The sequence below is a fragment of the Maylandia zebra genome, linkage group LG2 (assembly GCF_041146795.1).
Source record: "Maylandia zebra isolate NMK-2024a linkage group LG2, Mzebra_GT3a, whole genome shotgun sequence".
Lineage (NCBI taxonomy): Eukaryota > Metazoa > Chordata > Actinopteri > Cichliformes > Cichlidae > Maylandia > Maylandia zebra.
This window is the reverse complement of record NC_135168.1, coordinates 31,671,000-31,792,100: the sequence shown is the minus strand read 5'-3', so window position 1 is coordinate 31,792,100 and position 121,101 is coordinate 31,671,000. Positions and strand designations below refer to the sequence as shown.

The 121,101-nt window shown below is 40.9% G+C and overlaps 7 protein-coding genes across 11 annotated transcripts in view; 5 read left to right on the top strand and 2 right to left on the bottom strand.

Moving 5' to 3' along the window:
- Positions 1 to 1,817: 1,817 nt before the first annotated feature.
- On the top strand, positions 1,818 to 70,865 carry nrg2b (neuregulin 2b). 2 transcript variants are annotated; one of them, XM_004563191.3, is made up of 12 exons: positions 1,818 to 3,469; positions 40,370 to 40,532; positions 43,150 to 43,268; positions 43,695 to 43,818; positions 54,825 to 54,883; positions 59,888 to 59,911; positions 62,335 to 62,437; positions 64,218 to 64,347; positions 65,216 to 65,343; positions 66,982 to 67,197; positions 68,561 to 68,744; positions 69,926 to 70,865. In XM_004563191.3, the coding sequence occupies exons 1-12, from the start codon at positions 3,058 to 3,060 to the stop codon at positions 70,400 to 70,402; spliced, it is 2,139 nt and encodes a 712-aa protein (XP_004563248.1). In that variant the 5' UTR covers positions 1,818 to 3,057; the 3' UTR covers positions 70,403 to 70,865. The 2 variants fall into 2 exon arrangements, with proteins under 2 accessions (XP_004563248.1, XP_004563249.1); XM_004563192.3 differs by lacking the exon at positions 59,888 to 59,911.
- A 3,983-nt stretch (positions 70,866 to 74,848) lies between these two features.
- LOC101467932 (N-acetyllactosaminide beta-1,3-N-acetylglucosaminyltransferase 2) lies at positions 74,849 to 80,542 on the top strand. Its single transcript, XM_076890929.1, has 2 exons — positions 74,849 to 75,022; positions 75,894 to 80,542. The coding sequence occupies exon 2, from the start codon at positions 75,898 to 75,900 to the stop codon at positions 77,296 to 77,298; it is 1,401 nt and encodes a 466-aa protein (XP_076747044.1). The 5' UTR covers positions 74,849 to 75,022; positions 75,894 to 75,897; the 3' UTR covers positions 77,299 to 80,542.
- A 1,059-nt stretch (positions 80,543 to 81,601) lies between these two features.
- eif1ad (eukaryotic translation initiation factor 1A domain containing) lies at positions 81,602 to 84,861 on the bottom strand. Of its 2 annotated transcripts, none has more exons than XM_004563190.4 (5): positions 84,543 to 84,861; positions 84,327 to 84,445; positions 82,992 to 83,100; positions 82,474 to 82,582; positions 81,602 to 82,380 (listed from the first exon to the last, which is right to left on the bottom strand). In XM_004563190.4, exons 2-5 carry the CDS (start codon positions 84,411 to 84,413, stop codon positions 82,158 to 82,160), a joined length of 528 nt encoding a protein of 175 aa, XP_004563247.1. In that variant the 5' UTR covers positions 84,414 to 84,445; positions 84,543 to 84,861; the 3' UTR covers positions 81,602 to 82,157. The 2 variants fall into 2 exon arrangements, with proteins under 2 accessions (XP_004563247.1, XP_004563246.1); XM_004563189.4 differs by having other exon boundaries at positions 84,663 to 84,859.
- Positions 84,862 to 85,697: 836 nt separating this feature from the next.
- On the bottom strand, positions 85,698 to 92,560 carry ctsf (cathepsin F). Of its 3 annotated transcripts, none has more exons than XM_076890920.1 (15): positions 92,149 to 92,560; positions 91,425 to 91,535; positions 90,815 to 90,896; positions 90,112 to 90,173; positions 89,900 to 89,972; positions 89,002 to 89,115; positions 88,738 to 88,886; positions 88,525 to 88,621; positions 88,346 to 88,426; positions 88,102 to 88,221; positions 87,903 to 87,967; positions 86,667 to 86,757; positions 86,498 to 86,556; positions 86,162 to 86,265; positions 85,698 to 86,128 (listed from the first exon to the last, which is right to left on the bottom strand). In XM_076890920.1, the coding sequence occupies exons 1-14, from the start codon at positions 92,395 to 92,397 to the stop codon at positions 86,191 to 86,193; spliced, it is 1,428 nt and encodes a 475-aa protein (XP_076747035.1). In that variant the 5' UTR covers positions 92,398 to 92,560; the 3' UTR covers positions 85,698 to 86,128; positions 86,162 to 86,190. The 3 variants fall into 3 exon arrangements, with proteins under 3 accessions (XP_076747035.1, XP_076747038.1, XP_076747032.1); XM_076890923.1 differs by having other exon boundaries at positions 86,166 to 86,265; XM_076890917.1 differs by having other exon boundaries at positions 85,698 to 86,265.
- A 925-nt stretch (positions 92,561 to 93,485) lies between these two features.
- aup1 (AUP1 lipid droplet regulating VLDL assembly factor) lies at positions 93,486 to 104,971 on the top strand. Its single transcript, XM_004563187.3, has 12 exons — positions 93,486 to 93,779; positions 98,392 to 98,529; positions 99,025 to 99,175; positions 99,985 to 100,166; positions 100,819 to 100,891; positions 101,008 to 101,081; positions 101,487 to 101,553; positions 101,746 to 101,848; positions 101,939 to 102,070; positions 102,235 to 102,374; positions 103,272 to 103,360; positions 104,631 to 104,971. The coding sequence occupies exons 1-12, from the start codon at positions 93,739 to 93,741 to the stop codon at positions 104,674 to 104,676; spliced, it is 1,236 nt and encodes a 411-aa protein (XP_004563244.2). The 5' UTR covers positions 93,486 to 93,738; the 3' UTR covers positions 104,677 to 104,971.
- A 772-nt stretch (positions 104,972 to 105,743) lies between these two features.
- Positions 105,744 to 112,135, top strand: fnta (farnesyltransferase, CAAX box, subunit alpha). The gene is made up of 9 exons (XM_004563185.4): positions 105,744 to 105,930; positions 106,758 to 106,843; positions 108,018 to 108,132; positions 108,372 to 108,476; positions 108,608 to 108,734; positions 108,983 to 109,131; positions 110,846 to 110,908; positions 111,119 to 111,311; positions 111,419 to 112,135. The coding sequence occupies exons 1-9, from the start codon at positions 105,806 to 105,808 to the stop codon at positions 111,584 to 111,586; spliced, it is 1,131 nt and encodes a 376-aa protein (XP_004563242.1). The 5' UTR covers positions 105,744 to 105,805; the 3' UTR covers positions 111,587 to 112,135.
- Positions 112,136 to 121,030: 8,895 nt separating this feature from the next.
- Positions 121,031 to 121,101, top strand: part of tmem271 (transmembrane protein 271) — a 1,797-nt gene continuing 1,726 nt past the window's right edge. Inside the window, exon 1 of the mRNA XM_076877156.1 lies at positions 121,031 to 121,101. This exon is cut by the window's right edge and continues 1,726 nt beyond it. The gene's annotated coding sequence lies outside the window, so the exon portion shown is untranslated.

Below are 121,101 nucleotides of genomic sequence, written 5' to 3'. Positions count from 1 at the left end.
TCATAGAAAAGTGTCATATAATGGTAATTATAAAAACTATATGAAGTAACTGAGTTACAGCATTGTTAAAAGTTACGCAGTAAAGCAATGGAAGAAATGATATGACTATTGCTTGTATCAAAGGCATGTCACATCTTCATGTCTGAGCATCTTCCATATGTTAAGTAAAAGCAATGTCATCATATCAATGCTATTAAATGTCATAATAGCAGTAAACACAACAAGTGCCCGTGTAGCAGACCTGAAGAAGGACAAGATGGAGAGACTTGATGGGGTTTGACCTAATAATCTCTGGAATATATAATTTATATCAGTAGACCAAGTATGAAAAAAGACCACCTCTTGTGTTTTATTCGCAACCGTTTAATTGTTTTTTTTTTCTAAACTTGCACTTAAATGAATAAAACAGGAGGTTTATGCTTTGTCTTTGCAGAGTGACACTGATGTAATCTCACATAAAATAAAGGGTGGCTAGGGCAGCTACAAAGAAATGTGTGTCAAGTACAGAAAAGCATATTCCCTACAAGAACTGTAAAAAAAAAAGTGCTTTGAGTGATCAGGTAGAGTAGAAGAGTGTTATATATAAGAACCAGATCATTTACCATTTACCAAAATGACTGCTGGGTTGTTACGATTAGTGTATCATGACAGGGAAGTTCAAGCGACCTCATCAGCACCCTGCTGAAGTGCTGATGTAGCGACAAACGTGCCCCCCTTTGCTCGAGTTCAGGGAGGTTGTGAAGGCAGTTGGTGGTGGCTGCCCCTGGCCAGTGAACAGCAGGAATCATTTTCACTCCACTTTGCTTGGTCAACAAATGATTTGTTTTCAAGGCTAATTTAGAACAATTCCCAAAATTGCATGCGAGCTTTCTGAACGAGGGCTTCCAAGTTGACTAGATCAAGGAGAGACTGATCCTTGTGTATGTGGGTTGTAGGTGGGGAGGGATGATGTGGGGCAGGGTCATAGGATAGATCAGAGATTGGCTGATCCAGTTCTGTGAGCTGGGTGAAACAACTGCAAAAATGTGGAGCAATCTAAACATTCGACTGAGCACATCTAAAACCACAGAGATCAGTGGCACTCCGGCTTCACTCCTGGCTCCATGTGAAAATAATGTATGAACAGGGATGTGGTTTTCCTGCTTGGACAGAGAAATAAAGCTGTCCAGCACCATGGACAGAGGCAGGCCCCTGACCCTGGTGATGAGGGGAAGATGAGGCCATGCTCAGATGAAATGGCTATATACATTTTCTTTATCTCTCTCTCTCTCTCTCTCTCTCTCTCTCTCTCTCTATATATATATATATATATATATATATATATATATATATATATATATATATATATATATATATATATATATATATATATATATATATATATATGGAGATATGAAAACTGTCCAAGTGTCCCCTATGTGACATTATAGTTTCTGATTTCCTCTGTATGGACTACAAAAAGTCTTTCTGACCTCTAACGAAGGTCGCACAGCTCCTGACAGGGAGGGAAAGGCAAATCTTATGAATGGCTTGGCTGATGGAGGCAGAGACTGGGAGGGGATACTTATGGTCAACATAAAAAAAAAACCAAAAAAACCTCAGCACTTTGTAAAGGGGTCTCATTTCATTGGTGGATGCGTATTCAGTGGAAAATGAGGCTTTATTCACTGTATCTAAGCCAGATTGGCGAAAATATTTGTGTCTTTCTATTATAACACCCGCATTTTCTGGTAACTGTTGCTACCACGTGTTGCCACAGGAGTCGGCAAAACTGCAAGGCGACATTTGTGAAGTGTAATGACTCGCAAAAACAGCGCTGAACATAAAAGCGGGATTCGGGCGTGCTTTGCAGAAGCAGATATATTTTCCAGAGGGGCCATCTAACAGCTCAGAGAGCTCAGCTCCGAAGCGCCCGCTCGCCTCTACATGCCGTGGAATCCATTGAGAGAATTTCGCAGCGTTAGTCATCGCAACAGCTATCCGCAGTGTGTGTGTGTGTGTAGCAGTCGCCTATAGCCTCTCTTGCACCTCTTGCACCGGAGATCCACAGTAGGCGCCGTGCAGGGCTTGGCTACAGACGCAACTCCGCGCTGCTGATGTGGTGTGCCTGTGCACCGCGTGCGTGATTTCTCCTGCACCCACCCCGCAGAGGTTTTGTTTTTTGGGTTTTGTTTTTTTTTTTCAAACAGAGTCTGCCGGCATGCTCACACGCCGGTTGGGTCCGTGCCGGTGGGCCGGTGGGTGCCCGGGTCATTAGGGTGTTTGCGCAGGACGTGGCGAGGCGAGGCGACGCCGTTGACCGGGCAGGTGATGTTTGCTCACGTAAGCCGCTCGCGTTTGATGAGGGGCGCAGGGGACGCGGCTGGAGGGTGCGCGCTACTGTTGCAACGCCTCACCGGATAACCGCTGCTCTCTCATCCTGTCCGTTGGACCTCTCCGCGGTAGGGGGTTTGTTGATTTCCCCCCTTTTTTTAATTTGAATTTTTTTGCTTCCTGACTAACGGATTTGCAACACTGGGACTCTTGACGATATATAAGTGGATAAAGGAGCCGATACTGCGTGTGCGTGGAGCACAGCATATCATTTCTTGTGATTCCCCTGTACGCGCAAGTCGCTTTTTTTTTCTTTCCAAAGAGGCAATGCGCCCACCCATGCGATGCTAGCCTATTAGCTGGAGAGAGAGAGAGAGAGAGAGCGAGAGAGAGAAAGAGAGGTTTCAGCCCTGGATTCGAGAGGAGACTAATTTACGAGTCTTGTTTTGCCTTTCAGGAAAAGGGGAGATAAGAGGGGGGAGGGTGGTTGGTGAAGGAGAATGCAGCAATCACATTTTTAAGCATGCAGAAGCGGGCCGTTTCCGGTTCCTAGGCTGCTGTGTCCCCCCCATCCGACGCCAGCAGCCGTATGGGGAAAGCAGCGGCAGACACAGATGGCATGGACACTTCCACAAGGTCTGCCGCTCTGCCCTGCCTGCTCTGCCGGAGCCCGTTCGCCGCCGTCTCTCTCTTCCAGCTCGCTCCGCCGCCCAGCAGCACTGCAGCACAGCACAGGCTGACGGCATGAGGCTTGATCCAGTGCATTTCTCCATGCTGGTCATCGGGGTCTCCTTCGCCTGTTACGCCCCGAGTCTCAACTCCCTCCAGGACCAGGCGTACAGATCAGCCGTGGTCATCGAGGGCGAGGTGCGCTCCTCCCCGGAGAACGTCTCCTCCCGGGAGCCCTACAGCGTGAATGTCAAGGTGCTGGATGTGTGGCCCGTCAACAGCGGCGGCCTCGAGAGGGAGCAGCTCGTGACCGTCGGGGACTTCGGTTCCGAGGCCCCGTGCACCACGGTGGAGAAGGACCACAGATATATCTTTTTCATGGACCCCACCGCCGAGCCCTTGGTATTCAAGGCATCGTACGCCCCCGTGGACGCCAGCGAGCCGGAGTCGAAGAAGGATGTTGAGAGAGTGTTGTGCGAGGACTGCGGTAAGTTTAAGGCTTTTCCCTCATACCTGCCATCCACTCACAGCGCACTATAAGGGCCACTGAAACTGCCATGGTGATGTAAGGGAGACATCCAGCACTCTGGCTGCGCATGCACGTTCCCAGTCCATACAGTGTGTCAGCGTACACACACACATATGAGCGATTGACACCTCAGTTTTCCATAACCCGGTCACCCATAATATATGAGAGGCATGTCAGGGGAATGTGTGTGTGTCGCGTAATCTGTCTGTGTGTCCAAAAAATAAAAAATAAAAAATGAGAGATGGTTAGTTAAACCTAAGTAACCACCACCACCCTCCTCCCTCTCCACCGGTTATGACCCAAACGGCAGCATGAAGCCCAGGACCTGCATCGTGTCATCCTCACGGTAGCCTACATGTGCTGCGTTAAGGTGAAACGCACCGGCGGAAAAGCCAGCGGCTCTTCTTGTCGTGTCGCTCCTGTGTGAGTGAGGCAGAAAGTTAGGCCCAGAATGTGATGGGAATCGGGGACAGCAGCCTCGTCTTGAACTAACCTCCTTTCCAAACTTTGCATCGGAGCCTTCAGCCAGTGTTAGATCTGTCACATCTGACGCCTTTTTTTTCTCCTTCAGAAATTGTGGCGAAAGTCTCCACAGTGTCTGTGTGGACTGCAGTGACAGTACGTGGGCGGTGATGGCAGTTTAAAATCTCTAAAACTTGCTGCCAGTTTTTAACATTTAAAAAAAAAATCGTGGTTTGTTCTTGTCTCTACAAACAACAGAGGCTGCGGTGGCCCTTTGTTCTGGGGAGTTTAACCAGAGAGGGCCACAAGTTTGATAGTCTGCACTTTTTGTCTCTCTTTATTTTATTATTGCTGTTTATTTCTTTAAGATAATGGAAAAGCCTTTCCCCCCTCTACAGCAGAGCTCTGGAAATCAGCTTCAGCTCAGTTATGACCTCACATGGTGTGACTTATGAATGTTGTAATGTATATTCAATCTACTTTGAACATAACGCTTAAAAACACAATAATGAGTTTCTTTTTTTTGGCTGAATGTTCTTTGTGAGCCACTGCACCTTTGTTTTCAGCACTGACATGCTTCGCTGCCTTTGAGAAGCTGTAACTACAATAGCCTCAGTTATTGTTAAAGCATCTGGCAGCCATGAAGCGAAGAACTACAAAGACAGGAAGTAGTAATTCAGCCTCTAAAATAGAGAATAAGATCTTCAGTGAGAGCCACGCATTTCTCTCAAATGAGCACCAGCGTAAAACCTTTTAAGGGTCTCCTTTTTAAAAAATGAGGGTTTTAAAAAAACAAACAAAAAAACCTTTAGAAACATGTAATCTTAAAATGTGACATTTATTTTCCAGGCTTGTGTGTCTGTGTATCTGTAGTGTTGCAGCCTAACAGGAGTTAGCTCAGATGTCTCAACAAAGGGTGCATGGAGGTTCTATTTTTACCTCCATGACATGCTAAAATTATCCAGTCATTTATTAATGACAGTGCTGTTGCAATCAGTCTGAACACATTTTCCAGGCAGGGATAAGCTCAGGAGAGGAGATACCCACTTATGAGCTGATTCACCTCTCATGTGTGCGCACATTCTCGCACGCGCTGATGTGTCTCCATGTCTCCAGAGGACATTACACTGACCTATTCTCTGTTGTTAACCACGACAACTATATTTGCCCTAAACCTCCACCTAACCTCACCTTCAACCTAAAGTATGTTGCTCCACATGATGGCGATTCATCTAGGGCTGATTTAGTCCTCACGACATAAGTGAGGCCTGCGTTTGTGTCCATGTATAAGAAAGTTGAGTCTCCGGAGTGTGACTGTCCAAACAGATCTACGTTCTCTCAACATGAGTAGCATAAGTGCGCGCACGCAGAGGCTCACACGACAACTACACACACAATAAGAGCCTAAATTACATGAAGAACCCCAACCTAATTAGACTCTCCAGAGTGTGTGGCGACACTATAGATTCACCGTAGCAACTCGTAGTCTCTGAATGTCCACTGTTTCCGTTACGTCCCTCATCAATTTTGTTTCTTTTCCAGGACTGGATGAGATTGACACACGAGTGGAATATATGAGAGGTTAACGAGAGGTTAAAGAAACACGTATATTTTTTCTTGACAGTGCAGTAGCCTTAAAGCTTTATAAAATCTGCTGCGGTGAAGTTGATTTAGGACCTGATTTAAAACAGACAAAATATTACACAGTTCAGATCATACACCCCTGTACGCCACCACAGTGGATTTTACATCAAGTCGAGCTTTCTGATTTAATTCAGAGGGTTTAACAAAAGTATTGCAATAACAGTTTAGGAATTACAGTTATCTTTATACAGAGGTTGAACGTAACTGAACAGCTGACTAACACACAGTTTCATGGCCTGGTGGATTTGCAGTTTAAGTCACCAAATGTAAGCGAAGGAGGCCATCATTAGGCTGAAAAAAACACAAAAAAAATGCATCAGAGAGTTAGCAAACACTTGCAGAGTGGCCAAATCAACCATTTGATATGTTTTTATAAAGAAGAAATTCACTGACGGTTCAGTGGTTTCTCAAAGTACTTTGAAGCTAGTGAGAGTGAGTTTTGTGAGTTTTTGAGACCTCTGCATCACCAGTGTGATTTTTTCCCCCTTTGAAAAAACACAATAAAGTACACAGTACATTTTTAAGCACCAGATTTTTAACAAAGTCAGATGTAGCAAATATGATACAAATCAAAACTCATATATATGCATTTATATTTAATTTAAACTTGTCAGATAGTTCAAAAAACACTCTATTTACAAGAATTTTGAATTATCTGAATTACTTCATGGTTCAAGCTTAAAAGTGTTAAAAGTGAAAGCTACTCTTGAGGCATATGTGGATTGTTTAATTTAAAGACAACTGTGGCGATGTACAGAGACAACTTTACAAAATAAAAGTCAGACTATCGAAACACTTGTGGCTCTAACAGCACCAACCTGCAGCGTGGAGTCAGATGGGTTTCACATGTCTGCTTGTATGCGCTCAAACATAGAAACCTTCAAGGAAACTGCTGCTCACTGGCCAAAAGTTCTCCTTAGTTGTAGCTTGCTGGCTGTGGTGATGTTTTTCACTGGGTGAATGCAGTAATGTCAGTGTCGCCTGCAAATGAGTTACGACGGAGCAGGACTCACAGCCAGCAGTGAGGCTGGAGATGTGCAAGCAAAGGTGCTTGCAAAGTTTCACTGAAGACAGGAGAAATGGCAGCTGACAAGTGGGTTAGCAAGGGGTGTGTCTGCGGACACCAATCCAAAAGCAAGTCTAAAGGAAGGCAGCCAATCACAGCCAAACACTTTTATACACACCCTTACCCCTGTCTGTCAGCATGATGGGATCCAAAAGGGCTTTGGGCTTTAGGTTTTCAATAGCATAGCTAATAAAGCTGTGGGTTGCACCAGGCTTATGAGTTTTGCTGATACTAGCTGATGATGTTGTTTTTTACAGAGATTTTTTTGTGCAATAAAAACAGACAGCAGCAAACTGACAGCAAGAGTATCTGATAAGTAGTTACATTTTCGGAGAAGAATGGGAGCAGATGCAAACGATGATCCCACACTATATTTCCTTTATGCTGCTATCTGCTGGGTGGCACAGTTAGTTTCAGAGGGCAACACTTATCACACTTGTCAGGGGTTTAATCTGCCACGACAAGATGTCTCTGACGTATATGTGAAAGCTAGAATCCAGGCAGGCATTCACTAACATACCACCACATTACTGTATAAGCATTTACTGTATTCATTTGTTCTGGGTCTGTTTGACACTTAGTGCTATAAAGCAAAACAAAGACAGAGCAGGTGTTCCAGCTACATTGTTCAGCTAGGTTACTGATGTCCAGGCTACCGGTGCCAGTCGCAGCGATGTGCTGAATTTTACACACTTCTTGGTATTTCTGGCTACAACGAATATGTGGAATCCACATGATGTGCCCATTTCTGACTGTAATGCAGGCAATTAAATAAATGACAAGTTAAAGTCTTTTTAGGGAAGTGGTTGTCGAGGTTTAATTCAGACTTTGTACCAGCGAACGTTTAAAGGCAGGAGCACAGATCCCTCACTGTGAGAGAAATTATGAGACAGTAAATCTTCGTGCACCATAAAAGATAGCAGAGCCATCTTCCAAAAGCAGAGCCAATGTTGATTAAATGGCAGGACCGACTGGGTTCTCTCTTACTATTTATGTTATTGAGTCTGCCATAGCTGCTCCAATAAGCTCTCCTCTTCTCCCACTTCAGCTCAGCCCACAGCTGGATTGGGGCTTATTTACACAGAGGTTTGCAGAACTGAACAGTTTCAGTGGCAATAGCTGCAATGTTTAAGTTTCAGCATTTAATGTGAAAGAGTGGAGTACAAACTTCCTTTGAACAGATGCTGAGTTACATGTATGTCTGCATCCAGCGTCTCTCCCTCACCGACGTCTCCCTTTTTTATTCTGTGTAAACGACTTAGGCGTGTGGACTGCTCACACTGCACCTCTTCAAAAACTGCAAAACCAATCCCATCTGACATCCCAGACAGGCTGCAGCGTAATGTAGGTCTTCTCTGATCATTTCTGTTGGCACGTCTTTTGAGATGCATTGACAGTTTCGTCCTAAAATAGCTTTATCTGATGCCCAAACATGCTCCTGTCAGTGATGCTGTATCTAATGCTGCATACCTCATGCCTCATGCTCTCCCTCTCTCTCTCCTGCTGTAGCTGACTGTAGCTGGAGTGTGCGGTTCAGCTTATGCTGCCCTTCTGTCAGTCAGCCACACAGAGGAGGAGAGAAAGAGAGAGAAGGAAGCAAAGGCAGTGATCTTTAGTTCTGGCACTACAAAGAGATGCGGTAGTAACTGATACTGTAAAAGTTTCAGTAATAGCCGGGCCTTTTACCCACATAACGAATAAGAAAGAGCGAGAAGTTCAGTGGGTACTTTTATTTTAGTGGAAATGTCTGAAAATGGTTCATTTTGATACGGCAGAAATACTGCTGCGTTGTCCTTTACTCACTCGAGTGTTTAACACATGCAAGGACAGAAATTAGTGCTTGCAGGAAAAGTTACATTGTAAAGCAGTGACGGTGAATGTTTCTTCTCCTGACTGTTAGGAGACCAAAATCAAAAACCTGTATCCAGCACATATTGTGTGCTGAAACCACAAATGTGATGCTGCTCTCAGACATACACTGGATTTTCTGTCAATTAGGTTCTGTAGGTTGTAAAAAAAAAGTGTCGATATAGCTTTCGGGTCTGAAAAGTGATTCCAATGAGAAAGTCATTTTTTTTAATGGCCAGCAGGGGGAGACTGATCAGGTTGTAAAAATTTACTGAATACAACACAATGTTTGTTTTGTATACTGTTATTTCATGTATAGTCGAAGCAGACAATAGAGCAGGGTGTGCTGTAGGGTGTGGCTACACTTTGATTGACATCGCTACTGAATGAGGCTTCAGTGTCTTTGCTTTCTCAGAGATCCACATTTGCTTGTTATGTGCAGTGCCGACAACAAAATTAACAAAATGAGATGCTGACTTTAAAAACCAAAGGGGGATATCAAGGTGGCTATCTATGATCATCTTTTATATACAGTCTATACGGGCATGTCCCACTGGGAGGAGGCCCCAGGTAGGGCTGGGCGATATGACCCAAAATTCATATCTCGATATTTTTTAGCTGGATGGCGATATAAGATATATATCTCGATATATTTTTTTAAAGCCATAAAGTAAGAACAAAAAGAGAGTTCTTAGTCAAAGCTGTGTCCCAGATGTCACACAGGCACTTTTATTAACATAGAGCAGATGTACATAACATTTACTCAAAAATAAATTATGAGCATTTATTAAATAATAATGCTCCATAAATAAAAGAAAACAATGTTGTTTTTGTGCATAACAAAAAGCTCACAATTGTGCAGTCAAAATGTAAACTAAAAGACGCTGAGCACAATAACAAAGACAGATTTCACAGCTGCTCTGTTCCCAACTTCTACTGCGTGACTGACAGCATTGAGTTTGAAATCCTCTTCGTAACCACGTCTCATAACAGGTGCCATTTATGGTCCTTATACACAGTAGGGTAATATTACGTTGAAGCACAGTACGTATCACTCCGCGAGGCTCAGCCGTAATGCTCCGACAATCCATCAAGCGGTGCAGCTCCGTAGCTTATCAAAGTCGTACTAAAACATTTTTTGACAGATTGCTGAGCGCCGTGTTCCACATAAAATCGGTTCGCGGCCATCAAGCACAACCAGAATTCATACATAAGGCGCGCTGTCAACTTTTGAGAAAATGAAAGGATTTTAGTCCGTGCAGCACCTCTGGGCTGCATGGCGTTAGCGTGGTTAGCTCGTTAGCGTGGTTAGCTAGCTAACACGTTGACGCCGTCCAGCGCCACGCACGGGGCGATGCGCACTAACTCGTTAACGGCGATTTGCCGTGTCCGTCTTGTCGCTTCCTGCAGGTGAAGCGATGGGGGAGGAGGGGGACTTGTGTTCAGTGAAGGAGAGGCGAGGCCGAGTAACGTTGCGTAAAGACGAAAGTGGACGAAAGAGAGGCAAACTTGCGGCTCCACAAGTATAATTATAACGTAACATAGACTATATCGATATAAACGATATTGTCACATCTTATATCTCGTATAAAAATATATCGATATGTTTTAAAAACTCGATATATCGCCCAGCTCTAGCCCCAGGGCAGATCTGGGACATGCTGGAGAGATCATATCTCTCGGCTGGCCTGGGAACACCTTGGTGTTCCCCCGGACAAGCTGGAGGAGGTGGCTGGGGAGAGGGAGGTCTGGGCTTCCCTGCTTAGGCTGCTGCCCCTGCGACCCGGCCCCGGATAAGCGGAAGAAGATGGATGGATGGATGGATGGATGGATGGATGGATGGACATCATTAAACTAAGCTATGGCTCCGTAACTGCCATAGGCTAGCTGGGGTTTTTTTTTTTTTTTAAAAAAGCAATAAAGCAACCATCCTACGACTATGGCAAATCAGTGGTTTCCCAGTGACTGTTCTGTCTTCCTCCCCTGATCCCCAATCGGTCACAACAGATGGCTGCCCCTCCCTGAGCCTGGTTTTCCTGGAGGTTTGTTCCTATTAAAAGGGAGTTTTTCCTTCCCAATGTCGCCAAGTGCTTACTTAAAGAGGGTTGTTTGATTGTTGGGTTTTCTTTGTAGGGTGTTTACCTTACAATATACAGCACCTTAAGGCAACTGCTGTTGGGATTTGGTGCTATATAAATAAAAATGACCTGAACTGATTGCACTGCATTGCAATTTTTTCACACTCAATCACCAACTGTGGTGCATTTGCATGCATTTGCAAACTTATAGCAGACTCACTCTATCTTACTGCAGTTTTATTACCAACATCACTTTGAAGATGGCAGCTAATAGCCGCAGACCTGGTCCCCATCTTCAAAGCAGCTATTCCAGAGGCAACGACATCTCCAGCACACTGGATGCAGTTGCAGTTTTGGTTGTGCCACGGTCTCCGATCAATGTTTTCCTGAGTGTGAAGCATGTCATGAGAGCAGCTTTGGTCCAAACACACAAACATGAGATTAGACAACTTTGATATGTTTGTTTGATGTCAATCTTCTGCATCCTGTTTTTGGATCTTTTAATAAGCCAGAGACGGTGGACATATCTTGGCATCTTTACAACCTTAAATGACTATGTTTACCATTTCTCATTAAGTAGGTAGTGCATGTGATTGTCTGTGGATCTGTGGACTTTGTATTCAAAGTTTTACTCAGACTAATGTATCCTTATCCCACTATTTTGACTCTGACTACACTTGCACGTGTCTAGCACCTTATAAGCAATAATCTGATATTTCCAGGTTAGCATACACTGCTGTGTCTCAGCTCAGGTTCACGTCAGTGTGTAGAGCAGCTAGGGGGCAGAACCACAGTGGCATTGATCTCCAAATCCCAGAATTAGAAGGAATTTCTGCTCTGGGGCATCATGTCAAAACAATCCTTGGAACAGGAAACACATCCAGGACCACACCCTTGAATAATTCTTTAAAACAAACCCAGTGAATTTAAGCTTTCAGCATGGCTTTCAAATTCAGATCCCTTTCAGCCAGTGATGAGAAAGATGCTCGTGGAGACATAGAATCGCCTGCGTTTGGATCATGGAAACGGTACTGCAGGAATTCCTAAATTAGAATCAATTTTCCTTTGAGCAAGTGTAGTGTTGAGCTCAGACTTATGTGCATACTTTATGCTGATGCATACAAACCATGAGATTCACAGGTTCAATAGACTTGAACAGATTGTGTGTGTGTGTGTGTGTGTGTGTGTGTGTGTGTGTGTGTGTGTGTGTGTGTGTGTGTGTGTGTGTGCGCATGTTTGTGTGTGTGTGCATGTTTGTGTGTGTGTGAGGCCTCTCACTTGTCCGTCTCATCCCTTTTCCCCTTTTTGTTGCGTTATCTGTGTCTATTTCAGACACCCTCTGTGTGTCGCTTTCCCTTCTGTTTCTCTCTCTTTCTGTCTCTCTCACTGTCCTTGTCTCAACAGAGCATTATACCTCTCTCCACACACACACACACACACGCACACACACACACACACACACACACACACACACACACACGCACAGAGCAATGCCAGTTAGCTGTTGCTGTTGCTGCTGTGCTGCAGATGCCCCAGTGTGCTGTCATTAGCAGAGAGATCTGGGGTTGCTATAAATTATGCACACTGAATAACAGAAGGCTGAGGATTTCTCCTCTCTGCTGCGGGCGCATGTGTGTGCATGTGTGTGTGTTAGGGGCGTTGTATAGGTACGTCTCTGCACTGACATTATCCTGATCAACTTTCCTCGCCAAAGTACTTGTATTAGCGCAATTCTCTGTGCCTCAGCTAACTCGCAACTGTACAAATCTTGTACCTATCCTCCAGTTACTTAGCGTGTGTGTGTGGGTGTATGTGTGCGTGTCCTTGCTTGTGAATAATGTATCAGCACTCATCCTCTCCAGCAGTCAGCCTTAGTAGAAAACTCTGACACATGCCTTTTAAAGGGACCAGCCCAGTGCCACATGGCTCAGTTTGTGAATGAGAGAGGTTTTTATGTAACACCTCTCTCTCTCTCTCTCTCACACACACACACACACACACACACACACACACACACACACACACACACACACATAGAAGTACACACATGCAGATGCACTGCACACACCACCCACACACTCATGCAGCTACTGCTGCACACTCCCTCCTCACTGCATCAGCAAAGTGCCCGTTTCAGACAGGATGGATTTGGCCGATGCTCTCTTCGTTTCGGTTGAGATTGTTTTTCCACAGAATTAGATTAGACATCAAATTCAAAATGGAATAATTAGAAATGTTTATGCCAAGGACTTGTCGGTTGGTATTGCAGATAAAATATTTAAAAATGACAAGTTTGCCACCGCCTCCATAAATCCGAGACATCTCATGTTTTCCTGGAAAGCCATTTTAATCTTTGGCATTCTCCTCCTTAAGTAGCCCTGCTGTGCCAGAGTGTAAGGGGCTGGCATGCAGCCAGCGTAACCTGATATTCGTGAAGTTGTAAAGTGACATATTCATCTGATACTCAGAGTCACACTTCATGAGCAAGAATTCAGCTCTTTAACATCCCAGAAGCTGTGCGGTGTATGTTGTGTGCTCAACCTCAACATAAAAACAGGCATTACGGTGACTAAAAAGGGACAATGGATGCTTTGCAAACACTTCACAGAAGGGAAAGGGTTAAAACAAACCCTTTGGTTCTATATCAGGCTATCTTCAGCACAGAAAGGTGGGCTATCTTTATCTCTCTTTGTCGTGGCGAGCTTTGATGGTGACAAGTAGAGCATCTTCATCTGTCTTCCAGATGTCCTCCTCTGCCTCTCTAGACGTTATCTCGTAACTATTATGGGATCGTGGTAGACAGCACCGCATGTATGATGTGTTTGTTTTGGCATCTTTTCATGTTTCTGTATTAGGACATGTTTGATCACGCAACATTTTTAAAGTCACATTCCACCTTTTATTTAACACAATGCCCATAAAACATCCCCAAATTTAAACTTAGCCGATGGATCAGCTCTCTTCAATATAAATGATTTGGTCAGTTATGCTACTATTTCAGCCGCTCCCAGGAATTAGTTTGTCTAATTTTTATGTGAACTAAGGTGCTGATGAACAACAATATTTTTTTCTTAATGTGGCCCTAATACTCCTTTGTAACAGTCGCTACACAGAATGGGTGAACTAATGATTTTCCTCTTACACTTGAAGGTTTATGGCTTCATTCTTTTTTGAAATAAAAGCGTTTAAAATGTTGTGACCATTTTTGTTTTGTGCTGGTCCTGTTTATAAGCAGCACGGTGGTGCAGAGGTTAGCACTACTGCCTCGTGGCATGGTGGTTCAATGTTTGAATTGTAGATGCAAGAAGAAGATAAAGCTTTGAGTGGTCAGGAAGACTAGAAAAATGCTGTGCTGTGCAAAAACAAACAAAAACACTTAAATGGATCCATTAAGGTTTATAACTAGTCTGTGTACGATACAAACAGAACTACACAAACACAAAGCCCTGTCATGGCCTCAGTGTTTTCACTGCATGTACACAAATATCCTGAGCCACACTGCACACTCAAACGATGTCCTGTGCTAAAGTATGTCTGTGAAGGTTCTCAGTCATCCTGGTCATCGTAGTCTGGGGAGCTACGATGTGTGAACGGCCATCTTTGAAAAGAGGCGGTGACTTATGGCACCAACTGTCTGCCATCTATAATCCACTTTTGAGATCCCTTCCCAGACGCCTTAATGCCCACTCACATCCTGGGCCATTTGACCTCAGTAAATCACATGATAGAATGGGGCTAGGTTTCACAGTGGGTTCACCCAGAACCTTGGCTGATTGTGACCAACACCCGTTTTCACAACTTGTGATTAGCTAGTGGATCAATAGGAGGCCCATGACCCTCTTGGGGACACTCCCATTGGGCTTAAAATCTGGGACTCTCCTCCAATTGCTCTTAGAACTGAAGAAGCTTCTTGGATGAGAGGTGAAACGTCTTCAACGAAACTTCAAGAAGTCCAGATGCTTTTCTTTCCAAGCTCTTTAAAGTCTGCTAAAGTAGTTGATTTATGGCTGATTAGGCACTAGAAGTGCTCTGCCGACAGCTTTTGGTAAAAATGAAAAGATCTTTGGGTTTATTTGCACATAGAACCAAGAAGTGAGATCCAAGTGGTCACCTGAGATGTGTGTTGAGATCCACTGTAATGTCAGGTACAAACTGATGTACTCAGAGTTGAAAATGAATATTAGCCTGTAAACAGCCACCAGGTTCCTTAGTGTTAGGGTTTACATGTATTACTTTTTAAAAATTTCATTGTTTGCCGTATACGATTGAAAACCTTATAATGGAAGCACTTTAAAGCCAAAATAAACGACATCTTGGTTTGTTTGTTTGTTTGCATGTGGCTGAAAGACGATGGTTCATCAGTGATGGTGGTTGTTAAGAGGTTAATATAAATGTTGTTGTCAGAGAAGCTCATGGAACAGTATTTTCTAACAGCCAGATAGTCTCTATGAAAAAGCAAATCTTCAAAAATTTAATGAAATTATCAGTTTGAATTACTTAGTTTCTTGTATTTTATGCTGTTAAAGTAAATTTGCATAAACATATTGATATCACCTGGAAAAGGGTGGAGTGCCCACTCTGGGTCGGGGATGAGTTCCTGCCCCAAGTGGAGGAGATCAAGTATCTCGGCGTCTTGTTCTCGAGTGATGGGAGAAGGGAGATCGACAGACGGATTGGTGCAGCTGCAGTGATGCAGATGCTGCACCGGTCCGTCGTGGTGAAGAGAGAGCTGAGTGTAAAAGCAAAGCTCTCAGTTTACCGGTCAATCTACGTCCATATCCTCACCTATGGTCACGAGCTGTGGGTAGTGACCGAAAGAACGAGATCACGAATACAAGCAGCGGAAATGAGCTTCCTCCATTAGTGATAGGGTGAGAAGTTCAGCCGTCCGGGAGGGGCTCAGAGTAGAGCCGCTGCTCCTCGACATCGAAAGGAGCCAGCTGAGGTGGTTCGGGCATCTGACAAGGATGCCTCCTGGGCGCCTCCTGGGTGAGGTGTTCCGGGCATGTCCCACCGGGAGGAGGCCCCGGGGCAGACCCAGGACACGCTGGAGAGATTATATCTCTCGGCTGACCTGGGAACGCCTTGGTGTTCCCCCAGATAAGCTAGAGGAGGTGGTTGGGGAGAGAGAGGTCTGGGCTTCTCTGCTTAGGCTGCTGCTCCCCGCGACCCGACCCCGGATAAAGCGGAAGAAGATCGATGGATGGACATTGGTATCGCTAAAAAAAACAGAGGAACGCTTTTTAAGTATAGAATCAAGTCGATTAAACTTCTTGGATATCGGTTTGTTCAGTAGCCAAGAGGGTTGTTAAGGGTTCGATTTCAACTGGTTTGATGCTAATAAAATTAACTGCAGGTGCACTAGAGGGGCAATAAGATTCCAGGAAATAGACTGTTACTGTGGGAGAGCTGGGCAGCACTGTAGAAGGTCCTTTACCCATCATCAGGACCAGTATCTGCTCCTTTGTGCAAAGAGGAACAGGAAGAGCACTGCCAACTACAAAATGACTACCAGCAGATCAGAAACAGACTTCATAAGGTTGGCATGAGGATCCAACGTCCTCTAGTGGGCCCTATGCTTGCTGCCCGACACTGTGGAACCTGACTGGCATTAGCCATAGAATACCAGGTTTGGTAGGTCCACCACTGGTGCCCTGTGCTTTTCACAGATGAGAACAGGTTCACCCCGAGTGCAAGTAACAGACATGAAAGACTCTTCAGAAGTCTTGGAGAATGTTATGCTGCCTGTAACATCGCTCAGTGTGATCGATTTGGTGGTGGGTCAGTGGTCTGAAGAGGCATATCCATTGAGGACCATGGATATCCAGACTTCTACAGGCTAGGGGCTGCCCCAGGCACCCTGACTGCTGCTAGGCATCAGGATGAAATCCTTGGACCCATTGTCGGACCTTACAATGCCTCGCCTCATGTACTCAGTACTCAGAGTACTCAGGCAGTTCCTGGGGGAATTGATACCACTAAGTGGCTCTCATGCTCTCTTGACCTAAGTTGAATAAAACACCTCTGGGACATTATGTTTTTTTCCAGATTGCGTCTTAGACTGTCCAGGAGATCAGTGATGCCCTGGTCCAGATCTGGGAGCCCCAACAGGGTTTGCTGCAAGGAAATTTGGGCAAAATGGACTAGCCTGCCGTAATGTTTTATTTAATTTGATTTACACATGTTTTTGAATTTAGCCCTCTGTAAGTGGATGATTGATTTCCACGTTGTTTGATTTCCATCAAACAGCATGGCATACTTTCATTCCTAGCACATGACCCAGTCCATAACAGTGTAGATATCCAGCATGACTCCTTTGAGACCTGATGCTTTTTCAAATTGTTCCTTTAATGTGTTTTGAGCAGTCTGTTTAGGAAACTCATCACAAACTGCAAGATAGAAAAAAATGCACATAATATGTTCTGTTTATTCTCAGTGTGGTTTGCAATCTATGTACCTTTATCTGCTTCACCTTCAGTAAAGTCCAATGTCTGTCTCTGTTAGTGTTTTGCTGCCTGTTGGACCATCAGCGTGTTGCTCACCAGTATTTATACAACACTGCTATAACCATGATTTAAAATAAGAGAGGTGGCGAAGGTAGAATGTGTTTGACTAAAATAGGAAGGCCGAGACAGAGAATACATCATCTGTCCTCCTGTTCCCCACACTGTTCAGACTTTCATAAATTATTACTAAAGACTGATAGTTTTGATTAATTTTACAGTAGCTTACAATTGTAACACCTCCCCATCTGCCCACACACACTCTCAAATTCAAATCAAATTCAAATTTTATTCTCTTCTGACCACGGCTGGAAGAAAGTCAAATGTCAAGTAAAAGCGCATTTTAATCCAGACCAACGTCACACCGCCTTTGTTATATATTCCATAGATTTATGGAAACGGTGTCAAACAGAAGCTCCTATTGACCAAAACACAGTTTGGGAGTGAGACACAGACTGTCACTTAACCAGGCACTAAATGTTCGCTCTCCCTCCCATGAAAGTTGGACTCGCTCACAATAAATCTCTTGTGGTGCTTTTCTCTTTGGTACGAAGCATCACAGGCTGACCGGCTGATTAAAGAGCACGCAGTGATCAGTTTGCTGCTGTTACATCACAGGGTTCCTGGGATTCGGCTTCAAATGCTACAACCGGTTCCTCTCACTGCTGTTTGGTGTTGCCAACAAGCAAAGATGCCAAGTGAAGATTTAATCCTCAATAAACCTTTGTCAGTTCAGTGCAAAGCGTTAATTTTATTTGAAATGCAAGTGGGACATCCCTGAACAGTAGTGCCAGTCAAACAAAAGATCAGTGAGTCATTCTTTTTTTAATCAAATCTTGCATGTAATTTACTGCCATGTGTTCACAAATATAAGAGACATTTCTGTTCAAGTAAACAGACGGAAATACATCAAACTCAAAAACAGACTCATGTAAAGCACAAAACATCTTTCACAATCAAACAACACATACAAAAATCATTTTTAATGTCTTGTTTAAAGCCTGTTTCATTGAAATAAAGGCTTTCCACTTTTTCCACAGTGCCATCTACTCAAACATGTTTCGTTCCTTGATGTTGCATGCGATGGCACCATCTGATCTCATCAATCAGCGCTAGGGTGACCAGGTGTCCTGCTTTATGTGGGACTGCGTGACATTTTTATCCCTTGTCCAACATGGAGACGATGCCCCGCATTTCGTTTGGCTCTGGATACAAAAAGTCGAGACATACTTATTGTATTTATTTAATGGGAGAGTTGTATTTTACATGACAATGTGAACCTGATAATTAATACTTTATTGTTTGAAAGCAGCTGTAGTAAAATATCAAAACTGATCCTCAGCATTAAAACGCCTCCCATATGGTTTGTTGGGATCTGGTATAGATAATATAAAAGATAAAGATGGCTTCTGGGTTTGACTAGTCAGTCTCAAACTTGCATTCTTTTTAATGACCAGCAGGGGGCAGCTCCTCTGATTGCAGAAGAAAAAGGGTTCAGATTGTATAGCAGCCTATTGAAAAACAGCACTCTTTCCTGATGACACTGTTACCTCAGTTGGTAGTGACAGGTGTGTTGTGTGAATGAGACACGGCGAGACCACGGGTGACAGTTTTGAGCCATTGTATTACATGCGGCTGCAGCTCTCAAGCACCAACCCTGAGTCCCCGTGTTTTACCAAGCAGACGTGATTGCGGATGCCGTGCAGGTGCGTCCGCACGGCACCGCCGACTACGCCTCGCCACCAGGTCATAATACAAAATCCACCTCATTTTATACATTTCTGGTCTTTCTGAGAATTGGAAAGGAGGATAAACAGAGCATGCTGATTGGCTAATGAGCTGTAAGTCACATCGTCACATAGTCGTGAGTTTAACCTACCACCACTTTCAAAGCAGTAGGATGGTCAGCTCACGGCTTCATAATGGGACTTCAGGACCCAATTATATTAAGGACTGATACTATATAGGTCCATTAGCCCTATAAAAAAACACCCAGCACGCCCATGCGGGCGGTTTATCCTTCAAGATCGGGTCCTCTACCAGAGCCCTGGGAGCTTGAGGGTCCTGCGCAGTATCTTAGCTGTTCCCAGGACTGCGCTCTTCTGGACAGAGATCTCCGATGTTGTTCCCGGGATCTGCTGGAGCCACTCGCCTAGCTTGGGAGTCACCGCACCTAGTGCTCCGATTACCACGGGGACCACCGTTACCTTCACCCTCCACATCCTCTCGAGCTCTTCTCTGAGCCCTTGGTATTTCTCCAGCTTCTCGTGTTCCTTCTTCCTGATATTGCTGTCATTCGGAACCGCTACATCGATCACTACGGCCGTCTTCTTCTGTTTGTCTACCACCACTATGTCCGGTTGGTTAGCCACCACCATTTTGTCCGTTTGTATCTGGAAGTCCCACAGGATCTTAGCTCGGTCATTATATAACAAAAAAAAAAAACACCCAGCACGCCCCTGCGGGCGGTTTATCCTTCAAGCTTGGGTCCTCTACCAGAGGCCTGGGAGCTTGAGGACCCTCAATATATATATATATATATATATATATATATATATATATATATATATATATATACATACATATATACATACACATATATATATATATATATATATCTTAGGGGTGCAACGATACACAAAATTCACGGTTCGGTTCGGTTCGATACTTTGGTGTCACGGTTCGATATTTTTTCGATACAAAAAAAAATGTTCATGCCTTTTTAATTTGTCATTTATTAAAATTATAAATATATATTTTAACACAAAAGTACAGTTTTTAAATTTAACCCTAACCCTTGTGCGTGTTGTTTTTTAGCTCGTCATATTGCAGCCACAGAAATTCTTTTGTCCATGAAACCATAAAGCTGCACTTTCTTTTTGCCTTATAGTCTGATTTGTCATAACTTCTCCGTTTTGTGGTAAGCTTTTCTTTGGCTGTCACTTCTTCACCCTGACCTGTCTTATTTGGCTCAGCAGAACTAAAATATATATCTGTCTGTGAAGGTTCTCAGTCATCCAGGTCATCGTAGTGAAATATATATCCTGCCGCACTCACATAAGCTCAGCGATTCTCTGCGCGATCAACCTCTCACATGTTTAAGCTGCGGGAGATTTCACTTGTCATGTTTGCATAGTAAGCTAACGATTAATAAGACGATGTCAGAGGAATTGGTGCACAAATTATCATCACTCACAGATCAGTGCTGTCGCTCTCTATACACAGTTCGCGCGATTGCAAAGTGAAAGCAAAAAAACAAGCGCAAATTCAAACACGATTTCAATATGTCACATATTGACAGTGGCTCACCCAATGACATAATTACCCAGCTACATTTCTGAAAGAATGCAAAAGCATTGACATATATTTTTCCTTCCTACAATAGCCCGACAGGCAGGGCAGAGATAGCCCCGGGACGTCGGGCTAGCGATATTGCGAGCCCTGTATCTGATTGAGGAATCACTCATCTTTGGAAAAGAGAGTTTATTACAGAGAAATGTCTCTTTCCAAAATAAAAGCTATACTATCCGCTTCTTCTGGGCTATATTCTCAGCAGCATATTAAACATATCAGGTCTCCATAAGGAGAATCCTGTGCTAACAGCTGTCTAAATGACTCGGCTAAAGTTTGTAGCATGCATGCTTGCTGTTTTTGTCTTTGCACTAGGATGATGTCGGTGTAAATGTGCAGTCATATTCGTTGTGTTCCCACTAGTGCTTTCAGGTTAATCTCGTTGAAATAACCTTAACGCCACAACACGGCAAATCTCCGTTAACGAGCTACCCTATACAGAGGGGCTAGACGGCCAACACGTTAACGAGCTAACTGCGCTAACACACTAGCTCCCACCCATGTAATTGAGCATTGCATGGCACATCCAACATACTGTTTTACTTTAGTCCATGACTCGCTTACCTTCAGGGTTATACGTCACATGAAAACCAAAATAATTCCAAACGCCAGATCTGAATGAGGGTGGGGAGGTCCACTTCTGTCTCGCTAGCTTGCCCTGCGCTCTTCCTTCTGACCATGCTGTCTGTGTTGAGTGCTCAGTGAATCTGCGTTCGACTACTCCGCCTAGGCTGCACTCTCGAGCCTAGGCGGAGTAGTCAAATGCAGATTCACTGAGCGCTCAACACAGACAGCATCGTCAGAAGGAAAGTTGATAAAATAAATTACAAATTTTGTATTGTTCTTTTTTTTTTCTCCCCTTTGGTTTTCTTTCTTTCTCTCCCCCTCTTTCTTTCATTCTTTCCCCCTGTCCTATCCCACAGTCATGTCTGTCCCGTTTGCAACTGAAAATAAAATAAATTCATAATTATAATAAAGGTCAATCAAATGGACCAATATGATGATCCACTTAAAATAAATCCTCTTGGCATCTTTCTTGGCCTCAAGACAACAATTCTGATGGCTATAGATCCAAACGGGACACAAAAAAAAAAAAAAAAAAAAAAAATATATATATATATATATATATATATATATATATATATATGTACATAGAAAAGCACTATAGTACGTGTCTTGTCACACGTACTCAGATGGACCACGCTAATCACAAGACATGTGTAAACTTATAAGTGTGCATACATACAGTTCTGAGGGGCCACAATAGTGCAAATTATTCATCTTGTATCAGAGAGAGAGAAAAAAGCTTCAATCAGACTTGCCTTGAGTCCATTTCAACTCGTGAACATACCTACAGCTGTTTTTCACACGTGTTTCCACAGTTAGCTTTTCACACATGTGCATCTGCCACCATCTTTCCTGCGGCTGAAATCTCTTATAGATTTCAGTTCAGGATTCTTTGAGCACCTTGTTTCTTTAATGTAACTTGACCCTAAGCCATGGAGCCCAATAACGCTTGTCCTGTGATAGGCTGCACAGTAACTGCTAATATCTGAATAATCAAACCTGTCATACAAACCTATTAATAGGGCAGTTTACAGTTTAGGGTTCCATTTCACTGGTTGTCTTTTTTTAAAACCAGATAGTTATTGATAGTTTAGATTTATTCCTAGCAGTATCGCTGCTTCCTGAGATCTCAGCACCTAAAATCAATCTTTCAGCTTATAGCCATAGGGGAGTTTATGGAGGTCTCACAGTTCGGTAAGGATGTAGTGTTTTGAACCAGCTATAGTTCCTTTTTGTCCCTGCACACAATAACTATTAACCTCTTTTTTTCCTTATTACCAATTTTATGTCATTCGGTCACTCATGAATGTAACAGGAGCTTAGTGGGGTTTCTGATCACCAGATGAAGCAGAGCTGTGTGCTATCTGTGTGACAGTGCAAACCAGTGCTGTAAGGAACAAAATTGCAGAATAAACCAAAAAGTAAAGAAGAAAAGGGAGCAAGAAGAGAAAATTGGGGTATACCGTGAGAATTAACTCTCTATCTTTGTTTCGCCTTTATGTTTGCTATGTTTGGTCTGTGAGGGGGCCGACAGGACATCTTTCTTCAACAGAATCTTTAGCTCCTTATGGAGGATGGATGTGATCAATGCTTCAATCCCTTTATCAGGAGAATTGTGTCTGTTAGTCCGCTTTACAAGCCTGCAGTTAATGATGTGTGTGAGTGGGGGTGGATGGGGTGGGCTGGTTGGTGGGTGGAAGGAGAGGTGAGAAATGGTGGGATGAGGGGGTGAAGGAGAGGAGGGGAAGAGGGAGCAAGAATGGATGAAGAGGGACGAGAGAGGGGAGGGGAAGATGGACAGATGAAAAGAGGGGAGAGGTGAGAGAAAGAATAGAAAGTGTTTGGGGAGGGAAAAAAGGAAATGGGAGGAAAGATAAATTGAGGACAGGTGGGGAGCAGAATGACTTGCACACGACTCCTAACCCAGAGAAAAAGAGGAGGAGAAGAAAGGAGAGAATAGCTTTTCCCCACCGTTCTGCCCGCGAGCCCTTCATTAACTATTCATTATAAACTCTATCTATCTATCTATCTATCTATCTATCTATCTATCTATCTATCTATCTATCTATCTATCTATCTATCTATCTATCTATCTATCTATCTATCTATCTATCTCCTTCATTTTCTTTGGTCCTCTCAGTCAAACCTTCTCCCTGAATCTTCCTCTCCTTCTCCCTGGCTTTCTCACACCCACTCTTCTCTTTCCATCTCTTACAAAAGGCTTGACTGTACATCTAGAGCAGAAGACAGCCTCGCTCTCCTTCTCCCTCCATCTCTCTGTGTTACTGTCTGTGTTTGTGGGGGGAAAAATATCCTGATTTCTGTTGAATCTGAAGGGTGTATTTATACCTAAACAGATCTCGCTGCAGTCAACAGAACAATAAACACCACCACCAGAGATAACAGGCAAGGTCAAGTCAGCGTGTGTGCGTAAGCATGATGTTCATGTGACAAAATGAACATCATGGCAAAAAAAACGGGCTGAAAGGCGAGGAAGACTATGATTTATCAACAATCGTTCTCGCTAACCATGCGCGCACATCCAACTCAGAATCATTTTTGTCATTAAATGTGCACGTGACAGGCAAGAGCCCACACACAAAAACACACACACAGGTTGGCTTTGGCGTTGCCGCTGTGCAGAGGTTAGCCAGCTGCATAGAGGCCTGTTGTGGCTGCTATCATTCAACAACCACCTCCTTTTTTTCTCGCTCTCCCTCAAACACACATTCTCTCTCTCCTACTCTTACTCAATCTTATTTTCTTCTTTCTTTCTGCCTAACCTCCTCTCTCTCTCTCTCCTGCTCCCTCTCTGGTTTCCATGGTGACAGCTGTGCGCTGCAGAAATCACACTGATCTGAGAATGAGATAGAAGGAGCTTCTCTCTTTTGTACATGAACACACGAGCACACACGCATCAGCTTCCTCTCCACATGTCATTTTATGAATGTGCTCTGTGTCTTCCCTCACCATCTCATCAGGTGACACACACACACACCTACACACACCTACACACAAACACACACATGCAGCCCATGTGTGCAGTCATGTTGCTGGCCATGACTTCCCAGGGTGCCATACCTGCCTGCGAACACACCTAATTGGTTTGGCTTCCATATCACTCTTTGTTATTGGATCATGCTTAGTGAGAAATTAGATCAATTTTGTTGATGCCTGCTTCTCTGAACGGACAGAGGGAGGGAGAGAGGGAGAGCATCAGCTGACCTTGAAAGAAGGACCTCATGATGGACGGCTGATTGGAGCGGTGTCACATGTGATTGGACAGCCGAGTGGGCCGGTCACAGGCTATTGGCCAGGCTCTGCTGTCCGTTTGTGCTCCCCCCTGAGTACCACTACCACCCCTCCACACTCACACTGAGGAATTCTCCCATCACTCAGTGATACAGAAGGCTTGGGTCAGCAACTAAGAGCACGCGTGCACACACACACACCCAATCACACGTATCCATCAGTGCTGAGCATTACGTATGCACATATATGCAGAGAGATGTGGAAACTTTCTGTGTCAGTGTGTAAATTGCAGCTGCAGAATTAGACTTGTTATGGCCTGCTCGGTGCCTGTGCTGTGTGAGATGTGTGAATCTGCTCTAATTGTGTTCGTGCACATGAATTTCAGAATCACTCTGTCTTTTTGTGCATAGCTGTTGTGCGGGCTTAGCTTTTGTTAATGCTCAAGAATAATTCTTTATCAAACTGCCATTCAACTTCTAAGCTAACATCACCAAACAAACTCCATTTGGATTTTACTTCAGTTTCATCCACAGGGTTTTTTTTTCAGTGGTTGTTAGGAAGCACTGCTGCCAAAAATAGGCAAGATCTTGGAGGAGGATCTGACGGGACCCACAGGATTTATTAGCTCAGTTGGGTGTTTTACAGTCTGTTCACTGATAATTTTACAGGTAAAAACTCACAAAGACACAGTCAGAAATGATTTCTACATCTTAGTGCATTATGGACTTTTATCGGCAATGTCTTAGTGTTTATGAAAACATATCTGCATATGAATATGCAGAATCTGCAATTAGGGGACAGATCAATTCAATTTCAGTTTATATCAACTCATATAATTAATATAGCACCAAATCTTTGCTTTAAGGTAAAGTCCCTATAATATTGCAGCGAAAACCCCAACATGACCCTCCCTATGAGTAAGCACTTGGTAACAGTGGGAAGAAAAAACTCCCCTTTAACAGGAAGTCTTTAGCAGAACCAGGCTCAGGGAGGGGCGGCCATCTGCTGGGTGAGGGCAGGGAGACGGGACAAACAACAAGACACAGACGAGATTTTTGCTACTAGAAGCTTCCTTGCTCATATGCCACGTGAGATGGTGGTATTGACCAATCGTGTTTGAGCAGGCTTTGGTTGAATGCAGGTAAACAATATGGAGAACAAAGGAGGGTTGGTGCATATGCATTTCTGAAAACATCAGCTTTTATCTTTTTTTAAACCTTTTCTTTTAAATGTATCTGGGTTTATAAATATAGATCAGCATGTGAAATATGAGGCACTGGCCTTGATTTTTCCCGGCTACAGTGGAAGCTCTGGCACACTGAAGTATTTAAACAACAGCCAATGATAGGTTCATGGGTTATAACTGATAATAACCACTCTTCAGTGTTTGCATGTGTCTACCCTCGAAACTATCTCCAACACCAACCATCTTCAAGTTCATCCAGGTGATCCAAGTCTTTCTGATGTGTCTATTTCTTCTTTCAGTGGTTTGTTTTTAAAGAGTTGCATTTTTTAATGAAGATCTAATCTCTGAAATAACACACTGGGAAGTCTCGGGTGTTTCTAGGAAGTGTCTAGTGTCCCCTTTGCGCTGTCTTACATGTGTTTTTGGTAATTAATGCAGTGAAAATGAAGGTCTAGCCAATGAGGCAGGATAGAAATATTAACTGAATTACTTGATCACACCTATAGGGTACAGTCAGATGTTAGACAGATGATCTGTTAAATTTGTTTCTGGCATAGAGAGCGATTTTTAAGGCTTAATGGACAACCTTTTTTAGTTCAGTCCTCTGCCTCAGCGTTGGGGACGGGGTTTTTGATCATCAAGTAGTGGTAGAGTTTGAGGCAAGCTTTACATGAGCAGCCATTCAAACATAAGAGAATAAACCCTCATCAGCACAATAAAAACAAATTGTATCAAGCGGTATTCTTTGAATTTACTTTCAAGTTATTGCACTCGTAGCTCTTTAAAATCACCCTTCAATAATCACACATAAGAACATTTTAAATTTTCTGCAGTATTGCTCATATTCACTGGATCCAGCTTCGGTTTGTCAGCTGTTTTGAAGGACAAACTCCAAAAGCATGTTTGAGTGCCCAGAGCGACTCGAAGGATTACCATAAATGCTTTAAAATGGGTTAAAAATCGTAAAGGGAATTTATGATAATTCAGTGAAACCAACACCGTCACAGTCATAAATGTGGATGTCACCTCCATGAAGGGTGATTTCTTTCTGGTTTTTTAGCTAGCATTCTCTGGATGACAAAACCTCAGCGTTGCCCAAGATGAGCGTCCCACAGAGGGACGAGCTCATTGGTAACCAAGCTCACCTCTAATTGCTGCTCCAGGCCAAACTCCATGACTCATTTCCTCACTTAGCTCCACATAAAGCCACACAGACTCGCCAGGTGACCGGCCATATATGTTAGGTGGAGCTGCAGCAGCTATATGCATCTTGAAAAACAGGCCAGGAGTTACATGGTAGAAAGTACGCAAGTAGAAATATGTGTCAGCAGTGTCCAGACCAGATCATTTTGCTTCTCTGAATAGTAGCAGATATTTTCTTTATTGTGGTGTGGGTTTGGATTTGAAACTAATGACTGATTATTGTATCCAGCTGGATATTTTTTAAAGAAAATATTGTTTTTAAAATAACTGCCTGAATTAGATTCAAGGTCAAATGTAGATGCCATTGAAATGTAATTGCATGCATGTATACGGCAGATATAGGTAACATACATTGATGTGATTAGATAATTATGATGTCATTGGCTATAAATAGCTCTCATTTCCTTCCCATGGGTTATCTGGCTGAGGAAAAACAGCAGTTGCTTGAAATGTTGCTAATAAAGTTAAATGCAGCTGTGACTCCTTTGTGCAGGTACTCTTTGAAGTACAATAGAATTTAATAGCAGGAAATGTTGCAGCTGATTCTAAGTAGACTCGCTATCCTGGAGCTGGGGTGAGCAATCGTACAGGAGGAAATACAAGCTTAAAAAAATGTCTCTTCTGCTTCAGTCTTCTCTCCTAGAAATTTAGTTTTTATATGACTAATTTGTAACGTAGGAGGAAGGAAACAAACTGCTGCCTGAGTGATGTTTGCTGGCAGTTTTTCCAGGCAAGAAAGTGTCACGTTCTTGTGATTGGCATACAAAAGATACGACTTTGAGTCCCACGTGTAACTATGTTTAACTTGAGCCTGCTAAAAAGAAAAGAAAAAAAGAAGAAGCCTTGATTAGGATGAAGGAACGTTTGTTGCTCTGGTTAAATATTAAAAAATAAAACATGTTTTTATCCTTCAAGTCACCACTGGCCGTTTCAATATTTAAGAACTGCCATAAGAACTGTAACCTAAAATTACGGTAGTTTTTTTATTTTGACTTTGAACACCTATTGAACACTCATTCACTGAAAAAAGATAACTGCTGGAACAACTTAATTATATGTAATTATATATATATTATAGGGGTGCAACAATACTCGTATCGATATTGAACCGTTCGATACAGTGCTTTCGGTTCGGTACGCATATGTATCGAACAATACAAAATGTTTTATTTATTTTATCAACTTTTCTTCTGACGATGCTGTCTGTGTTGAGCGCTCAGTGGATCTGCGTCCGACTACTCTGCTTAGGCTGCACTGTCGAGTGCAGATCCACTGAGCACAGCGCAAGCTAGCAAGACAGAAGCTAAGCTCGTTGCAACATGACAGCACGAATATGACTGCACATTTACGCCGACATCATCCTAGTGCAAAGACAAGTGGAAGCTGACAAAAACAACAAACACGCATGCTACAAACGTTACCCGAGTCAATTAGACAGCCGTTAGTACATGATTCTCCTTATGGGGACCTGATATGTTTAATATGCTGCTGAGAATATAGCCCAGAAGAAGCGTATAGTATAGCTTTTATTTTGGGAAGAGCCATTTCTCTATAATAAACTCTCTTTTCCAAAGATGAGTGATTTCTCGTTCAGATAAATGGTAAATGGCCTGCATTTGTATAGCGCTTTACTCAGTCCCTAAGGACCCCAAAGCGCTTTACACTACATTCAGTCATTCACCCATTCACACACACACATTCACACACTGGCAATGGTAAGCTACATTGTAGCCATAGCTGCCCTGGGGCGCACTGACAGAGGCAAGGCTGCCGGACACTGGTGCCACCGGGCCCTCTGACCACCACCAGATAGATTTTTTTATTTTTTATTTTGTTGTTTCAGCAACATTAAATTTAAAAACTGTACTTTTGAGTTAAAATAGATATTTATAATTTTAATAAATGACAAATTAAAAAGGCATGAACATTTTTTTGTATCGAAAAAATATCGAACCGTGACACCAAAGTATCGAACCAAACCAAACCGTGAATTTTGTGTATCATTGCACCCCTAATATATTATGTCAACTTGTAACACAGAATTTATTTAAGCTATTTAAATTAACTTAAGTTAACAAGTTTTATTGACCTGACAGATTTAAGTTACACACCATGCACAATAAATTGAAACTAACCTGCAGGGTTTTACTTAAATAAAAATAGCAAGTTAAGGGAACAGGTTGTAAATTCATATTATCAGGTATCTATCAGGTCTAACTATAAAGTGAAGTGACCATTTTTAGATGAAGGGATGAATGCTAAGTTATTAGCTAATGCTAGCAAGTTTGGCTAGTAGCTGCAAACATAAACCATGTGTGTACAAAGTACAGACACATATATCTGCTAATTAGTTGCTAAAATACTAGAATTTCACTCACCAAAACTAAACCGCAAACTTCTTGTTTAGTCTGGACCACAGCAGGCAATATTGTCAGTCAGACAGTCCATTAAAAATGCCGTAAAAGCACCAGTTGTAACCAGTAACCAGATGGATGACACATAAAAAATTCACCCTCCATGCAGTTTTTATGATGAGAGTAAGTATTTATAGAGGTTAAAACTAGACCCGAGTGTTAATATGCAGTTTTAACGTGTCTTTTAACATATATGTGGAGACTGACTCCCTTTTGGAGCCAGCCTCAAGCAGGACCTAGAGGGACGGCAGATTTTGCCACTTAATCTTCCTGCTCCAGGTAAACCCGGGACACGGTGTCAGTCATAAACAGCTGTGGACACCACAGATGAGCAGTTGTTCTCAGCTGTTTTGTAGTCTGCTTTGAGATCACATGCATAGTTGATGCACTTGTAGTCTTAAGTCAGCTATAAGATTGTGACGATGTAGAGTCATGTGTACAGTCTCTGCTGATGAAGATTGCTCGGATCCAAGCAGACCCTGACATTAGGGTCAGGGTTAGGGAAATTGCTGTATTAAATTTTACAGCTTTATTATACCAAGCTGTAAGTAAGATTAGCTGTTTCCTTTTTTATCCAGTATCAGGCTCTGCTAGGCTATATTGTGAGACTGGTAATGTTTTTCTCATCAGCTCCCAACAAGTAGAAGCTTTTTTTTCTTTTGCAGTGGCCATCTTGTAGACCACAAGTGTTGAGTAATACTGGTTTAAAAGAAACTTGTTATCTCTTTCAAAATCATCACCTACCGAGAAACATTTACACACTTTTGGAATTTCCGTGTATCATACCTAAGGTGGTGTCGGAGAGGCGGATGTTGTCCAAAATAAAGACAATGTTGGATAACACCTCCCACCCACTCCATGACATGCTGGTCAGTCACAGGAGCTCGTTCAGTGAGAGACTGAGATTACCGAAAAGCACCACTGAACGACACAGGAAATCTTTCCTGCCTGTGGCCATCTCCCTGTACAACGCATCCACTTAACACACTGGTTACTGCTACAACTACACATGTTTCTTTTCCAGCTATTTATTAATGAGTGACTTATGTATATTTATATATGTATATATATATATATATATATATATATATATATATATATATATATATTAGGGGTGCAACGATATTCGTATCGATATTGAACCGTTCGATACAGTGCTTTCGGTTCGGTACGCATATGTATCGAACAATACAACATTTGTAATTTATTTTATCAACTTTCCTTCTGACGATGCTGTCTGTGTTGAGCGCTCAGTGAATCTGCGTTCGACTACTCCGCCTAGGCTGCACTGTCGAGCGCAGATCCACTGAGCGCTCAAAACAGACAGCATAGTCAGAAGGAAGAGCGCAGGGCACCTCCCCCACCCTCATTCAGATCTGGCGTTTGGAATTATTTTGGTTTTCATGTGACGTATGACCCTGAAGGTAAGCGAGTCATGGACTAAAGTAAAACAGTATGTTGGATGTGCCATGCAATGCTCAATTACATGGGTGGGAACTAGTGTGTTAGCGCAGTTAGCACGTTATGGGTGGCTGTAGCTCAGGTGGTAGAGCAGGTCATCTACTGATTGGAAGGTTGGTGGTTTGATTCCCGGCTTCCCCTAGTCTGCATGCCAAATATCCTTGGGCAAGATACTAACCCGAAATTGCTCTCCGATGCATTCATTGGAGTATGAATGTGTGTGAATGTCAGTTGTGCTTGTGCGAATGGGTGTGAATGGGTGAATGCACAAGTTGTGTAAAGCGCTTTGAGTGCTCAGAAGAGTGGAAAAGTGGAAAAGCGCTATATATTACCATTTAACGTGTTGGCCGTCTAGCCCCATGCACGGGGCGATCGGCGGTAGCTCGTTAACGGAGATTTGCCGTGTTGTGGTGTTAAGGTCATTTCAACGAGATTAACCTGAAAGCACTGGTGGGAACACAACGAATATGAGTGCACATTTACGCCGACATCATCCTAGTGCAAAGACAAAAACAACAAGCATGCTACTAACTTTAGCCGAGTCATTTAGACAGCTGTTAGCACATGATTCTCCTTATGCTGCTGAGAATATAGCCCAGAAGAAGCGGATAGTATAGCTTTTATTTTGGAAAGAGACATTTCTCTGTAATAAACTCTCTTTTCCAAAGATGAGTGATTCCTCAATCAGATACAGGGCTCGCAATATCGCTAGCCTGACGTCCTGGGGCTAGCGATTTTTTCAGTCGGGCTACCAAAATCTATCTCTTCCCTGCCCGTCGGGCTATTGTAGGAAAAATATATGTCAATGCTTTTGCATTCTTTCAGAAATGTAGCTGGGTAATTATGTCATTGGCATCGGTGAGCCACTGTCAATATGTGACATATTGAAATCGCGTTTGAATTTGCGCTTGTTTTTTTGCTTTCACTTTGCAATCGTGAGAACTGTGTATAGAGAGCGACAGCACTGATCTGTGAGTGATGATAATTTGTGCACCAATTCCTCTGACATCGTCTTATTAATCCTTAGTTTACTATGCAAACATGACAAGTGAAATCTCCCGCAGCAAGCTTAAACATGTGAGAGGTTGATCGCGCAGAGAATCGGTGAGCTTATGTGAGTGAGTGTGTAAAAGCAGCAGGATATATATTTGACTACGATGACCTGGATGACTGAGAACCTTCACAGACAGATATATATTTTAGTTCTGCTGAGCCAAATAAGACAGGTCAGGGTGAAGAAGTGACAGCCAAAGAAAAGCTTACCACAAAACGGAGAAGTTATGACAAATCAGACTATAAGGCAAAAAGAAGGTGCAGCTTTATGGTTTCATGGACAAAATAATTTCTGTGGCTGCAATATGACGAGCTAAATAACCAGGGCTGCACATAAGTGGTCCGCAGGTGCGCATTCGCTGTCAAAATAAAAAACACGCACAAGGGTTAGGGTTAAATTTAAAAACTGTATTTTTGAGTTAAAATATATATTTATAATTTTAATAAATGACAAATTAAAAAGGCATGAACATTTTTTTTGTATCGAAAAAATATCGAACCGTGACACCAAAGTATCGAACCGAACCGAACCGTGAATTTTGTGTATCGTTGCACCCCTAGTATATATTGTACTATTCTTAGTTAGTGTATTGTCTGTCTTGTTAATGTTGGTTTATAATGGAGCACTGTAACAAAAAAAAAATATTTCCCCCAGGGATCAATAAAGTATTCTGATTCTGATTCTGATAATGTGGTGGTATGGTGGTTAGTGCTATTCTCTCATAATAGGAAGGGCCTGGGTTTGACTCCACCATGTTGCTGGGTTTATCTCCCCATATCTGTGTGGGTTCTCCTCTGGCTCCTGCCCAGAGACTTGCAGTTAGTGGGGTTAGGTTGACTGGTGTTTCTAAATGGCCCATGCATGTGAATGGTTGTCCTTCTCTGTGTGTTAGACTGACGGCCTGTCCAGGTTATATCACACCTCTTGCCCTACGCCAGCTTAAATGCTCTCCAGCCCTCTGCTGTGACCTGAATTGGATAAACAGAAGAAGATGGATGTTTGTTATACTGTCCAGAGGAAATGTAGCCCACTGATCTCTGAATGTACTTACTTTAGCTCATTGCATAGCCAGTTGACATTAGCGCCTCCTCTGCTACATAACCAGCAACCCTCAGAGTGATAGCTTTAGCAGAGCTAAAAGGTGCGGCTGCTGAGCTATGTATGCTGAGCTCCTTAGCAGCTGACAGACACTTATTGTCACCTCCACACAAAAATAATGGCTATACTTCCAGAATGTGAAGGTTGACCTCCCTTCCTTCAAGCTAGCTGACCTGACTGACACAACTGTAGGACTTGATATATTCCATTAGTACACAGCAGTGTGTCAAAGAGCCGGCGGGGGACAGAAACATGGACATACATCAAAGATACAGGATTTCTTATTTGAAAAAGTAACTGGATGTTTGACTACAAGGCTAATCCAAGTACTCTACACGATACTTTGTAGGATGTTACACTGCTGACAACACGGTGCATGGAAGCTGAGCGGTGCTCCGGTAAATGTGATTGAACCGAGCACTTTGAGGTAGTTTGGAGGGATTGATTAACAGACTGACAGAAGGATTGACTGTTATTTAACACCGGATGTATGGACAAACTGGCTGTCCTCTCCTTCTCCTCCTGTGTGTCTTAACCTCCTACTCGCATGTGCGTATTGCCAAGCTTTAGAAAAATATTCAAATCTGCAGAGACCTAAATTTCATTTTAACACCTCACTCCCGTTTCTCCCACACATATTTCAAATGAACTCTGTGGTTTGTGAGAAGTCACAGTCATCTTTTCTGTCTGTTTTTTTCCAGAGCTGCCTTGCCACAGTGAAATGATACATGTAAAAAACTGCGGCGCGTGTGGAGTAAATCTGTAGTGCTGTAGTGCAACACCTTGACTCCTCCAGACTTTAGTATGAGCTCTTAACAGTGAAAGGAAAATCAGTATATTTGCAAGACTTTTTTTAGACATCGTGCTGCATTATTTGTGTCCTCCCACTGTGTTTTCTTTCTGTTGTTTTGTGGCATTTCTAGTTAATTTACTCTTGATTATTTCTAATGTATTTACTGACTGTGAAGCACTTTGTAACTTGCTTTTGAAAAGTGCAATACAAACAAAGATTATTATTCTCAGAGGTATTTTGTCATTGTGAAACTAAATGTCAGATTCGTACTGGTGGAATTGGCCTAATGTCGCCCCTCCCACAATGAAATCTCATCTCTTTTCCACATGTGGTACATTGTCATTAGATTACAGCTCCCTTGATTTCCGCATCGTCTCCTGCAAAATATCCAGAGCAAAAAGCAGGACAAAAACAGCAACCAGGCTGCTCAGTGCCTTATAGAAAACAATTTGTCATGACCAGAGCCTTTTTATGCATTTTTGCAGACATAATAAAGCATCCTAGTAACATAAGTTACAGGGAAGGTTTTACTTTAGCTCATACCAATAACCTAAAACAGGCCTATTTAAAATTGAGGTAATCATGTGTGACACTTTAAATGATACAGTATATTTAAGACAGACAGAAACAGAAGTTTAAAAAGCTCTAAGAAAAGTAAGATAAAGACGATGTTGCAGTACCTTCCCTTAAGAAGTTGCTTGTTCAACAGTTACTATTAGAAAAAAATGTTAGATTGATTATCTACATAGAATTGTGTGGAAAAGTGTTTGCCCCATTCTCGATGTCCTATTTTTGTAAGTCTGTCACACTCAAATGCTTGACAAATTTGACAAAGAAAACCCAAGTGGACACAAAATGCAGTTTCCAAATGAAAGTGCCAGACATCATGCCGCGATCCAAGGACAGTCAGAGCCATTATCCACAAATGGCAAAAACATGGAAAAGTGGTAAATGTTTTCAGGAGTGGCCAGCCAATCACAATGACCCCAAGAGTGGAACAACAAGTCACCCAAGAGGTCACAAAAGACCTAGAGCAACATCCAAAGACTGCAAGCCTCACTTGCCTGAGTTAAGGTCACTGTTCATGACTCCACCATAAGAAAGAGACTGGGCAAAAACAGCCTGCATGGCTGAGTTCCAAGATGAAAACCACTGCTGAGCAAAAGGAACATAAAGGCTTGTCTCAGTTTTGCCAGAAAACATCTTGATGACCCCTAAGACTTTGGGGAAAATACTCTGTGGACTGATGAGACAAAAGCCGAACTTTTTGGAACGTGTGTGTGTCCCGTTACATCTGGTGTAAAAGTAACGCTGGAACATCATACCAACAGTAAAATATTTTGGTGGTAGTGTGGTCTTGGGCTGCTTTGCTGCCTCAGGACATGGAAGACTTGCTGTGGTAAATGGAACCATGAATTCTGCCGTCTACTAAAACATCCTGAAGGAGACTGTCCGGCCATCTGCTTGTGACCCCAAGCTGAAGCGCACTTGGGTTCTGCAGCAGGACAATGATCCAAAACACACCAGCAAGTCCAACTCCTAATGGCTTAAGAGAAACAAAATGAAGACTTTGGAGTGACCTAGTCAAAGTCCTGTCCTGAAACTGACTGAGATGCTCTGGTATGAACTTAAGAAGGTGCTTCATGCTCAAAAACCCTCTAATGTGGCTGAATCGCAGTTCTGCGAAGATGAGTGGGCCAAAACTCCTCCACAGCGTTGCCAAGGATGGCCCAACCACTTATCAGGTTCAGGGCCATGTAGGTTTTTGTTTTTTCCCCATTAATAATAAACGCCTTCATTTAGAAACTGCATTGTGTGTTTACTTGCATCATCTTTGTTTATTATTGTATCTAATATTTGTATGATGATCTGAAACACTCAAGTGTGACGAACATAAAAAATGGGAAGTCAGGAAGGGGGCAAACACTTTTTCACACCACTGTATTCACAGATGGAAAAACGTGACCATTTCTTTTCATTCTTGCTTCTGGATACATGAAAAATACAGCCTGAAGCTATTCTATAGCTGAATGTGAAGAAGCACAACACGACTTGCTGAGTGTCTTTGTGGTGCAGTAAATCAAGACTTGTCTGTGTATATGTGTGAGTGTATACATTTATAAAGGAAAGCTTGAATTAAAGTCAAATTTTACATTATTGACTGGTAAGGTACATGTGTACCACACTTTAAAAAAAGGTTTAGTGTCACTTTTACAGTACTACTAAAATAAAATTTTAAAAAAAGTAGAAGCAGCTACTTTTGGTGATCCTTTGTCACCAGGGATCTTGGTTTGGCAGTTTTATGTAACACCAAAGGGGATTTATGTCTCTGGCTAGAATTGAACTTGCAACCTATTGCTTGCCAACCATATGTGGAAACACATAGTGTGATCAAAATAATAATAGTAAATAAAGATTATATATTTTTCCTATATTTAATGAATAATTACACAAATATAGTTAGTTTTTCTTCCAGTAACTCTATGTAACTAATGCAAGATTTTGTTTAACACCACATCTACCAGCAGTTTTATGTGCAGTAATCATGCAGTCCTTATCAGATAAAACCTTTTATTGTGATGAGAAGAAACAGGAACACACTGCAGAACAAGTCGGGTTTCCATGTGCAGCCTGGGTTCTGTCATATTTATACTGTTCCATCTGTGAATGTGCACGTAAGCCCTGTGAGTCCAAAACTCAGGCCTTGAAACTCATCAAGCTTTTTAATCATAACCCGATTTTGACTTAGAATGACTAAACAGAGTGAGGATAATAATTTCTTATTATACATTTATCTACTCTGAAAAGCCTGATGCAGGTGACACTGTTCACTCAATGCTGATAATAACAACAAACTGTAGACTGTACAGCCGTCAGTAAACCAAGTAATCACTTACAAATAACCAAGCTGGAGGTGTTACCTGCACAACTGTATTCAAAGCTAGCTTGTTGACTGCCTTTCCAGTTGTTTGTTTCTTCCTTGAAAACAGCTGCCTGTAGATAAGAATGATGAGACTGAACAAGAACAGTTGGGGGGCTTAAACCAAAACAGTGAGCTGAAAGATGCTAAAATGTTCTAAAGAATGCAGTCGACTGCAGTGAATGATAATTATACACTTTGACCTGATGTTATTGTGAACACGTTAAGTCAAGCATCTCTAACATCGTAAATGCAGTGTTGGCTATGACATTACCTGCAAGTCAAAGATGATGATCAATGGATCCACGTATTACTGAGACAGTTGCACGTGGAGAACATATCAAAATAGTAAGTGAAGTATTCAAAAGTTTGTATTTTGAAGATGTCCACACTGCTATTCTTCAGCATTACTCATTACAAACCAGGAGCCATGGAGCGAGACAGAGACAGCATGTGATGATGCTGGGATGGTTTACTTTGGCATGACGTGGAATTACACATCCACAGTGTGTGCGGAGACTGTGACAACACTAAATCTTACTAAATGTAAGTAGGCATCCTGCTTGTTCTCTTTTGAGTCACAAACACATACTTGAATCCCACTTATATAACTGCAAGCTGTTTGGACGGTGCTTCGTGGAGGATCTACTTATCAGATCCATTCAGAGGTTGTATGTTTTTTTTTCTAGACTGACTTCCACCTGTGTAATTTCCTATTTCCTCTGTGGCATTCAGCACCAAACCATTTGGCTAAAAACTGAAAGTCATATTTTAAAAGGGCAACACCATCTTTTAAACAGATGGTGTCTAAGGTTTTAGTAAAAGTTACTCAAGCAAGAAAAGTCGATGAATTTTTATAAATTTGGTGGTATAGAGGGCATTTCTGGCTAAATATAAAATATATAAAATAAACTACAGCATAAACAGTGTGACAAACTTTTTTTAACTTTAGGACACAAAGAAAGCTTAAAGAAATGAAACATATCACAAGTTGGATACACAGTAATTCCTAGTTGGAGTGGGGCTTTGGTTTTCGTGAGATTTGATGAAATTACAAAAAAAAAATATCACAAGCCGTCTTCTGTATTTATTTTTGCCAAACAACTCAGTTTTGACTATCTTGGAGTATTTGGAGTGTGGATGGACTACACAGAAAACCTGGACATAAAGGTGAAAGCTATGTGGATTTGACTTAAACCCACATTCTTTTTAATGGTAAACTTCCAAATGAGTTTTTGGTTTCAGTTGAGACAACATTTCCGTTTTGTAAATTTTGGTCCCACATTAAAGTAAAAAAGAAGACCAAGCCAGAGTGCCATAGGGCAGGCCTGCCTTCTGACTAGCTAATTGCTGCAATCAACCAAGCCCAGTTTTGAAACACCAAGAGGCAAAAATGTGTAGATCACAGCTTCCAAACAGGACCTTACAAAGCACTGGGTGATATCATGGTGGCTTCATTCACTTTTGATATAATATTTATGGGCGCTTACGAGATTTTCTTACACGTAGATCAGCTAGCTCATTTGTCATGTGGATCATTTGGCAAATTCCATGTAGAAGCCTGGATTATACTTGGTTGCGGACATGGACAGCTGGATGCCCGACGATTGAGTAGTTATTCCTGTTATACTTCTTTGAAGTTTGCTGTCTGGGCACATGCGTAGTTGGTGCAGTGTAATGTAAATTCTCTACGGGCTAGTCCACACGGTCACAAAAAATAGACAGGCATGTGGATGTCTGCACTCATTGTGCGCTGATTAGCTTTACGTCACAGGAACCTGAGCGGAGACTTGAGGACACAGAAAGTTTATATCCTGTTTTACCGTTTTTCAGCCACTTCAGGCCGCAGTCATACAGGCCTAGAGACTGGTCAGCAACCCCCTGGCAACCTCCGATCACAAGGGAAAATGTGTATTCTGTGACTGGTTGGTGTGTATATTCTTCATCTACTGTATATCTATAATGCTGTCAGCATTAATCTCATTAAAATAACGTTAACGCCATAACCGCATTAATGCAGCAAAACTCCGTTAACAAATTAGCGGATCACCCCGTGTGTGGGGCTGCACGGCGTCAACGTATTAGCACGGTTAGCTCGTTGGCGCGTTAGTGCCGTGCAGCCCCTCGCTGAACAAAACAACACAAATGTAAAAATTTGTGCTGTCAGCGTTAATCGCCCCGTGTGAGGGCTGCATGCTGTCAACGTGTTAACGCGTTAGCACCGTGCATCCCCTCGCACGGGGTGATCTGTGCTAACTCGCTAATGGAGATTTACCACGTTAATGCGGTTATGGCGTTAAAGTTACTTTAACCAGATTAACCCTGACAGCACTAATATATATATGAAGAAAAAAAGCAAGACGCTTAAGACTGAAGGGATAATACCAAAGGACACGGAGAAGATTAGACTATATACACATATACACAAAAGGCTAAAAGGTTGGACTATATATACACTGGCAGCTGATTAGGAAGTAGATAAAGGAGTGGAACTGAACACAGGTGCACAGGATAAGTAATTAACACAAACCCAAAGCAGGAAGTAAGTCTAACACAAAGCAAGAAGGAAAACCAACCTTCAAAATAAAACAAGGAATAACCATGAAAATTAATACAGGCATGAACACTAACACACTAACAAGATGCCAGACTGGAAAACAAAGGGAAACCAAAACATTAGCACAAAGAGATGAACATGAGACAGGAAACTATAATCAATAAAACTCATTATTCAACCCAAACAAAGGATTGTAAAACTGAAAATATACTTAACAGGAAAAACGTAAAGTCAAAAGAGGTATTGAATTTGCTCAACAGCCATGATCAACACACCCAAAAATGAAAACTTCACACAGCAGAATAACAGTAAAGCTTAATCAGAACCCCAAACTCAAAATATGTTCACTATGAATTCAAAAGCATAAAACCTTAGAACCATGACAGCAGCTAATTGTAGTTATCATGTTTGCACAACTGACAGGATGTACACAATCATATATTGACTTACAGAGTCTCATATAGATGCCTAAAGCTCTAGAGTGTATCTACTGCACCTATGTGAGGAGTAATGGAAGATACAGCAGTGCTGTGAGGAGCCTATACAACAGTTGTCTTCCATTTGATCAAGCATGTCCTATCACTGCACTGTGTCTGTGTGTGAGTGTGTCTGCACATGTGGGGTAAAATCGGGGGGTTTCACTGCTTGTGTGTGTATATAAATGGTAGTAGATGGTGCTGAGCTGTCTCTTTGCTTTAGCTTCTGTGTGCTTGTGTTGCCTGCGCTGGTGTCAGTGATGCAGTCTGTTGTAATTTTTAAGGAGAAAAGAGAGAGAGTGAAAGACTCCTGGGACTGATGAAGTACACGTACACACACACACACACACACACACACACACACACACACACACACACACTTTGCTCTATAGTGAAAATCTACTGCAGAGAGTTTCTGTGGCAAGACTTTTTCCCTCGATACAAGGTTTCAGTTTGTCTTTGCTTTTCAGGATTCAGACCACCTTACCATAGAGCCTTTCCTCTCTCTATATCCTTACACATCTGTCTGTGCAAGGACTAATTTGACTTCTAGACATCTGGAGTAAGGACATTTGTGGAAGGCAAAGACATTTTGGGTTGTTCTAGGCTTGAAGAATTAGATTTGGGTTAAGGTTAAGCTTTGGAGCTAATGCACCTGTGTATAATGTCTGTCCTTGTTTTTCCTTTGAGAATTTCAGCCATGTGAACTTTGACCTGTTCCCTCAGGTCAACATCTAAACCTTCACTTATAGATTTCCATTGGTTACACACATGAACGCACACTCAAAGAAACATACACACTATGGGAAAAAGGCAGACTCAGATAATTACATTTATAGATTAATTGAATGCCTGCCATTCATTTCAATAATGCAATCCTTTCTCTGCCCCTCTGTCTGTTGGTCTCTTGTCTCTCTCTGGCCAGCCTCTGCTCCTAAGTTGCGGATGATTAGCAGCCAATCTCTGATGGAAGGGAAGAAGCTGTACTTGAAGTGTGAGGCGTCGGGGAATCCCAGCCCTTCCTTCCGCTGGTACAAAGATGGACACGAGCTTCAGAAAGGCAGAGACCTCAAAATAAAAACCAACAAGTGAGTGTGCCAAAGCAGATATTTTTTCTTAGGGTATGATGTAAAAACCAAGAACTGTCATCCACATGTACTATAACAGCTGTTTTGGTTGATGCTATCACTCCGCTGTTCTACAATGAGTAACCATCAAGTTAATATAGTCTCATAAGAATGAGTTCAATGTTATATTTCTGCCTGGAGTTGATGTGACAGGTTTCTCTTGCTCTATGGAGCATTTAATCATCTTTCACCTTTTAGAGCTCAACAGTGACCTCCCACTTTTTAAGGGCCCCGCTTGGGAAGTGAGTTTTCCATTCATTTTCTCCACTGACATTTCAAAAAATCCCGATATAACGACTTTAACCTCCTAAGACCTGAACTCTTTCATGGCATGCATTTTTAATTTCTCTTTCCTATTTGGGCTGATTGGGACCTGATGAATGCAAAAACAAAGAATTATCTTTTTACCTGATTTTGCTCTACAAGGGTCTGATATCCAACTATGAGGACATTCGTTTTAAATTTTGATAGAACAGTGGCAGTGTAATGTTTTCATAAGTGGATATCAGGCCCTTGTAGAGCAAAATGTAGTATTGACCAGCGGTTAGCCGTTTGGTACCGGGCTGTGAGAGTTGAGGCGCGAGTGTGAAATTTATGTGATTTCAGGGTTTTTATCATTAACTCGGTTTCCCTGGGTCTTTTCCCGTGTTGTAGTTGTGCGTCTTATTTTGAAATAAATATTTATGCGTTACCATAGTGACCAGAGAGCATTAAGGGGCAGAGAGGAGGATGTTACTCTGAATGTTGTTGGCACATTTCAGGAGGACGCTGCTAATAAAGTTACACAATTACACAGTGAATTCACATTTATTATTATATTTACAAAATACCACAGTTTTTGTCTCGGTCGTAGCATTTTATTTTGTTGTATTTATCCGCGACACCTTAAAGACCGGTCCGTTAAAATATTGTCCGATATTAAACCGATCCGTGGCACTAAAAAGGTTGGGGACCGCTGGTCTAGACAACCCAAAATGTGATGTCCTCATATGTGGATACCAGATCCTAGGAGGTTAAAGCCTTGAGCCGAGCCAACCTGTGAATTGTGGCCATGAAAAGATTTGATTTGGGTCAAAAATGAAAAGAAAATGGAAAAAATGGCAAGGGTACAAGACTATGTAATTAATATAATCACTTTTGACGATGAAGGATCTACCCAGCTTGTAATCTATTGGAATTCCCAGATTCCACAACAAATGATGTCCGACCACAAATGTTTTTTTTTTCATTATCATAGTCTTGATATATGTTTTAGTTTGTTCAGTAAAGTAAAGTCTAGCTGTCAGTGTGGTAAGTGCTGCATTTCTTACTGCAATCACCGTCCTCCCAGTTGTCCAGGGGTTTAAACATTTCCGTGGTAACAGTGACCTCTGCCAATCAGAGGCACTGCTGATTCACTTTAGCAGTGAGAGTAGAGTAGTTCTTACTGCAAATAAAACAAATAAAACCTGTTTCTGTTAAAATAAGGTTGATATACAGATATTTGGTTTCATGATGCTGAATATTTTTACTTAATTTCGCTGTTGAGCTCTCTCATTTTATTAGTAATACTCATGCATACTACACTCTATCTTTGACAATGCACAAATAGATCCTGTGACTTTAGGTAACACCACAAAGCTGTGCATGTTGAATACAGAGAAAAGAGTCCCACAAACAGCTGAAAGCAACAAACACAACTGCACCTTTTGTGATTTGCATTGATGACAAGAGACACGTCTGCATGTGGGGCTCAGGAATTTTTAGCACATGACGTTTGGGACAATAGGATGTTTTTAGTGCACTGAGAAAACCTGGTTAAGATGGAGGTTTGAAACGTCTTCTGATTGCAGGCAGTATGGAACCTACCAGCTCTAAGTTTTCCTACCCTTTACCTGCCAGAACAGCATCCTCTCTGTGCAAGTGGAGGTCCTGTTTTTCAAGTTGACCACTGGGTGCTTAACCTACATGAAAAACCGTAGTAGTCAGTATCTTAGAGATCCCCTCATTCATATATAACATAGGCCAAGTTCCCCCTGGCTAGTTTGGGGGTGAAGGGCCAGTGTGCCGTAGTGCTGTAGTCTTTCTCTGCACAAAATAATAAAAACATGCACACAAGGTACAGTTTGATTAATACATGCTCTCAAATTAATAAAAGCAATACTTTTTTCCTTTCAATGGCTACTAAAGTGTTAGTTTCCAGCTAAAAAAAACTTTAGAGTCCCATAGTACACTACCGAGTCATTGTCAAAGGCCTGGTGGTGTAGCGGTTAGCACTGTTGCCTCACTAGAAGAAGGTTCCTGGTTCAGACCCCTGTTGGGGTCTGTCTGTGTGGAGTTTGTACGTGCTTTCTCCCAAAGACATGTATTCAAGTTAATTGTTCATTCTAAAATTGCCATAGATGTGAGGTAGTGCCTGTAATAAATGTGACTTGATGTCAAAAGTACTTTAAATGGTCAGTAAATGCATGTCCAAACAGAAAACAAAGTTAGCTGTCTTTACATTTATGTATGCTGAAAACAAGTAGATGAAGGCTTTTCTTTTTGAAAGAATAATAACTGACATTGTCTCTGCCTCTCTCCTTCCCTTTTGCTCAAGAAAAAACTCAAAGGTGCAGATCAGTCGTGTCCGTGTGGAAGATTCTGGCAACTACACTTGTGTGGCTGAAAACTCAGTAGGACAAGAAAACGCCACAAGTATAATCAGCGTGCAGATCTGTGAGAACAACTTATTTCTATCTGTCCTTCTGTCTATGTGCTGATGTTTGTGTTGATATATCGCTCAAATACGTCCGATTTTTTTGATGCAGGAGTCTGATCATACGAGCACAAACCTTGTTTACGGTCACTGTCGTCATGTGTTCTCTTCACATGGCTGGCTGGGGATAACGCAGACAAGTAAAGCAGAGGCAGCGGTTGTAAAAACAGAATAATTATTTTTATTACTTGCAAATATATCTTAATTTTTCAGCTTTAAGGTTGGAATAAGAAAATACAAGTATCCTGGGGACCTTTGCACTTGTAAAACCAATGGAGAGCTGGAGCTCACAACAAAGTGACTAATGCCTGTGTACACTGTGGCGTCGCATGCAGGATTGCAGCGTAATGCACTGTGTCTTTTCTGTCAATCTGTGTTTCTCCTAGTGACCACCACAACCCTGTCTCCAGGTGTGAGTCATGCGCGGCACTGCAATGACTCTGAGAAGTCCTACTGCGTCAACGGAGGAGACTGTTACTTCATACATGGTATTAACCAGCTGTCCTGCAAGTAAGTTTATTTCTCAGTCGGTCCCCCGTCCTCTCAGCCATCACTGTGTAGCTCCCTCTGTCTCTCCACCCAGTCTCTGTCCCTCTCTCTTTCTCTCTGTCTATCTGTGATGTCATTGTTGCTGGTCACCGTGTCTTCTGTTCCTTGGTTATGATCGCTCGACATGCACACCTGCAGCCCACCTGCAGCCCACCTGACCGCTCGGCTGTGTCTGAAGGCTTCTTGTCTTCACTTTTCACCAATTTGCTCCAAAAACATGCAACCGATCTTCACCTGCACATTAATGTGCCCATTCACTTAATGCTTTTGTCTCCAAGATGAATTCATTTTAGAGCGAGGTCTGTCTGTGAAATGGGAAGAAAAGCAGAGGTGTTGAACAAAACCTCGCCTAATGTATAAATGCCTTTGGATATTTTTTATTTATTTATATAACACTGAAAATAATGAGTCCAGACTATTTTAGATGAGATGCAAATTACTGAAAAACTGGTGGAGTAATTTTCAGCTGTTAGCAATAAGGCAGTAAACCCAGTGGAAACAATTAGCATCTCTGTCACAAGGGAAAAGTGGGTTTTCTTGAAAAAAAAAAGTCAATATGCTGAGTGAGGACTGTGCGCATGGAAGGTTTATAGATAGAGTGTACGGTCAATACTATACATATACTGTATTTGCAGTTTTTTTAAAACAGTCAGTGTTATGTGCAATGGCATTGTGAAACACATTTATGCTAGGTAACAACATACAACGTAGCCTACATAGCAGTCCACTTGAAGCCCTTTGGGATTTAATGATGTTTCTAAGCCCAGCCTTGCTCAGAAGAATTAAACTGGCTTGAAAAGTTGAAGAGGACATCTTGCTGACATTGTATATTAGCAGCTGTCTCTATTGTCGGTCACTCTGTTGGCATGTTACCATGAAACAATTTGCAAGCTGAGGGCACTCCAAAGCAACGAGGACAGAAGAGGCATGACGGATTTCAGGACTCATGGACACCCAAGTTTGTGAATAACTTATGAAGGAAGTCACCTGGGATTTTGAAATCAGCGGGAGGCCTTTTTTCAAAGTCTAGCTCAAAATAAAAGTTGAACCAGCGTTGCAGATATTACAGTGATGTCCATTTGGGGAATTTCTTAAACGTCACCTGGACATCCTTGTTTGATTCTCTGGAACCAGAAAGCTTGTTTATGAACTGTTTTTATTATCTCTTTATCAATTAGAATAACATAGCAGATGCCATCATGCTGACATTTTTAGCTGAGGTTAGAAAATAATTTAAGATAAAATCTTTTTACAAACTGTAGTGTAAATCTCTACTGTATTTTGCGGTTGGTCGTAAACAGCTCAAGTGTTTGTTATTTTTAAACAATCTTTAGTAACACGATTCTGTGTACACAGAGATGACAGAACCATGTTAGTTGTCATTTAATCAAAGAAAATTATTTTGCACAGACAAATGCAAATACATTTTTTCTTTGCAATAATCTGATTGTTAGTTCTCACTTTCCAAGAAGATGGTCTGACACGACCTCTGTTCTCCATGGAAAATCAACGTCCATCTAGCTATGTTAGCATAACATAAACACAGTGAAGCTGGAGGATGAACGCTAACTTTTTCCCCACTCGATAAAAGTTAACATGAGGGTTCCTGATGGTTAGGGACAAATGCAATCGCATGGCAGGATGTAAACGGACCAAACTTCAGTCAGGAGAACAACTGAGATAATCCATCCACAATACGAGGTTAGTCATTCATATACTGCAACAACATGGGAATAGAGCAGCTGCCAGAGAATTCAACATTAATGAATCAATGGTACAGAAGTGGAGGAAGAAAGAAGAATGAGTTGAGTAAAGTTTGACTTATCTGACCGTTCTGTGTCGCTTAATGCACCTTTTGGTCCAAAAAATACGGCAGAGGGTAAAATTGGCATCCAATTAAGTGTGCTGATATTTTTTTTTATTGAAAGATGAACTGGATAAATCTGTAAACCACAACTTTAATCTGTATCCTGCCTGACCCTTGGTTTGGAGGTTAACTGTTAAAAAGATATATTATAGTGCCTTTGATAGCTTTCGTCAGACACAGAAGAACATTATCTGTATTTAGGAACAAACAAACTAGAAATATAATGCTTCCATGTTTAGTGTATTATTTGTCTACTTTGTTGTTGTCTCTGTCTGCTTAGCACCCCAGTGAAGTTATCCTACATTTGACACAGAGCATTCCCTGCAGGTTTCTCCGTGCCTACGTAGCTAGCACTTTATGTTGTCCTCTCATGCTTTTGTGTACGGCAAAATTCTCTAAGACTTGACAGTGAGAATCAGAATCAGAATCAGAAAGGGTTTTATTGCCAAATGTTGAGCGGGTTTACAACATTAGGAAATTGCTGCTGTTTCACATAAGCATTTATATGACTAAAGCTACCAACTGCACATCATCCCAGTAAAGTCAATTTTCTTAATGTTTATTTGACTTTCTTTTCTTTGGAGGGTCCAACATTTAACAATTGTCTGGTGGGATCCCTAACAAATATATGAGCACGTCACACAGACAGGCACAGAGAAACCATGTTTAGCAGGTACTGGCTTCAATACAGGGATAATGTGAGTAATATATAAATCACTCAGGCTTGACAAACATTAATATTCCAGTTATCTCCCCCCCTTTACTTCACATTTTACTCCTATGCACTGTTTGTGTCACCATGTTTCCTGTTGTCCCAGTAGGTAGGAGACAGGACAAGCTGTGTGACAAACTACTGGTCACAATCATGGCAAGGAGGACGTGAAATGTAGTGATAACTTTTCTGCACTGACACAGCCCCACAGTGATTAAAAACTTCACTGCTAACGATCCACTTCTTCCTTGTGTTTATTTGAAATGAACTGTAAACATAAATGCATCACTTCCTGTGAGTGGGAGGATTTTTCCTAGGAAACTGCTACCAGACTGGTAGGTGTTTAGAACAGCAAGTGCAAAAATTTTCATGAACTGAATTTTTAGATGAATCACTGCTGTGTTATATCAACTTATTCCAGAGCAAAACTGTTGTAGCAGACATCATCATAACTGATTGCAGATGGGAAGTAACAGTATAACGGTAAATACCTGTTTGCAGCTTGTAGCACTTTCTTTTAGAGCCTTGCACTAGAATAACGGAGGTGTTACTTGGCCTTGCACTACTAGCAATTATCTTGCAGGATTTATTTATATATATTTTTCATTTATAGAAAGGTTTGTAAGTTTTTTAGACTTTGTATTTACAGCCAAAGCTTTGTACAAATCTAAACTACAGGGAGTGCAGAATTATTAGGCAAGTTGTATTTTTGAGGAATAATTTTATTATTGAACAACAACCATGTTCTCAATGAACCCAAAAAACTCATTAATATCAAAGCTGAATGTTTTTGGAAGTAGTTTTTAGTTTGTTTTTAGTTTTAGCTATTTTAGGGGGATATCTGTGTGTGCAGGTGACTATTACTGTGCAGAATTATTAGGCAACTTAACAAAAAACAAATATATACCCATTTCAATTATTTATTTTTACCAGTGACACCAATATAACATCTCCACATTCACAAATATACATTTCTGACATTCAAAAACAAAACAAAAACAAATCAGCGACCAATATAGCCACCTTTCTTTGCAAGGACACTCAAAAGCCTGCCATCCATGGATTCTGTCAGTGTTTTGATCTGTTCACCATCAACATTGCGTGCAGCAGCAACCACAGCCTCCCAGACACTGTTCAGAGAGGTGTACTGTTTTCCCTCCTTGTAAATCTCACATTTGATGATGGACCACAGGTTCTCAATGGGGTTCAGATCAGGTGAACAAGGAGGCCATGTCATTAGTTTTTCTTCTTTTATACCCTTTCTTGCCAGCCATGCTGTGGAGTACTTGGACGCGTGTGATGGAGCATTGTCCTGCATGAAAATCATGTTTTTCTTGAAGGATGCAGACTTCTTCCTGTACCACTGCTTGAAGAAGGTGTCTTCCAGAAACTGGCAGTAGGACTGGGAGTTGAGCTTGACTCCATCCTCAACCCGAAAAGGCCCCACAAGCTCATCTTTGATGATACCAGCCCAAACCAGTACTCCACCTCCACCTTACTGGCGTCTGAGTCGGACTGGAGCTCTCTGCCCTTTACCAATCCAGCCACGGGCCCATCCATCTGGCCCATCAAGACTCACTCTCATTTCATCGGTCCATAAAACCTTAGAAAAATCAGTCTTGAGATATTTCTTGGCCCAGTCTTGACGTTTCAGCTTGTGTGTCTTGTTCAGTGGTGGTCGTCTTTCAGCCTTTCTTACCTTGGCCATGTCTCTGAGTATTGCACACCTTGTGCTTTTGGGCACTCCAGTGATGTTGCAGCTCTGAAATATGGCCAAACTGGTGGCAAGTGGCATCTTGGCAGCTGCACGCTTGACTTTTCTCAGTTCATGGGCAGTTATTTTGCGCCTTGGTTTTTCCACACGCTTCTTGCGACCCTGTTGACTATTTTGAATGAAACACTTGATTGTTCGATGATCACGCTTCAGAAGCTTTGCAATTTTGAGACTGCTGCATCCCTCTGCAAGATATCTCACTATTTTTGACTTTTCTGAGCCTGTCAAGTCCTTCTTTTGACCCATTTTGCCAAAGGAAAGGACGTTGCCTAATAATTATGCACACCTGATATAGGGTGTTGATGTCATTAGACCACACCCCTTCTCATTACAGAGATGCACATCATCTAATATGCTTAATTGGTAGTAGGCTTTCGAGCCTATACAGCTTGGAGTAAGACAACATGCATGAAGAGGATGATGTGGACAAAATACTCATTTGCCTAATAATTCTGCACTCCCTGTAGTCATTCCCAATCAAAGCGCTAAGTACCTCATGGGGTATATTTTAGTAGCCAGGGGGTACATGGAAAAATTAGATTAACTAATCACGAAGTTCAGTTCTTTAATCACTTTTTTCACTAAAGAAAAAAGTGGAGATAAACACGTTTGAGCTGAAGACTTAGAAGTTAAAGGATAAACGGTAGGCAATAATGACGCAACAAAAAATTAAAAAGCAATAAACTTAAGTAATAACAAAACTCATCTAGTTACATCATTAGCCATTAAAAATGTCTAAACAAATAAAATTATTTAAAGTAGTTGATGAAATATATGAAGGCTATGAGTAAAAAATAAATAAATAGCTAATAGGATGTAGCTGACAACTACAAGAGCTAGCCGGGAAGGTAAACAGTTTTAAACAATTTTAGCTGGCAGTACTTCAGTTTAATCCAATTCCCTTTTATTTATACAGCGCCAAATCACAACAATAGTCACCTCAAGGCGCTTTATATTGTAAGGTAGACCCTACAGTAACGCACACAGAGAAAAACCCAACAATCTCACATGATTCTCAATGAGCAAGCTCTTTGGTGACAGTGGGAAGGAAAAACTCCCTTTTAACAGGAAGAAACCTCCGGCAGAACCAGGCTCAGGTAGGGGCCATCTGCTGCGACCAGTTGGGGTGAGAGAAGGAAGACGGGATAAAGACATGTTGTGGAAGAGAGCCAGAGATTAATAATAAGCATGATTCAGTGATTCAGTACCGATCAACATGCACCAGTGGCGTGCTAGACAAGCAAGCAGAGCCAATTACCCTGACAATAAACCAGATATCCTACCTTTCATTAATCATTTCCTTGCTAACATGCTAAAGAAGTTATTAAAAGCTTGCTCCTCATAACACATCATGGTCAAGTTGGTTATTAAAAGGAAACTTGTCTGTTACAATGATAAATCATAGAGGGCTTGTTTACTTTCTAGTGCTAGCTATGTTTCCATACCATGTGCAGATGAGCACTGATCTCAGAGCAGTGAAAGCAAAGCCAGCAGCTGCCTCAGTTTCAGAGGTTATCAACATTGCGCATGCGCAAAAAAAACTTCCTGGTTTCTCAGCTTGCCCAGCTACAACCTTTGTTAATGGGACGTAGGCATTGCCATAGAGACTCCAGTAATTTGAAGTCAACTGAGTTAAGGCTGCTTCCAGAGGCAGTAGCAAACTGTGGCCACAAGTAATTTAAAAGATGGATGCAAACAGGCAAGAAGCTTCATGCAATACAGTAGATAAACAATTGAAATAGCTATCTTAAATTAAGAATAAAAAGTTAGAATAATTATCTAAAAATATGGAAAGCAGATGAAAATGAAACTTTAAGTATTGTTATATTATTATATTATATTATATAACAGTATAGATAAACAAGCACAATACTTGTCAAAACAGAATGGACACAGTTGAAATAGCTAGCTAAAAAGTGGGAAATATTTAGCTGAAAGTATTTCTAGCAGTTGGAATTGAAACATTTGTATCAAAGGTTGAAGTAGCTTGATAAAAAGTATAAATCAACAATTTTGATTTTAGCTAGTAGTATGGCTAAACAAGCACAATTTAACCCAATGGATACACTGTTAAAAGTAGTCATTATATATACTGGAGAGCTGTTAAATGGAGTAGTAGCTGGTCATGCCACCAGTTCAGATAATACAATTTCTCGATAAACTCCTAAAAGCAGATATCGAAGTCGCCTAAGTTGACTTCATAATAACCGGTTTTCTGAACTAGAGGTTTTAGTCTTTCCGTTCTAAACTGGCATACATGTTGGGTCATTTTGTAGATGTGTAACAAACATTTCCTCTGACGGTGTGGCTAACAGATGGCGTGTATAGTCATGCATGGTCAGAAGCTTTGTTTTTATGCTTTCTGTACAATAGGATGTCTCGGCTAGAAATCCATCCTTAGCTCCAGAGGTGTCTGTTTCAGGTCTCCATTTTTTTTGTCTCTTTGTTTTTACATTTCCATCTCTCTCTTTCTCTCACTCTCTTTTTCTCCCAATATTCCCCCTCCACTCGCTCTCTGCCTCTCATCTGATATACCTTTGGGTCATCGCTGAAGGATAAATCAGAACGTTTTTTTCATGGTGCTGACAAGCAGAAAACTTTGTTTGAGAGGGTTCATATAGACATTAGGAGCTGCGTATAGCAGTTTAGCGATGCAAAATGTGCAGGATTGCACAACCGCGTGTGCATGATTGCACTGCATACAACACACTGCATATTTAAAGAAGACACAGCAAGCTAGCAGTAAAGTAGCAGTAGACTAGCCAGCGTTTTCCAGAGAATTACTGTAGCTTCTCAGCTTTGTCATCCTTTGTTGGCCTGTCTGTTAAGGCCATTGGATAACAGGATGTAAATAAGACTGCTGTCTGCAGGTGTCTGTGCTGCTTGTTCACCTCAGAGATATGTAGACCACCACCCGGCTTCACAGACACACGCATAACAACACTCTTGAATCTGCACGACAGCTTCAAATCTACCCACTGCAAAACATAGCCAGGCAGCAAGAACTGTTAACATCTCTAAAATTCTTTTTGTGCCGACCACAGGAACCTGTAATCTCCTCTTCCCTGAAGGAGAAAGTAATGCTGTATTGCAAAATGGAGTCTGTAGGTTAAAGTGGAGGACAGCACATACAGAAAGGCACCCTGGCTTAAAGTATGGAGGGTAAATTAAAGATGAGCATAGGCAAACATTCCCCCACCAAGCTGTGGGCAAGTTAAACCTCGGTGTGCCTCTGGTTTTCTGTGTAAAGCTGCAGATCCCTGCTTTGATTAATGTGAACTTGCTAAACTACAGTCTGAATGCTGGCATAGAACAGTATGTCGTGTATTCACAGCTATAGGTGGAAAATGCCGATATTCCCCTCATGAATCAGTAAAGATAATTTAATCTAAACTAATCTAATCTACAAATGCCATGAGGTCAGGCTTGTGAACGTTTTGCCCATAACTGTCCGTGGTTCTTCTGTTAAATTTGATGAGCCCTTTGAATAATGAATATAACCACATTCATTCAGATGGTTGGAACAAAAGGTGTGTTAGCTTTTTTCCCCCTTTCCTTTCCACTTGATCTGGGGGCTGAAAGAACAGTACAGAGTGGAAAAAATAGGAATGCAAAGGGTAAAACGGGTGCAAAGAAATAGAAAAGAGATGATATACAGTAAAAGCTTTGCCGGCATAGGGCTGCATCTGCACCCAGTGTCTCCCACCACTCTCTCTCTCTCTCTCTGCTCTATTTATATCTCTCTGGGAAATTGCTGAGTGGGCTCTACTGAGGGTTTTTGCTGTAATTGATTCAAAATGCAAGTTGTCTCTTTAGTGGTGAGAAAGAGGAGAAAAGGATACCCAGTCAGTTATACGGACAGTGTGTGCATGAGGGGAAGACGAGGCTTCTTGCGTTTCAAACTGGATAAATTGGTTGACCACTGTAATAAATACAGTGTGGTCATTACTGGGGCCTGGGTGAAATCGCCAGAGAGCTTCTTTCATCCTATAATAACTGTAATGGGGCCACACCCATGATATCATAAAACTGTGGTCAATTGTTATGATCCATCTACAGCATATGTGCACTGCAGCTGAATAAGATATTCTATAACATGTCTATTTTTCATTTGACTGCAGTAAAAGCTGATCTACTATCAATTACAGCAATAAAGAGATTACATCAATTATTTCCAGCTGGGTAAAAGCCTCGACACCATTATAACACACAATTTAAGACATTTCTGGATTTGAAGCACTCTTACAGAGATTTTTTTTAAATTTTCAGAAAGGCATTATTTAAAATTGGGGTCCTGTAGTGTTTTAGTGAGTGAATGAAGATTAATATAAGAATGTCAAAATCAATATTTAGCCTCCAAATTACCAATAACTGGCATGCGTCAATTTTCTAGTTGCTGTGATGCAGCGAGGAGCTGCAGTTTCAGTGTTGTGAGTTTGATGGCTGATGCCAGAATATGAATCACGTTTAGCTCGTGGTATTGCTGACAGCTCGCCACCCATCCAGAAACTAAACACCACATTCTGCAGCTGCATGTAAACTGTTGCTGTTATTTATGCCCAAGAAATACCAAAACCTATTCCACCCATTTTCATGCTCACACACTGTGGAAGGCTGTCTCTCTCTGTCTGCGCGCTCTTTCATTTTTTAGACTTGTGGAAAATGCTTTGGTTTTAAGCGTGTGCCATGATTACAGGTCCTCGTTTCTTTATGATTTATTTATGGAGTACATTTAAACATCGCATTACACAGAGCAGGGACACTGCATTTAATGGAAAATGCATGACTAACGACCAGCATGACTCAAACAGGGAGGCCTGCCTTTCCAGCCGCTGTAGAGACGCACCCAAAGAGAATTACTGTCCTGCAGCTAACCTTTGCCTTTTAGAGCATTTTTCGTATCTTTCAGCTCTTTATTTTGGTTTGGAGTCTAACCTTTGTGTTGGCTATGCATTACTTATATTACACTCATTAATACATTTGAGGCAGGAGATGTGTGTGTTATATGTGTGTGTGTGTGTGTGTGTGTGTGTGTGTGTGTGTGTGTGTGTGTGTGTGTGTGTGTGTATTAGTTATTCTGTAAAAAAGTATCTTAGTGATTAACGGCCATCATTATGTCACATTTTATTGTGTTAGCTGGTTAGCTCAGCTAAGCTACCTGAGTGCAGTTATAATTTCTCTTCCCACAAATTTTTACTAGTGCTGTCAGCGTTAATCTCATTAAAATTACATTAGCGCCATAACCGCATTAACGCGGCAAATCTCCATTAGCAATTTAGCGCAGATTGCCCCATGCGAGGGGCGGTACGGTGCTAATACGTTAGCGCCTTTAGCTTGTTAACGCGTTAGCGCCTGACAGGACTAATTTTTTAGGAAAACACTGAATTAATCACTGAAAACAATCTTTCCCTTGCTCGAAAGATCATCCAGCCAGCACTGAAATCAGCTGAATTCACCAAAAATAATTAAAAATAAAGTAACAGTTGCCTCAAAGCACTTTGTATTGCAAGGTAAAGATGCGACAATATTAGCAAGAGAGAAAAGCCCAGCAGCCAGACGATCCAGTATGTGCAAGCACTTGGCAAAAGAGGGAAGGAAGAACTCTCTTTTAACAAAAAAGGTAAACTGTAGCTAACTTTGGAGTCTTTAGCTCTGCATCTGCTACCTATGTATGCTCAGGGTACAGTCACTGTGTTTGCATCCTCTTTACCAAAAAAACTAAAATGTAATTGACGAGAAAAACATGGCGGACCAAACATCAAAATGACCATGATCAGAAAGGCAAAGAGTAAAGTGAGGCACAAAATCACAGACGTTTACATGCTAGCTCCTCCTCTGGGTAGAGCATTTATTGAAAAGAGCTCAGCATGATAAATGATAAAACGTGTTCCACTAACAGGGATTTCACAGATTAGCATCCGATTACATCATATCATCCTCCTGCATTTTTTCAAACAACTCACTTTCTTGTTTATATGTGTAAAAACAGCCCAGAATTATATCTGCTGGCTAACATATAGATCCTGCATCGGTCTTGAGTGGAGACCACTGTAAACTTACAGGTTTGGACACAATCAGGTTCATGACTGCTGTGTTTTGTTAATATGTTTGCATATTATATAATGGTTAATAAATTGTTTTAATACATTTCTCCAGTACAACGAGTGGGAGTCCATAAAGCAGTTGTTCATGTATGCATTTTGTGGGTGTTGTCTACACCTGTGTTTGTGTGTGAGAGGGGTTGGAGGCTAACGGCTGTGCGTTTGACCCCTCCTATCTCCTGCACCACCATCACACAACCCCCACGACTGTGATGATGTCTGAACTGTAGCAGTGATGTCATATTGATGGCGGTGATGTCACAGTATGCAGGTCATCTCTCTCTCTCTCTGTCTCTCTCTTTCTCTCTTTCTGTACTTGGTGGATTGTGATGTTTCTAATCCCTCATCTCTCTCCTCTCCTACGTCTCCCTCCTTCCCTTCCTCTCTCCCCCTCTTATCTATCTGTCCTTGTGTCTTCCTCCTCCTCTCTTTCCTCCTGTTTTATCCTCTCTCTTCCCGCTGTAACTTTAACCTTCCTTCCCCTCCCTCTGTGTCTCGTTTTCCCTCCATCAGGTGTCCCAATGACTATACGGGGGACCGCTGTCAAAACTCCGTCATGGCCAATTTCTACAGTATGTCCATTTGCTCTTGTCTGTCTCTTTCCCACTGAGATGCTGCATGCTACATTGGAGGGGTTGAATGGAGGGAGTGTATGCGTGTGCGTGTGTGTTTGCATACCTGCTCGTCTGTTTAATGTGAGTTATCGTATGTATGTGAACGTGTGTGTGATGTTTGCATGATTCTGTGTCCACCCTTTTCTCTCCCTGTCTCCCCTGGTTCCTCTGTGGTGCCCCTCTAGTAACCAGAAGCAACCACTGTAGGGATATTTGCATCTATTTTTCCTGCCAGCTCACCTGCTTGAAACCCTATTTAAAGTATGCTGGATCTACAAAACAGTTCCAAAATAAACAACTTAATAAGCATTATGCCTCGTCTTACAGCTTAAAATTCTGCACATCAGTCATGTAAATTACACCCAAAAGTTCTCGTGCTGCAACTTGATCCGGAGGCTTGCACTAAAAGAAACAGAGGAGACAGAGAATTAACATAATGAGCAACACAGGAGGTTGAAGTTATTTGCTTTCGTTGAATCGCTTTGTCACTTTTCTTTGTAGATGATCCATTGGTGCCGCTTGTTTTGGAGCAGCAAAAAGAGAAGCCAGAATTGAGCAATCAAGGCAAAACTATGTGGATAGAATCTATTAGCAGAAAAATCTTGGATCGATTTTACATTTTGGAAAGTTGAGTCCTTGCAACATTGTTTTGAACAGCTGCCAGTTTTTGTTAACAGTGACAATGTGCCCAAAATCCCAACAATTTGGCAAGTGAATGGAAATAAGATTTAGAGTTTGAATGTTTCAACATTTTAAGTCTTCAGGTAATGATGTTTGAAAGCACCATTCATCGTCATTCAACCGAGGGCCTGTCTCAGTGTGTATTGATCTGACTTTCTTCAAATGACATCTTAGAGGTTATTTCTTCTGACGGTTAAGAGCTTATGATATACTGTGTATATACTACCACTACAAGCACCCATGGATCATCCGATAAAATATTTTTATGGCATATTGCTAAACGCTGCTTGAACTTTTCATGTAGGGTTCACTTCAAACACATTCAGAAATTGTCACATAATTTTTGAATAAATTGAATATTTTAACATTTGGGAAATTTTCTTATTTGTTTTTCTGAACAGAGCTATAAGACTATTACCACTGATGTGATACAGATACATTAAATATAAACCTATAGCCAAGATAGCTAACAAGTTAGCGTAGCTTAGCACAAAGACTGTAAGCAAAGGGAAACAGCTTGCCTGGTCCTGTCCACGGGTACCAAAATGTTACTACCACCAAACAGTAAAGTGTTATAGTAAATTAAATTGTTATATATTTACTGTGTAATTGTAAAAAATAAAGTAAAAAACTGAAAGTTGTGGGGTTTTGATGCTAGTAGCAGTGAGTTACTGGAATATTGTTATTTACAGACAAACAGTAGAGCTAAGAGGTTAATGTTTTTACCTTTTAAATTATTTAGTGTTGAACAGAGCCAAGTAAGCTTTTTCTAAAATGTTCCAGTCGTTATACCAAGTTAGGCTAAAGATTCTTGTATCAGTCCTCTTTGTAAGTTGCCACTATGGCTTATATCCCCTCAGTTTTACCCTTTAAAAGACTTCCCTTTTACGGTCATGTGGAAAACAAAGTACTTCCTTTCTGAGGTTTCATGTATCAGGACTTAATAAAAACTACATGGGTCTTAGCTGGTTCTAAAATTATTAACATACAATAACAACTACATATGTCATATTACACTATTCATTTATCAAAAAGCAAAATGCAGAAGCACTCAGTGAAAAGGAAGTGAAAAACTAAGTAATTATTTTTCCCTTTTTCAGCAGTTTGGTTGTAGTTTTGCTGCTGTGCTTGGATTCACTGTTACATGACCCAGTTTCTGCTTTAGCTGTCAGGCAGATGGCCTCACATTTGACTCTAGGATACTTTGGTATAGAGAAGAGTTCACAGATGACTCAATGAGTGCAAGGTCCCCACGTCCTGAGACTGCAAAACAAACCTAAATCCTCATCCCTCCTCCACCGTGCCTTACAGTTGCTATGAGGTGTTTGTGCTGCTGTGCTGAGTTTGGTTTTCTACAGACATGGTGCATTGTTGCCAAACATCTCCACCTTGGTCTCGTTTGTCCAAAAGACATTGTTCTGGACGTCTGGAAATCTAAGCCGTACTGCCTCGCTCTCTTTACAGAAAGGAGGCTGTCTCCTGGCAAAACATGAGACTTGTTCAGTTTTCTAATTGTACTGTAACAAGTTAACATGCTAACTAAGGCCTTTAGAGTCTGAGATGTAGTTCTTGTGTTTTTTGCAGTTTCTCTGACCATTACATGGTCTGACCCTGGGGTGAATTAGCTTTAATGTCCACTCCTGGGAAGATTGGCAGCTGTCTTGGATGTTTTTCAGTTGTGAATAATCTTTCTGACTCTAGAATGATGGACTTCAAATTGTTTGGAAATGAGCTTATAGCCCTTCCCAGACTGATAGGCAGCAACAACTGCATCTTTAAGCTGATCGAGATTTTCCTCAATACCAGACCCGCAAACTGCCAAAATGTAGCTTTTATAGTGGTGCTCACACTTGCTGATTATCAGTTTTTCTGGTGCATTTGATTAGCTGCACCTCTGGTGCTTAACCTCTGAACTCCTAATTCCTTAATTAGGAATTAAGGAATTCCCTGCTTCTGCATTTTGTCTTAGATTTTGTTAAGTAAATAATAACACAGTCTAATATGCCACGTGTTGTTGTTCATCTGAGCTTATATTTACCTAATTTTAAAATCTATCAAGAACCAAATGACTGTTTTTCGATGACTGTAAGTCTAAATTTAGGTGAAGAATAAAAGGTGAAAGGTCGTATTCACATAGACTTGAATTCCACATATTTTCACCAGCCTGCCCACTGAGTGATTATCTGCGTATTGCATTACCTTCAAGGCAAAAATCAAATTAAGTTATGTTCATACAGTGCATGTACCGTACAAATTTATTAGAGCGCCACCCAAGGTAAGTTTTTGCTTAAGCACTGATGGCTAAGCACTTTGATCGAAGTTATATTTTTTAATACTAAAATATAAATACTGCTTATATCTCTGAATTTTCAAATTTACTGTTAAAAAAATCAGAAAAAATATAAAATGCATTAATATTTTTGGTTATTTGGTTATTTTTACTTAGAGTAAATTACCTACACTTCTGAACACACAGTGTGCAGCCCCAAACACAAATTTAGTTTGTTATTTTCCTAATAAATAGCATTATCATTTTTGGCAGTTTTTCCTTGTTTTCATAAGAGGTGGGCTAATAAATTCAGTGTTTACTGACAGCAAGAAGGTTCTGGGTTAAATTATGCGTTTTCAGAGGAGTTCACTACGAATTCAGACTGATGTGCAAACAGATGTCTTTTCAGCAACCTAAGAATACGACTTTTCACCTTTTCCTTTTGAACCAAATATCAGCGTTGTTTAGACGTCTGTCAGGGTCGTCTTTTCAGTGTCTTTTCAAAGAGGTTTTTGCTGGGTGGGATGTAACGTGCGAAACTCCCGTTCCCCTGCTCTCATTTTTCATTTGTGACAACCAAGCGCAACGCTCCGAATGTCTTCCTGGAGAGACAGGACTGTGTCGTCCCCTTCTCTCCGATCGTTTGCATTTTTGCTCCAATCAGCAATCAAAACATATTAAAAACACGACCAGTTTCCACATAGCCAAACCCACTTGCACAGGAAGTCAAATATGTGGATTTCCCAAAATGTTGAACACTTGTTTAAATCAGAGGGATGAAAGAAATGTGTTTGGTCATTCTCCTGTGATTGCATGGGCAGTGATAGCGAAACACAGTCGGCCAATATTGGCACAGGCACATAATTAATGGGATGAGATCTCTGCTTAAAGAATGAACAGTTTTAAAGTTAGCACCTGGCTTCTTTTGTACAGAAACAAACGAGCTCTTTCTTGTAGCTGCCCAAGCAATCACACCGAGATAAAACTTCTTGTTTCCAGGGGTTATACAGTGTTGCTTCACGTTCATGTTGTGCTTTTGTTTCTGTTTGTCTATTGCTGAAGTTTCCATACTGAATAATGTCACATTTAAAGCAAGAACAGGTTTTATTGTATGTAACGTGTGCTTATTTTTGACCCCACCATCAAGCCTTGTGTTCATGCTGAAGTCTGTCTGTGTTTTCTTTTGCACTGTGACGGTGAAGGAACACCCTCTGCTGTTTTAAATCAATTTGTGTCATTTTCTAGCAGTATTAACACACAGTGCTCAAGGTTACAGAAGTTAAAAGTTAGGGTGGACTGTTCTGGCCAGTAATGCATGTGAGGCCAGAAATATTGGGAATGCTGAGATGATCTCTCTGTAAATCCTATGAGAGTCTCTAAGAGCAGCGTTATACAGAAGGTATGCTGTAATCAGTACAAAGGCACACAGTTGCCATTAGGCGAATGAGTTACAGCACCCACCCCCATTTGTTGTGTCGGCCTCATCGACTGTACTGTGTTTTTATGTTGGAGAGAAACTCACTGCTTTTATCGTTTGTTTTCTTTACTTTTTTGTCTTATTTTTTGTCCTTTTTTATTTTGTTTCTGTCCAATGTTGTTTACTCCAGAAATGAGGTCTAGTAAATATAGCAGTAAGTGATGTGGCTTCTTGTCTTGCTGTCTTTGTCAGTCTTTCTCTGCATGCCTTTTCCTGCCTGCTGTTTCTCTTTCCTTCTGCTTTTGGTTCATTTTCTCCCTTCGTGTTTGATTTCTGCCTGTTTTTTGGCTTCGTTTGTTTGGGTTTTTCTTTTTTTGTTTAGTTTTTCCTGTCATTTCTGGGGATCACAGAGCTGAGGCTGTCTGAGTTGTCTGTCTGTTACTAGACGGTACGCGTGTCAGTCACTCTATAATTAACTTATATCCTGGTTCAGCATATGCAGGACATGGAAATAATATATCTGCTCCAAAGTGGACATTACACCTGACCCTATGTGTCTCTTTCCTTTTACCACGACAACTTTCTGCGCTGGCAGAGCTTCTCAGAATTGAATTTATGGGTATGGAACATTATTATTCATTTTGCTGTGCTTAAAGGATGTGCCAAGATCCTCTCACAGTCACACATTATTGTGCCATCTTCTCTCTAAAACCAACAACTGGGTCTCTCACAACCTGTCCTTCTTTTTCTCCTGCCCACTAACTTGGTTTTAAGACACCTAACCTCCCGTCTTTGCATGCACTCTTCTTTTTTTGGTGTAACAACACTAGAGAAAGAGACAAATTCATTGGGAAGGGATACAATAATAAGAGAACGTGCAGAGGTGCATTCAAACTCAGTGTAAGGGGCTCCTGATACGACTCCAAACTGTTTATCTGGACACCATATCAGAAAAGCAAAAAGCTGCCTCTTTGCTCCAAAAGAAAAATCAGCGAATGTTTTGCATCATTGATAAATACAAGTAACTGGCTCGTCCGCCGGGCTTTGGCAGTGTGCATATTGGTTTCAGCAGCCCGTCGAACAAAAACATGCAAGCTACGAGCATTTTTGCAAAGCACTGCCAAAAGCCAGCAAAAAAAGCCTGACTACATAGTCTGTCCTTATTATTATGCCCTTGATTGACTCAGTGTCAGAGTCAAGAGCTTGCCTGTCCTAAATCACGATCGCTGCTGGCCCCACTGTGCCAGCGAGCTTGCCTTCCCATTTCCTTTTGCCTTTCTGTATCAGTACCCTGTGACACACACACAATGCCGGGCCGAGGCTCTCGTAGGCTCGTCAATCCCTACAGAGGCCCTTTATTTAAAGACTGTCCTCGTGCCCCCCCCCCCCCCCCCCCCGCCCCCTTTCCCTTCTTTTCAGTGGCGTGTCTAGAGTTTTTGTTTTGTTTTGTTTGGCAGGTTTAATGATAGGTTTCAGGCACCACTGAACGGCATTAGTTTTAATGTAAACTGAGAAGAAACTCATTTGAACAAACAAATATTTGTGTTGCAGAAGATTTAAATGGTAAATGGCCTGTATTTGTATAGCGCTTTACTTAGTCCCTAAGAACCCCAAAGCGCTTTACACTACATCTACACCCATTCACACACACATTCACACACTGGTACAGCTACATTGTAGCCACAGCTGCCCTAGGGCGCACTGACACTGATTTAGGTTGATGAAAACAAAAAGTTACTGTTAGTTACTGTTAATTTGGCCGTAACTAACAATGCAGTGACCTCGATAATCCAGTTAGTTGATAAGGGGACAAAGTCAGGTCAGTCTTTGGTTCCCGCAGGCCTCTTTCTTCTCCTGGGCCTTTTTCCTGGACACGCCCCTGCTCCCCTTGCAGCCTCTTTCCTTTCCCTCTGTGTATTTCCTTCTGCTTCCTCCTTTTTCACCACTTTGCTTTTCCTGCTTTTATTCCCTCTCTCTTCCCTCTCACGTTCTGTTTATTTGTTGCACTGTGTTTTGTGCTTTTCGTTCTGACACAGAGTGTTACACCGCAGCAGCCCCCAGAATCTGAATTGGATTCACTACAAGATTCACGCGCCATCACCATATTGTGTTATGAACTAAATAAAAGTTTAATGTGATCCACGGGGACTTCCACACCTGTACTGTTGAGTCCGTTTAAATTGAAATTGGTTACTTTCCCAATGTACAAGAACTCTTGCAGGAGATTTGCACGTTAAAGAAACAGTATAGTCGTTCACAGTTTTTCCCAAGAATATGAGCTATGAATTAGATTATTGTAAAATTGTAAAATAACAAAATAAACACCATAACACCATGGGTGCTATTTAAACCTTTTTCTTTGATAAAAATGTTTCGCTTTTTAGCTTCAACTTAAGGTTAAGGTGGTAAATTGTGACATCGCTGTTGGGCTGTAATAGGTCACACCACCAGAGGGCAGCAAAACATTCAATCTGGTGTCAACTTGTTTTAATTCAAAAAATCCTGTGTTTGTGATGCTGATGGCGAGCTATGTGAATACCAAACTTTCATCTGGTTCTCGGGCCGCTGTGGTGTTAACCCTGATTTTTTTTTACCCCATCTTGACAACTTGTCTCGTGTGACTCCATTCATACAGGCATGGCATCAGATCTTTTCCAGTGCCATCTGTGGCATTACATCCCCATGGCCATTACAAACTTGTTTAAGACAGCAGGAAGTCTGTGCCAGGTTGTAGGTTTACATCTCAGCTTTTCCTCATGATAGTCGTGAGACTGTATAATTACTCCTCTTTGTTGTGTAGTACTGTGTGACTGCAAGAACGTTAAAAGTCCAAGGCATGTGATTTGATAGAACAGAGACAGCACAGGGACACGATGACAGCAGATCATAGTGAGGACAACAGTTTCTTTAGTTGCCATAGATGGGATAGTGCTCATGCTGTATGTGTGTGTGTGTGTGTGCGCGTGTGTGCGTGTGTATTTTTGGTATGGTAAAATGTGCGTTTGAATGTGTGTGTATGTGTTTGCATATTTGCATCCACAGAGGCTGAGGAGCTCTACCAGAGGCGGGTGCTGACGATCACAGGCATCTGTGTGGCGTTGTTAGTGGTTGGCATCGTTTGTGTGGTGGCCTACTGCAAAACAAAGTATGTCTTTGAAGCAAAAAGAAACAATTCCACCGTATACAAAAGACTCAAAACCTTTGAATTAACCCTTAAGTTAAAAGCAAAAGTGCCATTACAAAGACCTAAAAGTACTCTATTACAATCAGAAGCCTTATATTGCATGCATGTTAAGTAACTTTGACTGAAAGCATTTGTTCTGCAGAAATTGTCCTCTGGAACTGAAATATTATTAATTAAGACATTATTAGAGTGCTCTATTTAAAGAAAAAAAGAAGCTGCATCTTTATTTGTGAAAAATTTGTACTGTGCAAAAATCTCAAACCACTGTATTCTGCTAGGAAAAATAAGTGCTGCGATTTTCTAAAACATTTGCAAAATTAAACGTAAATGCAGTGCATAAGACAAAAAGAAATCCCAATGCGCTTAAAAGCCAATATTTGATATTACCACCTTAATTTAAGTAGTCTTCAGGAATAGTTCTCCAAGCTTCTTGAAGGACATTCAAAGCTCTTCTTTGGATGTTTCTGACTTTTGCTACATTCTCTGTCAAGATGGTCCCACACTGCTTCAGTAAAGTTGAGGTCTGGGCTCTGGGGAGGCCAATCCATGCCTGACAGTGTTTCATTGTGTGTTTTTTATCCACTATGCTTTTACTATACTAGCAGTGTATTCAGGATCATTAACATGTGGAAAAATGAAGCCATTTCTAATCAGATGATTTCCCAATGGTATTGCATAATGGATGATAATGGTGTTCATACTTCCAGCAGTTATGACATGATTCCCAACACCACCGACTGAAATGCAGCCGACACTAAGACAGAGCCTCCACCGTGTTTTACAGATAACGCTAGACACTCACTGTCATCCCGCTCTACTGACGTCTTCCATATAGGATACATTTGACAATCATTTGAACCAACAGTTTCAAGTTTGGCTTCATGATTCCATCACACCTGTTGCCACTGATCCTCAGTCCAGCTCTTATGTAATTTTCGGACTTTATCCGTTTCACCTTGTTTTCCTTCCTTAATGGCTTCTTGACAGCAAGTCTTCCACTGAGACCGTTTCTGAATGGTGAAGGGCCTGTTTCTTAAGGACGTGACTTTCACATACTGTCCATAATATAGATGTTGTTTTAGGCTTGCTATTTTGTGTTTTGCCCTTTACTTGTCTAGTTTCCTCAAATTTTTCATGGACACTTTTTTAGCAAACAGATGTATTAAAATTAAGTTTTTGGTGAAAAAGATTATTTTAAATTGGTCAGACTTGATCTTTTGCATAGATTCAACTAAAGAAATAAGAACGTGATTTCGTTTTGTGACAGCCTGTTTGTAACAAAGAGCGTAGAGATACAATTTAAAGTTAGTTTTTTTGCTAAGTTCTCTGTTATGTGGAAACAAAAATAAATGAAAAAGCAGCCAATGTTTGAAGAAAAACTTTGAAAAACCACGAGAAAGCTTGGAGAACATTTGCTCAAATCTATTTTTTTAAATGACTAAACTACTTAGACTTTTGCACAGTACCATATTTGAACATTGTCATCTAAATAACATGATTGGCGGAAGGCATCTTGAAACTGCTACCATCTTATAGACCAAAAAAACGCTTTTGTGCAGGCATCTTACATTGACTGTAAGTACAATAGTAATATATAAATACATTTAATTCACATTTTGCCAGCTAAATTCTATTGACTCATGTTCTACCACGTCCCCTCACATATTTTGAATTCAGTAGTAAGAGAGGACATCGGTTTGGTAGATCTCTTATTGTTCCTTCATCATCACCACCCGTCCAGGAAGCAGAGGAAGAAGATGCAGAGTCACCTACACCAAAACCAGAATCAGTGTGTGGAGCAGCCAAACCGCATGTTGGCTAATGGGCCAAATCATCCTGGCCCTGGTCCTGAGGAGATCCCCATGGTTGACGTGAGTCCAAACAATAATAACACTCAGCTGAGTGGAGCCCTAATTTTAGTTTGTTTTTGCAAATTATCATTACTTTCAGAGAAGCTGTTTAAGCTTAACTCATTCACTGCCATTGACGTCTATAGCCGTCAATTGCAGTGTATGAGTCAATGGGTTTAACTCATTCACTGCCAATGGCTGGCAGTGAATGAGTTAAGTTGAAACCAGAGTGTTTGCAACTGTAACAAATTGATTTCATTTGACTTTTTGCTGTGCGATTCAACAGCAATTAATTTACAAGCATAGCTACTGATCTGATATAGCATAAAAATCCACTATATCAAAGCCCCGCAGCATTTATTAAAATAAAACCAGATATATCAGTGCTTTTAATTAAATATACCCATCCCAGAAATAGGATTTGGGTGTCAAGAAGTCCAGAAAACCCTCACATATTCATTAATGCTAATGACCGACCGAAGAGGAAAAAGACAGGAGGACTGGATGTTCAGAAACCAACAGAGACTCAGCTGGTTCATGTTCCTGCTGGAGTTTTTTTTTAGCTTCGTGACTTCGATTTAAAACTTGAGTTAAGGCCTGCCTTCAGCAAAGTGTTTATGTGAGTAAAACGGTGATTCACTGACTACATGGGGAAATTTTGGTGTCACGCAGCTAGCTACATGTTAAAGAGAGGGCAGAAAACACCTAGCATCCTGGTGGAGATACAATAGGCATGAGTCAGCATAAACGTAAAGCTGAAAACAGTGAAGAGGAAAGAGCAGAACGCCCTGATGTAGTTACATTTAAAATTCCCTGTCCATATGTTTGTTTTTGCTTTGATTTGAAGGTAACAAAACAATCAAACGCCTTTTATGTTTTATTTTTTCAGTACATCTCCAAGAGCGTCCCTACGACCGAGTGCGTGATCAGCCACGGAGCCGAGGGTGCAGGCAACTATGCAGGCAGTCGAATGTCGACCCGCTCCCACCACTCTACCACTGCCTCACATGCCTCCAGGTACACACACTGCAGTCAGGATGGACACATAATCCAAGCAAAAGAACAGGTCTCCTAATCCTTAGTCTTTGTCCACTTGGAGCACATTTTATCTTTGAGCTGTTGCAGACATTCTTGTAAACACCAAACAGATAAAGGTGGGCAGCATACTAAAACAATGTTCACACAATTCAACCCTCAGTCAAAATAATCGGATTGTTATTGGTCTGTGACTACTACATCTGGGAAATCCACTGGGGGCTGTCGTACGTACTTTACAGTGCATAACAAATTTAATAGAACATCATCGAGTGTAAGGTTCATGCCGCAGTTGCACTAATTTAACATTATTGGTTAATTACCAGAATCATTTTTTCTGTAATGGTTGATCCACCAGTTTGTGCAAGCTCTTTAATCGACACGATCACTTTAATGCTAAGATAGAATTATTGTTGTTATCCATGAATTTCAAGATTGACTGTTTTACAGTAAATGAGGAGAAGCACATTTTATTTTTAAGATTAAGATACCAAATTACAGATATATGCAATTGTTCCTACTTAACAGAAAAATGAGTTTTAGTGGTTGAATGTCACGTTTGATTTATTTTCTGATTTAAGTGTCAAAGTTTGGGTATAAAAATTGTATTTTTTCACAGGTTTTTGACAGATTTCAAAAATATTTGTGTTTTCTTTTTTATGATAAAATTGTTAAGCTCTGTAAGGAACTGCAGGATGTGCATGTACCAAGTACTTACGAATACAGTGTAATTTGTTTCTCCTGTCCTTCAAAATATTCTGAAGGTACTCATTACTTATGCACATACTGAAAGGTTTTACTCCTTTATTACCTCGTACCCACAGTACCAACAGGACCTGATAAGAATCTTATATGCAATGTTTTCCGAGGATTTGCAGAAATCACGGTCTGTGTTGTATAGTTGATACGGTCAGTTTCACTTCAAATTTTACTTTTAAAGTAAATAATTTCCTGAATATAATACAATATAATACGAACGAATGTAGCAAAGGTAACAAAGGGAAAAACAAAATGTTTTTTCTTTAAATTTACTGAAGTCATAGGATATCAACTTGTGCCACTTTGAGCTCTCGCCCTCAAGCTTAAAAGTATTGTGAAGATAAGCTTCACAATACAGGTATATAAAATACAATATAAACTGTCTGTGTGACCTTATATTGCTAGAGCTAACTAAGCAAATTGCAGCTAAAACAGAAAAGATTCTCCATAGTTGCAGATTGATTAGTCACTTCACCACCAGAGGGCAGAGTAATAACTCATTAACTGAGCTCTAACTGCAACCACAGCCACTGGGCACACCCTGTGCCCCTTATCTGTGGTACTGCCTGCTGCTTTGGCCTAGCTTGGCATGCCTGCTAGATCACTGTAATAACATCCACTCCATCTGCTATGAATAGCTTTCAGTACACGGCAAGCACATATCTGCACAACAAAGTACAGCAGCTACACGGGGTAGCTTTAACCACCTTAAACACAACACAAACGAGTCCTGATGCTCTGTTTTCATGCTTAACACAGCTGACTGTTGTGTGTCGTTGGGATCAGTGTATTAACTTCAGTCTCCCTTAGTATCCCCCTTCCTCCCCGCTGCTGTCATAACCTTCTAAACTCGTCCTGCAGACACGAGGAGCACACGTGGAGCATGGAGCGAACAGAGAGTATGAACTCAGACTGCCAGTCAGGTGGGCTCTCCAGCTCTGTGGGAACCAGTAAGTGCAGCAGCCCAGCATGCATGGCGAGGAGGGCCGCCCACTGGGGCTGTACGGATGCGTCGGGACCGGGAATGCAGTACGGGGACTCCTACGATTCTCTAAGAGACTCACCTCACAGTGACAGGTAGAGAAAGTGGAAATGGTGGGCACTGTGGTTTGGAGGGAGAAGGAACTTGCTCAGTGGCTCTTAAACACTTTTTCTTGGCTGTGCTTCTTGCTACAGTAGGCCCTTTACTCTCTGGCGACACCAAGTGGCAATTAATTGCTAGGACTTTCTTTTTTTAGTCTTTTTAAGAACTATATCACCCAGACACTGTTAATAATAATGTGTAAAAAGATATAGCGGTGGTGAAGGCAATTACATTCAATTCAATTATTATTATTATTATTATTATTATTATTATTATTATTATTATTATTATTATATGTTTGTTGTTGTTTAGGTGATTCTACTCACCTAGTTTTGATACACAGGTGTGACATCTTTTATTTATTTTTTTCACCCATGACTTTGTAAAGAGAAGAGAAACGGGGCGACAGCAGAGTTCATCGGAACAGGAGAACCCTGAAAAAAGTTCAAAGATCAAAAACTACAACATGAAAAGCACAGACTGAGGCTGCAGTGACACTTCTCATTGTATTTAACACTCAGTTGCACTTCAGCTCTTTGCATATTATAACTTCTCTCCTCCGCGTCTGGCTCATGGATCAACAACAGTACAAGCAAGAGTGGCCCAAGGCTCGTCATACCACACACTTACACTGCCTCTATCTGACAACAGAGCTCACTTCAGACAGACGGGCTTATCTCTGGACTAGAGCGGACAGCGAGCACACTACCTCTGCTCGACCATAAAACCAGCTTTAGCTCTGCTATAGACTGGTGACCAGTCCAGGGTGGACCTCATTCCTCTCCCTATCACAGCTGAAGTAGGCTCAAGCTTCCCCATGACCTTCATTTGGTCGGAAGAAAATGAATGGATGGATGTTAATACTGCATAATAATAAATAAGTAGTATTTCAGAATATGGGACATGGATGCACAAGTAAAGCTGAATTCAGTGAGCGGCAGGAGTCATTCAGTTCTTGTTGGAGTGAATGCACATGAGCAGTAATGTCTTTTATACTCTTGTGATTGACTAAGCAGGTTTGTTGGCACATAATGGGGGGACCTGAGCCAGTTGGTTGCTTCTGTTGTTTCTGTTTGAAGTTTTTTCCTTCCATAGTTCAAAGACTTACAGATCACAATGAGGGCTGGTTTTTGTGTGTGTTATGGTGCTTTTCAGGGAACAGACAGATGTGTGACCTCTTTCAAAATATCATGATTAAACCGATGGTGCAGCTGAGCGCCTCAATAATGCAGGAGTGCACACTTACTAAGTGCATTGTTAAAGTGAGAACATTGTGTTCACCAGATATGAGCATCTGTTAAAGGTAAAAATGCACACAGTTGTGGTTATTTTTTGTGTTTTTCTAACCTCATCCAGGTATGTGTCTGCACTGACCACGCCAGCACGCCTGTCTCCTGTGGAGTTCCACTACCCCCCGCTGCCTCCCCAGGTTCCCACTTTTCAGATCACCTCGCCCAACACAAGCCACGCCCTCTCCCTTCCACCTGCTGCTGCCGCCTACCACAGAGACGATGACCAACCGCTGTTACGGTGCCCCGATGTACGTAAGCCTATATACAATATATAGTCTATATCAAAAGCACATGTCTGTTCCCCCCAGCTTTACTGTTATTGAAGATATAAAAAATTCTTTGTTTTAAAAAAAAAAAATCTGTTAGTTATAAGAAGAACTTAGCATGTAACCTGCAGTCTCTGTGTGGGCATTCACTGTCCCCAAGTTCATTTTCCTTATAATGTTTGCATGTTCAGCACAAACCATATGTATAATTGATTTACCAGAAGTAAACAAGCCACCATGACTAACATATTCTCTCCCTACAGCATGTGTTTGAATGCAGGCTGTACAGAGGTGTCTTTCTTTACTTTCTGTGCACCGATACTGCTGACAACAAAGCCGAGCCAAGGCTCGTGAAGTCGCATTCAACCTTCTGTGGGGTTATTGTGAAATATAATGGTTTTTGCTGTGGCACGGACAGAATAGCATCACAAAACTAGCACACAAACAGTAACTGCTGCCTAATGTCCAAAAGTCACCAAAAGATTGATGTACTAAACAGATGGCTTTGACATAGAAGACGGCTGAGCCTGGCTCTGGTTAAAAGGGAGTTTTTTCTTCCCACTGTCACCAAGTGCTTCCTCAAAGGGGCCCTTCTGATTGTTGGTGTTTTCCTCATAATATTGTATGGTCTTTACCTTACAATATAAAATGCCTCGAGGCAGCTGTTATTGTGATTTTGTGCTATATTAACTGAACTGGATTGAAAGCCAAAGGGCCTGAAGTGCCTTAAACCTGTATTTTTTTTTTCTAATTGCCAGCAGGGGGTGACTGGTTACAAACAGAAGTGTACAAAGAAAAAGGGGCTTCATCTTTCCTGATTTATGACATCATTAAACAACTTTCTTATAGCTTTATGATCTCAGTTGCTAAAATTACGTCTTGTAAAATACAACATTAACTTAATGCTTAATGTTGTAAATTATGGTCCCCAGGTGAGTAAATTGGGAGGATATTGAAGTGTAAGTTTTAGGCCAAATCCACCTTGTGATTAGCAAGCTGCTACCATGTGAGCATGCAGTCTCTTGATATACATGGTGAAGTGTGCTCAGTTGAAGGCTTCACAGCAGGATCGCCTTCTCTTGTATGCATAGGCAGACCAACACACCAGTGGGTCAATAAATTTGTTCAGCCATTCTAAGAAATCTGTGTTTTCTCTGTTTCAGGATGGAAGTTTATACAGGCAGCCCCGACGTCCTCGACGACCCTACCTGACAGAGAGCACAGGAAGTCTACCGTCCAGCCCCTACCGGCTCCCCGATGACGAGGCTTATGAGACGACACAGGAGTATGCCTCTTCACGGGAACCCATCAGAAGCCGGCGTCGCCCGCGACGCAACCGACTCAACGGACATATCTCACAGCGCTCGGCGGGTTTACGGGACTACAGCTCACAGAGCTTCAGCCAGTCAGAAGAGGAGGAAGAGGACGAGGAGGAAGAGGATGGTCACGGGGAGAGCACGCCTTTCCTCAGTATGCAGAACATGAACATGGACCCGCCTCTAAATGTCCCGGGTTTCCGTTCGTCATCCGGTGCAGACACACGGACTCACCGCGGGCTGAGTCGGCCAGGGACGCGCAGCAACGGGCAGAGCCGCGGCTCCCAGTCGCAGCGCTCCAAGGCTGACAACATGCCCCTTTAAGACTTAACCTCCCTCCGACGCCCACCATTACACCCCCGCCACCTCCCGCCCTCTCCACTTCACACACTCCCCTTCCTCTTACACACAACCCGTGGACTAGAGACCTGCACCTAGGAGAAATATTTTTATTTTGTATAACAGACAGATATTCTAAACAAATGAAATATTTATTTTCATTTCAGCAAAAATTGTCTACTAGCTAACAGCAAAGACTTTTTTTATAACGGGGGGGAGGGGATATTTATATGTAAAGTTTTTTGATTTACAGCATTATGAGAGATGAAAAAAATAAGAGAATTACGTGCCAATTTTTTCACAAGTTAGATAAATAGAATAATATTGTGGTGCCTTTTGCTGTATGCTGAAGTTGGAGGTCCCATTGAGTTTTTGTAGCCTTTCTTATAAAGACTCCTCGTTTTTATAGAGACCAACCCTCTTCCTCCTTTTGCTTTGGTTTGTTTCTCTGATTTGGGATCTTCCTCTTTTTGAACTGTGATCTGATTATGTCATCATGCAATATTGATTCCTCCTGTGTAAAAGGTGTCTGTTTACATGAGTATGACCCACGCGATGCGCTCGTTTCACAGGGACATTTAGTCACTGACGCAACCAAGATGTGTAGGGTAGTTTCCTCGGATGAACACACATCGGTCATTTATGTCCTCGTTCGCTGCCTGTCAGTCATTTCTTGTTATTTCTGTAAAAGCAGGAACGTTGGGGAGTTGTCGAGGGAAAGTGACTCCAGATTCCTCGTGTAGGTATTCAGGGTGCTGCCATGACATTGGTGGTGGTTGTAGTGTGCGTGTACTGTATGTGTGTGTGTGTGTGTGCGTGCCTGTATCCATTCTGCACGCCTCATGAAGCCTCATTCGGTTGGCGCCTCTGTTCACCGTGGAGGGTGTGATCTCTGTTGTTTGACTGTCACGCTCCTCTCCATCGATCCTCACGCTGCCAGAAGCTCCATTGCACTGTAAGAACCTCCCTCCGTGAGCAGTCATTGGCCAGGGAGCTGCCGATCCAAACCGAACCTAACCAATCCAGTTGTAATCCAGCCTGACTCTGGCCTCCCGTGGACTGCCTAGCCCGCTCGTTTCCTATGCCAGCAGCTTAGAGCCGCACTGTGTCTCAGGACTTCCCCATCACATCACAGCCAAAAAGACTCAAAGCAGAGAACGCACGTCATCTCAGTCACAGTTCAGTTCGCAGGTCAGATCGACATCCCCTCACTCCCCTTCTTTTCGCCATCTATCAGGTTTCTCGCGCTTACTTGTGGCTAAAGGACGGTAAACAACGCGTTTGATTAAACTTTTGGAATCAGTAGGCGGATTCAGTTACTTTTTTTCTTTAACTCCAAGAAGTTATGTGTGCGTTTAAGTGAGCATGTGTGTAGCCGTGTTAAAAAGATGAAGTTGTGCAGAGACGGCATCTGTTTGCGCTCTGATGCAGGGGCGTAACCTTGGAATTCTGCCCCCACCACTGAAAGGTGGATCTCCCTCTGGGTTTCCCATTTTCGCTCTTTTTCCTTTTAAAAAAAAATGTGTTTGTTTTCTTTTTAAAAAAGGATATCCCACCGAAAGCTACGTGGGCTCACATTTTGCCACACTAGTGACGGTGCTGCTCCGATCGGGAAGAAGCACCATGTGCGGGTTCACATTGCTGGGAAGAGAGTTTCCGAGGCTGATTCTACCTTTTTAGTTAGCTCACACGGTTGTATATGATAATCCTGATTACTGCATCCTTGATTTGCATTCCTATACCTTTTATCAACTGAACTTTATTTGCTTGGTCACACTGACTGACTGAATGATCTGTTATGTGTGTCTCTGTCTGCCCCTTCCACCCACCACATCGCAACCTCACCGTCACGTCTTCCTCGCCCTCCTACAGAAGCAACTAGCAGACAAAGTTAAGTCCAGTGAGTAAAACCAAACAGCACACTACCAGTAGTCCGATCATGTCAGAAATTCTTCCACTGCAGATGTACATCAGGTTCTGAGACCCTTAGAGAGACCCTTTGAAGTTCACTGAGGAAAATGATACTGTGTTAGATACAATGTGTCCCGATTAGACTTCATTTCCAATATGTAGAGTTTTGTTTTCTTTCTTTTTCCCCCCACACAGGCAATGCATGGATCACAGATATAGAAATTATCCCCTCAGATTTAGGGGGAATCGTATGATATGAAAATACAATTTGGGTTCACGGCCCAGTGGTCTGGCTAGTTTTGTCTTACTATCACTGTAATCAATCTGGGATTTGCAAACGATTTGAAATTACTGCAAGTGAGGATAGTGTGCTTCTAGAGCTAGTCGAATTGTTGACAACCCCACCCTCTTTCTCCTCGACCCCACCCCACCCCTCCCCCGCGCTTCCCACCCACCTTTTTTACGAACACACGTACTTCTCTCACGCACGTACATCCATATCCACAATGAAGCACACACACTGAGCACACAGACACACAAAACCGTGCATACACAGACACACTCACACAGCCCCTCTCATGTTTGTTTGTCAAGCAGTTTGTCTTTTTTACCTACCAACCTATCCTCCTCCTACTCCTCATCTTCCTCCCCTCCTCTCAACCCCAAATCCCCTGCATGTCCTAGTGGTACTGGTAGTTGGGTGCATGGAAAAAGCAGCAAGCAAATCTTTTTTTTCCACTCGGTGAAAAAAAAAATAATAATAACAATAATAAAATGAAATAAAAAACGTGTCCTCATTTTAACATTCAGCAATAAATCCCCTTCTCTTCATGTCCATCATTCTTGGAATATGCTAGAAGATTTTTTGCAAGTTTTATCAAAAACATACTACTTGTAAAAGAAGAAAAATCCAAAACACCCCTTCATATGAAAAATAAAACTTTATTCCTACCATTTTTGAAACAGTCCTGTCATCTTTGTAACTGAAATACTGCGTGATTGCCTCTTTAACAAGCAGAAGGTCTGAGATGATCAGAAGCATATCCACTCTCACTGAGGTCATCTGAAGCCTAGGGCAGGAAAGAAAATAGCTGGAAACGGGGTTTGGAGCAGTTGGACCTTTCAACTCACAGAGATTACTTACACACAAACACTGACCACATTCTTTGAAACCTTAACCACGTGCATCCACAACTGTAATAGTAAGGAAAGTTTTCATTACTACTAAAGGTTTAACTGTTCTAAAGGAGCAAGGAGCTAAACGATCACATCTTCAGTCTGTTACCAGAATATCAGATGATTATTGTGTATTTAAGCTCTCAGTTTTTAATTAATCAGGTATGCCGACACTATTCACAGCCCACATTATGACATGAACAACTAATAATGTCCATTATTATCTAATTTACAGTTGATCGAGAACAAGCTAGGTTTCTGAAACGTTTGGAAGCCGGGAACCAAAAGTTACTTACTGTGGACCAAAGGGTCCTAACACTAACATACAGCACACATTTACAACCATTTGTACTCTTAGCTGCAGCTGAAACTGTTTGTAAGACTTTGCCTAAATACTTCAAATACTTGAGGCACAATGTGTCACAATCCTGCGGAGGTTTTTACGGGATCAGAGATAACAAGGGAAGGAATAAAAAGGAAAATATGCACTCTTTATAAGAATATTATCTAGAATATTACAAAACAACCTTGATTTGTGAGCTCTTTGGCTTAAGAGCTGTGAGCCCGGCTGGGATGTTCAGATAAACAGGTATTTTGATTCAGATTCATGTTGATGGTGATGACACACATTTTCACACAAAGAAACAGAAAACATCCCATCTTATGCATATAATTTGCTACTATGTACATGTAGGGATGTAAGACAGAGAGGAGCCACAGTTTATGCCTCCAAACTGCTACAAACACTGAGGAGGGAGCGTTTAGGTAAGATTGGGAAAACCCTAAGACAACAATCACCAACCAAACTGATTCACACTTGTTTTCCATGACAACTGTTGTAACACCTTAGTGTCAGGATTGCAGACACACCACATTATTTAAATGCAACCGTTTTTAATCAGAGTTCTTGTCTGACCTGATAGGTGTGCGGATGACAGGAATCTGCCCATGAAAAGATTGCCAGGTGATGAAGTCATAATTAAGCTGCTAAAAAAGAAAAGATTAGGTGGAGATTTAGGGCGGCACAGAAGGAAGTTCTGTTTCCAAACTGATGTCTGGTTATTCATGTGCACAAGATGAACTGAATGAACTAGTGAAGTTTCACACCCACACTGATATGTTTTACATAGTATTTTCTCTGTGATTCTGGGGTAGTGACACCAACAGCTGAGTCACTGATAAATGTTATTAGTTTTGTATCGTCTTCATTTCTTATGAAACACATTGATGTGTTTCCCATTGTTTGTGGGTGGAATTTCTCTTCGTTTCACAAGTGGGTGTATCCATGCTGCTCGGCAGAACCCGAAGCAGCCTCCTCAGCCAGAGGGCTCAAAGGAGGAGCTTCAGCTACAGAGGAAACCTTCCTGATAGACTGACTCACTGTATTTTATCTTTAATTCTTGAGTAGAGAGTTTACTCAGACTAAATGAGACAAAACTGTGCTGGACAACGCTCCTCAACTAGATAACAACAACTATGTGATTATTCCGTGAAATAGAAAGCCTTCATTAAAAACAGGTAAGCAAAGAAAACTGCTGACATCAACAGCTTCATTAAACCTTTTAGGGTTGAAGTCATGGTAACCCTAACCTCTATATTTGGGAAGAGACCAAAACAGAGTTTTTAGAAAAACTGTGATTTTTTTATGCTTGTTTGTTAAAATTATGATTTTCTTTCTACCCTCAATGGGAAAACAATATAATAAAAGCCAAAAATGACATCTTCTTATTGGCTCGGGTCAGAATAGGAGTTAGAGTTAGGAATAGTGAAGTTTGGGCTGTCACTGATTTAGACCTAAGAAGGTAAGTTTTTTAAAATGACATCATCTTTTCAGTTTCTTGTTAACACAAGGAATTTGTAGACTGCGTTTGTTTATCTGCTAATAAAAATGTGCTTAACTCTTTTTCATACCTCAAAGTGTGACTAAATTTAACTCTAAATAAACGTTCCTTTTGAACTTGTGATAATTATCTGCTAAAAACCACACTACTAAATTTCAATCAAAGCACATGGTTTTTGATTGGTGGAGTCAAGATTGCGCATGGCTTTGAAATGACCAGAAAAAAATTGCTTTGCATCTCAATGCTTACATGCCAAATGAGCCAATTATACTGGCTGTTAATCATGTGATCAAAAAGAACTCAGCTAAAATCTATTTTACGCACTCGTTTGTGAGATCACTGTTACATATGGTCTTAGTTCATCTCTCTTTTGCAAATCTTCCATTTCCTCATGCTTCTTCACTTCATTTCTCTGCGGAGCTTTGCCTCTCGATCCAGATACACATAAATCCGCTATTGTACATTTAATAATTGTTTTATATTTTGAAACTCAGAAATTGTCAGATGTCAGATTTCTTCAGTGTAACTTGGTGTTTGTGTATTTGCAGCTGAATGGCACCGTGTTACTTTCGCTGGCGCAGGGTGTTAATCTGTGTGTGCACGCCTTGCATCTTCCTGGCCCTGCTCTTTGTCTACGTTGGTCTCACGGTGTGTATGAGCATGAGGAGCATGACAGCACCAGCGAGTGAAATCATGCCGAAGAGTTCTCATTTTGTGGCCAATGGAATTTTAAGAAAAAAGATCTTCGTCTCACTCCCTAAAATTTTCTGGGAGAACCAATGTCAGAAAAAGGCTTTTTGGAACCAGCTCCAGCTGGTCGTTGACCGTCAATTTAACCCCATCCTGCACCCCCACGAAGCCAAGGGATTAATGAAGAATATCAGCTTTGATGATTTCCTGCTGAAGAAGAGTTTCTCTGCAGTTCGCAGACTCAACAACATGACATATAATGTTGACGAGCTACCACAACAGGTGCAAGACTTCACCAAGTACATGCAGACAAGAGACTACCCGGTTCTCCTCCAGCCAGGTGGAGAATGTGGAGCTCAGGGAAAAGACGAGCGGGAGGACCCTCTGATTCTCTTCGCCATCAAAACAACACTGGATAACTTCAACAACCGACAGGCTATTCGGCAGACCTGGGGCCAGGTGGGATGGGTGGCAGGACAGAAGATAAATGGCAGTGGCAGAGATAATGGTGGAGCCTATGTCCGCAGGGTATTCCTGCTGGGCAAGCAAAACACCAAAGAACCGGGTGTGGATGTGTCTGCGTTACTCAAGTTGGAGAGTACGCTCTATGGAGATATTCTGCAGTGGGACTTTGAGGATACATTTTTCAATCTCACCTTGAAGGATGTGCTCTTCTGGAGCTGGTTCTCACACTCTTGCAAGCAGACCCACTTTGTCTTCAAAGGAGATGATGACATCTTTGTCAACACACCAAAACTGATAACCTACCTCCAGATCCAGATGGAGAAGCCGCATGTGAAGAAGAACATGCACAACTTCGTGTTTGGGGACGTCATAGGAGCAGCTTCACCCAACCGAGTCAACATCTCAAAGTACTTTATCCCACACAGCTTCTACAAAGGGTTATACCCCGCGTATGCAGGCGGGGGAGGGTTGGTGTACTCGGGTCAGTTGACCAGACGTCTGCACTTAATTTCTAAAAGAGTTCACCTGTTCCCCATCGATGACGTGTACGTAGGGATGTGCATGGTGCGGCTCAATGCCTTCCCCACGCACAACCACGCCTTCCTCATGTTTGACTTCCCCAAAAATGAAGGGAAAGACCCGTGTTCGTACCACACCATCTTAGTGATCCACAAGCGAAGCCCCAAACAGGTGGTGAAACTTTGGGCTGACTTGAAAGAGACACAGGCACAATGTCGACATGTGCCTCTGAGAGTTGAACAGAAGGAGAAAAACAAAATAACCCCCAGCACTTTGTAGCCACCTTGAAATGCCTCTGGGCAAGCTATACGGGCAGATATGTTGTTTAAGTTCAGTGGTCACTGAGACATAAAAACTGCATATAAAGAATAACAGGATTGCAGTAAAGGTTAAGTGGAAAAAGTACAGGCTTGGAAATGTAAAGGAACTCCTTTAAGGAAAATTCTAATAACCATTTTTGTAAAAAGGCATCCGAACCTTGTCCTACATTAATATAATATAAAACAATATTAGTACATGAGAAGGCAAATACTATTCCAATCTAAATTCTAATTCCCATGACAGCTTCATTCTGTTGTTTTTAAAAATAACCATTTTGTTGCCTACATTGTAGAGGGTGACTTTGCCTCCACACCTAAACAGTAAAATGGGACACTCAGGAGTAACCGTAATTTATGTGTAGTGGCTCAGCATAGGGAAAAGAATCACAAGTCTGTAATTTCTAATGTGAGCTCCAGTAGGTTTTCTTCATGTATAGACTGTGATCAGCTGACCTGCCACTCTTTGTGGATTTACACAACCGGATTCAACAAGATGTAAACAGTTTCACAAGCTATCTTCACTGATGTCTATCCTCTACACTAAAGTTAGAATTCGGTTAATTATTCCAAGTGTCATTAGGCTAACTTCAAATTAAGTACTTGCTACACTTGATGTAACCTAACACTGACCACGAGCACCTGCAGGCCCTTTGCACCAGTGCAACAAAGAGCTTTACAGCGGTCCCTTGTTTATCACGGGAGTTACTTTCTAAAAATAACCCGTGATAGGTGAAATCCACGAAGTAGCAAACTTTTTTTTTTACAATTAGTATAGATGTTTTAAGGCTGTAAAACCCCTCCCTACACAGTTTATACACTTTTCTCAGACAGGCATGGACATTTTCACACTTTTCTCTCTAGTTTAAACACTCTCAAAGTTCAAACCTTCGTAGAAAAATAAGTCCAGTATCATAGAATGAAACCAAAGATCAAACCCTGTTTTCAGGTCCAGAACACGGGATTTTGTTTCGCTAAATGTGCCTCATAATCCAAAAAATACGGTAACTTCTACCTTCCTTTAGCATGTCCAGAAGTCCAACATTTTGTGCGATGGTTAGCAATAGCATCGTCCTCTGCCTTTGGGTGCTACCGCAGGTGCGTTTGATGGTGTAAAACGTTTCGTTGACATTGTTGTGTTTGTTGGGGAGAAAACTTACAAACATACAGTCACTGTGTCTACTATTTATTTTTTCACTTCATAAGTCTATGTTCCTCACTTATATTTAAAACACTGAATAATGTGAATGACTAGCACTTTAATAATAATTTGCAAAGCATTACATTATTTTTAAATATCTTTTTTCATTTCTTTCATGCTCCTGTTTGTACTATGAAATTAAAATACCTTGCAGACTGGTTTGTTAAACTTTGACTATCCTTGCTTACTTTAAGCATGCAATAATGCAAAGTTTGAATGCCTGCAAAATGGATATAGTAGGAAGTATGAGGGAATGAGGTGGGGTCATTGTCTCACAAACAGCACTGTATAAAACAAAAACTACACACAATATTCGAAGCACATAGTGCACTGTGGGAATTTACGACTGTGCGTAAATCCCCCCTAATATTGGTATGAACCAGCTCAGACGGGGCTGCATCAAGACACGAGGACTAAACCCCAATTCAACCAGACCCAGAACTGATCCGGAGTTAAAACAGGACTACAACAGTTCAAAATCAGGACTATTTAGGATTTAACCAAGACAGAACCAGAATCAGAACTAAATGAGCACTAAAATCATCATAGACCTGCACTACACTTATTTTTTAATTCTACCAAAGTCCACTATGTAGATTCACAAAAGTTTATATAATTATTTAGCCTTGTTGTGCAAACAAGCCTGCATAACTTAATAAATATAGAATTTGAAAAATAACAAACCTAAAAAGAAACACTAGGTACGAGATACATGAGGACCTATGATACGGTGATACTTTTGGTAAACGACCATTTGACTAACATGTGTGTCTCACCTGCTCTTGTTCCATCTCTGTGCTGTCCTCATTCTCTCTCTCCCTCTCTGTTCCTCTCTCTCCCTCTTTGTGCTGAAAATCAAGCCAAACACCAACATCATCAAATATACAGTTGAAACCAGATATTTACAAACGCTTCAGATAAAAACAGAAACACTTTTTTAATTGTAACATCAAATCAGACTAAATGTTTATTTTTTTTTTAGATTGATAAACATAAAAAACACATTTGTTAACTTTAAGAGTAAAGAGAGAAACTATCTGTATTTCTATATGGCACCAAATTGTATTCAAATTGAGCCACACTTATGGAGCTCCACAGTTCTTTTCCTGGTCTTTTGTTGACATCTCTTGATTTTCCCATTTTAAAGAAACAGGCTCTGTGTTTTGCCTTATATGCATCCACAGCTGTGCCACCAATTTACTCACATGGACTCTACTAACCTATCAGAAGCTTCTTCAGCTCAGGATGGAATCGTCTGGAGTTTTCTTATTAATTAACAATAAACTTAGTGTATATGTACTCCTAAATTTAATGAAAGTGATAAAAAATAGACAGATCTCTGTCTCTCTTTATTCTGACATTTAACTAATTCAAAAGATATTTCAACATTTATTTATCCAAAAAAAAACCAAGTTTACTCTAAATTGATGTTGTACAGTAAAAAAATGTTCGTGGCTCAAGGGGTTGGGAAGCGCATCTGTAACCGGAAGGTTGCCGGTTCAATCCCCAGGCTCTCTGTCCTGGTCGCTGTGTCCTTGGGCAAGACACTTTACCCTACCGCCTACTGGTGTTGGCCAGAGGGGCCGATGGTGCGATATGGCAGCCTCGCTTCTGTCAGTCTGCCCCAGGGCAGCTGTGGCTACAACTGTAGCTGCCTCCACCAGTGTGTGAATGTGAGAGTGAAAGAATAGTGGCCTTGAAAAGCGCTATATAAATCCAATCTGTTATTATTATTATTAATCTTTCAGTCATTTCTAACCCCCCCAATCCCACATGCATACTACCCTTTAGGGCTAAGCCCCGGGTGTATCAAATGTCTGCCTCCGCCTCTGGAGCTGATGCTAAATGCTATCATGCTGTCAGTAATTTCTGAACAGCTAGATGAAGTACATGAGTACCTACCTGCCCCTGAACCTGGTTTTGCCAGAGGTGTCTCCCAGGAACACTTCCCTTGTGCTTTAGGAAATCAGTTTTTTCCTATTTCTGTTTTTTTGTTTTTTTTGTTTTTTCCTATTTCCGTTGTGTTTTGTGTGCTTTTGCAGCATTTTTCTTATTGCTGGTGTTTTCTTAAGTTGCAGTCCATTCAGCCTCTCAGGGCCACCGTACCATATAAATAAAACTGAATTGAATTGAATGAGTTAAACAAGACAACAGGTATTCGAGTTTCAGGTTACAGCAGCTGAGCTAGTTTTGCAGTGCCAAGGCTCAAAACAAACCAAACAAATGTGATATCTGTTTTATTGTAATATATATCTGGATTTTCATGTCTGAGTTCATAAATGATCAAGACTGAAACAATCTCATCCCATTACAAGTGGAATTAAAATCCAACTGATAGTGGACTACAGTATTAAACTTTAGGCGATAAATAAGAGATTGGCATTCATCCAAACACTGAGGCTAAAGGCGTCAGGCAAAGGTGGAGTTGGTTGGTGTTTCCCGTCCTTGACAGGGAGGAAAAACAGGTCTGTTCTCCTCCAGTTTTGTGCACTGTCACAAAGTGGAGCGTTAAATCCAATAAAGCTCCTTCAGCAGTTCGTGTGTATGACCGCAGTGTTTAATTCATGTATAGATTAGTGCGCAGTGTTTCACTACATGTATTATTTGATATAATTATTGTAGGATACATTTCAGGTATTCATGGGCTTTTGAAAAAACTGAGTGTACATTCTTATTTAAAATTATTTTTGTCAAAATACGACATAGATGCTTTCATTGTGCAGTTACTCAGTGAGAGCAAAATTGTAATGACAGGAATCATCTCTCTTCTGTTCAATGTCATGTGAGTTATGACGAAGTTTTCTCACACCTTGGGGGAAGAAATGAGTCAGCCAAAAAGGCGTGGGACTGGTTCCGCTTGCAGTAGGAATTTTCTGTGCGCTGACGACACTGTGATGTAATTTCTGAGAATCCATATATTGTAGTTTTTTTTCCAGATATGCTAGTGTGACATCTACACAACCTTTTCCGGAGGAGATGGCTGCTTGACTGCGTAATAATGAAATGCATTCAGGATTAAGTCTTGAATCCGGCAAGATGGAGACATGCACAGGAAGATATCGAGTCAGTGTGACATAAGCATACTCTGCTTGGGATTTATTCCATTTCAAAAGCTTTTCAGTCATTTCACAAATTAACTTTTGCTGCTGGATAAGATGAAAATAAAACAGCTTTCATTTGTAACTCAAGCTGATACAATAATTTTTAGAACCATATCCAGCACCAATAGGACATTTGGATTTTCTTTGGCAGCAAAATTAAACAGGTTTCTACGGAAAAGGTTGCATAAATTTAACGTCATCGTACAAATATACTGTGTGCCCTTTTATATAAGGTACCAGTGATGTGCAATGGACCTATCATCAGAAAAAAACACTAGAAATGTATCCCATGTTAAATTTCAGATACATTTTAATCTCACAGATTTGTAAAACAAGCAGGAATTACTAAATACATTGAATGAGCCCAGCCATTCAGTACATGAACTGCAGAGGGCGCTGTTGCAGGTGGACCATTGCTTCAGATCATCATAGCGTCAGTCAGTGATGACAGCAATACAGGGGAGCATGCTGTCGCATCTGTTTCACAACTCCTGATTGTCCGTGTCCTCAGTGCTGCTGCTATGAGGCATTTTCCCTCCTTTTCTCTTTGTCCTGATCCCTGTCCTCATCCTCTTCGCTATCGTCCTCCTCCTCCTCACTTTCACTGTACTGATAGTTACAGCGGTTAGTGTTTACAAAGAGGTCGCTATCGTCATCTTCAGAATCGCTAGCGTCCTCGTCCTTTTCCAGCTTTTTCTTTGTCTTATCCTGCGTCGAATGCTCGTCCATAAAGCCCTCTGGCCTGGAGACAAGAAAAAAATGTAAAAAGTGCAAAACATGTGACAAATGAGGCTGATCGAGGAACGTAAAGGTTGTGCAGTGTGTTCCCACCTACCAGAGGTTCTGTTTTTGTAGGTATTGAATGTGATCCTTGTAGAGAATAAAGCTGATCTCTGCCTTCACCTTCTCTCCTTCTTCAATAGGATCCACAATCACATAGTCACCTTTGGAGTGAGAAGATGAAATTTAAATGAATGAACATAAATGGGGGTCTTATTTAGACCAGTACTAGCTAGCGGGAGATCACATTACTAACTTATATGTTTGCACTACGATATATATTATTCTTTTGTTTTGAAAAGGCAATGAACACCATGACAACGAGGTTCACTGTACTGTATACATTATGGATGTGCAGCTGATAAGTCTCCAGCAAGTAAGGTGCAGTGAAATATCAAAAGTGTAAACTAACTAGTAAGCCCACAAAAAGCACCCCAATTTTGTTGTGGGCAGCAGCACACACGGTGCAGCATGAACGTCTGTGCCACAAGCCACTAAATAATATTTGCCACCAGCTGTCACTGGATTATTACTCAAACTTTTAAACACGTAACTTCCCTTTCCATTGCTTACCTCTCTTGATCCAGATGTTCTTGCGGAACTTGGTGGGCATGCTCACCAAGAAGGTCTCACCCTGAGCTGTTACAGCATCATGTAGGTTGTTACCACGGCTCCCAGTTACCTGTAAAAGTGAAGAAGCAGAGGAAACATGGAATCAGAAAAATACACTCAACAGCCACTTTATGAGGTGCACTTGTTCAACTGCTTGTTAATGTAAAATGTTGCAGAGGATGGTCAATGGACTTAGGTGTGTGAAAATGGTCAAGACAACCTGCGGAAGTTAAAACTGAGCATCAGAATGGGGGAGAAGGGCGATTTAAGTGACACTGAATGTGGCATGGTTGTTGGTGTCAGCAAGCTGGTCTAAATATTTTCAGAAACTGCTGATGTGAGACACAATTATCGCTACAATTTACAGAGAATAGTTAAATATCCACTCGTTACAACCACAATGTGCAGAAGAGCATCTCTGAACACAGAGCATATCAAACCTTGTTGTAAAGGGACTACAGCCGCAGAAGACCACACTGGGTCAGGTGTCAGCTAAGAACAGGAAACTGAGGCTATAATTTGCACAGGCTCACCAAAACTGGACAATTCAGTTCAATTTTATTTACATTAAATAACAACAAATCACAAGGAAAGTCACCTCAAGGTGCCATATATTGTAAGGTAGAGACCCTACAATAATAGAGAGAAAAGAATCAAATGACCCCCTTTGAGCAAGCACCAGTAGAACCAGGCTCAGGGAGGAGCAGCCATCTGCTGCAATCGGGGGCGAGGGGAGGCAGAAAGAGAAAAAGACACTGGGGAAGAGATCAAGAGAATAGTAATAACTAATGATTCACTGGTGGTGTATAAACACAGTGGGTGAAAACACTGAGTGAGGAAGAAACACTTTGAAGCCCCTGGAGGCCTAGATCTATTGCAGTCACCTGATTCAGCCCTAACTATATCTATATATGAAAAGGAAAGCTTTAATGCTAGTCTTAAAAGTAGAGAGGGCATCTTTCTCCTGAATCCAAACTGGAAACTGATTCCACGGAAGAGGAGCCTGAAAGCTGAAGGCTCTCCCTGCCATTGCACTTTTAAATACCTGCACTGAAACAGGAAAAATCCACTTGTTAGCGTTAATGTTTGGGTTTGAGCAGGGCACCACAGTGTAAATAAGCCTTTCTACAAGTGGTGTTACATGTCCACTTTAAGGCAGCTCTGGAGTTAAATGGGGGTCTTACCTGTACTTCCAATCTGTATCTAAGTACACAAGTATCCAGTGTATGCTGCTGATTACTAAAATGTGAATGTTGTAGTATGTAGGAAATACAGGGAACTTTATACAAAGTTTACCTTTACGATCTGCTGGTTTTCTGTGGGTGTGACAAAGTCTCCAAGAACCTCCTTGACAACGTGTTTGCGTTTAGTGGCCTGTGACATTATAACCGACAGCCTTCACGTTCCTTCGCCAGCTGAGAAAGAAAGAGTGGGTCGAAAGTTCTAGTTAACTAAAGACACATTTAAAGGCTAGACCTTTCTTTATAAACGTCTATAAAACTTTCTGTGTACCTTAATAATTTAAACTTCCTCTGCCAATTTTCTTCTAAACAGTAAGTAGTTGCTTACGAATAATAACTTAGCGGAAAAGGCTAACATTAGCTGTCTCCACATTAGCAGGTTAAATACTACCTTGAAAGAAAGAAAGACAGGAGTGGCTGTTTGTCTTTTTGACGCAGAATCTGTCTCCGAGCAGCAGGTATACGTTCGTGTACAAAAAGAACCTGAAATATTCAGTCAAAAAAAAAAAAATGGAATGACATGCGTTCTTGTTTTTAGTCCACAGTGCGGGGAAAGACAGGGAACGTTACACTTCCGATGTCAAGTGGGGTATATTTTCAAAATAAAAGTTCCATACGTGTAAAATGTTCATTTTATCGCTAAAAGCCCTTTTAATGACTGGTTAAAATGTGACTAAATTTATGTAAATGAACTTCAGGATTCATTGTAATTCACCGTAAGATTATATCACTAACTTACGACGACTTTTGTTTCTTATTTTAGAAGCTACTGCTAAAGACCAGCTGTTCCGTTACCTTCCCTTGGCATTGTGGGAAAATGAGGTTGTTTTGATTAAAGGAACATTCAAGAACACGAACGTTGTTGCTCCTCTATCGTTCAAAGTGTTTTCCTACATTGTGTTTGTCCTGCTTCTTCCCAACATACCGTTTAAAATCATAAACAGGTTAAAATGTTTTCTCCCTTTATAGGCCGCTGTAGTTATTTGAAGTTAATTTTGCCTTATGGTTAAAGTTATTATATATGCACTAAATAAATTATAAAAAGTAATGCTTTAATTGTACTGTCAACCAGTTTATAGTTTCAGTGCACATGAAAAACTTTATAATAAAATAGGGCAGCACAGTGGTGTGGTGGTTAGCACTGCTGCAAGAAGGTTCTGGGTTTGAACCCATCATTTTCTTCTTGAGCATCTGTGGGTTCTCCAGCTTCCTCCCACAGTCCAGAGACATGCACTTGGGTGAATCAGTGATTCTAAATTTCCAGTGAAAGGTTGCCTGTCTCTCTGTGTTACCCCTGTGACAGACTGTCCAGGGTTTACCTCATTTCTCCCCCATGGCAGCTGGGATAGGCTCCAGCGTCCCCCAGTGACCGTGGATTGGATAAGCAGAAGAAAATGGATAGGTAGATCATAAAATAACAAACAACTAGATTTCACACTTTTTTTTTTAATTCAACTCCCATCATTCATTTCTCACTGTTATACAGCTATTATTGCAATTACATTGCACTAAACTGAGTTTGTGCAGTAAATCACTTCAGAATCAAAGCCTTGTTTTTCAAAAACTCTTTGAAGCACATACCATCAGCTCACCACTATGAGCATGGGCTCTGTTACTGTAAGTAAAGATGACTTATAAGCTGTTACCTTAAACACATTAATTATTTTAACCAAGCTTCAGGACTAACAGAAAAAGCAGATGTAATCTTGATTTAAAATTACTGGAAAGTTTCAGTATCACATCAAAGCTAGCTTTATTAGAGCTGGTAAAACACTGGTTTGGTCTAACGGAGAAGAAACATCAGCAGGACTTCACATGTGTGCGTGTTGAGCTCTTGTGCATTCTGGATAAGTGATGATGGTGTGTGTGTGTGTGTGTGTGTGTGTGTGTGTGTGTGTGTGTGTGTGTGTGTTAGGGGTTCAGTTGACTACAGCAGATGAGCACATCTTGTTGATCCCACATGCATTGGAGCCCCTGTAGAGGTTGTAGTAACCCTGTGTGAAGGAGAAAAAACAAATTAACACTCACTCCCTCACAGCTGTACATGAACAGAACTCATTTTTTCATTATGCTATGAAACAACAGTCAGCTTTGTAAAGCCTAGTGCACGGATCAGCACTTCTATTATGAAAACGGTGCTTTATGTCGGTGATCCTCAGTCATGTAGTTGGTTTCAAATGAAAGATTTTTAGAATGATAAGTGTTCTAAAGGTCGTGCTGTCTCACCTGCTCTCCATAATCCTCCCCCCAGCTGTTTTTGATGGCCCAGAAGGGAATACCTTTACCTGAGAACAGAGGGGGGAAACATTGTTGACAAACGAGGCAAAAAGATGTGTCTATGCTTTCCAGAAACTGGGCAAATATTTAAGACAAAAAAACAAAACAAAAAAATTACGTTCTCCGTATCCCACCAACAGCACAGCGTGGTCGATCATCCAGGGGTTGCAGAAAATCTTCAGAGGGTGAGATATGCCCTTCCTGTAAAACTGGAGGGAATGAAATGATATTCAAGATAATGTAAGAATAACATGTATCTTAAGATTATTATCTTTATTATCGTTTATGTCCAGTTTAGATGAATGAATGAATGAAACAGCTTTTTTTATTTGTCACTAGCAGGTTGTCCTGCAGCGAGATGGAAACACCCCCGACCTTACACTCATAACACAAACATCACACGGGGTTACAAGTCGGAGATCGGTAGCGTTACAGAAAAACACTGAAATGTACACAACAACGGGAAGGTACAAGAGGAAAAAAAGAGACCTCCACTCATGCTGTGCTTCCATGGTAGGAAGCTATTATTGCTATTATTTGGGCAGGAAATATGTCACTCCTGATATGATACAGTAACAATACACTGCCCATGATACTATACACATGCAAGAAAATGATCTACATACGACTTTGCTGTTTGATAAGCACCACCACCAAGTACTGACTCTGATAAGTCAAACTGGTGGGGGTTAGGAATGTTTTAATAAATCAGTAACATATAAACCAACATTACACAAGAAGGCAACGTGACATATTCTATTGATATTTTTATTCCACTCCTAGTTGACACCTCCACTGAGGAGCTGATGTTCGTTTCATTCTGGTAAAACTTTGTAGGCTTGTAGAGTGGGGTCACATTAATTTAAAACTCAGTTTCTGATTGCCATTGTTAATAATGACAATGTATTTTTATACTCTTATATAAGACAATAGAATGATAAATGGGGATTCTAACTATCACAGTATGTTTGCATCTAAATATCACATCACATTTGACCTCTGACCTCACTTTTACATTTCCATCTTAATTTCAAGCTGACCCCAAAACATCTTTAAAGAGAGGATTGTTAGAGACTGAGCTGTTTAGTTAGTCACAAATATACTTCAGTAATATTGAATAATAAGCTCAAGTTATTCGTGTCCAGTTGTTTACAAATCAGTACTTATTATTTATCACATACTCACTGATACCCTTCTCTGATTTTGACTACACTATAAACTTCTTCAAGTACCTCTAAAAAACAAAGAAAACAAAAAGAATTCATCCTCTTAAAAATAAACACTGCGCAACGACTGAGCTGCTTTGCTTCTTGTTGTTTTGAGGAGTGATTTAACTTCTTAAAAAACCTCCTACCTGCATTGCAAAAGCATTCAGAGCAACAGAGACTGGCCCATTCTCAGCCAGCCAAGCAGCAATCTCTGAGAAGGAAAAAATACAAAAATAAATCAAAATGAGTCAATTCAACAACCCTTAGTTTCAAACAGACTCACTACAGTTAGAATAAGATAAAAATCATGGACATGTCCATGCAGTTAAACCACTGTGTGCTCACCCTTCTCCTCTTTGGGCAGCTCCACGGAGCTGTTGATGTAGGCGGCCACCTTCCCGGTGGTGAAGTCACACCTCTGCTTGTGCCCGGTGTAGGAGTAGTCACTTTCAGTCTCCAGACCCCCTTAACCACACGAGGGGCAAAGATTATAAGAAAGCACTTTAAGGAAAAATCTGCTTGTGTTATCAGTAAAAACATCTCTCTGCTTTTACTTATTGCTAAACACAGAATAAAATCTTAGTTCTACCCAGCTTCTCAATAGCTTCATAAGCATTTGATGGAAGCCCGCCTCTGCACGCTTGGTCCAGCCCGTCACAGTCAACCAGCTCTGTGAAGAACAAATCAGTACTCAAGCATGTCAAGACTTTATGCTGGATTTGAAAACCCCTGATTAATTCTATCATCTGTGCTACTTTTCTGTGTCACCTTGTTCGGAAAGTGACAGCAACGTTCCATTTTTCAGGAACCACTGGCCTTCAATGTTGCCTATGACAGAAAATGCCCAGCAAGATCCACACATTCCCTGCAGGAGAAAAAAACACACCCTAATAAGCATAAAGTGGGCACGGTGTACAATTTAATCGCTACCAACAAGCTCTTTAGGGTGACCGCCCCATAATGAACTCTGTTTGTTGGCACCTGGTTCTTAACAGGACTGACAGCTCCATGATCCCTCCAATCCCAGCTGTCAGGCGAGGGGCCTTTGGCGGGAGTAGCTGGTTTCATTGGTTGATGGAGAGTCCATTGACTCAGCAGTGGGTTTAAGTATGTAGAGCGAAACTCCTCCTCTGGAGAAAAGCAGAAGGATATTTCACTTTGTTTTCTTAAGCTGAAGCAACACGTGGAAAGCAGAAGAGGCGTTCTCTCATTAGAAACTGTGGACGTGCATTCACAGTTACGTACCGGTGAGGTCGCTGAACTTGGTGACTCCATACTCAGCTGAACCTTGATCCAAAGCCTGGAGCTTCTCAGCAGTCTTCAGGTTCTCGTGGAAGATGCGCAAACGGCGGTCCACTTCTGCAAGGTGAAGGGTCAAAAGCACATATTCATAAAAGATTCTGCTTAAAAGCCTTTCATTTTTTTCATTTTCAGTTGAATTTAATTTTGTTTCTAAAGTGCGAACAAGAGAAGAGACATATCAGATGTTTAACCTGAGACATTAAATATTTCACTTTGAATTTGATGGCACCAATATGTGTCAAAAAAGTTGGGACAGAGTAAAAAAATAAAGACTGGAAAAGTAATTGGTACTAAAAGAAAACAGTTGGCGATACATTTTGCAAGTTGCAAGTAATTGGGTTAACTGGGAACAGGTGAGTAACATGACTGGGTATAAAAAGAGCATCTTAGAGAGACGGAGGTTCACCAATCAGCAAAAAACTACATCTACAAATTGTGGAAAAATATCAGAATGTTCCCTAACAAAAAAATGTGAAGACTGTGAATATCTGATGATCTAAGGGACAGGATATCAAACGATTTAAAGAATCTGGAGAAATCTCTGAGCACAAAGGACAAGACCAAAAATAGCATTGGATGCCTGTGATTTTTAGTCCTGAGGCAGCACTGCACTAAAAACAGACATGATGATTCTATCATGGAAATCACTGCGCGGGCTCAGGCTCACTTCCTGCAATCACTGTCTGTGAACACAGTCCACTGTGCCAGCTGCAAATGCAGGCTAAAGCGCTATCATGAAAAAAGAATGTGAACATTATGAAAACATGTTCAAAAACCTGCAGCTCTGACAGGAATGTGACACAATGTCCATACGTGGTATGAATGAGATTCAGTCACTCACCCTCCTGACTGCTGTAGACTTTATTGTACTTAGTCATGAACTCTTTAAACCGGCCCAGCAGCTCCACCGACTCCTAATGCAAACACACACACAGAATCAACGACAGAAAGCCTCGATCTCAAATCTAAATCGATTAGAACAGTTTAAACAAACAAGCAGACAGGCAGATAAAACCACAGGCCTGTAGCTGTAGAGCCTGACATTAATTTTACCTCCAGAGGCTGGCTGGTGGATGGATCCTCTACCTTGTTGCTCTCTTCTACTTCAAATTCAACTGATAAGAGAAATGAAACACAGGAAGACAATGGGAAGTGTGAGAGTATTTAACACTTAAATCAGTCAGTCAAACTGTCATGCAGGTTGCTGCAATTCACAATTTTCACGGACGATTTTCAAGCTGATAAATATGACAGAAAGAAACAACAAAAATACAAAAAACAACATAAAATCAACATATTTGCAACATCAAATGCAAAAATGTCAATTTCTCCTTTGTTCAACCTTCCACCTCATTTATCTCTTTGTAAAACAAGCATGTAAAAAAAAAAATCTCATGGCCTGACTGGCTGATGTGGGTTGCTAGGAAAGTTCACTGACAATCAGTAGAAATAAATGCATTTTAAAAGGAGTTTTCTCTATATGTGGTCAGAAATATCATGATTAAGTTATTATCATAGAACAGAAATGCTGAACTCTTTTATTGTGTTTTTTGGGGGGTAAAAAAGGTCTAAAAAATACTTGTTGATGTGTTTTTGGATGATAAGATAATCAGTGTATTTTTAACAGCACTGTAAGAGAAGACCAAGTGAGCCGCAACTATGGTGTTCAGCTATAAATGTCTACCATATGACTTCCATAATGGGTGGTTGTGAATCTTAAATGTTGGATGATGAGTCTGTTTGGCTGCTGACTGACCTTTGGGCTGACACTTCTGTTTGAGCAAGGTTGACGCCCCCTGCCAAGGGATGTCCCACACCTCGAAGACGCAGACTTCTGTCTGAGACATAAAAACAAAAATAAATTAGAGGAAAAGCGATAACAGCTGTTATGTGTAGGTTTGGGTCTCTTGTAAAAAGCCCCATTTATAGATTTACTTATAACTTAGATATTTTTAGTTGGGAAGAAAACAGGAACAAAGAGAAAAAAAAAGAGTCAATACTGTAAATGAATGCAAGCGTGAATGAGGCATAAGAGAGATCACTCCAAGTCAAGGTTGAGTCACAAGATCAAAACCAGCAAAACTGGCGCAATAAAAAAAATCAATACACAGCTGGACACACACACACACACACACACACACACACAGAGAGAGAGAGCTTTTTTTCTCTTAAATATAAACTCATATAACACATTCTCTCTGCTTCTTAATTTTTATCACAAGAGCTATCTCTCTCTCACTCACTCACTCACTCACTCACACACACACACACACACACACACACACACACACACACACACACACACACACACACACACACACACACACACACACACACACACACACACACACGCACACACAACCTACCTTGAGTTGATTTAACTCGGGATAGAAGTCACATGTCCTGAGCATGGTGGACTTCTTACATTGAGTGTTACTCAGCTCCACTGTTAAAGTGTAACGGATCCCTTTAACCAGCTGGAATACAGATGAACACACAAACATTCGGACATTTTTAATTTAAAGACACAAAATCTTGGTATAAATAAAGATTTTTATTTAGACGTGGTATAAAATATAATGCGTGTTATTGTTTTATGGGCGCTCGTTATGCTCCAAACAAGCCACACTGCGGAGACATTGTTAATTTAAAGTCAAGGACATAACTTCCGGCTGCAATAAACCGCGCATAAAATCTTATCTTGAACGCTTGAGAATAAAAATAGGTAAAATAAAATAATAAATGCTGTTCTCCAAGTTGAAACCTCTTGAAATTTTTAAATAAATAGGAATACATGTTTGTTTGTTTTTTGTTTAAGCATAATCTAATCCCTTGCTGACCAGCGCAGCAAAGACGTTTACGCTATTACTTTGAAGGTACGTCGCCCCTTTTTCCGGCCTGTGTTTAGCTAAAATGACGACCCTCCAGCAGCGCACTTGTTTACAAAAAACCGAGCATACACAACGCTTATTACAATGAGATAAATCGACAAACAATACTTTAACCGTTCTTTGCAAGTCCACTAGAAGACCAAAATATGTTGAATAAATATTATGAAATCAGAAGGAAAGCCACCAATAATAATTATACCTGTTTGTTGGCAGAGATGACCCGGCTGACTCTGCGGAGATGCATCGCATTGGAGACCCGGTTGTATCGCTCCTCTGCAAAGGCCAGAGCCTTCTTAAGACCCGGGTCGGACTCGTGGACCCGGATAGAAGAGCCGGGGGGCCCTAAGAGAGGCCGGTCGAGGTCCTCACCGAGTCCGACAACCGAGCCCAGCAAAACGGCCAGGGACAGCCACTGGATTAGCGGGCAACAGCGCAATATGACCACCATGTTGGCCCCGGGTGTTGTCGCCGACTGAAAGGACCGATGTCCAGTCTGCGCTCACTTAAATAACAGCCGTGTTTGTTTTCTTCACACAAAAATCGATTTTCAGTTAAGCAGCGATTATACAAGAGGCTATTACCAAACAAATCTGAGAGGCTGTAGGCGGAGACTGAGCTTTTATGGGGGGCGTGTTCATGATAATTCCCATATTTATTATTCAGGCAGGGCTGTCGCTGATCGGTCTGTAGGCAGCAGTTGTCTTTCAGGCTTTCTGAAGCTGTGGTTTGGATATTAGGCTGATATTCGCTCACTTCAGTCCAGTCGTTGTGCCTGATCATTTTCAGATTATATTGTTTTTCGTTTGTTTGTTTGTTTGTTTGTTTGTTTGTTTGTTTGTTTGTTAAGGTACCTGGCACTGACCTATGAATCATTCGAGCATTCAAGAGATGAAACAGGGTGGTGCCTGCACTTCACAGACAACTTAGCAAAGAACCAAACAGCTATTAGTGGAGGTTCTGTCACCGTTTGGTGCTGCATTTCAGCCAGTGGTGTTTCAAGCTCTTTAGAGTTGTACAAACTCTGGTTTTGCCTTATATACTGTATTTACACATATATTTGCACATGTTTCAATAAATGGCTACACTTTCCCCCCTAAACTGCTGACTATAAACACAGTAAAAAAGAAAAGAGGGGCGACTAAAGACGTTCAGCTCATCATTGGAATAAATAAATAGATTCATTAAAATAAAATGGTAACATTACATACTACGTTTCCTGCTAATTAAAATTGATCAGATTTCGCCACTAGAGGTAGACAAAATACTATAACATTTTACCAGCGTTTCCTTTAGGGGACGTCTTTAGTGCTCCTTTATTTTTTTCTGCTGCTCTTTTATTATGAAAGTATCGCACCTGACACTCCGATAAAGATGAACACACAGTTATAGATTACATGAAATCATGAAAGTAATTGAAGTGTTGGTTACAAAGACTCCCAGTTTATACACTTCTGTAGAATTTAGAAACGAGTATTATTTATATAAATTTACTTTTGTAGAGATGGCGCTTTTATTCTAGGGGATTCTAACAACGGACCGGAAGTGGTGTCGTGCCGACTGAAGCCATTATCTGTGCTAGCGCTATTTAACCACAAAGCTAACATTTTAAAGTCGCGTACTTAAGCGGTCTGAAAAGGCTGTACTATAATCTAACTGGCTCCTTAAAGCTACCCAGTTTCCAGTTTACCCACCGCATGACAGAGGTGCAGTCGTGAAAGTAATGACTAATTTATATTTAGGGGTCAGGTTGTATTTTTAGCATTAGCCTCTGAAGGTCTGACTGGCAGACATGGAGACTCGGGGAATTGAAGACATGTTTGACTTTCGTCGGTAAGTCAGCTAACTGCTAAGTAGTGTAAACTGCTCGGTTAACCTTCACTTAGCGCTAATTAGCGCAATAAGCGTTGAAGAAATACACAGAGGATATGGCGTCGACGACGTTTATTATCGGGCAGCTAACCAGTATAGTAGAAGATGTATTAAATAATCTGGAAAACATGCAGCTAGATAGCCGATACTGGCAACGTTATAGTAAACAAGTCATGGATAGCGTTTGACATGAAACCTTGTCCAGTGCTAATTTTAATAAGCACGCCGATCAGTTGCAGCATGAAATGCGTGAACTAGCTAATCTTAGATGTCTGTTGGTTTCATGTATTCACTGCTTGCCTTGTGACAACGAAGAGTGAAGTTTAAGAGACTTAAATTTTTTTGATCTAGACGCAAAAGTCAGAGATTATATCTGAGCGCGTGTAAAGGGGAGAAAATAACTGACAGCAAAAGTAGCTGTCGTTGTGTACTTCAATACTAAAGTGTTTTTGACTTGAATAGAGGGCGGACATGAGGCCTGTAGACAGTGGTAATGACGACTAGAGCGTTTATGAGGTTTCGAAATGTTCTCTAGCGCTTGACTGCAGAGGGAATCGAGTAGTGACACGTGTAATATTGGTAAAAACGCTGAAACAAAAGCAGCTCTAACTCTGCAATTGGTTTTCATAACGTGTGTACAGTACTGTGCCTCGAGCCACCTTTCATAGCGTCAGACTTGATTGTAATTTTTTTTTAAGTGGTCTTGAGCATCGGTTCTCCAGGATTTCTGAAGGTCTTTCAACGTTATTCTTTAGACTCTTGCTGCCTTTTCACTCATTTTCAGTCCAGTCCTTGTAACGGACCACTTAACACTGATCTATGATTCATTCAGGAATTAAAACAGTGTTGTGTCTACACATAGCAGACAGCTTGGCAAAAAAACAATGTTAAATTACTTTGTTATCAGCAGTCTGTCACAAAAACATAAAGATAAAAGTTTGACAGATGTAATATAATACTTTTGTCACAACAAGGTGATTCCCAAAGTGCTATTTGCTGAAAATTTGGCATATTGCAGTAACATATTGCAGCACACTATAGTGTGCAGTGTCCAGTTAATTTGTTTTTAGGAAACTGGATAAGGGGAGGACAAAAGAATTGGCAGTGCTTTAAAAATTATCAACAGCAGATGAGCCAGTAAAAGTCATGTCACAGGACCTGAAAGATGCATCTGGCCCTGCAGTTGACCCAAACAACAAAAAGCACCTAATGCAAGGGATGATGTTGTATCTTTACATAACAGAAAACTTGGTAACAAAAACAAGTAATTTTACATTGTATCTTTTGGCACTTTTTTACTTGCAGTCTATAAAAGAAAAAAACTATAAAATGTTCCCATTTCTTTAGTTGAATCTGTGAAAAATGTCAAAAATAACAGTTTGGCAGATGTCGAATAATATGTTTTCTAGAAAAAGGTGATTCTCCTCAAATTTTCATGCCGAGATCTGCTAGCATGAAAATATGAGGAAACTGGACAAGAGGGGGACAGATGAAGTGGTTGGCTTAAAAAAAAATTATCTACGGCAAGTGTCTGAAAGTCATGTCCTTGAGAAACAGGAAACAGTCCTTAAGAAACAGGGAAAAAAATCTGCCATAGACCTGACAGGACCTGAGAGATACATCTGTCCCTTTAGTTAATCCAGCTACTGTTCACTGAAGACTCATTGGAAATGGTCTCAGTCTAAGGGTCGCTGTCAAGAAGCCTTTTTTAAGGAAGGGAAAAGAGGAGAAAAGGATGAAGTATGAAAATTACACAAGATCAGTGGAGGACAGCGGGATGATGGAGTAATGAATCCACGTTTTTGGTTCAACTCCTCTTCAGTATGAACAGGAAAGAATTACAACAGTGAGTGTCTGCAGCCACATGAAAAACACAGTAAAAACATACCTGAATAGAAAAGCACAAATTGGAATACGATCAAGTAGAGCTGGGCGATATAAGATTTTTTTCATATCACGATATGTTTTTTTCATTTCAGGCGATAACGATATCTATCACGATATAAGCCAAATAACTATATTTGTAAGATTTAAATGTGCGTTGCTCACAAGTAAAATGTGAAATAATCAGCAGCTTGTTTTGATTTAAATATTTATTTCCCATAATAAGTTCAACAGGGTAGATGTACTTAAGGAACATGAGACTTTTTCAGATAAATAAAGGCAAATATTGCAAACTACACAAAAGGCAGCCGCTAAAGTGTTTAAGTTTCAAAATAGAACAAACGAAACAGACTAAATTGTCAATTCCACTTAGAAACAAAATATTAATTCTACAAATAAATCTTAGTTTGTTTTACAGAAGATCAGACAAAATTGACTAACTTTTGTCAATATCAAATAAACTGAGAACTAAAAGGAAATTCTCAATCTCTCCTTGTTGTATAGCTTAGCTTTTCAAACAGTTTTAACAGTTACTTTAGTCTGACAAAAGCCGAATGACGAATTAGCGCTTCCAGTCAGAGATTGAGCATGCACCGCTTTATTGTATTTCCAGACTTGCTTTCGGCACAATTTAACGTGCGCGCTACTCTGTTTTTGTCAGACTTGAAATAACCGAAATACCTCCACACTACGGAACTTCTCTGGCTCTTCCGTTCGACAATCTCTCCGGCATTGGAACCATCATCTGTTTCCTCTTCGGTAACCTTCGGTCACGCTCGGTTGATTTTTCTAGTCGGCACACTCATTTCCTCCGTTACCCGGGCGGCACCGCTGCTTCCCAAACAAATACACATGTGCGGCTTGGCACTTGTGCTGTACGTAACAAGTCATGTGACGTGACGCTGCGGCTGTGATTGGTTCGGCTCTGCGCTACTTAATTTGAATTGTCTGTTCTTTTTTCTTTTCTTTTTTTTTAAGAGGACAAAAGCGGTGAGGTCTATCGCATTAGTTTAATTTTTCTATCGAGAAAAAGTTAGTTTCGCAATACATATCGTTATCGTTCTATCGCCCAGCTCTACCATCAAGCATGAATTTGCCTCCACAGACCCCAGACCTCAACACTATTCTAGAAGTGATGGTTCATCTTGACAGAGAGAAGAGCTTTGAATGTCATCCTAGAAGATTGGAAAACAATAGGAAAGCTTGGAATTGTACAAACTCTGTTTTTGATTTACGTACTGGATTTCAGTGTGTGTTTGAACATGTTGCAATAAATACCTGCACCTATAACTAGGGATGGGTATCGAAAACCGGTTCTTGTTGAGAACCTTGGAATTGTTTGCCATTTTTGCCAATGATTCCCTTATCGATTCCAGTCGCCCCGAATGACGTCACTACGTTGCGGAGCGTCATTTACCTGGCAGGAAACACGGCGGCTCAAACGCTCAAAAGTTTGGTCATACTTTACGAGAACGGATGACAACAGGGCAACTTGCAATACTTGCAAAGTAGATATTTCATTTAAGGGAGGAAACGCTACGAATATGCAAAAGCATTTGCTCACAAAACACGCGATGACCTTAAATGAATGTCGTGTTTTTAATTCCATTCTGGACTCGTGAATCTCAACCCAGCAGCAGCAGTAACGTTTGCACGTCCTCTCCCGTTAATGCGGCAGGTAAATAATCAACTAACAGTGCATATTATGTTAGCAGAGTCTGGCTGGCTCAGATGCTGGCAGTTCTCGCTGCAGTCTACCGGTAGCGTCTCCTTTCAGGCCAGGATAGACGAATGTCACCGAGCAGTGACTAAGTTTGTGGTCAAAGGCTTGCACCCATTTGCCACAGCAGATGCCCCCGATTTTCGGAATGTGTTTAATTGTAGGCAGGGAGATTACTGGATATTCTTGTGTAATTGCTACAGAATAATTTATGTTACACTTTGTTATTGCTACAGAAGAATATTTATTTTATTATTTTACGTTTACAATTTTTTTTTTTTTCCTGGGGACCCTGTGACACCCCATCGAAGAGCCGTAGGCTGGATCTCTTAAAATCTTACTGTTGGGTTTGTAAGGCCATGTTACTCCTAAATTTCTATCTTGTTCAAAGAGAAAATGTAAAACAAAGTTCTAAGCTAATCGACCTTAGTGTTCTCCTTTTTTAAAAAGAATCGATAAAGAATCGAATCGTTAAATAGAATCGAAAATGGAATCGGAATCGTGAAAATCTTATCAATACCCATCCCTACCTATAACCATTTCGTATCAAAACATAAACAGATTATGGATGGCTCTTTTTCACAGTATTGTATCATTGGATATCATTGCATAGTTGAATAACAATAGAGTGAAATGGTTAAACTCTGATGTGAGTTCATGCTATGGCTCAGTGCACATTTATCCAGTAATAAAAGGAAGAAGATCAGTAGGTTGTGAAAGATGCTGTCATTCAAATCACAGAACGGTATTTTTGAGGCTGATGGTGAGGTGTATATTTTGAAATTGGGAAATAAAAAAGGGCTAAAAATGTGTTGGTTCATTTGAAATATAATCGGCACAGGATAAAGCAATCTTGCTACAGCTCCCCTGGAAATCACTTAAATTCTCTAATTTACATTTAGATTTGTTTTTCTTTTGTGTTTTCTATTCCAAATGTCATTTTTTTGATTCTGCTCTGTTTTTGTGCAGGTTTCCCAAAGATGCTGTCGTTCTTCTGCTGTTGCTGATTTACTTTCCAGTCGGCATTTCTTTAATGTTCATACGTATTTTTATTGGTGTTCATGTGTTCCTGGTCAGCTGTGCACTTCCAGAGAGTTTTATAAGAAGGCAAGTGTTGAAAAAGTGTTCCAATACCACATTTTACTGTCAGCGGTAACCAAATCTGTAGCTGAGTCGTCTTGTGTGTCACTTGTAATCATGTTTGTGTGTGTGTGACAATAATGACTGAGGTGAAATTGTAGTATAAGGGATAACAATAGCAGTTAATGCTAACACACATGGCATCTGTGCCATTAAAATAACTGTAATTTTTTGTCAGAGTTTATTCACTTTAACCACAGTAAATACTACTGAGGCCAGTGGAAGGTAATTGTACTTTGCACACTGTAATTTTAGTTTGAAGAAAGGTGGTGACTGCATGATTAAAGAACCAAAGCATGTACATGCCCTGGAGGCTATAAGAGCAGTTAAGAAAAAAGATATTTGTACGTATTGCATATTGTGGTAAATTATACACGCAGTGTTACACTATTGAGGACTATCCTGTTGCCAAATATGTTAAAATGCTGACATCATGTTTGTTTGTTTTTTCTTTGCTTCTAGATTTGTTGTGAGGGTTATGTGCTCGGTGCTGGGGATGCATGTGAGACAGAAAAATCCCCGCTCCAGAGACAAAAACACCAAGCTGTACATATGCAATCATGTGACAGAGTTTGACCACAACATTATCAACCTCCTGACCCCCTGCAGCACAGTGAGTGCTTGGCTTAAACGTTTTTCCTGACTCAACCGTGTCATGCAGCATATTTTACACATTCAGGGATTCAGTGTAATATATCAGTGTGCTGATTTCTTCAGTGCCCTCCTATTAACAAATCTATGGTGACATCATTGCATTACATGGCTTGGACATAAATACAATTTGACACTACATGCAGTCCTGTGAAGAAGAAAGTTTTCAGTTGTCTGCATTCCATTATAACTTTTGTAGGAATTAAGCTGGTAATTAGCAGTCAGGTAACTTTAATCAAATGCACTTGATGCGCTGTGAGCACCTCTATAAAAGCAGAGGTGTTTGGCAGTTTGCTGGTCTGGAGCATTCAGATATGTGTCTTTCTAGGAGTGGACGTCCCAGCAAATTCACCCCATGCTCAGTCTCTCTGACCACTGCATGGTCAATGAGTCGACCGTGAACTCCTCTGTATACCAAAGTATTCTAGAGTCAAATGTGAGGCCATCTGTCTGACAGCTAAAGCTTGGTCCAAATTTGGTTATGCAACAGGACAATGATCCCAGGCACAGGAACAAATCTCTAACAGATATACTGAAAAATTCAGTTCTCAAGGTGTTGCAATGCACCTTAATCTCAGTGAAATGCTGTGACAGGACCCTGAGAGAGCTGTGCGTGGAGGCAAGATTGTGCTGGTGCATTAACACATGTTATAATATACCTGATCTATTCTCAAGGTCTGTCAGTTGAAAAAAGAAGATCCTGTGTACTTTAATGTATTTTAAATATAGTAAATATGTGGTGAATTTGACCCGTCTCTTTCTGCCTATCAGCCCCAGTTAGATGGCTCCACAGGCTTTGTGTGCTGGGCCAGAGGCTTCATGGAAATCCATGCAGGCTCCGGAGCCATAGGAGAGTCTCTGCAGAGTTACTGCTCTGCTGAAGGCACCACACCTTTGCTCCTGTTTCCTGAAGAGGACACCACAAATGGCCGCGCCGGTCTTCTCAAATTCAGGTGACGTTTGTACACATGTTACTGTACGGTAATAAACAAGAACTCTCCGATAACACAGCAAGTGTTTGCAATTCATCAGCACCCTGGGACGGTTTTGGCCTCTTACCCATACCCAGTGATTTAATGCAGCCAGCGACAAATTATCATCCCTCTTTCATGGCACATTGAGATAGAGATGAATTACTTTGGCGGTTGAGTCTCCCCCACTAATTTCCCTCTAGAGTTGTAGGGAAATTAGTGCAAGGAAGTGAAAACAGCTGCTAAATTGATTCATTTCTATAGTTAATTCGAGTAAGACTGAAACAAGTGTACTGTATCCTCAGTGGAGATGCACATGAAAACCAGAGAAGCTGGGAGTTGCACTTTATAATGAGGTTGTGATTATTGCCATGCTTTTCTTTACAGTCTCTGATACTCTTCTTTTACTGGAACCTAACGCAGACTCTTAGGCTGCGCCTCCTTTGTGCCATGTCAGAATCACCCGTTCACTATGTTGCTGATGCTAACTACCAAAGGCATTGGCCTTTAAATGCTTAGCTGACTAATTGCACATATCCTGAATGTCTTTAACAATAAAATCAATTGTTATTGGCTCACAGCACAAAGCCAACCAGCTACTATATTAAATATCTATATATGTTTTTTCTCTCAGCTCCTGGCCTTTCTCACTGACTGAATCCATCCAACCTGTGGCCTTACGGGTGACCAGACCATTGATCTCTTTGGTAAAGTCATTTGAACTCACATTTAGAATGAAAGTGACATTTAAAAGAGCTGATGAAATGATGTGACTGCACACCAAAGTAATCTAACAACACGATTACCTCCTGTCTGTACACAGAGCACACCGGAGTCCAGCTGGCTGACGGAGCTCTTATGGACATTTTTTGTTCCATGGACAGTGTATCATGTAAGGTACTAAATAATTTGTGTCATTATTTCTATCTTTTTCTGCAGCCACATTTTTCACAATGTAGGTCTCATTTCTTTTACCCTAACCTGGTTTTGTGGAGATTGTTATGTAAAATCCAAAAAACACAAAAAACTGTGAATTTTTGGCACAAACTACCCTCCTCAGGCTCATGCTCCTGCCAGGACTTCTGATTAATGAATGTGCATTTCAAAATCATATTGCTTTCATGAGCAAGTTTTTTGTTTGTTTTGTTTTTTTGTTTTGTTTTTTTTTGTTTTTTGTTTTGGTTGGTTTTTTTTGGTCTGAGTTTTTGAAAAGACCTTCTATTGATTCTTAGTATTTCTGTTGCTCTAATTGTTCAGATTGTCTTCTTAGCATTGCTTTTTTGTGTTTCGTTTCCATCCCAGTTGGCTCCCAACAGTATCCAGACAAGATGGCGAGTCGACACAGGAGTTTGCCAACAAAGTCCAGGAGGTAAGAACAGCGTGTGCCACTTGGATGCACATGAGTTATATTTGTAATTGTAAAAACAAATATGCGTGTGTGTGATATGTGTAAGAGTTATGAAGCCTTGCACCTGTACACAGATCTCTTTGTTGTTGTGTTGCAAAACGTCATGCATAGCAGATGTGAGTTCCCACTTTCTGCTTGTGTGTTTTTGTTTAGCTGCTAGCTGCTGAGCTTGGCTTGGTCGCCACCAAAATCACTAAAGCTGATAAAGCAGAGCACATCAAAAGGACAAGACGCATTGTTCCACAAACAACCACAAGTAAGTCGGTCACATGATTCAACATCAACTCTGTCCATGTGGGAGATTCAGCTGATTGGAGGTTTGTTTGTTTTGTTTTTTTAAATGTAGGTGTAACACCTGGTTCTATTGGGCTTGGATTCATGAGTTTGGGCACAGATGACCGCAGGATTGCTAAGATGGCTCAGCAGGTGAAGGACGTGTTGCCCCATGTTCCACTGAATGTCATCACAAAGGATTTAGGTACACTTACATTTGGCTACCACATCTATTTTCTTGGAATACACTTTTATGTTCATTCTGCACCTGAGCTCTTCTGTCACACTTTCACTTTGTAAGAAGTCCTTTAAAAAGAATGATAGATTCATTTGCCATGCACTAACAGTTGTTCTTTTTATTGTGTATAGCAAAAACCAATTGTGTTGACACCACCATTACAAATCTGCTGGAGAACAAGGAGGAAACATCAATGGAAGCAGCGGGGATCTCGACTTTTGGCCCTTCCAAGATCAGCTCCTATTCTTCTGGTCCTGCTTCCACCTTAAAGGTTTGATAAGGCCTATTTCCTAGAATTTAACCAGACAATTTGAAGTTATAGAGCACATCTGATTAATTTACGGGTCAATATCATTGACTGATATAAGCTACTTGGTGATCTGTTGGTATCTGCATTTGTAATAGTCATAAACAACATTTTTAAAAAGTAAAGAAAGAACAGGAGAAACAGCCTTCAGTGATGTTATGAATGTTGAAATTGCAAAGTTTGCCCATCACAGGGCGCTCTGCAACTCCCCTGTTGGCACACCACAAACACAACAACCAGCTTGTAAAGTCAGGAAGACTGTAAACGGGCAACTAAAGAACTACATCTAACAAATGTTAATCTGTTTGCGTTTGATGCATCTGAAAGAAAAACATGATAAGAGGACAACCTGTCAACTTTAAATCATTGAATTATTGGTACCAGGCAAAAAAGTCATGTATTTGTCAGGCTCTAATAAGTTGGGTAAAAAATTATTATTTATGAAGTGATACCGAAAAGGTCCATAAAAGGCACAAGCTGTCCAGAGGTGTACGAGAAGATGATCTTGATCTTTTGATCTCATAAGCTCCATATCAGTGCCTTTTTATCACACTATTTACCTTACATTTTAGCTGCACTGCATGATAATAATCACTAAGATATTATTTATAGTAAAGGAGCCCAATATGCAGTCGGTCCATCACATGCTGTCAAAATCAGTGAGACGTGAAGCGGCCGTCTCCTTATTTTTTAAGACTGCACATCCCAGACCCTCAGATACATCCGTACAATATAATGAGCCCTAGTGTCTTCTGTTAGTTTTGGCTTATCTGTGTACATGAATGTTAATAAGAATATCTGTTTTTTGCAGTTTTGGTTTTTTTTTTTGTTTTTTAAATTCCATTTTGTTTTTATTCATAGCCTGCTGCCAAAACTTTTGGGAAATCACCAACCGACAGACATTTGTCTCTCCAAGAAAGAAAAGAAGCGCTGTATAACTTTGCACGAAGGTGAGTTTTTCTAGTAACTATTATCTTTACTGCTTTAAGCAAGTGTTTCTGGACTTTGTAATAATACCCCATGACAGTTCAGTTCATCTTAATAAGAGACCTGAGAGAGCAGCCAAAGCTGTTTGGTTGTTCGTTGTTCAGGGCTGAGAAGTTAGGCAACATTCATTTGATTTGAGATTTTCTTGCTTTGGGTTGAGTGTGTTGTTCATTTCTGATTCTTCACAGTATTCGAGCAACACCAAGCACAGATCGTATGCAAAACAGAAAGTGTCTTTACAAATTTAAATTCCACAACTTTGTTTTGACAAACAACATCCACATCTCTAAACTCAATTTTGGAGAACAAATTGTCAACAAACGGTACCTGGCAAAACCTACGGCGGAAAGACACTGATGAACACGGTGAAGCATTAGCATAATTTTATTTATAGTCTAATAAAAGCCAGAGGGATGACTCCAAATGAATGCTAACTTTGTTGTGAGTCTGCTGGATTTTCTCATGAGTGCAGCTGTGTCCAAACACATCTGCTATACAAACTTTGTGTTGTGGTAATAGGTTAGTATTTTGTTAAAGGTTGTTGTGCTGCCCCCATGTGGCTGAAAATACATCAGTGCATTTTTTTAAATAAAGGTAATAAAGCTGGAAATTGTAAGAGAAGAAATCTTATGTGAGCATTGGTGTCAATTGTAGCACTAAATGTTTTGGTAACTATGTAAGCAATGACTGAGTATGTCAGTGCCATTACCCTTTTTTTTTTTTTTTTTTTTTTTTTTTTTTTTTTAAACTTGTGAGACTGAGGTTTTAGCTTGCTCTGAGCTCGGACGTGCGTGTCCAGTGATTTTATTTATTGCTTGAGCCGATTTAATGTAAGTTTGCTTGGCAAACATGATCTCTGGATGGTGGGGCATGAGATGAGCTCTCTTGTTCGTCGTATTACCAGAGTATTTGAATTTATTTAAATATAGATATTTGATGCGCCTGATGAACATGCAAAATATCAAGATAATAAAATACTGTCGTGGTGCTGAATCAATTTTTTTTTTTTTTTTTTTTTTTTTTTTTTTTTCTCTCTCCCTTCACGCCACTATTACCTAAAAGTCAAAATAATTTGGCATGAGCGTGGTCTTAGACCCTAATAAGAGCACAACTGTACAATCACAGTGAGTCTGGACGTGTCAGAGTTGCATCTGTAGTTGTGTTTATTAAACTTTTATGATGCTAAATAAAAGCTGTATTTAATCTTTTTCTTTTCCTTTTCCCTTCTTCCAGACGCTACATTGAAAAGCATGGATTGGAGCAGGAAGACGGTCACTGAACAGTCTGGGTCAAGCAATTATGGAAAGAAGCATATTCACGTTGCATAGCTGTCTGATTTGAATGATGATTTTATATTTCCCCAAACAGTTCTGTTGACAAAAAGGATTTTGTTCTTACGTATTCAGGACATGTATAAGTTCATGGAATGGTGATTATGCATGTGTTCAGTTTTTCATTCTGGCTGATACATAATTTTGATAACAGTTTGTATTACAATCCACTGACTGTGAATCATCTATTTATTTTTATAATGTCCAGAGTTGTTGATGGAAATAAACCTCCGCTTGACCTTGCTTTAATGAAATGATTTCACATCCATGTGTTGTCAAGAGTTTGGCATGTGATTAAGAGGCCCCAGGTTTTGGCAAGTAAAGTGAAATTTGACTTCCAGTTGCATGACATTTGTATTTTAATAGTTTTATGTTTTTTCTATTCTCCAAATATATGTCAACCAAATCCTGCCATAAGAGGGAGCCAGAACATGGTGAACCTCGGCAGTCCTATAGACACAGCAGGAATCTAGAAACTAGTGGATGGTGTATTTTAATTAATGTGAACATTTCACACATGTAACTGTGTGTGTTCATCAGTTAAAACTCCATCAGAAATTTAAAAGTCAGATGAGTTGTAACAGGTTGAAAACAAACATCCATAAACTGAGACTAAACTGTGACATGAAGACCAGCTGGAACAGTCACTGTGGGATTTGATAACTGAAAAGGTAGAAAAACCACTGACCTATGAATCATTCATACATAACAAGGCACCTAACTCAAGGAATGAACCAGTGTTTTGTCTACACAGGTGGCAAAAAACAATACTTGGATCTTTAGGCACTTTGTTACTAGCAGCCTTTTACAAAGTAACATTTGTTTCAGTTTCTTTAGTTGAAGCTACTGAAAAATAAATAGCACCGTTTGAAAGACAGCGTGGTATTTTTAAAATCATTTGCATAAACTTATCTCCATAAACTGGAGAAGTGTGGCTGTCTATTATTATTAGGTGATAATTAAGGAAAGAAAATCTCCATTTCCCAGCAGCACTTAAAGGCAACTTTTTCCGCTACACCGGATATGACGTTTTCTTTCTCAACGGAGCACAACTGCGATTAAGCTAACTAGTTAGCAATGTCGGACATTGAGGAAACAGTTGAATCTGTACAAGTTAACGAAGACAAAGAGTTTGATGTAGAGGTCGAGGAGCACATCGAGGATGAATTTGCTGTTGACCCGACTCGATACATATTTTACAGGTATTGTCTAGTTATCACTTTCTCTTTGGGTGGCTAACTTAGCTTTGGTCGCTCCTCTACCGGTGCTTAGTAACTACTCTGTAGCTCGTGTTTGTTATAACGCGGTAATGTTTGATAACTTATAGTTTAATACGAGTTTTGTTAGCAGCTGTCAAAAGTGCACTATAATTATCGTCTTTGTGATGGAAAGCCGGAGGAGTTGCGCTAACAGCCCTCTTTCTAGTAGAAGGTTCAGCTCTGTACGTTTATTCTAGCCAATACCTTCAGAAAGAATAGTACCCAGGTTAATTTGGCGTCCTAACGTCACAGCTTGTCTTAATGATTTCAGTATAAAGTTAAACAGTTATCGCATTTGCAGTTTTTTTCCTTGCACAGAGGCTTTTTTTTGCCGCCCCCTCCAAAGTGTCAGATGACAATCAGCAGCATTGTAATGACTTTGCTGTTTGGGTTTTCTTTTACCCAAGAATAGGAGACCTCCTTGCTTATATGGCGGTCAGAAATGGCTGAAAAATGCATTGGTTGATCACAAAAACAGTGTACAAATTCCCCCCAAAGTAGTTAGCTCAGTCAGAGACATTATATCAAGAGATATAATACTCACAGAAGCCTGAATTGAATTTATGGGAGAATTTAGTGACAGCAGACGTGGTAGTAGTAAGTTTAATGGTTCTTAAAGCCTTATTTGTGGACCAAAAACTGGTGACTGGGCTGGTGATTATCTACAATATATTTGTTTCTAGATGGATCTTGGCCCTGTGTAACTAAATACATTAGCTACTGTCAGGCTGTACTGACAGTTAATCCACCTCCGTGTTTTTGTGTTTCAGAGACAGAAAGGAGTGGGCTGACCTGGAGCCTGTTCCACAGGATGATGGACCAAATCCTGTAGTGAAGATTGCCTACTCGGAAAAGTGTAAGATTGCTAGTGAACCATGGAAGGCTCATAGGGAATTGCAAGACAGCAAGGAAGTGGGTAGAGGGAAAGGTCACTGCAAGATATTATACGTCTAAGTCAGGGGTGTCAAACTCAAATACACAGTGGGCCAAAATTCAAAACTGGATCAAAGTCGCGGGCTAACATTAATATTCATTGAAAAAAAATCTTCCTCCAAATATAACAATGAATCTTTTCTTATGGACTCAAACAAGTTTTGCTGAAAAACTGAATATGGAACAAGCAAAGCTTAATACTAAACAATATATATAACTTATATAAACGTATATATAACTTAATATTGCACATATGCAAAATCAAAATTCCAATTAAATAACACATCAGTGGAATTCATTTCTTAAATAAAAAATGTATTTGCAGGCTTCTGAATTAAATTTTATCATTTATCAAATTTTCATCATGTTCTCCCACCTGTTCAGAAAGCTCCTGTTTTCTGCCTTTCTTTTTGCCATTTTGGGATAGGTAGCATGGCAGTATTTGCATGGTTGCTATGACTATGGTCAACAGAGGAGAGGGTGCTAATGGGTCCTGTCATGACTGACGTGCCAAAACACCAACAGAGCATTCTGGGACTTGTAGTATTAGCAGTACATGCACTGTATAATACCGGCAGGCCAACTCTAATAGTAATTTTGTATGGCTTCGTGGGCCAAATGTAATTAGGCTGCGGGCCAAATTTGGCCCACGGGCCAGAGTTTGACACCTATGATCTAAGTAGTCATCTTCATCCTGTCATGAAACCATACGATGGGGCTCAAGTGATCACTGAAAGGTTTTATGATTATGACAATGACAGCAAATATCATTTGCTGTTTGGGACATTTTTGACTGCCAGTACCCTCATCCTAATTTGTAAAAATACCAAAGTAGGGGGGTTTTTTTTGTTTTGTTTTTTTTGTTTGTTTTTTTTTGGAATAATGGTGTTCTATGCCTCCAGGAGATTTCCAAACACTTGGAGAATCATTGCCGTACTGGTGGCACCTGGCTTCCTTGCTGTACTTTCCTTCCTTTAGGCACATTATGTTGTTTTTTCCATTAATATGCCACTTGTCTGTTAAAATCCAAACTATTTCAGATGAAATATGATTGCAGAAGGATTTCATATCTAATGTTCCCGTCTTTCTTCCAACAGTCTCAGATGTCTACGACTATTTCCGTGCCCTCCTAAAGAATGATGAAAAAACTGAGCGGGCTTTCGCTCTGACTGCAGATGCCATTGACCTAAATGCTGCAAATTACACTGTCTGGTGAGCATTTTGCCTGCTGGAAAAGCAGTGCTGATCTTTTGATGTTGTAGCATTTACACATAATGGGAAAAAGAGCAAAGGAGATGACATTCATAGTTAAGTAGTACTGTTTATAGGTACAGTGCCTCAGGCCAGTCACAATTTTAAAACTGCATCAGAGTATAAAATGTGTTTGTTTTGTTTAGAAATGAGTGTCTTCTGTGAAAATGTAATCTAACATATGCTGTGGTACTGTCCAGGCACTACAGGCGAGTACTCCTGCAAGCCCTGTCGAAGGACCTAAAGGAGGAGATGAAGTACATTACTAACATTATTGAAGAGCAACCCAAAAACTATCAAGTCTGGTAAGTGCATTATGTGAATTTATCCAGAGCACATAGAGAGGAGAGTGGGAGTGGGACATTCCTAAAACGACTCAAGTTTAATGAAAAAGTTGGAAGATAAGGACGGCTTTCTAAACTCCCTTCTGCTCCAGGCATCACAGACGTATGGTGGTCGAGTGGTTGAATGACCCCTCGGAGGAACTCCAGTTCATCGCAGACATTCTCAGCCAAGATGCAAAGAACTACCACGCTTGGCAGCACAGACAGTGGGTCATCCAGGTAGGTGTTGCTCTCGGCAGAGTTTGGCTCCAAAGCTGAGGAACGAGATCCAGTTCTCCTCCCACAGCGACGCTCTCTGCCAGACTGACTCCTTCACTGATTAATTTGGTTGGCTGTTTGTGTGTAGTTCGAGTCCCTCTGTGGTCAGTATTTGTATCATGTAATGCGAGGCAATGCACGACACAAACGCTGCACTATGTAACCGCATAAACGTGTTGGATGCCAGCTTAGTTTTCTTTGTACCCCAGGAGTACAAACTGTGGGACAACGAGCTGGAGTTTGTGGAGAATCTGTTGGAGGAAGATGTGAGGAACAACTCTGCATGGAACCAGAGGCATTTTGTGATTTCTCACACTACAGGCTTTTCAGATCCAGCTGTAGTGGAGAGAGAGATTCAGTAGGTGCTTTTTTTTCTTGCATTTTTCTAGTGTTGTTTAATTAATTGTAATGTTTAATTGGTGAGGAAATATTAGGTTTATTATATTAAAAATCATCCAGTGCCTCACAGCTGACCCCATTAGGTTCAGTAATGTTAGTATATTTAGTGGAGGCTTGAAATTTTTTACCTTCATACGTGAATTCTTAAGTAAGAACTGAGGCGCTAAAAATGTTTGATCGGTGTGACAAGTCCAAACTATTATTTATAACATGTAAACCCCAGTGTGGTTTCTCCAGTTCATGACCGCAACCTACACTGATGTGTGTTAAAATATGATTGTGTTAGAATTTGTATTTTGACACAAAAATGAGCAGAGCTAGAAGATCTAAAACATGGATAAAAATGAGACTTTTATTATCCTACAGTTTGTTTTGATCATTCACCCATTCCACATGGTGACAAGTTTACCCAAAATGCACTTTCAGAGGTTTCCTCCATTGACTTATCAGACAAAATTAAGGGTACCAGTGCATGTTAGAGTGGTTGTAAAGTTGATTTTCAATTTTTCCCGGAGCATAAATATGTTTTCTAGCCTTGAAAATGTCGTGTGGCTAGCTCCTATACTTGGCTGACCCCTCCAAAAATAATCTAACTGATTGCCTTTAACTACTTCACTCGATCTATACATTTTCTTTAATATGTCTTGGTTTCATAGTCTCTTGTTTAATTTTTGTGTAATTACACAACAGCAGTGTAGCACTGTTTATTCATTAGTTTAGACAGGCAGGAGTAAGATAATGATCCCCTCTTAAATAAAATGGAGCAATTTGTAATATTTAAAGACAATCAGTGTTTATCACTCTTGTATTGCACAAATTCAATAGAGAGTAACCTGCTCATGAATGACCAACAGCAAAACAGTTTGAAACTCAGTCTGTACTAGAGATGGTCAATAATCTGCTTCAGTGTAAGAGCTCTGCTGTTCTAACATCAAGGTAAATACAGCCCTGAGCAACTAAACTGTAAACATAATGGAACAAAGATGGAACTACTCGGTTTGACATCGTGACAACTTTAGCAAAAATAACTTGAAGCAGTTGTTTTCTGTTTTCAGTCTCTCACATTGTTGTGAATTAATTTTGGCCCACTCTTCTTTACTGTGACTGGAGCATTGCACCGTCTTAATTCTTTTCTTTTTCAGCTATTCAGTTGTAGATTGGCTTCTGTGCTTGGGATCACTGTCCTGTTGTTTGACACAATATCAGCCAAACTTTGGCAAACGGGCTCACATTTAACTCTAGAATACTTTGATATACAGAGGAGTTCATAGTCCACTCAATAAGTGCAAGGTGCCTGGGTCCTGGGTCACAGTTAGCATGAGGTGTTTGTTTTGGTTTTACTCTCAGTAACTTTAACATGTTTTTTGCACTTGGGTGTTTTTGGAATTTCTGCTGGGATATCCACCGCTCCAGTTGTTTTAGTGTGCTATAGGAATGTCAAAAACTCAAGATTTAGTCATTAAAATCACTTCTGACAACTTCTGACTCTCTCTCTCTCTCTCTCTCTCTCTGTCTCTCTCTCTGTGTGTGTCTCTCTCTCTCTCTCTCTCTCTCTCGCTCTCTCTGTCTGTCTGTGCAATATGAATACATACATGTTTCTGTACCCTCAGCATTGTTCCTGCTTCAGTTGTGCAGTTGCATTCATTTTTCTGCTGTTCTTCCCTTTGTGTCAGATATTGCCTGAACCAGATCAGGAAGGCTCCCCATAATGAAAGTGCATGGAATTATTTGAAAGGGTAAGATGCAAATCACAGTGTAAATGATCCTATGTGTGTTTACCTGTAAGGCCCAAACATGCTGACATTTTCTCACTAGAATATTTCACCGTGCCATCCTAAGACATTCAATATATAGCACGCTACAGGGAGCTTGAGAAATGGTTATTAAAAATGGAAAAGCTCACTGCCAGTATCCTCTCTTATTTCCTTCTTTTTTTCCCCCCCAAGGATGCTGCAAGACCGAGGTCTGTCATCTCAGCCAGGTCTGCTGGAGAGGGTGCTGGAGCTAAAGGAGACACATTGTTCACCTTACCTGCTAGCATTTCTGTTTGATTGCTATGAGGATGCCTTAGAGAACATCGCCCAAAAAGAAAAGGTAGAAGAGGAGGAGCAAAAGGAAACTTTAAGAAAGGCTCTAGAAGTAAGTCCTTAGGCATACTTAGAAATAAAAGTTTGCACCCCAATGTTGTTCTTGTCAAACTCGAGATCTGAAACAATGTTGTTGTGCTTTGTTGTCTTCCTTTGAAGATTTGTCAACTACTGGCACAGGAGAAGGACACCATCCGTAAAGAGTACTGGGAGTTTTTGGGACGTTCTTTAAGGAACAAATATGGAAACGGTACTCTCTCTGATGAGCCCATGGCAGAAAATCCTGAGCCATCCATCTCAGCATCACAGTCGCAGGAGGCTAGCTAGGTCTCCTGGGGACTCGCACCATTTCCACTCCCTGCCCTGCTTCATCGCTGCCCTGCTGTCCGCAGAATCAACTCCTGGAGCTTGATATTACTGTAAATGGCTATAATTTATATTGCTGAACAAGGTTTGAGAAATAACCACAGACAAAAGGTCACCTAGAGTCTGAAATACACGTGACAGCTACATCAGAAAGTCTTTAAAAAATGAGGGAGTTAACCTGGAAGTGAGTCTTTTAGCCAGGTTTAGATTTAGATTCATTAACTGGTTGTTCTTTTTCTTTGTTTCAACTTGAATATGTGTATGTATGTTGTCATGGATTCAGCTGCACCCCTGTGAGTGTGACATTTACGTTGTTTTACAGCTTTTTGTTATTTTTAATTCATGGAACTGACGCGTTAGTGAGCAGACTTCAAAGTAAGACTTCATTTGGACTTCTGGTTACAAAACGCATTTTTCACATAAATATAAAGGAGAATATTTGGTTTGAACGGGGAATTCATCTGCTTGTGTTTAAGGAAAGATGAGAAATATAAGTTTGGAATAACAGCAGTGACATGTTGTGTTGTCTTTTTTTGTTTTTGTTTTTTTGTGGGAATGAAGCAAGTTGAGATTAAAAGCAGTCATGTGCTGCTGCTTATTTTCAAATCTATGCTGCTTCCTTTAATTGAGACACTTTTTAGTTAGATTTTTTTTGTGTTTGGTCCTCTGAACTTTGCAGCCTGTGTATCGACACTCGCAGCCTCATGTCCTGACCTCCCTTGGAGCGAGGAAATGGATTTACTCCACTCGATGCAGCTGTTTCTACTTCTGCTGACACTACAACACAATCTGTCCCCTTACAGCCTCTGACCGAGCAGCCAGTGTTCCAGCTGTGCGTAATTACAGCTTCTGTGCATCGTTGACATTAGAGCAGCGCTGCTTGCGTAGTGTGGCGAACCCTGTGATCAGCACGGTCACGTCATCAGCGCTTGGCAAACGAGTGCAGTGGGTGCCCATTCAAAGAGAGTGAAACCCAGGTTACTGTTATTGCTACAATTTATAGGTGATTGCTAAGCATGTCGCATTCAGGCAATCAGGATCATTAACGTGTGCGTGTGGATGAGATTGTGCCTTGAAAATGTGGCTGTTCAGAACTGTCAGATTTTAAAAAATCAAAAGAACTACAGTGCTTTGCAAAAGTTTGAGTCTATACAGAACAGACAAGTTGGCAAAAAAAACCCATTTATATTGTATCTTTAATCACTTTTTACTCGCAGCTGCATTTCTGCCAGTCGTGTTGTGAATCTCATCCAAGTTGATGGATTTATAAACATAGTAAAAGTACCATCTGTAAAGCATGTGACTGGCAGCAGCTTCATTCTTCAGCATGACAATGATTCCAAACACACTGACAATGCAGTAGAAAGATACCTGGATAGAAAAGCACACAATTGGAACAGTCAGTCATGGATTTGCCTCCTCAGCGTCCGGACCTCAACATTACTGAAGCAGTGTGGGATCATCTTTACAGCACAGAACAAAAAAGCAGCCAACATCCAAAGAAGAGCTCTGAATGTCCTTCAGGAAGCCTGGAGAACTATTCCTGAAGACTACTCAAGGTAAATACAGGACAGCTTAGCTAGGAGGTGGTCAAACTAAATATTGACTTTCACACTTATTGGAACTGTATAAACTCTGTTTTTGCCTTAGATACTGTATTTCACGTGTTTCAATAAACTGTTACCACCTTCTCCCCATTTTCATAGCAAAACAAAGAAATGAGGATGGCTCAAGACTTTGGACAGTACCGTATATATGTTTAGTCTGTAAGTAATTTGTAACAGGAAATTAAGGGCAATGACTACATCATATTAAAAAATAAACAAAATGCAATATGTCTATATTAAATAAAGAGAGTGGTTTTAGATGAAATGTTCAAACAGATACAGTTGTTTGGCCGGCCCTTTTTTTACACCCTTCAAAAGTGTCTCTGAGGGTTAAGACCTGATTTTAGGGTTAAAGCTTTGAATAAAACGTTGGGGATGCATGCCCTCACAGCAATAGCCAAGCAAACAGACCTCTGTGTGTATGTTTGCTCCTTCCTCTACTCACAGAATGAAGCAGGAACTCTTTGGGGAAATTCTGGTAGTAGAAAACAACTTTCATCCAAAATGTGACAACCACTCATTTAAACTACCTCAAACTTGGCACCGCACTTACTCGGGTCCCAGGCAATACACCCACAAAGTTTTAAGTGCAAGGAAATGAAAGGTGCTTGCAATAGGTGAAGAACAGGCTTACAGTTTCCACTTTTTTTGCTTAACAAAAAAAATGAGTCTTTCTAACTTTGGGCCAATCTGCAGGACAGTAAAAGAGCTGCCAAGTTAAACCAGGCAACAAGACAATCCCAGCAGCTGAGTATGCATATTAGCCACATTGTTTCAACTTATTAAGCAAAACAGATCAGGTACCTGCTGCATCACTTCCAGCATTGTTGAATGAGAGTGCTCCCTAGTGGTTAAACCCAGAACAAAAAACAAGCAGGGGTTCCAGGCAGTGTGTAATTAAAATACTAATTAAACCCAGCACAAGTCCAAACAAACCGCACACTGTTAAATACAGGTGAAGCAGACAGAAGGCCTGCAGCCAAACATTTGCCTTCTGTTTCGGTGTCCATATGCTATGTCCAGAACAGCAGTTGTGGTAAAGGCTTGTGGAGCCACTGTCTACTTTTTAAAAATGCAAGCACAGACACAGTGGATTAACAGGAGACCGCTGTATCCATGTAGAGTCCTGGACGAGGTCCAGATTGGTTCTGAGACATCTGCTTCTTTTAGTGGAAAAGGAAAGGCGGCTAATCCTGTGTGGGATTCTGCAGCCTCTCTGTTCATCAAGGCACCAGCCACGTGTTGGTTTTACATCAAAACATCAGAGAACTGATATTAAGCACAAGTAGGATTTTTCTTTTTCCTTGCGTGTGCACATGAATGTTGTATTGTTACAATGTAATACAAAACAGGAAACAGACTCGTGACATTTCTGTCACTGTTTTATCACTTCTGGAAAACACAAGTTGAATGTGTAATCATTTTCCCCTGCAGCGTGAACATCTGAAAATAAAGTCTGGAAAGTTAAAAAATGAAAAGACTATAGAGAAAATCAATGAAAGTCAATGAATGAATTAAGTAAATGTGTAAAAAGTAGAAAAATGGAAAAATGCTCCACCAGTCCTGGCAGATCAGCTGATGTCTTGCCATAGACACTGATAGCTCAGGTTACATCCTACCAACGTGTTGGTTATTTAAGTCACCAAATGTCCGTCTCAGTCTTAAAAATCATTTATCAGTCAGACTCTAATTGCAGGCATTTTCATAAATTGTGTTGCATTTTCAGATGCACAAAACTAATTGGACAAACTAATGTAATTGTAAGTATAAGGATGTTTTTAATAACTGGATGAACATTAGTTGCAATCAGTGGATGTCTAAAGCTGACATTACCATGAAAACAACAATCCTCAGCTCCCCATGAAACCACTCCTCGGTCTATCGTCTAGTTGTTTGAGCCTCTGAAAATGATGCACTATGTATAAAAATGTCTCTAATTCTCAAACAGTTAATAGAGCACTTTTATGAAGCTCCTTGAATTCAAGCTGAAGGTCTGCACTTCAATCACACATTGATTGTTAGATTTAAAGCCACTGTGGTGGGGTACAGAAGCACAATGACAACATAATGTATCGCTGTCCAATGATGATCCTGTGGATTTAACTGTATGTGTTTTTATTCATGCCTGCTCAGCGCTGTGCTGCTCTCAGAACAGCACCAAGCTGCCAAATATAGATTAAATTAAGTGGAAAAAATCTTCTTTTGACTGGAGTGATTCTCCTCTAAATTAACTGATGCTCACACCACCAAGTAGACTTATCTACCATTATATATGCAATTAAAGAACGTATCTCGCAGTTAACTTGCACTGTGAGGAAACAAAAACATCTGTAAAGTGGCCACTGAATTAGAACCAATGGTGTTACAAACAATAGTGTTAGTCTCCTTTACAGCACTATAAAATTGTTTTTCCTCACTGCACCCTTGAAGCTCTCAGCCTTCCAAAAATGCTAAATTTGCTGCTGTAAACCTGACTGTCATTTCTTTATTCAGTTACGAACAGTAATGTGTGTCTAACGCTAAAAATGATGTTACATGTACATCTAATCCTTCCTAATCCAGAAATCCTGGACCACAAAACTGGACTCATCTTCAGCTGGTGGCGTAAAAGCAGCTCGAACATCAAAGTGAGGAAGTGCATAGAAAAACACATTTTTAATCAGGTCACATTTGAAGAATCCTTCTGAAGTCACAAAGGCTGGCTACGAGCGTTGTCTCTTGAGCATCTTGCAGTCTCGGGAGAAAGCCTAAGGTCAGCTGTCTGCCCTTTTCTATACGCTCTGCCTGCGTGGTGCTGGTGCAGTAATTCCTTCCACCTGCATCTCTGTTCTCTAACAGCCTCATATTTAAAGTCTCTTAAATGTCTGATGCAGTTTCCTTATATAAAGATGTGGACTACAAGACAGAAGGAAAACCCCGGATTGGGTGTAGCTTCTCCTAAGTCCTCTGTTGCATCATTTTAAATGATTCCACACAGTTTTATTATTTGGTGACACTTCTGCACTCAATTTATCTGGTAATGAAAAACATTTACTACCTCTGGCTACAACGGTTTTGAAAAGAACGAGCGGAAAGACCCTCATTTGTTCTGTGAAAGAAACCGAGTAGGAGGATTTTGAATATTTTAAAATGATCAATGACAAAGATGCTTTGTGCAAACATAACAATATCAAAGTGATCTGCAGCATAATTTTGCAAATACACTCCATTGTGGAGCAGTGTTTTCACTTGCATTTGGACGATGCTATCATCTTGAGCAGGACTTTATTTGTATTCTTTGGATGCCTGAAATAAACTCCTACGTAGACTGTGCTTTACCCTCACATGCAACCCTCATCGTTACATTGCCTCTTTCCTTCACCTCCTCCTCACTAATGAATCTCACTAATGTAATCTGATCATCATCGTTACCATCGCCATCATCTGTATGGATTTCCATTAACATAAATACCACTATAAATCTTCTTTAAGGTTCAGCACAACAATTTCAGCGATGATGCTAAATGGGGAAGAATTATACTTACAGTATTAACAGGTTTCAGTGTGTGCTCCCTCCAGTCCAGCCAGTCAGTGCCTGAATTATTTATAATTTACCTTGTTATTTTTCATTTGTTTACATATTTTAGCACAACACGCATTCGTGATTTAAGCCTGTGTATTTCCTGGCTTGAAAAGTGAAAATGTTTCTTGGTACCTTAACGCAAAGAAAAATCTACTTTGCAGTTCTTTGATTAAAAGTCAGAGGAAACTAAATATATATGCAGTTGTGCAGTGAAGGGTATAATTAGATGAAGCAGCGCTAAATTAAATGACCAGGGGAAAGGTTTGAAGTTAAATTGACTTTTGATTCAGATTAAATTATAACAATGGTGCTATTAACATCGGGAACATCAGAAGGAATAGTGGTGATGCTGGTGGTTACTTTTCACACATTCATTTCTGACTTTATTGTTAATAAAATAAGTTTCCCAAAGACTGAGATTCTCCTCGAAATAAAACAATCCAAGTGCAACTTTAAGGGTAATGGTACTCTTAACCAAGGTCAATAAGTCAGGAAGTACCTTAGAGACTCATTATTTCAGTGAGATGTTATTTTCCATAAAGTGCCAAAAGTGCCCACAAATCTCACTTAAAGCTGCTTTGTTGTCATTTCTGGCCACAAGGGGGCAGTAGCTCAACCTCGAAACTGCACTACAGCAGCTAGCTCCATATATTTGATATGGCAGGGGTTTTTTTTATTACACTAGATGCCCTACCTGTCCCCTACCTATGATCAAACCAGGGATATTATGCTTGTTAGATACTATCCTGTGGAGCCTCTAATCCTGATATGAAGTTCATAAAAATCAAGCAGGAAACAGAAGGAAAGGGATAAATAAGTTCAAACTTCCACTTTGATGGAATCATTTGGACCTCATCTTCAGCCGCGCCTGCTCGTATGTTTTGGCATCTACAAAAGCTAAATGGCATTTCTTTGCTGCTCCTCAGGCTTTATGCACAATCATCCAACCTCTGCACCTTGTATTTTACACAGTAAAGCCCCGCACAAACACACATACACAAACACCCAAACCCCTCGAAACTGACCTCCAGTGATGCCAACAAACACAAAACCAAGCTCCTTTTAAATTAAATGCTTTCTATTTTCCTCACGCGCCCACACACACACACACACACACACACACACACACACACACACACACACACACACACACACACACAACAATCTCATATATTCCCTTAGTGATAGACTAAACATTATTTGATTTAAGGAGTATTCAGCTTTATCGCTGGAACTCTTTTCTTGGTCTTGTTGTAAGGGATATCATTATTTGGAGTCGAGCCCAGTGTCTGCACACAGATCTGTTTGTCTACACTGGGTTCTCGCTCTGTTCATCAGGTAACATTTGCTGCTTTTGTTTTCAGTCTGTTTCGGGTGGGTACTGGAATCCCACAGTGGGTTTATCTGAGGTTTTCTGCTGGCAACATGAAGCAGCAGCAGCTCTAAAGAAAGTCAATAAGAGAAGAAGCTTCACGCTGGCAAATGAAAATTACTCGAAAAAAAAGCAAGTGATATCCTCCACGCGGTCATTTGATACACTGTTGATATGAATACTGTGATAATCTCACCAGCTGACTGCCTCACTTCTCTGTTCCTAATGCTCCCGCCCATTTGACAAACCCTGTCCCCTGTCTGATCTAGGTCTGACAGGTTTTCACCCTTGGTATTGAATTTATTTTTCAGAGTCAGTTCCTCTTTAGAAGAAACATTGTTTGAGTCCCTCCCAGCTCCAGCCATCAACAGCAGCGGCTGCTTTAGATTCATTAATATTTATAGGCTAACACAGGATTTTACAGGCCGACCTGTCGCGGCTGTTGTAACTGCTGCTGTAAAACTGCATCTTAGATGCCGAAGCACTCCCTTCACAGCTGACTCTTGGCACAGCTGAAGCAATCGAGCCTAAATGCTCACACACACGCACACACACAGAACGACTTGTAGTGATTTAAGTTGAAAATCTGCTCTTGGAGGAGAAGGCTGATTTATTATTATTATTGTTATAATGCTGGGGATCTATCTGCAGTTCTTTGTGTGGCATTTTCCCCTATAAACCATATAGTAATCACATTCAGACAGCCCTGTACATTAAAATGAAGCCAATTTCAGGTCTTTCTGCCATGTAGGTGAGAGGTGATCTTACCCATTAAGGTTAGAGCCACTTTCCCCTTCAATAACAGTGTCTTCCAGGTCTGTGACCATGAGGGAAATGGTCTGTGTTATGGAGGTGAGCAGGGCTCACCTTGTGCCCTGATGAAAGACATATGCTATTAACAACCTCTGCCTCATCACTTTTATCGGGCAATTGAATCCAGTAGTTTTCCTTCACATTAAAGTGCATGCTCCTTACCTGTGGCTGCTCACACTGTGAGTGAAGTGAAGCCATTTTCTGTGATGCCCTGGTCCAAGTTTATTTGTATAGCTCTTAATCACAGTTACAAAAGGCTTCGCAACGCCCACATTATGGAACAACAAATGTGAAAAATGGGTTTGAATCTGCTGCCACACAAAGCATGGCTCAAATACAATGCTTTAACAGCAGGAAGGACTCAGAGCTGTGGGTTTTATTGCTCATGTATGGACTGGATAAGAAGTGACAGAGAGACTCGTTAAGCAGTGGGTTATATGCTCCCCAGGAAACTTTGAGCCTCAGACGCTTCGTTTTCTGTGTTTTGATTCTCCAGTTTTTGCCCCTTTATTGCTTCAGTTTTGTATCTACGCCTGTGGTGACTGGGCCAGTCAGTCAGGTTGTTGCTGCTGATGGTGTCAACATCACTGAAACACACTGCCAGCAAGCAAGCCTGCCAATCAATCAGCCAATCAGCAGCTTATCAGCTCATCATTCACAGCATCTTTTCTTATCTGCAAACCTATGCAAAGTAGTAATGACCTAATTAGAGTGACACTCACACTTGCTGGCAGCTGTGCTGGTACAGTCAATGAGGTGGCTCATTGTGATGAATGGTTGGGCGACGGCTTTCCCTGGTGGAATTCTCCCACCTGCACTCGTCAAACATTTGGTTAATTAAGTCAAGAACTCGCGCTCGTCCGCTGAGTTTTCACAGCCAGATAAAATGAAGTGGAAACAACTCAGCTCCAAGAACCGGCAATGTTTTACAGCAGGTCACACAGTTGAATCATTTTGCATATCCTTGAACTTTTTCACGAATTTTTTTTTTTTACATTTCATTATTAGCCAGCTCCGATTCAATGACACCAATTTGTTTTCACTAAATGAATGTCACTCGGGCACTTTGCTCCCGAAACTCCAGCCTCAAATGCCATTGGCATGAAATTTTATTGTGATATTTACTTTGCTCATGGATGACAAAGATGATAAATCTTAGTGACCGCAGTGGTGTCATATCTCCACGCTTTAGTGCCAAAAATGTTTTTGGGTTTTAGGTAATAAAAATGACTCAGCATATATTTGGATTCGTTATCATGAAATCTGGTTACATGATTACACACACACACACACACACACACACACACACACACACACACACACACACACACACACACACACACAAATAAATCTCGTAAAGATTGTCTTAACATATTTTCAACATATGAATTAGAAGAATGTCTCTTTCAGCTGCCTGCTCTATTTATAATGACTATGTACTCTATTAGACTTCACACTCAAACATTTACTTTTACACTGTGGGCTGTAGCTTCTGTTGGGCATTGCAGCATGGACTTTGGATGACTCATACAGTATGTCTTTCTACATTTGTTTTAAGACTGAAATGCTGCCTCTAACCAGTTATCCACCCTGCAACGCTCCTGTAAAGGTTGTCTATGGTGAAGTCTGGAGCCTCTCTCAACCACCATTAAAATACGAGACGTTTATAGTTTTAAAGCTCCATTAGAAATGTGAGGAGAGATGCTGTGGACTCCAATCAGCGGCCGTCTGGCCTCCTGGTTTGGATGTTTCAGCACCGCGGACAGCACACAGCCTCGCTCAGCTCCTCTCGTCTTATTGATGCTTGATGATTTGTGATTTCCGGAAAGATCTGCCTGACAAAAACAAGTCCTAGGACTTGTTTTTGCAGTCACTCCTGGTGGGCTTTTCGTTTTTTTATTTAGCTCATATTAAGAATAAGAGGATTATTTTGTTTCCGCCAAAAATCAGTTTAGTAACAGGAACACAGGTTACCGCTCGCCTAAATTAAATTTCCTCACCTCGCAGTCACTCCTGCAGAAGTGAACTGACTACGAGCCTGAGGGTTTGAAGTGCGTGTATAAAAAAAGAAAAAAGAAATCATTTCATATTCCCGAACACCAGTCGCGCTCACGATTGTTTT

Bases quoted from the DNA above. Each gene is read 5' to 3' on its own strand.
- nrg2b (XM_004563191.3), top strand. From the start codon at position 3,058: ATGAGGCTTGATCCAGTGCATTTCTCCATGCTGGTCATCGGGGTCTCC. The intron at 54,884-59,887 runs GTATGTCCATTT...CTGCGCTGGCAG, and splicing joins CGTCATGGCCAATTTCTACA to AGCTTCTCAGAATTGAATTT. The intron at 67,198-68,560 runs GTAGAGAAAGTG...AACCTCATCCAG, and splicing joins GACTCACCTCACAGTGACAG to GTATGTGTCTGCACTGACCA.
- LOC101467932 (XM_076890929.1), top strand. From the start codon at position 75,898: ATGGCACCGTGTTACTTTCGCTGGCGCAGGGTGTTAATCTGTGTGTGC.
- eif1ad (XM_004563190.4), bottom strand. From the start codon at position 84,413: ATGTCACAGGCCACTAAACGCAAACACGTTGTCAAGGAGGTTCTTGGA. The intron at 83,101-84,326 runs GTAAACTTTGTA...TCACTTTTACAG, and splicing joins AAAACCAGCAGATCGTAAAG to GTAACTGGGAGCCGTGGTAA. The intron at 82,381-82,473 runs GTAGGTGGGAAC...TCTTGTCTCCAG, and splicing joins CTACAAAAACAGAACCTCTG to GCCAGAGGGCTTTATGGACG.
- ctsf (XM_076890917.1), bottom strand. From the start codon at position 92,397: ATGGTGGTCATATTGCGCTGTTGCCCGCTAATCCAGTGGCTGTCCCTG. The intron at 88,427-88,524 runs GTGACACAGAAA...TGTTCTTCACAG, and splicing joins GCTGTCACTTTCCGAACAAG to AGCTGGTTGACTGTGACGGG. The intron at 86,758-87,902 runs GTAGGAGGTTTT...CATTCCCTCCAG, and splicing joins TGAATGCTTTTGCAATGCAG to TTTTACAGGAAGGGCATATC.
- aup1 (XM_004563187.3), top strand. From the start codon at position 93,739: ATGGAGACTCGGGGAATTGAAGACATGTTTGACTTTCGTCG. The intron at 101,849-101,938 runs GTAAGTCGGTCA...TTTTAAATGTAG, and splicing joins TGTTCCACAAACAACCACAA to GTGTAACACCTGGTTCTATT. The intron at 103,361-104,630 runs GTGAGTTTTTCT...CCCTTCTTCCAG, and splicing joins CTGTATAACTTTGCACGAAG to ACGCTACATTGAAAAGCATG.
- fnta (XM_004563185.4), top strand. From the start codon at position 105,806: ATGTCGGACATTGAGGAAACAGTTGAATCTGTACAAGTTAACGAAGAC. The intron at 105,931-106,757 runs GTATTGTCTAGT...TTTGTGTTTCAG, and splicing joins ACTCGATACATATTTTACAG to AGACAGAAAGGAGTGGGCTG. The intron at 110,909-111,118 runs GTAAGATGCAAA...TTCCCCCCCAAG, and splicing joins GCATGGAATTATTTGAAAGG to GATGCTGCAAGACCGAGGTC.